At 38.9% G+C, this 144,179-nt stretch overlaps 3 protein-coding genes and 1 pseudogene across 3 annotated transcripts; 2 read left to right on the forward strand and 2 right to left on the reverse strand.

The window, feature by feature from the left end:
• The first annotated feature begins 14,161 nt into the window (after nt 1–14,161).
• On the forward strand, nt 14,162–86,083 carry PPP3R1 (protein phosphatase 3 regulatory subunit B, alpha). Its single transcript, XM_028116247.2, has 6 exons — nt 14,162–14,618; nt 47,955–47,994; nt 69,776–69,952; nt 71,682–71,741; nt 72,661–72,845; nt 83,968–86,083. Exons 1-6 carry the CDS (start codon nt 14,616–14,618, stop codon nt 84,013–84,015), a joined length of 513 nt encoding a protein of 170 aa, XP_027972048.1. The 5' UTR covers nt 14,162–14,615; the 3' UTR covers nt 84,016–86,083.
• Nucleotides 19,998–20,403, reverse strand: LOC114218870 (small ribosomal subunit protein eS12 pseudogene; annotated as a pseudogene).
• An 828-nt stretch (nt 86,084–86,911) lies between the features above and the next one.
• On the reverse strand, nt 86,912–97,423 carry PNO1 (partner of NOB1 homolog). Its single transcript, XM_028116246.2, has 7 exons — nt 97,158–97,423; nt 96,762–96,911; nt 94,433–94,516; nt 94,128–94,188; nt 93,778–93,895; nt 88,357–88,427; nt 86,912–87,496 (listed from the first exon to the last, which is right to left on the reverse strand). Exons 1-7 carry the CDS (start codon nt 97,362–97,364, stop codon nt 87,429–87,431), a joined length of 759 nt encoding a protein of 252 aa, XP_027972047.2. The 5' UTR covers nt 97,365–97,423; the 3' UTR covers nt 86,912–87,428.
• Nucleotides 97,424–97,791: 368 nt separating this feature from the next.
• Nucleotides 97,792–120,864, forward strand: DNAAF10 (dynein axonemal assembly factor 10). The gene is made up of 8 exons (XM_028116347.2): nt 97,792–98,062; nt 106,357–106,457; nt 108,459–108,589; nt 111,394–111,495; nt 113,647–113,762; nt 114,471–114,605; nt 117,227–117,324; nt 119,328–120,864. The coding sequence occupies exons 1-8, from the start codon at nt 97,880–97,882 to the stop codon at nt 119,533–119,535; spliced, it is 1,074 nt and encodes a 357-aa protein (XP_027972148.1). The 5' UTR covers nt 97,792–97,879; the 3' UTR covers nt 119,536–120,864.
• The last annotated feature ends 23,315 nt before the right edge of the window (nt 120,865–144,179 follow it).

Consider the following 144,179-nt stretch of genomic DNA (forward strand, 5'->3'; position numbering starts at 1 on the left):
AATAAAAAATTTAAAAAAAAAGCCCCTAGGGGCGCCTGGGTGGCTCAGTCGTTAAGCGTCTGCCTTTGGCTCAGGTCATGATCCCAGGGTCCTGGGATCGAGCCCCACGTCGAGCCCCACATCGAGCCCCACATCGAGCTCCCCGCTCGGCGGGAAGCCTGCTTCTCCTTCTCCCACTCCCCCTGCTTGTGTTCCTGCTCTCGCTCTCTCTCTCTCTGTCAAATAAATAAATAAAATCTTTAAAAAAAAGTTTAAATAAATAAATAAATAAAGCCCCTAAAAGTATTTTATTAGCTGCCACAGGGCAGAAATAAGGATCTTTCAAAACTGTAAAAGACATCTTTGAATAGTGTCTGGTGATTTGGTCTTGGTCCCAGGAGTGTTAATTGATTTGTGTTGAAGGAATATTTGATGATCTCTCTCTCTTTTTTTTTTAAGATTCCATTTATTTATTTGAGAGAGAGCGTGAGAGAGAGCAGGGGGAGGGGCAGAAGGAGAGGGAGAAGCAGGCTTCCATCTGAGCAGGGAGCCCAACGTGGGACTCAATCCCAGGACCCTGGGATCATGACATGAGCCAAAGGCAGACGCTTAACCAACTGAGCCACCCAGGTGCCCATTTGATGATCTTTTTATATGATGTTTGCCCCTTCCCTTTAAAAAACATGTTGTCCTGGGAACTTTTTTACATTACTGTATTCTCTATATACTGTATTCTCTAGCTTTATTTATTTTTAAAAGATTTTATTTATTTATTTAACAGAGAGAGACTCTCTAGCTTTATTTTTAAAATTTATTTTCACATGTATATTTTGAATGAGAAAGCCCTATTCTCTCTGACCTTGATTCACGTGATCCAGGTTGAAAGTGGCAGGCCCCAGTTCTGTAGCCAGCAGACTAAAATGAGATTCTGAAGTGAATTAGCTGCTGAACACAAGAAATGAAGAGGCGCCTCTGTGTTCCTCTCAGAGACTGCCGTTGCAGCTTGCCTGATTTTGCTCTGGCAAGTTTCATAAGGTCTGTGAGAAACAATAGAAGCATAGATCTGTATAGCTGAAAAGAATGGTGCTTAGCCTTCACTTATTCTAAATCCCTTATGCTAGAGATGAGAAAATGCATCCCAGGCAAGGATTGTGATCTTGAGAGGCACATTTTCTATTTTTATTCTTATTTATTTATTTATTTATTTTAAAGATTTTATTTATTTGACAGGGAGAGACACAGCGAGAGAGGGAACACAAGCAGGGGGAGTGGGAGAGGGAGAAGCAGGCTCCCTGCTGACACAGGGCTCGATCCCAGGACCCTGGGATCATGACCTGAGCTAAAGGCAGACGCTTAACAACTGAGCCACCCAGGCGCCCCAATTTTTGTTCTTTTTTCAAAAGCCATTTTTAATTCAAGTTCATATTAACAATATTTATACCCTACTAATAGACAGGGACCCCAAAATTTGTTGTGATTGCTCTGTTCACATAGTAGAGGAATTAAACAGAAAGACTAGTTTGCTCCCGTTAAAGGACAGAAAATACAGAGCAAAACACTGGACAAAACTTAAGGACCTGGATGTGATTTGCCAGCCTCCATGTTAGTAAAACCAACTATCTGACTTTATATAATCACAAACTTCAACTATGAAATAGAATAATAAGATATTGGGGCGCCTGGGTGGCTCAGTCAGTTGAGTGTCTGCTCAGGTCATGATCTTTAGGTCCTGGGATTGTGTCCCCCACCACGCTTGCTCAGCAGGGACTCTGCTTCTACACCTTTCCCTCCCCTTCCCCTGTGCTCTCTCTTTCTCTCTCAAATAAATAAAATCTAAAAAAAAAAAAAGAATAATAAAACATTATTTTGAGGACTACATATTTCTCCACAGTGGAACATAACTGGTATTTTTATAAGGTGGTTTAAAAATTAACTTTCTTACTTCACATATCTGCTTCCTGTGTATCTTGGAAACACATTTATTTACTGTATAAACAAAGTTGTAGTGTTTTAAAAGTTTACTGTTACTGATTATTATCTAATGAGTAGAAACACTGATTGAGGAAACACTGGAGAAGATTGTATTTCTGCTATTTCTACACACTAGCCCAAAACATTCCAAGTGAAAAAAAGTTGGTGAGTCTGTTGTCATGGATGTCTCCATGATTTGACTGTTTTTACAAAGTCAGAAAAATTGGACCATTGTCTTTTTTCTCATCACTACTTCTGGACTTGCTGTCTGACAGATGAATGGCATGAGTCATTGGTAGATTTACTATGGTCTTCTGGGACTGTTCTTTATGGAGGGAATTGGTTTTGATTCAAATATGATTCTCAGGCTTAAGGTTATGTACCTGGAACCATTGTTACCAGAGCTCTCCAAAGCCTAAAGTGTTACATGAATACAATAGTTGGTGAGGGAAATAGTTACAAAATAGGGTCAACATCCTTTTTTTTTTAAGATTTTTTATTTGCGTATTTGAGAGAGAGAGAGAGATCACGAGGGGGGAAGGATAGAGGGAGAAGCAGACTCCCCGCTGAGCGGGGAGCCTGACTCGGGGCTCGATCCCAGGACCCTGGGATCATGATGACCCGAGCTGAAGGCAGCCACTTAACCAACTGAGCCACCCAGGCACCCTCAACAACCTATTTTTATTTTAAAAAGAAAATTAAAAATATAAGGGATAATGTACACACACACACACACACACCATAGTTATGCACCAAATAGCAGTATAACATAGTGGGGGAAAGCTCGAGCTTTGGAGTCACACAGACCTGAGTTCTACTTCCAGGCCCAGCACTTAATGTCCTCTCTTCTTAGACCCACAAAATGATTTTCAGTCAACTGAGAAGAATTAAAAATATGGTACAGGTTTCAAAGTGCTTAAAATTATGTCTTTATAACTACTCATACTCACTCCCATGCTCTTTCAGCCATACCTATGATTCTTTTTTTTTTTTTTCCGTACCAGTGATTCTTTATGACCTGCTAACCAGCCAAGCTCAGATTCCTCAATTCTTCTCCACTAGTGCTGGTACTGGATGGCTCTACTGGGGTTCAAAGTTCTTAAACTCAGTGTTTATAGTGCCTCAATCTTCCACCCACCACTACCTAAACATCCTGCAGCCCCTGCCTTCCAAAGTCTGTTTACTCTGTCACAAGAACATGCAGATCTCAACTACTCGGTGAATTAAATCTTCTGAGACTCTTCTCATGATCTCAACCCCTTACTCTGAAGTCTTACTCTTAAACCCACACCCTTTGAGCACCAAGATACCTTTGTTTTGGGCCTCCAAAAATCAGTTGTTGTTTTTTTTAAAGATTTTATTTATTTATTTGACAGAGAGAGACACAGTGAGAGAGGGAACACAAGCAGGGGGAGTGGGAGAGGGAGAAGCAGGCTTCCCGCCGAGCAGGGAGCCCTATGCGGGGCTCAATCTCAGGACCCCAGGACCCTAGGACCCCAGGACCCCAGGACCATGACCAGAGCTGAAGGCAGACGCTTAACAACTGAGTCACCCAGGCGCCCCTCCAAAAACTAGTTTTAAATGATAGAATAGGTAGAATTCACGGAGGACATTTACCAAACATTTCATCCTTAGTCAAAAACATACAATTTATAAGTAAAAGATTTTCTTAGAAATGCAATCACCTTCCTCATTCTAATAAAATGCATAAAATATGTCTACATTGCAATTTCCAGCTGTGGCCTTGAGAATTTTAGCACTAGCACAATTTGCCAATTATGCAGAGCTAACGAGTTCTATTTACAATATTATAAATTTTGCATATCTCCTACATGTTTATAAACTCTTTTCAGAAAAGCAAATTATTTTTAAAAGCATACTGATTAATTTTAGTGATACAGTCTTGAATATGCAGTCATGGCTCATTTACTGAATATTCACAATTTACAACATTGTACTGTATATGTTTATTTCCATAATTATTTTTCTTCAAAATATGCCCTTTTGGTTACTCTTATATTTCCTGGAAGAATGGCATTATAGAGAATATGCTAGTGAGTATTTTAAATTTGATTCCAACAAGTTTGCCCTGAAAAAAACAAATTTTCTATGATAATTTTAATCATTGCAAGGAAAACTGATATAACCAGTCAATTTTTAAAAAAGATATTTCTAATTTAGAATATCGCACAAGAAAGAACTCATTCCAGCAGAAAAACAGAATGAGGATTAACTATCCAAAATAGCTATGATGTTATTTTTGTTGAAGCAAATTATTATTTTTTTTTAAATTTTATTTATCTGACAGAGAGAGACAGCGAAAGAGGGAATACAAGCAGGGGGAGTGGGAGAGGGAGAAGCAGGCTTCCCGCTGAGCAGGAAGCCCGATGCGGGGCTCGATCCCAGGACCCTGGGACCATGACCTGAGCCGAAGGCAGACAATGACCGAGCCACCCAGTCGCCCCGAAGCAAATTATTTTAATATACTCATAAAATATAGTGTAGAAGAACTATGCTGTAGTTACTTTTATGTACAAATAATAGGCTAGTTTAATTTTCTGTCAATTAGGATACCATGGAGAGAAAGAATGATATGATATAAAATTTTGTGAAATTTTGTGAATAGTGTAGATATTTTGATGGAGAAAAATTGTAAAGCAATGTTATCACATAGAACATTTTATAACTACATTATTTGGGCTATGTGTGCAATTGGTACAAAATTATAACAAAATAATATACACAAAATTATAACAATATGATACAAAATTATAACAAAATAATACAAAATAATACAATAATCTAGGAGTAGATCCTAGATCATATGACATTTTCAGAAAATAATATCTTCAGCTCTGAATATTGTTAGTTGTATATGTAGTTCATTATATGGTCTTGATGCAGGATTTGCATACATTACTTGCCTCTTCATTTGCATTCATTACTTGCATACTTACTTGAATATGACTGACTGATCAGTTTTGCTTTTTTTTTTAAGATTTGTTTTTTTTGTTGTTGTTGTTTTAAAGATTTTATTTATTTATTTGAGAGAGAGAGAATGAGAGATAGAGAGCACGAGAGGGAAGAGGGTCAGAGGGAGAAGCAGACTCCCTGCTGAGCAGGGAGCCCGATGTGGGACTCGATCCCGGGACTCCAGGATCATGACCTGAGCCGAAGGCAGTCGCTTAACCAACTGAGCCACCCAGGCGTCCTAAGATTTGTTTATTTATTTTGGAAAGGGTGCATGGGAGGGAGCAGAGGGAGGGGGAGAGGGAGAAGGGAAGCAGAGATGCTGAGCATCTCACTGACCTCAGGACTCCAAGATCATGACCTGAGCAGAAACTAAGAGTTGGATTCTCAAACAACTGAGCCACCCAGGCACCCCAGTTTTGCTTATTTTTTAAGTCAAATGAAGTTTTGAATGAATTGGATTAGCTATCCAATAGAAAGGAGTGTAAGTAGCCACTGTCAAGACAGGCTTAATTAACTCATACTTTGTATGGAAAAAGTGGGTGGTAATTTCCTAGATATTTTACCTTCAAATCTAATCACTGAATACACACACACACACACACTATATATGTGTATATATATATATACACACACATACATACTCAATGTTCAGCATAGAAGAAATAGATTAACAATATGAAAAAATAGTTCATAATTACCTAGAAGGATATTTATATAGTAAGGATATGAACTCTTTTGTTGACATCTTTATGTTATATTTTCTTCCATATACAGAACAGGAAAGTAAACTTTGAAAATACAAGTGGAATCAAAAGTCAAACTACAGGCTTGGGGGTATCATCATTAACACATGAAAAGGGGATCATATCCTTCATATACAAAGAGTTGTTATAAATCACTAAAAATGATAAATCCTCCCGTCAAAAGTGGGCAATGAACAGTAAGTCGTGGGGACATATTCATATGATTTGAGTTGAAAGGTCAAAACTTAAGAAAAATGTTCAATATTACCAGTAAACCAAAAAATGCAAATTACAACGAGGCGCCAGTTTTTAAAAAAAACCTACATTTAAAAGAAATGTTGGGGCCCCTGGGTGGCTCAGTCAGTTAGGCATCTGCCTTTGGCTGGGGTCGTGATCCCAGGTTCCTGGGATCAAGTCCCGAGTTGGGCTCCCTGCTCGGTGGAGAGCCTGCTTCTCCTCTGCCTGCCATTCCCCCTGCTTGTGTCCTCTTTCTCTCTCTGACAAATAAATAAAATCTTTAAAAATAAATAAATAAATAAATAAATGAAAAGAAATGTCAATACATAGTTTGTACAGTTGTTGGGAAATGTGCAATGCTGGTGGAAGTCTACAATGGTACAAACTTTCTTGAGAGTAATCTGACAATATATACATATATTTTAAAAATCTTTAACATTTTTATATTCTTTGGTTCTATAATTTCACTACAATGAATGTATCTTTAAAAAAATCAGAGATTTGCACAAAGATTTGCAAAGATGTTTAATATGCTATTGTCTGTAATAGGAAAAAACTGAAAACAACCAAATTCAAAATTAAGTCATAGGAGATTTGTTAAATAAATTATGAGATACATTAATATTATTGAATATATAAAAACTAAAAATCATATTCTTGAAGAATATTTACAGATGTGGGAAACATTACCAAATATTAAGTGAAAAAATATGTAATAAAACAGTAGGTCCCAATTATGTAAGTAATATATATAAATAGGTATATATAAATATTTTTCTGTATATATACATAAAAAAGATTAGATATACATCCAAATATAAGCAATGATTATCTTTTGGTGGTATGATTTACAGATGATTTTCCTTTCTTTGTACTTTTCTGTATTTAAAACATTTTCTATAATAACCATGTCAATGATCCAGTGGTTTCCCCCCAAGAGTCCCTTAGAATTAAGCTATTCCATTTATATCACTAAAAATTACCCAGTGCTCAGAGCCAGGCAAAAGAGAGAAAAGGCTTGTTCAAAAGCGGAACGTTCAGAGTGGTTCCCTCTAACGGAAACAACGGATGTAAAGGAGTAGTTACTAATGCCTAATATTTAGCCTCAGTGTTCCCCACTCTCTCCATACCCCCATCTAGAAAATGCCAATCTAAGTTATGCCCTAGTTATGGTTTAACCCAGTGTAATGGCAATGTGATGGCATTACATTGCCTCCTCACTTACAAGAGAAGTCAGTGGGGACCTCTGAGGTCTGTCATCTAAAGCCAACTAATCCCTAGTACCTGTAGGTTATAATCTGTAAAACATTGTTTCCTTTTCTAGGGGTTAGCTGGATTCTTAGTGTATACCTTTTCAAATATCAGATGAGTTAAATTAATGAATGGCTATTGTATGCCAAACTAATCTTCTTTTGCCAGTTTATTCATTTCCTTTCCTGTGGCAGTCACAGTCTACCATGAAAATTCCCTGAGAAAAACCCTGACAACTGAAAGAACTGGATTCAATATGTTGCATATTGAAGGTGCTGATCAGCAGTAAGGACTGTTATTTTTAGATGGACTATAAAACTGAAATCTTGATCCTTTATTTATTAAAGGTCTCTTAAGAATCTTTGTAAGATGGCAGGATTAATACTTCATCCCCTACTACATTCTCTTTGCATCTTAGAATTTCTCTACAGTGTACTTATTGGTACTTGAAATTTATATTAATGGCATGGATAAAATATGGAATTTGAATTATAGTAAGCAAAAATCATTAATGAAAACTAAATAAATTATTAATTCTATGTAGTTGCTAATAATATTTTTATAAATTAAAAATTTTTGTTGTAATATAGTTTGATGCTGAAAAAACTAGATTAAACATTTTAATATAGAATACGTTTTTGTCAGTAAAGTATTGACAGTACTTTGAATTATTTTTCAGTCTCTTTAACATACACGTATACACAATTTTTTTCTTTTTTTTGAAGATTTTATTTATTTATTTGACAGAGAGAGACACAGCGAGAGAGGGAACACAAGCAGGGGAGTGGGAGTGGGAGAAGCAGGCCTCCCGCCGAGCAGGGAGCCTGATGCAGGGCTCCATCCCAGGACCCTGGGATCATGACCCGAGCTGAAGGCAGACGCTTAATGACTGAGCCACCCAGGCGCCCCCACAATTTTTTTTTTCTGACATCAGCACATTTTTATTTGTTCAAATATACTTTTCTGGTTTATTTTTAGTGTCAATTATATGTCAAATGCTAAGGGCACATAATATAGTTTCAATTAGTTTGTTATATTTAAATTTTTCTTACCCTCATAATAAACAAATATTATATTTGTGGTCAGTGATGAATAATTTCAGGTAAAGGATTTAGATCAGTGCTGTCCAAGAGAACTTTCTGTGATGTCCAATATGGTAGCCACTAGGTATGCAGTTATCAAGCATTTGAAATGTAGCTAATAGGACATTAGAACTGGGGACACCTGGGTGGCTCAGTCGGTTAAGTGTTTGCGTTTGGCTCAGGTCATGATCCCAGGTCCTGGGATGGAGGACCTGGGATCCAGCTCCTTGCTCAGCAGGGAGCCTGCTTCTCCCTCTGCCTGCCGCTCCCCTTGTTTGTGCTCTCTCTCTCTCTGACAAATAAGTAAATAAAATATGTAAAAAATAAATAAGACAGAAGAACTGAATTCAAATTTTATTCAATTTTAAATAATTTAAATTTGAATAGCCGCAAGTGGCTAGTGGCTACCATATTAGACAGTGCAGACTTAGACTTAAATGGACTATCCAAAATTTACACAGAAAGGGACTGGAGCCAGAGGTGGGATTAGAACTAGGGTCTCACTCTGGACTTACATGCATGTGTGGAGCACATGTAAGTATTTGGGAGTGTGTAAGTATATACATGTGTTAAGAAGTATGAAAAACAGGTCTTCTCTAGTGTCATAATATGTCCATTTCATTTATTTTATTTTTTAAAAAAGATTTTATTTGTTCATTTGACAGAGAGAGAGAGAGAAAGAGAGAGATTGAGCACAAGCAGGAGGAGCGGCAGGCAGAGGAAGAGGAGGAGGGAGAAGCCTGATCCCAGGACCCTGCAGGGCTTGATCCCAGGACCCTGAGATCATGATTTGAGCCAAAGGCAGACGCTTAACCAACTGAGCCACCCAGGCACCCCAATATGTCCATTTTATATTTAAATCCTATTTTTTTGTTATGCTTAGGTAAGTACTTTTCAGATTAATGCTACACGGTAAATACTTTTAGTAAATGTGTAAAGTGGAAATACTATCAAAATTGAAATACATAGCTTTTTCTTGGTACTCACTTTTAAGAGCAAGACACCAAAGAAACAAATGAGAGTTCTAATTCAGAAAAACTATTTCAAGACATAATCTAGGACATCTCAATGGAAATGTCCAGGTGTATACCAACCGCCTGAACTTTCCCATCTGTCTTGGTCCTCTTTGACACGCTGCTGGACCATCCTTTTCATCTTGAACTCCTCTTCTTCAGCTTCCCGGGCATTCTTGCTGGGTCTCCCACCCAGAGCTCCCAGAGCCGAGTCCATTATCTTTTCTTTCACTTCTTTCTCCTTGCATCACTTAAAAGCAAATGCTACCTTTGGTTCTGCATTTGGTCCTGCTCTATTGCTTCTATGCTCTCTGATTTCTGTCCTTTACCTCATGTTTCAACATTCATCTTTGTGCAGATAACTACCCAATTGTAATGTACGTATCATATGGAACAATTATCAGCACAGAAAAAGAATTGCTCATTATGTAAAGAGTGTTAACAGACTGCCTCTAAAAGCACTGTGGAATATTCCTCCAACACACAGATTTAGATGTGGATTCAAGAGCTTTAGGAATACATTTCACGAAGACTTTTTCCTCCTTTCCTTTTTGGCCCAGTATATAATATAAAAATAACTTATACAACCAATTAATCACATAATTTTGGGAAACTTGTCCAAATTTAAAAATATTTCTGATTTGTGTTTCATCTGAAAACTAAATGACTGAGGATTTTATTTTGAACAAATTCAATGTTATTCTTAGGAGAATTAGAAAAGTTGCACACAATCCATAATTTAAAGTACTTATGCTTAAAAATTTAAAAATTCCATCTAGTAATTGGTATACATTTTCCCCAAACTTATTAATTCATAAGGCTATATCTTTTTAAGAGCATTGTTTTTCTACCATTACATTTTTAATAGCAAATACAGAGCTTCAGCTACATTATAGTTTAAATAGGCTTTTGCAGAAAGGTCATTGTTTATAAAACTCTTTGTAAGGGCGCCTGGGTGGCTCAGTTGGTTAAGCGACTGCCTTCGGCTCAGGTCATGATCCTGGAGTCCCGGGATCGAGTCCCGCATGGGGCTCCCTGCTCGGCAGGGAGTCGGCTTCTCCCTCTGACCCTCCCCCCTCTCATGTGCTCTCTATCTCTCATTCTCTCTCTCTCAAATAAATAAAATCTTAAAAAAAAAAAACTCTTTGTAAAATGGTTTCTATGGAGAAATGAGTTTCCAAGATGGAATTTAGAATCCTTGGCTCAAACCTCTACTGCTTAGCAAGAAGGGAAGGAACCACTTCCCTGCCGTCTCAGGTGCTGAGGAACCTTTCCTCAACCACACCCTTGGGTAAGGGGTGAGCTGGCATCCCTGCTCTTTCCTTGGTACAAAAGAGGATTCTGGGAAGGAAGGCAATCTATTCCCCATGCAACCTCATGTCCACTGAAAGAGACTTTTGTGGTGTGAAACTAGATGGCAAAAAGGTACAAAATATTCTTAAGTCTGGGATTCTTGAACTGGGACATACGTGTTTTAGCTAGGTGGAGAGGTAGACATTTCCTCTAAATCTGCATTAACAAAAAACAAAGGAACTACAAAGGAACAGACATTACTTTCAAGTTGTTTTAGTCAACTCTCCTTTTTAATTGACATTTTCTTCCTATGTGTAAGAGTATAAAATTAAACATGGTTTCTAGTTGACATTAGTCAGTATAATCATGAATAAAAGTGTGCACTTTGGGGTAATACTGCACCGGAATTATCTGAAACAACTATAGGAGTGGTAATTTGTTTCTTCTGCCACCCTTAAATCTTATATATGAATAAATGACAGTGACCAGTCCTTTAAGAATAAGGCAGATTTCTGGATATCACAATGATCTGGAGAGACTACACATAAGATTTCCTGTGACATTTCTAACTTCTTAAAGATAATTGTGGAGACACTGAAGCCTGAGGCTGTCTGTGGTCGAATAGGAGTATAAACATTACTCTTTCTTAAAACTTTCTCTTTGATTTGCTTTCTGCTTAGCAGCTTAATTACTATCTTTGCATCTTTTCTTTTTTCTATCTCTAAATAAGAGAAAACTTGAAGATTTCGCTTTCAACCTGTTTTGAAGTCAATTCCTTTCTCTACTCCCTCCTAACCTGCACTTGCAGCTCCTACTTGAATGCTTCCACTGGGATCTCTCAGCAGCAGCTCAGCATTCTTAAATCCAAACTCACCTTTCTCCACTCAGCATCCAAACTTTTCCTGATTTGTTTCTTTTAATGCCATCATTATTTTCTGTCATCCAAATTAAATTGGTCATCTTTTTTTTTTTTTTTAAATTATTTGAGAGAGAGCACAAGAGGGGAGAAGGTCAGAGGGAGAGGCACTCCCTGCTGAGCTGGGAGCCCAACGCGGGACTCGATCCTGGGAGTCCGGGATCATGACCTGAGCCAAAGGCAGTGGCCTAACCAACTGAGCCACCCAGGCGCCCCAAATTGGTGATCTTTTATTTCTTCCTCTCCTTGTTCCCTACATCTACTAAGTTGCATTGTCAGTGTAGTTTTGCTTCATGTCTTTCATATTTACCCCTTCCTTTCCTCTGCCATTAGTACTTCTTATTACCTCATGCATAGCTGTTACTATTCTTGTAACTTGTAAGTGTGTCTCCCTCCAACTTACCCGACATAAAACTCCTCAACAGTCATCTTTTGGTTGCTAAGTTTTCCAGGAAAAAGATCCATTTGTTAGCTATGTCCTTTGTCTTTCACTTACCTAGTTATCTAAAAACATGCATACTTGCTGCAGGACTATTTGGTACTTGCCCCCTCCCATACTAAGCTTTACACAAAAACTTAATGGAATCATACTTTCTTTTTTGAACCTTAGGGCAAAAACCTGTGTATTAAAGGTGCATTTTAGGTTTGTCTCTCTCAATGGATTCAAAATAGGCTAATTAGTTTCAGTGTCAGAGATGCAACCTGCTACATGCCTGTATTTTATGCAGTATACACAAGGCTGAGAGAATATAAATGGTGTATCTGGGAGACTTGTAGGATGAGAAGGATCGAGTAGACTTGGCCCTTTTGTGTCTCTTGCTTTGGTCAGTAACAGAGGCTAACCAATCTTTCACAGTGCCTAGCTTTTGAATTTCTGATTTAGGTTCACAGTACATACTTGTTGAATGATGGTAGTCTAAATTGGCTCAAATCTTCACAAAATTATGGGTTATTCTGAATCTCCTGCATCCCATGTAAATCAAATTCTTTCTTGGTATTTAATCCTCAGTCAGGATGATAATTTGATTTTCATTGAGTCTGTCCAAGGGACATACACACGAATGCAGTTACAGTGATTTACCTCTAAGAAGTGGAGTTAAGGGGGTGGAATTTTTTTATCTACTACTTTTAAAAAAATGAGCATATCTTAATTTTATGATAAACTAATTAAAATAATATACCTAAAAAACATAAATGACACACATTTTAGCTTAGGGACTTTCCCCTGTTTTAGAACGTAACATATTAATATATAAATAGAAACATATATAAGAAACTTAGTATGAGAAGCTGTGTTATTTCTTGGCCTTTCCTTGATGCAGTCACTGTATGAGACAATTTGTTATGTTTTAGTTACTTTTCTTTATTCATCTGGACACAGAAAGTAGTTCTTAGAAAAAGAGAGAGAAAGGGAGAGACAGAGAGACCTAAGGCATGCCATTGAGCCTCTTAGAAAAGATGCTCGCTTATCATGGAAAAATAATTACCACAAAGAGTAACACTCTTACGTGAGAAGCTTCAACAGACTGCCTTTAAAAACACTACGGCTTTTTATAAAACTATTCAAAGGATTTGTCAATAAGGAGTTTCTGACCACTAGAAAACATTATCTCCCTCTCTTTCATACATATAAACCTCATGATTATCAAGAATTTGAAAGGGAATAAATGGTTAAAATAATTGCAAAATGTTTTCTCCCTATCCTTATCACACCTTTCCCATCGGCTCCCCCCACCCCGCCGCCGCCCCCAATAACTTTCCTCCTTATGCTCTTCCATTTCCCATGACAATCTGAATTTTCTGGGAATAGTGATTGCCACCAAAGTAGATATAGCCCTACTAAAGGGATAAGTGGGCAATCTATCTTCGAATGTGTTTCAAAAACAAACACTGGGCACCCCGTCAAACGGCAGCTTGGAGGGTTTAAGGAAAATACAGAACTGGGTGAGGAAGTCTTTGCGGGAGTGGGAAGCAGCTCTTCTACTCAGCTGTTTCGTGGCTCCTCAGCCTCAAGCTGTAGCCAGCTTTGGCTCTTCCTCCCTGTCTTTCCAACCTGGCTCCTGACCCTGCCAGCTCATACTGGGGTGTGGGCCTGCGGGTGCTGCACCGGGGTGACAACAGTTTACATGCGCCCAGCAATTTTGTAGTGGGTCCAAGTCGGTACACTGATGCAAAGATACCAATTCTCCTGAGTAAACGGATTCCCTTCTAGCTCCAGGGCTTGGATTTTCCTCTTTTTTTTGTTTTTGTTTTTTGGTGCAGTGCCTGGGTGGCTCTGACACCTTAAGGCCGCGCATCTGCTGCTCCTCCCCCACGAGGTTCCTACTCCTGGAACCAAGTACGCCTTCGCCCAAAGCTCGGACACCCCTCACATTTCCTCCCTCTCACAGCACCCTCGCATTTCCTCCTCCTCCTCCTGACCCAGCCTTCCCCCGACCTGCCCGCCTCCAGCCACATGACAGGAAGGGCTCCGCCACGTGACGTCACCGACGTCCGCGCCCCCGTCCCTGTCCTCCCCCCGCATCGCACGCAAAGGGCGGCCCACGGTGGAGAGAACGTGGTCGCGCGCTCCGCGATCCCCAACCAGAGCTCGCCAGAGCACCCCGGCGGCCACCGCGGAGCCGGCGGGCGGGTTCCCGGATGTGCGCCTCTCGCGGAAGCCCCGCCCCCCGGCCGGCTCCGCGCGCGCCCCCGCCCTCCGCCCCGCTGCGCTCCGCTTTCTCCTCCCTCTCCAGTCCTCCCCCTTTTTCGTGCCTTGAGGTTGCGGGTCAGCGCTAACCACTGCAGTGAGTCCGTCACGGCTCCGACGCGAGCGCTAGGCTGCAGCCCCCGAGCCGCCTGGCCCCCTCTCCCCCCCTTTCTCTCTGCTTCTCTGTCTCTCCCCTTTCTCGCCGTCTCTCCTCCCGCTCTGTCTCCGAATCTCGACCTTAATTTTTCTTTTTCCCCGCCCGCTCCCGTGTGCCCAGTCACCCGGCCGGCGCGGGCCCCGAGGCACCGCCTCCCCTCCCCCAGCCTGCACCCCCTCCCCCGCGGGCGTCCCGAGGGCCGCAGCCGCTTCAGCCCAGCACAGCTGGGCCGCCGCCGCCGCTTCCTGCGGGAGCCCTTCTGAGCGCCGACACTCTCCTCCTCCCGCGCGAGCCGCCAACCGCCGAGCAAAATGGTGAGACCTTTGCTTCCCCAATGCACCATCCTTCCTCTGCCCGCCGCTGCCAGGGCCAGGGGCGGGGGCGAGCCCCGATGCCTCTGGCCAGCTTCCCCCAGTGGAAAATTCGAGAGACCCGGCCCCGCTGGGGCCGCAGCGGGTCCGAGAGAGCCTTCAGTGGCCCGGGTGTGTTGGCGGCGGGCGGAGGCGGTGGGCCGTCTGCTTGACAGGACCGCGGGGCCGCCGCTTCCGCCCCCGGGCCTCCGCGGGGCGCCCCTCCGCCACCCCCCCCCCGCGCCCCCCGGGAGTCCGCCCGGGCCTCAACCCCCTTCTCCCCGGCCATCGGCTTGGTCCTGGCCACTCGTCGGCCTGCATTACTTTTTTCCGGATCCTCCTCCACGTGGAGCCCCCCTTTCACCCCCAGACTCACTCCTTCAAGTTCGGGTATATTCCAGAATCCTGGGGAAATAATACGTGGTAAATGGCTTTTTATATAAGACCCACTTTCTCTCCAGACCTGTTCTTTCTCCCACTCCATTTTCAAGCAGCGAGCCTTCGCAGGAATCCTGCCACTTCCCCCCTCTCCTGTTAGTATTTTGTTGCTGTTTGCAACCTTATGGGGTTCCTTTCGCTGCTGCTTTTCTCTCTGGCGAACCGGAAAGGTCCAAGGTGTATGTTCCTGAAAACGTAGTCTAACTCGGTCTTTGATAAATGGGGATATGTTTTCAGTGCTTCTTTACTGTCAAGGGTTTTTCGTTTTCTTTGTTACCTTCGTAAGTCTCTCTCTCGTGGTTGTTTTTGAATCATGGCGATTTAAATTTGTCTTTCCTTACCCTCGCATTAATCCCTAGGTAGAATTCATTGCTGTAGTGTTTCAAACCGACGCTAGGGGTGTGTCTCCCGCTTCTGTCACTGTAGCCAAGAAATCAACGACGCCCTTTTAGCCTGTTACCTTACCGGTTTTCTCGCTCCGGGTAGCCGCTGCAGTTTCCTCTTTGCAATCATGAATTGTATACGTAGTAGAAAAAGTTAGCAGTGCTTTTCCATATGTATCAGATATTCAGACATGTGATTTCGTTGTTAGGCTTTTTCTAAAACTCTTCCAAGAGTTGTCAGAAGATTTTTAGACCGATTGTTTGACGTTGGGTAATTTCTTGGATTGTATTTCACCCTGTATGTAGAATTTAAGTGTTTCAAAATAGAGCAGTGGATTATCGAAGAGAAATTCTGTTGACTGCAACTTAAAATCAGTTCGATGTGATTGTGAGGGAACAAAGTGAAACTAGAAAATTCAAGTAAGTCAGCTTTTATTTAAAATACAGGACAAATCAAGTGCACTTATCAGTGTACTTAAAATCCAAATTAGGAACAGACTTAATAAATGATTAGTGAGTTTTATATATAGAGGAAGTTTTTCCTTGCCAACTTGGGAGGCGGCTCAGAGACAACTTTGGCCCCCAAAGTTACAAAACTTAGGTTTTTCCAGACTACTACAGAAAACAGCTTAGATCAAGACCATTCATAGTGCAGTCTTTTGGTTGGCATAGTTTTTTGGAGTTACGAATTGCATTTTAGTGCTTTAATGTCACTTCCTTATACATGTATTTTACTTGAAGGTCAGGATCTTGAAGATCTTTGACCATTGCAGTGTTTTTACCAGCATTTGTAAACAATACATGGTGAGGAATAATGATCCAGCCTTTTGTTGCTTATGTGTTATATATTAGAATGAACTGGTTTCCAAGTTTTTTTTTCCCCCCTGTAGTGTGCCCCCCCCCACCAACAGATTGAATTTGGGAAATTCCTTTTTTAGCTCTTAAATTTACCTTCCTGGTACTCCGTGTTTTCTTATCTTAAAAAAAATATTTTAAGATTTACCTTTTGATACTGTTTCCTTCTAGTTCATTATTTCCCTCTTTCCAGTTTTCTTTTCAGTATTTTCTGATTTACGCTTGGTTCTTTCTTCTACCATTCTCTCAATACCGTTTCAGGACCTAGTTAATTTGTTGTGACAGTGGCTTCCCAAGTTTAGAATTATTTTGGTCTGTTGAATGCAGCACTGGTTTGAAAGTATCAAGACCATACCTATAGGTCAACTCTGCTATATGGGGTATTAACTCAAATAATTTGGTTTTTGGAGTGATCTGGTTCATTTTTCTAGTTAATTGAGCATAGACTTCTGAAAATTTTCACTCCCTTTGGAAAACTTTATTATAACTTACGGAGTATCATGATCATATTGACAATTTTGTCAGTTGGTTTTAATTTATGAATTAACTTATGAATATGACTGATTAATTCAAGTAAGGGGAAAGTAGAAAGATTGGATTGAACTTATCAGCAATCTTTTCTGACAGTTATTTATTTTAGTTGCAATGTTAAAAGTAGTTTGTTTATTTCCTGAGAGTAAAGTCTTTCCCTCTCTTCACCTCTTTTTGAATTTTAAACTGCTGACCATCCAGGTGGGATGAAGATTTTACGCACGCAGACACAGACACAAAAACACACACACACACACACCTGAGTACTGAGCTTCTAGGAATCCCCCCCCCCGAACTAATGGTCGTTGTCTGACAAAATAAATAGTGTATGTTTACTGAAGTAAATAAATAGATGTCTTCACAATTTTTTTCTCTAGGTAGGCATCTGTATTTTAGATAGAGTACTTCAGTGTTCCTGACATGCAGAAGAAGAATAAAATGATCAAACAGAAGAGTGTTTGTTTAGGTCTGTGTGATTGAAAAGTCTCTGAGTAATTTTTGGAGGGGTAAATTTTGTAGGGGCATTTTTATTTTATTTTATTTATTTATTTTTTTAAAGATTTTATTTATTTATTTGACAGAGAGAGACACAGCGAGAAAGGAAACACAAGCAGAGGGAGTGTGAGAGGGAGAAGCAGGCTTCCCGCGGAGCAGGGAGCCTGATGCGGGGCTTGATCCCAGGACTCTGGGATCATGACCTGAGCCGAAGGCAGATGCTTAATGACTGAGCCACCCAGGCGCCCCTTTATTTTATTTTTTTAATTTATTTTAATTTATTTATTTTTAAAGACTTTGAGACAGAGAGATAGCAAAGAGGGAGAGTGAGAGGAAGTAGCAGACTCCCTGCTGAGCAGGGAGACCTATGTGGGGCTCGATCCCAGGACCCCGAGATCGTGACCTGTGCTGAAGGCAGACGCTTAACCGACTGAGCCACCCAGGCACCCCTGTAGGGGCATTTTTAGAAACTTAGTTAACTTTTCTTGCATCAGAAATAGTTTTTACCGTGTACTTAGGATAATTTAAAAATAGGATTTGGGGGCACCCGGCTGGCTCAGTTGGTTAAGCCACTTCCTTCGTCTCAGGTCATGATCCCGGGGTTCTGGGATTGAGCCCCGCATCGGGCTCCTTGCTCAGCGAGGAGCCTGCTTCTCCCTCTGCCTGCCGCTCCCCCTGCTTGTGCTCTTTCTCTCTGTCAAATAAATAAATAAAAATCTTTAAAACAAATAGGATTTTATTTTGTTTTTTTTTTAAAGATTTTATTTATTTGAGAGAGAGAGTGAGAGACAGCAGGAGAGGGAAGAGGGTCAGAGGGAGAAGCAGACTCCCCGCTGAGCAGGGAGCCCCATGTGGGACTCGATCCCGGGCTCCAGGATCATGACCCGAGCCAAAGGCAGTCGCTTAACCAACTGAGCCACCCAGGCGCCCCTAGGATTTTATTTTGGATGCATATATGAATACGGTGTGTAAGTAATTGGCTTTTCTTTTAAATTTGTTTTTTAGGAAAACCTTTAATTTTATAAATGACCTTTCTATGTCTTTGTGTTTTTCAACTTTTTATTAAAATTATTTCCACAGTCTGGGGCACCTGGGTGGCTCAGTTGGTTAGGCGTCTGCCTTTGGCTCGGTTCCTCGGTTCCTGATCCTGGGGTCCTGGATCCCTGGATCCTGCGGTCCCTGTTCAGCGGGGTGCCTGCTTCCCCCCCTCCTTCTCCCCCTGCTTGTGCTCTCTCTCTCTCAAATAAATAATAAAATCTTTAAAAGAAAAAATTATTTCCCCAATTTGTAAATAGAAGCCAAAACATTTATTACTGTCCATGATACCTGCACTGGAGTTGCACACAGCATATTTTAGTTCAGATTTTGTGACAGAGGCTGTATAGCAACAACAAAGTAAGCAACCCGTCTTATGGCCAGCAGAATTAAAATTCACATTACTCATGAGAAAATGTCTCTGCTCATTATGTCCCATAGTGGATGAGAAAATTAAAAAGGCATAGATTGCAAGGTAAAGAAACTGAGGGTTAGTCAGCAAAGCAATGCGAGGGACAGATAACTCTGGGTAGATCAGGCCTCTATTATGGGTAGTAAAGCAAGTAAAAGTACATGGCAGTATAAGGAAGTCAGCTTGGGCCAGGAGGATTAAGCAAGTCAGACCATGGGCCCAGAGTCTGGGCAAGCAACAGGGATTCATTCATATAACAAATACTTGTAGTTTTTGTCTGCTGTTCAGTGGTTACTGTGCTTGTTTGTTGAAAGTATTAAAATGATTAAGGCAGGTTTCCTATCTTCATTTAAATCTAGAACATTAGACAAATGCCAGTAGGTATGAAAAAAGTTAGTCCGAGTTATCATATGACTAATGCACACAAAGCCTGATAGAAATTGAGGAAAGAGCAAGATCAGTTTCCTTTGGGATTAGGGAAAGTTTTATGAAGGAGGTGAAAATTGGCTTGGGTCTGAAAAGGTTATTAGGATTGCAGAAGGAAGAGTTGGAGGCATCTAGGAAAAGACTCTAAATCCTGGAGATAGGAAGAGAAAACATTTGGAGCACTGATAACTTGGAATAGCAGTGTCAGCATCATCTGGGAACTCGTCAGATCCTACCCTGGACCAGCTGAATCCAGAACTCTAGGGATGGGGGCAAGCAGTATAGATTTTATAGCTTCTCCAGGTAATTTTTCTATTCCTTTAGAGAATAGCAAGGAATGTATTTATTTAAATTTTAGTTAAGTATCTGTTAACATACCTCACACTGTACAAACATAAGACACATTTGTGATTTCCAAGGAACTTAATCGAGTGGAGTAAACAGGACAACTATGCATTGTGATGTGTGCTATTAACTAAATGTGGGGTGCTTAAGAGTATTTAGCAGGAGGTGGGTGCCTGGCTGGTTCAGTGAGTGGAGCATGTGACTCTTGGACTTGGGGTTGTGGGTTCAAGCCCCACGTTGGGTGTAGAGATTACTTTAAAATCTTAAAAAAAAAAAAAAGTACATGGCAGGGGAGAGACTTAATCCAAACTGGGGTGAGGATGGGGCAGGGAGACAAATGTCACTCAGAGAAAGCTTCCTGAAGAGATGAGGTGTCTGCGCTGAGTCCCTTTTTTTTTTTTTTTTGGAACAGAACCAAATTTTTTATTCATTTCTTGCATTTTTGAAGTATTCCTTGATGACATCCTTCTCCTGAGATTCTTTGCCATATTCCTTAACTACCACACAACTGCAACCAGCCACTTTACGGGGCTTTCCATCTCTGTCAGTTTTACAGAGGCCTACCCATTCACCTAGTTTCTTGTGTCATCAGCCTTGATTAGGTTGATTTGGTGTTCAGCACAAAGGCCTTTCACCAACTTGACATAACATGGGCTCATCACAGTTGGGCGCAAAGCACACAAAGATGGGCTTGGTGCTTGTCTAAGGTTTTGGCAGCTTCGCAAATTCTGCGTGCCAGGCCATCGTGGATGAGGGCAGTCTTCAGCACCTCTTATAAAGCAGTATTAACGTCCATTACACCTTCAGCATCAGTGCCTTCCTCGGCCATGGCAGCATGGCTGTGGGTTACAAGTGTAGCCGAATCTTGACTGCACCTAAGTCTCTGCCCTCTGCGCCACTTGGTGGTGGCAGGGAAAGAGCTGAGCTGAGTCTTTTTTTTTTTTTTTTAAAGATTTTATTTATTTATTTGAGAGAGAGAATGAGAGAGAGAGAGAGCATGAGAGAGGGGAGGGTCAGAGGGAGAAGCAGACTCCCCGCTGAGCAGGGAGCCGGATGTGGGACTCGATCCCAGGACTCCAGGATCATGACCTGAGCTGAAGGCAGTCGCTTAACCAACTGAACCACCCAGGCGCCCTGAGCTGAATCTTAAAAGGATGAGTATTTAGCCAATGAGAGAGGTGGTCTAGAAAGAGAGCTCTATGTTTAAAGCCATAGAGATAATATATACAAGCCAGTTCATCTGGAGGGCTGCAGGGTAGAGGGTTAGGGTGGAAAGGAGAAAGAGGGTGGTCAGATTGAGGCAAGGTCATAGAGGAGTTTGCATATCATATGAAGAAGTTAACTTTTTTTTTCCCCTAAACCAGTGGGAAACTGTTATTTTTAAGCAGGAGAATGATGTCTCATTTGCTTTTTTAAAGAGATCAGTCTGGTGGCCATGTGGATAATAAAATAGGGTAAATTAATATAGGAATGGGGGGCCAGTTAAGAAATTGTTACAATAATTCATGTGAGGACTTAAAAGACTGTAGGGACAGTGCAAATGAGGAGGAGAGACCAGGTATGAGACATTTTGAGAGGTAGAAGATAGGACTTGGTGACTGTTGGATTGTAGGAAGAAAAGGGGTGTACCCTCTGGCTTCTGGCTTGGCTGACTGGACAGATGATTGTGCCATCCATTCAGCAAATGTTTATTGAGCACCTGCTTGGTTAAGATTCAGTTCTAGGGATATAAGAAATGTCCTTTCCTCAAGAAACTTCCAGTTTGCTGGGATGACTGTTGTATTATCTCTATCATCTCTAGCATTCTCTTATATTGTAATTAATACTTGGAATGCTATGTTGCAAGATTCTGTAAGTTCAGTAGGATAGAGTGCTGTGAGATATTACTGCTGCTTGCTGCATAGATATCTCGGCCTAGGATAGAAGAGACTAGATAGCCTGAAGGTAGGAAGAGGTAATATGTATTAGAGCAGTGATTCTCAGTATGTGAATTCTGAACTGGCTGTATCAGCCTCATCTGGGATCTTTTCAGAAATGCACATTCTCTCTCTAGGAGGTATAGGAAAAGGAGATATGAGGGAGTAATGTTGATTTCTATTTTGGACATGTTGAATTTAAAGTAGTTCAGAGCACCTGGGTGGCTCAGTTGGTTAAGCATCTGCCATCTGCCTGATCCCAGGGTCCTGGGATGAAGCCCCACGTGCAGCTCCCTGCTCAGCTGGGAGCCTGCTTCTCCTTTTTCCTCTCTCTCTGCCCTTCTCCTCTACTCTCTCTCTCCCTCTCAAATAAATAAAATCTTAAAAAAAAAAGTAATCGTGGGTCATCTAGGTAGAAATGGCCAACAGGTAATTGACTCTATATCTGGCACTCAGAAGAGAAATCTGGGCTGGGATTAAAGATTTGAGCATTGTCTGTGCAGGTCTCTTAGGTAGTAGTTGAAGCCATGAAACTGGATGAAATCCTATGGAGAAAGAATATAAAATGAGAAGAGGGTAAACCATAAACACTGCATTTAAGAGGTAGATAGAGGATGAGGAATCTGTGAAGGTTGTCTGAGAATAAATTGAGTTGGAAAATTAGTAGAGCGATGTCAGATTTGAAGGAGTCAGCAGTGCCTAGATATTGTAGAGATCAGGAAAGAGAAGAACTTAAAAGTATCTTAGAGGCATCAGGAGAGTTCTGGTGACCCTGGCCAACAGTACAAGAAAACACCATTTTGTACTGGTAACAAAGCCAGGATGCTGTGAGTTGAGGGATAAACGGGTAGACAAACATTGAGTATAGACTGTTCTTTAAAATTTTGACTAGAATGAGACAAGATAAAAGCTATGGAGTTTAAGTTTGAGGAAGAATTTATTTTGGGGTAAAAGGAATAGCCTGGAAAGAGGGAGTGTAGTTGAGGATTCAAAGGGAAAAGATGGAATTATTAATAGTCTGAGGTTCCCCAAGGAGGTAGGATGAAATATGACTCTCCTTAGGCAATAAGAGATTTTTTTTCATCTGTTAACATGAGAGGGAAGGAGATAAAAATGAAAACTGTTATAGAGGTCATAATCTTTAAAACAGTAACTTAAATCCTAGGTAATGAAAGTAAGATTGAAAGGGAATGTAAACTCAGAATGCAGAGGCCTTGTCTTTGTTTTTTCATTGTTTTATTACAAATACATGATATATACCAGATATTAAGTAGTGTTTGAAGAAGGAATATGTGAATGAGTAAGTGGGATAAAGGAGTGAGTGCTGATGAGACGGAGGCAATGAGTGTCAGTTCCTTTTCTGAGACATTTGTGAAAAAAAGGACAAAGAAAAGTTAAGTGGTTTACAGTTGGGGTGAGTTTTGTTTAGGATAGCAGATGTTGGTATTCTTTATTTACTTTTGAAGATTTCATGTATTTATTAGAGCACAAGTTGGAGAGGAGAGGCAGAGGGAGAAGCAGACTCCCCGCTGAGCAGGGTGCCCGATGTGGGGCAGGACCCCGGGACCATGACCTGAGCCAAAGGCAGATGCCTAACCAACTGAGCGACCCAGGTGCCCAGATGTTGGTATTCTTTAGAATTAGAAGAGAAGCCAGGCGAGGGAGCTGTAAGAAAGGATAGTTAATGGAATGAGTCCTAGAAGTGGCAGAAAGAAGGGGGATAAAGGGAAAGAAGGTACATCGAGAGAGGGGGAAAAAATAAAAAAGACAGATACATTTTAATGTAGTTTATGGGAAGTGGCCTAAATTCTCTCAGTAATTCAAGATAGTTTGAGGTAAGATCATCTGAAATTGAGATTAAAGACTGAGGCAGATGGGGTGAGATTGAGGGTGAGGAGTATGGAAAAGGATTATAATACTGATTTTGGGGGGATTTGATATGCAGTTAATAGGGTATTAAGTAAATGTTATTAAATAGTAAGTGGACCCAAGAGAGAATACCAGTGGGTCAGTGACCTAGGGAATGAATCTAAGAAACAGAAGTATTAACAAGAGAAGAGGTAAATACTTTGTCAGTCTTTAATAACTTCTGACAAAGTTACATAGGTCTAAAAAAACCATTTTCTGAGTTCAGGTTTTATGTAAGGGGAACATCTAGTTGTAGATTGATATTCTTAATTTTTTTTTAAAGTTCTAAAGACATTATTAATTCATTTGCTTAAAATTCAGATTGTACCAAAAGTATAAAGTGGCAAGTGAGCCTTTTCAGGGTTGATCACTGCTATTCTTATATTGATCACTGTTGAGTTTCTTGTGTACTTTAACAAAAGGGAGGGTTTGGGTTTTTTGTTTTTGTTTTTTTTTTTTTTTGTATTTTTTTTTCTTCCTTTTGAACTTGTGGCACTGTATGGATTTATTTTTTTGTAATTTAGTTCTTATTTGAAAGATTAAATTGAAAGAGATTTTAACAGTACCATGCTCTAGTTGACTCATTAGTTAGTTTTATTCCAATGTTTTTAAGTGTATTTCATTGTAAGCATGACTCAACAATTCAGCATAATTTTTTGATCAGGCAGTGATTTTGTAATGATCGAGGTTGGTATTTTAACAAAATTCTAACTGTGACAGTATTTTACGAAATTACTCTTAAGAGGAAAAAAAATTTTTTTTAAGTAATTTCTGCACCGAATGTGGGGCTTGAGTTCATAACTCTGAGATCAAAAGCCGCATGCTCTACCGACTAAGCCAGCCGGGTCCCCAAGAAAATATTTTATTACAAAATTTTTTGTACTTATTTTTTCCATTTATTACCTTAGCGTTAACTAAACAATTTCTTAAAAAGAGAAAATGATCTCCAGAGTGTAGTCTATAAAGCCCCTATTCTATCTCAAGCTTGCCAGTTAAAATTATTTCCTCACTTTTATACTTCCAAATAAACCTTTTGTTCAACAGCTCACATCTACTCTCCTTTTCTGAATTTTCTCCTTGAACTCCCATACCCTTTTTGTGGTATGAGTTGACAGCTAATGCATAGATCTGGCACAGGAATAAAATTTTGAAATGAGCTATGACTAATATATGTGTCTGGGTTTGTCTCTGGTTTTTATAACCTTGTACTATAAAAGTTTTTTAGACATTTGAAGATTTCTATAGGAAATCTTAAAATTTAGCACTGAAAATCAACAATCCATAGGTTCTTATAGGTTCCTTCCTTAGAGTTTTGTTTTGTCAGTTAAAGCCCTTTATTAGGAGTATCACAAGGAGGGCCATGCGATAATCTGTTGCTATCCCAAAAACATTTCTGTGAGATGACACTTTGACTTGTTTTGGTAGCCTTATTAAACTTATGTGTACTCTAACCAGTTCTCTTTTGTCCTTTGTAAATAATACAGAGTATTTTTATTTGTGTGTGAGAATTAGATAAGCATTTTTTAAAATTATTCCTTTTTTTTTAAGATTTTATTTATTTGACAGAGAGAGATAGCGAGAGCAAAAACACAAGCAGGGAGAGTGGGGGAGAGAGAAGCAGGCTTCCTGCTGAGCAGGGAGCCTGATGCGGGGCTCGATCCCAGGACCCTGGGATCATGACCTGAGCTGAAGGCAGATGCTTAACAAGACTGAGCCACCCAGGCGCCCTAGATAAGCATTTTAAAACCTAAGTACAAAACAGTGAAGCATAGCAACCTACAGAAAAGATCAGATATTTACCATTTGTCCTTTTTTTTTTTTAAAGATTTTATTTATTAGAGAGAATGAGATAGAGCATGAGAGGGAAGAGGGTCAGAGGGAGAAGCAGACTCCCTGCTGAGCAGGGAGCCTGATGCGGGACTCGATCCCAGGACTCCAGTATCATGACCTGAGCTGAAAGCAGTCGCCTAGCCAACTGAGCTACCCAGGCGCCCTTTACCATTGGTCTTAATGGAGCTGTTAGCAGTTTTATTAATCCTTAATCTAATTTTAGGGCTGAATTTTTTTTTTTTATCATATCTGCCTGAGTGTGATGCCACAAGGAATCTCCTGTTATCGGCATGCAGTAAGCTGGCATCCTGTAGTATTATTTACTTGTAAGGCAATCTTTAATAAAAATTGGAATGTCAGGAAAAACAAGTACTGTTATAAGGGAAGTCATGATTTTATATCTACTTATGTTGCAACTGTTTTCCTAACAAAGAGAATTTTATGAATTATAAACTAACTCATAGTAATCTTTTTCAGGTAAATAATGAATTTATGAACAATCAGATTACTTAAACTCTGCCTTCTTGTGTGGCTGTCAACTCTGTCTATCATCATACTTCTTGACTCTTTTATTTGCTCGTTTTCTTGTTTTCAATCTAGTACAGTCTAGATCTGTGATGTGCAATTTAGTAGCCACATGTAATTGTTTAAATTTTAATTAAAATGAATTAAAATTAAATAAAATTGTAAATTTAGTTCCTTAGTCACAATAGCTACATCACAAGCCCTTAGTGGCTCCTTGTGTCTAGTGGTTCCTGCATTCGTGCAGATATAGAACATTTCTGTTAGTACAGAGCAGAAATTTTTATTAGATAGCACTGGTCTAGAATGATTATGTATCTGCAGTTCACTGAAAGTTATTGTGTTGGCAGTAATCTTCTAATACCAGCACGAGCTTTGGAGTTGGAAAGATTTGAATTTAGATTCTCGTTCTGCCATTCATTAGCTGTGTGACCTTGAACAAATACCATAAACTCTTGACCTTATTTAGTAGTGTAAAATGGGAATAAGAGCACCTCAGGTTGTGGTGACAATAGAGTGCCTGGAAATCCAGTTGGTACTCATTAAATGTATTCGGTTCTTCATTCTTCTTACTGGACTTCTTTGTAATGTTGGAATTTGTTGGAAACTCTTGGAGTTCTTTCCTTTTTTGGCTTCTGTGGCATTTTCTGCTAGTTGCTGTTCTGTATCTCTGACCATTTTTAATCTTTGTTGCTAGCTTCTCTTCTGGGTTTGGTCCAAGGCCCTCTTAAATATTGATTGTATCACTTTCCCAATTAAAATCCTATATATTATAGGATTAACATCACCTTAACATAGTGCGTGGACTCAATAGGTTCTACTTGTTGTTTACTTCAGCTTCTTTTACCATGTTCCTGCTTTTTCTCTATACTCTAGCAACTTGGTCTTGTGAATGTTTTATTCAGTATTGTATGCTAGATTTATTCTGCCATCTGTTTATTCTACCATCAGAGCCTTTTGCATAGGCTATGTTTGGAATGGTTCAAAAGTCCCTCAAGGAAGGAACTGAGCCTCCCACCACCATGCCAGGTCAGACCGTCTTCCTATGTTACGCCAGCTGCCAGCATAGACCCCTCCATATTACAGGAACATTTGTTGAATGAGTGAATTGAGTGAATGCATAAATTCTTTGTTTATTCTCAAAGTTTCATCATCTCCTGTGTACTGATGATTCCTACCTTCATTCTTTTCTGCTCCAGTCCATGAATCTGACTGCTTACAGGGTATTTATCTAAATGAGGGTGTCTGCCAATCACCTCAACTCATCATAACTAAAACCACATTCATTATTGTCTTCCTATTCATGCTTCCATTTATTCTCTAATTTTTCTTCCTAGAAACAGTATCTATTCATTCACTCCTATCTGGAAACCTGGTATGCTTTTTTTCTCTCCTTTACTACAAGTCTTTTTTTTTTTTTTTTTAAGATTTTATTTATCCATTTGAGAGAGAGAATGAGAGAGAGAGAGCACATGAGAGGAGGGAGGGTCAGAGGGAGAAGCAGACTCCCTGCTGAGCAGGGAGCCTGATGCAGGACTCGATCCTGGAACTCCAGGATCATGACCTGAGCCGAAGGCAGTCGCTTAACCAACTGAGCCACTCAGGCGCCCTCTCCTTTACTACAAGTCTTAAGCAGTCATCAGTTGCATCCTGTACTGAAAGAGTATAATACTGAAAGAGCATAACATAAGAATACTGGCCTGACCTGGTGTGGGGGTAGGAGGCTCAATCACTTATGAGAGGGGGTTTTTGAGGAATTCCATTTTGGTTCATGTATTTTTGATAAAGAGGAAAATGTATTTATAATATTCCCAGCATATTAATGCTTCATGCTGTTAAGTAGTGGCAGCTGAATCCAAAAAACTAGCAGCGAAAGGTGGCAAACTATTGAAGAATAACAGTATTGTATACTATCCATAGAGCTCACATTCTTCCTCTTGACTCAGTATGGCCATTTACTTATGTTGGAAGAATTTATTGCATAATTCCCTCAGATGTTTGTCCATTTTTCTTTTGTTTCTCTAACTTAGTTTCAAATATCCCTTTTTTCTGTTACTTTGATCTGTGCATTTTAAAAGTCTCATACTTACTGGTTAGCACATCTTTATACTTAATAGGATTTTTGTTGGTTTTGTTAGTACTTTGATTGCATAGGCTTTGAGTGTCTGCTTCCAACTCTGTTTTCCTTAAGTCATGTTTGTTTGTGTTTGTTTATTTATTTTTTAACTAAGCTTTATGCCCAGGGTGGGGCTTGAACTCACGACTCCAAGATCAAGAGTCGCATGCTCAACCCACTGAGCCAGCCAGGCACCCCAAGCCATGTTATTTTTAACGTGTAGTTTTAAGAGCATGAAGTTTTTTCAGGAACATAAGTATCATGTTATAGCAAACGGTTTTCCCTTTTAGATCCCCCAGTGCCTCTTTATGAACTTCTTTATCCCTATTGCCACTGGCATTGTTAGAGTTTCATTTAGATCTCATGTGGACCATTTCCATAGCGTACCTAATGCTTTGTTCTTTTTGCCTCCAGTTTCTTCCTTCTTCATTCCTTCTTTCATATTGCCAGTTTTTCTTCTGAAAAGGAAATCCATGCCACTGTCTCATTTGAAAGTCAGTGCTACATCTTATATTAAAAATTTAAATTCCTGGGACATCTGGGTGGTCAGTCAGTTAAGCATCTGCCTTCGGCTCAGGTCATGATCTCGGGGTCCTGGGATCGAGCCCCACATCAGGCTCCCTGCTCAGTGGAGAACCTGCTTCTCCCTCTCCCTGCTGCTCCCCCCGCTTGTGCTCTCTGTCAAATAAATAAAATCTTTTTTTTTTAAAAGATCTTATTTATTTATTTGAGAGAGAGAATGAGAGAGAGAGAGAGAGAGAGCACACGAGAGGGGATAGGGTCAGAGGGAGAAGCAGACTCCCTGCTGAGCAGGGAGCCCGATGCGGGACTCGATCCTGGGACTCCAGGATCATGACCTGAGCCGAAGGCAGTCGCTTAACCAACTGAGCCACCCAGGCGCCCTAAATAAATAAAATCTTAAAAAAAAATAAAACCTTTAAAAAATGTAAATTTCTTTGCATGACACTCATGTTCTGATCCTTATTTCTAGCTATCTTTATGCTATAACCAAGTGAGACATGGTTCTCAAGTGCCTCATCTTTTTTTTTTTTTTCTTATTGGTGCTTTTGTTTTTACTTTTTCTTCCATCTGCACTGTGCTTCTCCTTTGTCTGGCAAACATCAAGACCCTATTCCAGTGGCATTCTGTGAAAACTTTCCCAATTCCCTCCAGCAATTAATGGCTATTTGGAAATGTGTTTAATTGCCTCCCCTAACCTGTGGGCTCCTCTGAAGCAGGGGATGCATTTTTATTCATGTTTGGAAAGCCAGTTCCCATTCCATTCTAATGGACTATAAAGGTAAATGATGGACAGGTATAAGTAGACACTTTTCCTGCTGGCTTGGGAAGTCAGCAAAGGTACAGCTGGGTTAGTTATATTTATTGTCTAGGGCTGTGAAGGTCTCTGAAAGTCCTATGAATAAACAATTAGAAAGTTTAAGTGCATTAGCACAATGGGAAATCTTCTAGAAAGGAAACTATTGATTCTAAAAGTTACAGGATTTCCTTAATGCTTCAAGATTTTTTTTACATATCTGAGTAAATTGTCAGTTGCATGTGAGAATGTTATTTCATTTGTTAAGTGGTAAGTAAACTTTTTCATAAATAAAGGAAACTCAAAATTTGTAAATAACATTTTTATTTACGTAAGCTGATTTATCATAACATTTTTGTACTAGATGTATTCTAGAACAGCTGATAAAATGAGACTGTTATTCTAAATCTTTGATTTCTTAATTTAGCAAACATTTATGTTTGCCTACTACACATATCAAACTTAGTGTTAGGTATAAAGATGAAAAAAAGACTCCCAGAGACTTCACAGCATGGACTGAGTCAGGCATGTGGAAGAAAAAATTACAGTGTATGTGTATGCGTATGTATATATGTATAAAATTAAAATACAATAAAATATATATGTATACATGTACTTACATACACGCTAATATATGTTTTAGTAGAACCATTATAAGGTGCTATAGATTTCTTCTGATTACTCTGCTTGAACTTGACTTGTAGCAGCTATTTGGACATTTTTATTATTCACTTGGGTCACATTATTTATAGATAATGTCAAACAGTTAAGTGCTGAGAAAATCATTTTGTTGTTGCGTTGCTTTCAGTGAATTTTGTTTGATGCTGTGAGATATAATACAATGTGGTGGAACATGCATGGGTTAGAGAATTGGAAGACCTGTAATGGAGTTTGCTGAATTTATACACACACACACACAGACACCCAGACACACACAAATAAATATATACTCGTAAAATGGCCACCAGACTGACTGATTCAGAGTTCTTGTGGGTACTGAGTAAGGTAGTTATCTAAGATGCTTGATAAAATGCAAAATGCTGTTTAAATTTTTATTTTTATTTTATTTTTTTTTTAGACAGAGTGCAGGGGAGTGGTGGAGGGGGGAGAGGGGGTAAGAGAATTGTAAGCAGGCTCCACGCCCAGTGCAGAACCCGGCGCGGGCTGGATTTCATGACCCTGAGATCATGACCTGAGCTGTAACCAAGAGTTGGATGCTTAACCGACTGAGCCACCCAGGCACCCCTCTGTTTAAATTTTTTAAAAATCAATGTACTAAAAACTAGTATGTCGTACTTTTTGGCAGATCTGGGTTTCATAATCATTTCATTCTGATTTCTGTGTGGCTCTCTGTCCAGTAATATACTCATTAACAAAGTAGAAAGTGTATCTGAGTGTTGGGCTCTAAGTAACAGACTACCCACCCAAATAAATGTGGCCTGAATAATAAGGAATGTATTATCTCAAAAAATGAGAAGCCTAGAATCAGAGTTACAGAGTGGTTCAGAGTTCATCCAGTTTCATCAGGGACATATATGCACTTCACATTAAAGCTCCACTTGTCCAAAGAGGGCCACCTCAATTTCAGACACTTAACACCTGCCTGAAGAAAAGCAGAGAGCACTTCCTCATGTGTCTCTTTTTATTAGATTGCAGGCCTCATTACAGGTTTTTTCTTAAGGTCCATTGTCTTTTCCATGTTTCTTGCATACCAGAAAAAGACCAAACTTCTTACTCAGGCAGTTAAGTGCATCCTCCCCCCATACAAACTCCCCTTTTTATTGAGAAATAATTGACATACATCAGTATAAATTTAAAGCATACAGCATGATTGTTTGATTCATGTATATTGTGAAATGATTGACATGATAGGTTCATTTAACATCCCTCATCTCACATAAATACAGTAAAAAGAGGAGAAAAATTTTTTTTTCCTGTGATGAGAACTCTCAGTAATTTCCCTACATATCAAACAGCTGTGCTAGGTCTCGTCATTGTGTTGTATGTTACGTCCCTAATACTTAATTTCTCTTATTACTGAAAGTTTGTACCTTTTGACCACCTTCCTTCAAGTCAGTTCTTATAAACTCCCTAGCTTACCTTCTATCACCAGAGGCTAGGCCTTATGTAGTAAAAACCACTTCAGTATTTTATTTGGTATTCTGAACAGAAGTCAGTGATTACTGATGGGACTGTAGGCAGTGAAAATTATACCTGTTTTTTTTTTTTTTAAAGATTTTGTTTATTTATTTGACACACAGAGAGACACAGCAAGAGAGGGAACACAAGCAGGGGGAGTGGGAGAGGGAGAAGCAGGCTTCCCACCCAGCAGGGAGCCCGATGGTGGGGCTCGATCCCAGGACCCCAGGATCATGACCTGAGCCGAAGGCAGACGCTCAACGACTGAGCCACCCAGGTGCCCCTATATCTGGTTTTTGATGTTATACTGTATTTCTTCCCTCACCAGTATGTAGCTATAGCCCTGTGTTGTCAGCCTCTTTACAAAAATATTTCCTATACCTAGTTTACCATAACCAAAAGTCTGCTTCCTTCCAAAGGATATCATTTGCCTTGCAGTCCCTTCAGGTGAAGGAAGAAGTTGGAAAACTATTTCTGTAAAAGGCCAGACAGTAAATATTTTAGGCTTTGTGGGCCATACAGTCTTTTGCAACTACTGAACTCTGCCATTGTAGCTTGAAGCAGCTATAGATAATACACAAATGAGCATAGCTGTGTTGCAAAAAAACTTTAATGTACACGCAGGTGATGAATTATTTCTAAAAGCACAAACATCAAAAGAAAAAGATAAACATCATACATATTAACTTTTATGCTTCAAAGGATACCAAGAAAATGAAAAGACAAGCCACAGAATGGGATAAAATTTTTACAAATCATAGATTAGAGACTTCTTTCCACAGTATGTAAAGAATTCTTACAATTCAGCAATAAAAAAGCCAATGAAAAATGAGCAAAAGATCTGAGCAGACATTTCTCCAGAGAAGATAAACAATATCCAATAAGCACATGAAAAGAGGGTCAGTATCATTAGGGAAATGCAAATCAAAACCACAAAGAGCCACTACATATCTACTAGTGTGGCTATAACCAAAAAGACCACATAAGTGTTGGTGAGGATATGGAGAAATCAGAATCCGTATAACATTGTTGGTGGGTTTGTAAATGTAGCTGCTTTAGGAAACAGCTCTTCAGCATATTAAACATAGAGTTACTATATAACCTAAGTTATATAATCTAACCTGTATAACCATTCCTAAGTATATACCCATAAGAAATGAAATGAAAAACTTGTACATGAATGTTTATATGGAATTATTTATAATAGCCAAAAAAGGGGGAACAGCCCAAATGTGCACAGATTAAATAAAATGTGATATATCCATACAACAAAATATCATTTGGCAATAAAAAAAGTATTGATTCTTGCTATACTACATGGATGAACCTTGAAAATATTTTAAGTAAAAGAAGCTGGTTACAGAGGAACACATACTGTATGATTGCATTTATATGTGATATCCAGAATAGACATATATAGAAACAGAAAGTAGAGTGGTGGGGTGAGTCAGGGAAATGGGGAGTGACTGAGGAATTTGTGGTAATAGCTGCACAACTCTGAATGTACTAAAAACCATCCACTTCAGATGGATGAATTATATGGGATGTGAATTATATTTCAATATAAAGCTATTATTTTAAAAAGCCAGACCCTTACAAAGCTATAGTAATCAAAACAGCATGGTATTGGCATAACAGCAAACACATAGATCAGTGGAATAGAATAGAGAAACCAGAAATAAACCCACACATATATGTGGTCAATTAATTTATGACAAAGGAACAAAGAATATATAGTGGGGTGAGGATGGTCTCTTGAATAAATGATGTTTGGGAAACTGGACCAGTGTCTTACACCATACACAAAATCAACTTAAAATGGATTAAAGACTTGAACATAAGACCTAAAAACATAAAATTAGCAGAAAATTTAGGCAGTAAGCTCCTTGACATCTGTCTTGGTGATTTTTTGGATTTAACACCAAAAGCAAAGACAACAAAAGCAAAAATAGACAAGTAGGACTACATCAAATTAAGAAGCGTCTGCAAAGCTAAGGAAACCATCAACAAAATGAAAAGGAAACTTAACTGAATGGGAAAAAATATTTATAGATCATATATCTGATAAGGGGTTATTATCCACAATATATAAAGAGCCTACAGCTCAATAGCAAAATGACAGTCCGGTTTAAAAAAAATAGAGGATCCTTATAAACATTTTCCAGAGAAAACAACAGGTACATGAAAAGATCCTCAGCATCACTAATCATCAGGGAAATGCAAATTAAGACCATAGATATCACCTCACACCTGTTAGAATGGCTGTTATCAAAAAGTCAGATAAGTGTTGGCAAGGATGTGGAGAAAAGGGAATTCTATTGTACATTGTTGGTGGGACTATAAATTGGTGCAGCCATTGTAGAAAATAGCATGAAGGTTTTTCAAGAAATCAGAAATAGAACTATATGATCCAGCAATTTCCACTTCTGGGTATTTATCTGAAGGAAATTAAAACACTAAAAGGTGTATGCACTCTCATGTTCATTGTAGCCTTATTTACAATAGCCAAGACATGAAAGCAACCTAAGTGTCCATCTATGGATGGATGAGTGAATGAATGAAGAAAGTAGGGTGTGTGTATATATACAATGGAGTATTATTCAGTCGTAAAAAAGAAGGAAATCTTGCCATCTGCAACAACAGGGTGAGATCTTGAGAGCATTATGCTAAGTGAAATAAGAGAAAGACAAATACTGTATGTTCTCACTTCTGGAATCTTAAAAACAAAACCAAAAACTGAATTCATAGATAACAGAGAACAGATTGGTAGTTGCCAGAGGCAGGAAATAGTGGGTAGGTGAAATGGATGAAGGTGGTCAAAAGGTACAAACTTCAGTTATAAAGTAAGTCATGAGATAATACAGCACGGTGACTGTAGTTAAAAATACTGTATTGCATATTTGAAAGTAGTTAAGAGTAGATGTTAAAAGTTGTCATCACACACAAAAAATTTTGTGATTGTTTTATGGTTACTAATGTTAATTAGACTTACTGTGGTGACCACTTCACAATATATACAAATTTGGATCTTGTATACCTGAAACTAATATAGGTCAGTGATGTCTCAATTAAAGATGTCACTAAAAAAACAAAACTGAACCCCAGGAGATGGTAGGCCTGATATGACCTGGGGCCATAGTTTGCTGACCCCTGATAGATTACCATTCTTTTTTTTTTTTTTTTAAGATTTTTATGTATTTGAGAGAGGGAGAGCGAGAGAGTACGAGCAGGGAGGAGAGGGAGAAGCAGACTCCCCACTGAGCAGGGAGCCGGATGCAGGACTCATTCCCAGGACCCTGGGATCAGGACCTGAGCCAAAGGCAGACGCTTAACCGACTGAGCCACCCAGGCACCCAGATTATCATTCTTAATTCTCATGCAGTCATTTTCCTCTGTCTTCCTTTTATATCTTTGAATTGTTATCAACTAACATCTTTCAGGATACTCCAGTTTTTCATTCAAAATATAGTACCTCTGACACATTTTCCCTCAGGATCCCCCTTCACTTCAGGTGTTTATGTACATCTTTGCTTTAGTGTTTCTTGACCTTTCATTTGACTAACCTGTACTGTATATTTCATCTACTTACTTTGGCCATAGTCAGGGTGGTCTCTTAGTGTCATCCAGAACTGTGCCACTACTAGGATTTTATTTCCTCTGTTCTGAGATTATTTTCTTAATTATAATTACTGAGAATGCTATGCTTACAGAGTTTTCTATTTTGTTTGGGGATAAAATACAGTACCAAATTAATATTGCTCCTTCCAGGTTTCTGGACAGTTTCCATGTAATAGTGTTTTATATTTTCCATCCCTTTACTCCTCTTCTCAGTTGTCCCCACCTATCTCACACCCTGTTATGTTTTTGTGACTGAGACTACAATGTTAGATATATGAACACTGTGCCAGTGTAAGTTGGAAGTGACAAGTCACTTAAACTTAAGATGAGAGGAAAATGGTTTTGGTAATTTCCTGCTTTTCTTATATAATACAGAAAGGATATAGCCTTGTCATATATTGGTGAGAATATTACGGGAATTATATTAGCGTGAGTTCAAATTTCGTCTCTGCCACTACCAGCTGTGTGACCTTGTGCAAGTTGTTTGCCCTTGACACCCCCATTTGACCAGAAAATTGTTTGGAAGATAAATGAGATAATGTATGTAAAGTCTCTAAAAGAGTGCCCAGAACATAAATGTGATTTCATTTTTTTTTTTTGTATTCAGTAAACTTTCCTTTTTTCCATGCTTGTCGGTATTTACAAAACTATTAAAGATTTCTTTCTCAGCTTTTACCTTTAAAAAAGTCATCCATGAGAACTAGACAAAGTAACATTTATTGTATTGCATGTTTAGTTTGAACTAAGGTAGTTAATTGAAATTTAAGTTAGTGCATCTGAAGTGTCTGAAGGATATTAGGCAGTTATGTAAAGAATTGTCTTTAATTTGATGAAAATAATGTCATTGTTAGAAGTAAAACCAGATGAAAAGAGCCAGCAGGTTTTTGTTTGTTTTTGTAAACCTAGACTTTGAGAAAGATCTCTGCTTTATTTTTTTAAAATTTTTTAAATTTTTTAAAGATTTTATTTATTTGACAGAGAGAGACATAGCGAGAGAGGGAACACAAGCAGGGGCTGGTAGAGGGAGAAATAGGCTTCCAGCGGAGCAGGGAGCCTGATGTGGGGCTCGATCCCAGGACTCTGGGATCATGACCTGAGCCGAAGGCAGATGCTTAACAACTGAGCCACCCAGGCACTCCAAGATCTCTGCTTTAGTAAAGCAAAATTTTGTCACATATCTGTTGCTACTTGAGAGGTGTTTTACACCTTTGGGAATGAAATCTTATTCTTAAATCCTTTTCATTAATTGCTTACAGTGTATCGAACACTTAAGATATCATTCTCAACTTTTTGGGCGTATACTCAGTTTCAGTCCTGGAAAAACTTCGGGTTGGCATAAAGAGGAAGATTTTTTTTTTTAAAGATTTTATTTATTTATTTGACAGAGAGACAGGAGAGAGGGAACACAGGCAGGGGGAGTGGGAGAGGGAGAAGCAGGCCTCCCGCCCAGCAGGGAGCCTGATGTGGGGGCCTGGGATCATGACCTGAGCCGAAGGCAGACGCCCAACGACTGAGCCACCCAGGTGCCCAAAGATTAATTGGCAAATGGACTGTGTTTAAAGTTCATATAACAGTTGTTTGGACCTTCATACATTTTTTCAAAGAAATTACAAAAAGGGATTTACTTTATAAATTATAAAAGCATATTTCAGTGATAATTCAAAAATATTAATAAGTATTTCCTATGTTTCCATGCACTGGAGAATGACTATAGTGAAAAAAAACCCCTAAGAATACAACCCTTTGAGGACCCCTGGGTGGCTCAGTCAGTTAAGCATGTGCCTTCAGCTCAGGTCACGATTCTGGGGTCTTGGGATTGAGTCCCACAAGGAGCCTGCTTCTCTCTCTGCCTCTGCCCCTGCTCATGCTCTCTTTCTCTGTCTCTCTCTCTCTCTCTTAAATAAATAAATCTTAAAAAAAAAATACAACCCATTGAAATTTGTGGGATGTAGGTAAAGCAGTGCTGAGAAGGAAACTTACAGCGCTAAATGCGCATTTTAGAAAAGAAAGAAAGAGTCAGTAATCTTGAGCTCCCATCTCAAGAATCTGAAGAAGAAAAAAAAAAGCAAAATCAAGCGACGCCTGGGTGGCTCAGTTGGTTAAGCGTCTGCCTTCAGCTCAGGTCATGATCCCAGGTTCCTGGGATCAAGCCCCACATTGGGCTCCCTGCTCAGCGGGGAGTCTGCTTCTCCCTCTCTCTCTGCCTTTCCTCACTGGCTTGTGCTCTCAATTTTTCTCACTCTCTCCCAAGTAAATCTTAAACAAAACAAAACAAAACAAAATCTACCTAAAGCAAAGAACAAGGAAATAAAGATAAAAACAGAAATCAGTGGAATTGAAGACAAAAGCCAGAAAAATCAATGAAATAAAGAGCTGGTTCTTCAGAAAGATCAATAAATTGACAACCCCTAGCAAGACTGGGAGGATTAGAAGAAGAAACAAATTATCAGTATCAGGAATGATGTGTAGGGTATCACCATAGGCCCTTCAGACATGGAAAAAATATGGAGATAAGATGAACAGCTCATACATAATTTTGACATCTTTGATATAATGGACCCGTTCCTTGAAAAATACATACTACCACCCTTCACCCAATATGAAATAGATAATTTGAATAGTCCGCATTACCTTGATACCCCTCCAAAGAAAACATTTCAAAAACTATCAATTTTCCCATATCAGTGTAATGCAAAAATTTTAAGAAAATGGTCAAGAAATAAAACTAAGCAGTATGGGAAAAAAAATTGAATGCCATTACCAAGTATGTCTCACTGCAGGGATGCACAGCTGGTTCACTATTTGAAACTCAATATAAATAATCCACTGTATTAACAGCTAAAGAACAATCACATGATCACATAATTTGATGGAAAAACGCATTTAATAAAATTCAGGACCCATTCATAGTTTCTTTAAAAAAATAAAAATAGATATAGAGGGGGGAACTAACTCAGTTGGATAAGGAATAGCTATGCAAACCTATAGGTAACATTATACTTAATGGCAGAGACTGAATGCTTTTCCTATAAGATCATTAACAAAGTAAATACCTGCTCTCACCACTCTTTCAACATAGTGATGAAAGTTCTACCCACTGGAATAGGCAAGAAAAAAAATAAAGCCATACAGATTGGAAAGAAAAAAAACCTCCCCATTTGTAGATGACATGTTTGTCTACGTAGAAAATTCTGGGAAATCTACAACAGAAAACTAGAACTAATAAATGAGTTCAACAAGATTGTGGGATACAAGATAAACATACAAAAATCATGGTTAATTTTGGGTAGAAAAGAAAAATAGGATTGGTTACGTTAGATATTATTTAATGGATACATTTTAAACTGTGAGATTGAATAACAGGTATCACTATTTCAGGCCCCATCATGTGGTAGGATCTTTATATTTTTATGCAGTAGGGTCTTTAAAATAGTTAACATTTTGTACCCTCAAACATTTGCTAGGTGTAGTTACAGAGTATAATTTTGGCAGCATTGATCAGACTAGAAAATTTTAGGGTTTTGTTTTCCTCCTAAAATAATTTGACAAGTATAGATGTTCTTGACTTCTGTTGGAAGACTAGTCACTGTTTAACAATGGTATACCGTGTTAGCGAACATTTCTGCCATATGATAGCATCATAACTAATTTTTATAGAGTATACACAAGATCCCTGGTGCCAGATTTGTTGCCATAACCAAGGTCATGTTTGATTTGTATTGCTAAGAACTTCTGTTTCTGAGACTTATTGCCCCCCTTTTTTTTAAGGTTTTGTTTATTTATTTGAGAGTGTGCGCACATGTGACGCGAGAGAAGAGCATGGGGGGGGAGCTTGGGGGAGGTGGTGCAGAGGGAGAGGGAGAAGCAGACTCCCCTCTGAGCAGGGAGCCCACCTGGGATCATGACCTGAGCCCAAGGCAGATGCTTAACCAACTGAGCCACCCAGGTGCTCCTGCCTCTTCTTTTCTTATGCTGATTGTTGTACTGGCCTACAAAAAAACATAATACAAAGTTAAGCATACCCTATTTGGGAAACCCTTGTCTCCTGGACCAACAGGATGCTTTAAGGAGTTTCTTGACGTTCCATGTCTGTGTTCTCGCTCCCTTTCTCCCTCCCTCCTCTTCTCCTATATTTAAATATGTCTAGCATCTTCATTAGCAGTCAAAAAACAAAAAACGATACAGCTGGAAGGACCCCTTGAAATCATCTAGTCAAACTTTCTTATTTCCTGTATGGAGAAGTCAGTGTCTAGGGTGAGGGGTATTTGTGAACTCAGCTTGATACAGAGACTATAGTCTACTGATATTAGCGATTTTTGTTTCTTGGTTCTGTCCTTTTGATCTTTTTACTTCCTTTCACCCAAATTTACCCATCCACAGTTCACATCTTGTTTTATACTTCTGAGAGTAAGGAATATGTGTCCTGGAACAGGCATTAAGATGGTCAGTGATGGGGCGCCTGGGTGGCTCAGTCGTTAAGCGTCTGCCTTCAGCGCAGGTCATGGTCCCGGGGTCCTGAGATCGAGCCCCGCATCGGGCTCCCTGCTCCGCGGGAAGCCTGCTTCTCCCTCTCCCACTCCCCCTGCTTGTGTTCCCTCTCTTGCTGTGTCTCTCTCTGTCAAATAAATAAATAAAATCTTAAAAAAAAAAAAGGTCAGTGATTTTACCCTAGAAATTGATTTCCTTATAAAAATTACATTAACTGTGGGAAGTTGGCCAACTTTTGTCTTTCAGCAGATGAAGACATTTAGATTCTAACTTTTTCTTCAAGTCCATATTATTTAGTATTTTTAAAATTTACCATCTTGTGATTATCAATTTTGATACACATTAGATCAGGAGGAATAGGAATTTAATTTCTAAAGAAATTTTCTGGCAAAGAAATGAAGAAAGTATTTTTGGATCTCTTATCTCATTTTGTTTAGAGTTACTTTGATCTTGAAATGTCTAGATGTGAGAGAATAAAAATAAATTTTATAGATGCATACTGTAAAGGTTAGACTTTTCAAAGGGCCTGCTGTCAGAATATGTAGACATTTATCTTTAGGAGACTTTAAGAGGTGACAGCATTGTCTTATTTGGTTATAGGCTTTTCTTGGGAACTATATAAATATTACTTACGTATTATAGTACTGCTTGCTTATGAAAAGTGTATGGAGATCCAGATCTTAATAGATACTCATTATGAAAAGTGAGCATTAAGGAAAGCAGAAATCTAAAGTTAATAACTGAACTTTTAAGAATTTATTGAATCTCTTAGTATGTCCTTAATCTAACCATGTTATGTAATACGTTGATGCTTAACACGCCACTTAAACCAATTTCCTTAAGGCTATCTGGATTTTTACATGCACCTATAAAATACTTCCTTGCATAAATTTAGGACAGTGTTAAATCTGGGAAGGGATATCGAAAGATAATAAAACAACTGCCTTCATGGAATTTAAGCTCTGAGGAGGGGACTAAGTAAAGGATGAAAGAATTATAAGAATCAAGATTACTGTAAGTTTCTGGTTTCTCATGATACTGTAAAATTTAAAAATTACATAATTTGCTACCTTGAAATGAGTATGTAGGTTATAAACAAAATTTGATATACTTTCATTGTGAATAATAGTATGACAGGAAACCTATTATTTTAAAGAAAGTGATGAGAAATTTTTAAAAAGTAAGGATTTAAATCTATGAGTTAGAAGCAATTCCATTATACTTGAGACTCCTACAGAGTTTTAAAAAATAAGCTTTAGGGGCACCTGGGTGGCTCAGTTGAGTGTCTAATTCTTGGTTTCGGCTCAGGTCGTGATCTCATGGGCCATGAGATCAAGCCCTGCATGGGGCTCCACACTCAGTGGGGTATTTGCTTGAGATTCTCTCTCTCTCTCTCTCTCTCCCCCCTCCACCCGATTGTGCACGCACACATGACACGCTCTTTCTCTCAAATAAATGAAAAAAACAAAAACCCAGCTTTATTGAGGTATAACTTACATATAGTAAAATTAACCAATTTTAAGTGTATAGTTAATGTGTCTTGACAAATGTATAGTTTTGTAAGCACCACCACAATCAAGATGTGTAGGACATTTCTGTCACCCTAAAATGTTACCTGATACCCTTTTTCACTGACCCTCTTAACCCCTGATCTTTTGGTAACTATAGTTTGCCTTTTCTAGTACTTAAAAATGGAATCATGCAGCATGTAACCTTTTGTACCTGGCTTCTTTCACTTACTGCTTTTGAGATTCATTTATGTTGTTGTGTGTATGAGTTGTCTTTTCCTTTTCCTGAGTTAGTACTCCATTGTCTGGATATACCACAGTTTATCCATTTGACAGCTGATGCACATTTAGATTGTTTATTTGGGCTGTTAACAAAGCTTCTGTGGCCATATGTGTACAATCTTTGCATGGACATGTTTTCATTTCTGAATGTTACATTAAACTTAATAGTAAGAATCCATCAAACTCTCCCAAAATGGCTGTGTCATTTGGGGTTCCCACCAGCAGTGTATAAAAATTTCATTTGTTCCATATCTTCAACATACGTCAGCATTTTTACTTTTACCCACATATACTATATGTCTGGGTCTTAATTGCTGTTGCAAATTACCATTAACTTAGTGGCTTAAAACAGCACCTAGTTATTATTTCATAGTTCTGTAAGTCAAAGTTCAAATGGGGTGTCTCTTCAGGGACTCAAAAGGCTGAAATCCAGGTGTTGGCCAGAGTGAGCTCTCTTGTCTGGAGGTTTTGGGAAAGAATCTGTTTCCGGGCTCATTTAGGTTGGCAGGATTCAGTTTCTTGCTGTTGTAGGATTGAGATCTCTGTTTACTTGTTCACTGTCAGCTGGAGGCTACACTCAGCCCTTAGAAGAAGCTGCCTGCCCTCAGTGGCATGTAGTGCAATCCCTAGTCTTGAATTCGAATCTCTGACTTCCCCTCTTTGCTCTTAAAAGGCTCTTATGATTAGAACAGACCCACCCTAATAATGTTATCTTAAGGTCAACTGATGTGGAACCTTAATTACATGTACAAAATCCCTTTGAGCCAGTACCTAGATTAGTATTTGAGTAACTGGGAAAAGATGTTTGTATACCTAGGGCTGGGAATTTCAGAGAGGGCCATCTTAGAATTCTGCCTTGCACATAACCATTTGTTCTCCATTTTCAGCAACATTTGGTATGTCAGTTTTTAAATTCTAGGCATATATATACTAGTTGCAAGTATTGTGGTATCTAATTGTAGTTTTAATTTGCATTTGGCTGATGTCTAATGATGTGAAACATCTTTTCATCTTGCTTATTTGCTGTGTCTGTATCTTTTGTTATACAATATCTACTCAAGTGTTTTGTTTTTTCCCTTTTTAAATACTGATATTCATTTGTTTTAGCATCATTTGTTGCAAAGGTTTTTTTTTCCCCCATTGAATTACCTGGACACCTTTGTCAAAAACACTTAACTTTTTGTGTATGTGTGTTTACATTTTATTCTGTTGCGTTGATCTTTATGTCTAGTCTTAAACCAATATCACTCTATTAACAACTCTAGCTTTATAATAATTATTTAAGTCAGTGTAACTCCGTCAACATTGTTCCTTTGTTTGGCTACTTAAGTCTATATAGAAATGCATTTGATTTTTGGGTTCTGATAGTCTTTTGCAGTTTGTTTAGTATTTATGTACATACATACATACATACATGTTATCATGTTATCTGCAAGTAAAGGCAGTTTAACTTCCTATTTCCAATCTGTATGCCTTTTATTTCTTCTCTCTTGCCTGATTGCACTAGTGCAGATATCTTGTTCCTGATCTGAGGGAGAAAGCATTTAGTCTTCCCCATATTAAGTATGATGTTAACTGTAGGCTTTTTGTAGATAGCCTTTATAGATTGAGGAAGATCCTTTGCTTGCTGGATTGTGGTTCTTATTTTTTCATGAATAGGTGTTGAAATTTGTCTTACTGTATTTGTTGAGATGATCATATGGTGTTTTTTCTTTTTTAGTCAGTGTAGTGAATCACATTGATTTGGAATATTAAACCAACCTTAGATTGCTGGGATATTCCTCATTTGGTCATGGAATTTTACTTTTAAATTTTTTTTCTGGATTTGCTCAAATATTGTTAAGGATTTTTGCATCTGTTGTCATGAAGAAGCATGGGAGTATAGTTTTCTTTTTTTGTAATGTTACTGTCTCATTTTGGTATGAGGGTAATATTGGCCTCATTAAATGAGTTAAATATTCCTTTCCCCTTCTGCTTTCTGAAAGAATTTGTGTAGGGTTGGCATGTTTTTTCTTCGAATACATTGTTAAATTGACCAGTGAAGCCATCCAGGTCTGTAGTTTTCTTTCTAGGAAAGTTTTTAACTCAAATTCAGTGTATTTTAATAGTTGTAGAGCTGTTCAGCTTTTCTCTTTTATCTTGAGTCAGTTTTGTCATATACTGTCTTTCAAGAAACTTGTCCGTTCATCTGAATTATAAAATTTGTTTTCATAATGTTGTTTAGAAAATTCCTTTATTTTTCTTGTAATGTCTACAGGATTTGTGTTGATTTGCCTTGGGGGTTTACTTATTGATCTTTTCCAAAAAATGGGTTTTTGTCTTTATTGATTTTTCTTCTGTTTGTCTACTTCTATTTTATTAATTTCTCATTTTTTTCTTTCTAGTTTTCTCTTTGTTTAGGTTAACTTATTCTTTTTCTAGCTTTTTACTTTGGGAACAGATCATTGTGTTTTGGACCTTCTCTTGTAACAGCATTTTCCTCAAAACATTGCTTAACCTGTATCCCACAAATTCTGATAGGTTCTGTTTTCATTCTATTCAAAATATTTTCTGATTTCTCTTGTCATTTTCTTTGTGACTCATGGGTTATTATTTAGAATTGTGTTTTGTTCCAAATTTGAATATTCCCAAATACCTTCATCCTAATGGGAGAATATATTCTGCATGATTTTAGACCTTCCAAGTTTATTGAGACTTTTTTAGGCTCAGAATAATGTCTTTGTGATTGTTCCATGTGCATTGGAAAAGAATATTCTGCTGGTTTAGGACATGTTGGTTGATAGTGTGTTGTTAATTTTTTGTTGTTGTTCTACTGGTTTTCTATCAGTTACTGTGAGGGAAATACTAAAATCCCCCAAATGATTGACTGTTTGCCCTTATGTTCTTTAAGTGTTTAATTTCATTTATTTTGAAACTCTGTTCCTGTGTGTTTTTTGTAGACCTAATTATAGTGTGGTGGTGGGAGTTCCTCACATATGCACACAGTTTCTGGACATCAGCTGGATATCCTATAATTCAACTCAATTCTGACATCATCTATCTAGAGATAGCATCAGATTCCACAAGTGAAGGGCTCACCTAGCTATGACCTGTTTTTTTTTTTCTTTTAAGATTTATTTATTTATTTATTTGAGAGAGAGAATGAGATAGAGAGAACATGAGAGGGGGGAGGGTCAGAGGGAGAAGCAGACTCCCTGCTGAGCAGGGAGCCCGATGTGGGACTCGATCCCGGGACTCCAGGATCATGACCTGAGCCGAAGGCAGCCAGTTAACCGACTGAGCCACCGAGGCGCCCCTTAATTGTAGTTGTTAAGAGTGATACACTTAACATCATATCATTCTCAAAATGTTTGGATTTAAATCTGCCATCCTGCTATTTTACTTTCTATTTTTTCCACATTTGATTTTTGTTTCTTTTTTCCTATTTATCTGCCTCCCTTTGGATTGAGTATTCTTTATGATACCATTTTATTTATCTTTTTATTAAAAAGTGGTTGCTCTAGGGTTTATAATATACATCTTTAACATTATGCTCTACTTTCAAATAACATTGTAATGTTTCCCTCATAGTGTATGATCTTGACAACATACATCCTTCTTCTGTCTCATATTTGAGCTGCCCTTGTAATACAGTTTACTTCTACAGTATACATTTTACACCCCAGAATACATTTTTGTTATGTTTGTGTTAAACAGTTATATTTTAAAGACACTTAAAAATGAGAAAAAAGTATTTTATATTTACATAACATGTTTACCATTTCTGATGATCTTCATTGCTTGGTCTAGATCCAAACTTCCATTTAGTATCATTTTTCTTCTGCCTGAAGAATTTTCTTGTGACTTTTTTTGTAGTGCATGTGTATTGGAGCTTAATTCTTTTAGTTTTTGGTTATCTGGGGAAAGTATTTGCCTTACTATTTGAAAGATATTTTTGCTGGGCACAAGATTAGACAGGTTGAGGTCAAAGTAATCTTTTGGGTATATGGGTTCTAAGTTTGGGAGACAGATGAGGCATTCAGTGTTAGTGGAGAAGCACTGAAGGGCTCCAGCTGGTCTGGTCCTTGGGTTTTGTGGATGCTGGCTAGCTGGGAATGATAAACATAGAGGATGGATGGTATTATTTATAAAGAATTGATAACATTATAAAGGTCAGTGGGTTGAAGAAACAAGGACCTGGTTTCAGAGTTCTCCATGAAGCTACCATATAACCTTTTTGCCCTCACTTTTTTTTAAGTTTTATTTATTTATTTAAGTAATCTCTACACCCAGTGTGGGGCTTGACCTCATGAGCCTGAGATCACAAGTCTCATGTTCTACTGACTAAGCCAGCCAGGCGCCCCATGCCCAGTTTTAAGACAATTAAAATATTAAAATATTTTAAGTGATTAAATGATAAATGATTAAAATATTAATCATTATTGTCAAAGAAACCCAAACCAAAACCAACCAAACAAACAAAAAACAACAACCCAATTCAGAATGACAATCCAAAGTATTAATTGTATTGTTTTTTTGAGAGCCTCTCAAGAAACATGCTTACTCTTAAGGTAGAATAGAATGAGATTTTTTTTTTTTTAAGCGTTTTTTAAGGGGCTCCTGGGTGGCTTAGTTGGTTAAGCGTCTACCTTCGGCTCAGGTCATGATGCTGGGATCAGCCCCGCATTGGGCTCTCTGCTTGGCAGGGAGCCTGTTTCTCCTCCTCCCTCTGCCTGCCACTCGCCCTGCTTGTGCTTGCTCTCTCTCTCTGTCAAATAAATAGACAAAAAAAATTTTTTTTTAATTTGTCAGAGAGAGAGAGCGCACAAGCAGGGGGAGCAGCAGAGGGAGAGGGAGAAGCAGGCTCCTCACTGAGCAAGGATCCTGTTGTGGGACTTGATCCCAGGACCCTGGGATCATGACCTGAGTCAAAGGCAGACGCTTAATGACTGAGCCACCTAGGCGCCCCGAGATAGACAGAATTTTAAAAAATAATAAATACATAAATAATAAATTTAAAAAAGTGTATTTTAAAAATTTAGGCATGAAATATGTGAGGCAGTAAAAGATAGGAATCGTGGTAAGAATCTTAAATCCAGTAATAGGTGGAATAAGCAAGAACTCTGTCTCTGCTCATTACTATCACATTTTATTAATTTTTGCTCTTTCTTCTATTTTTAAAATATATTTGATAAAGTAACCTAAAATTAACCAGCTCTGAAAAATTGCAGTTATCTGCTATAATTTTCAAGGGAAAGACTAATTATTGGTGACATAAGAATTGAGGATGCTAATTTACTGGTAACCTTTCTTAGACCTCAAATTTACATAGTATAAGATACTTTTAGGAGTTTAAAAGCTAATGAGCCAAACTAAAATGTTTTTTTCAGGCTGTATTCGGCTCAGGTCATGATCCTGGAGTCCCAGGATCGAGTCCCACATCGGGCTCCCTGCTCAGCGGGGAGTCTGCTTCTCCCTCTGCCCTCGCCCCTCTCGTGTGCTCTCTCTCTCTCTCTCTCTCTCTCAAATAAATAAATAAAATCTTTAAAAAAAATAATTTCTTAATCTCTATATTCATATGTTAATCCTGTTATACACATTGCTAGACAAGGTCAAGGTTAGGTAAATAGAATGAATATAGGATGCATGCTACTCTGATTTTATCACTGAACTTTAAAAGCTCAATTTATGTTATTTTAAATTCTGTAGACTTTTTTTTTTTTTAAGACTTTATTTATTTTAGAGACGGGGCTGGGGAGAAGCAGAGGGAGGGGGAGAAGCAGAGGGAGAGGGACAAGCAGACTCTATGCTGAGCCCAGAGCTGGATGCGGGGCTTGATCCCCCGACCCTGAGATCATGACCTGAGCCAAAATCAAGAGTAGGATGCTTAACCAATTGAGCCATCCAGGCGCCGCTAAATTCTGTAGACTTTTTAAAAGATCTTCATGATTTTTACCTCATGTGAGTCTGTTGTACTTGGAGTTTTTACTGTTTTAGATTTAGAACTACTCCTGGTTTTATAACTTAATCAAAATGGTGTGATCGTCCACCAGGTACTTGACATCCCTGGGCTCAGTTCATTAAGAATTATTAAATGTAAGCTTCGGGCAAGGTCTGTAGTTTTTTTAGAGCTCTTTTTTTCCTTAAATAGATTCAAATGGAATCCTGTATAGAAAACAGATGGTTGGTTTTATATATTTTATAAATATAGGAATTCAGATAAATCATATTAACGTGGAGTTTATCCATGAAATAAGACTTAAAAAAATTTGAATTGGCTATCTTACGTTAGACCCACCTTCCAATGAATATTTGTCTTATTTTAGTTGCACAGCATATAGAAAATTGTTTTAGTGCCGTTATAAATGTTTTTGGTTTTTTCTTTTTAAGAGCTTTACAGTCTCAGGAAACTTCATTTAAATAGAGGTGGCAGGAGAAGCTTTTTTTCTGAGCTCTGTCCCAAATTGAATTCAGTTAGAGCCTTGATAGTCTCCAGTGTGTTATAGTTTGGTAGACAACATATTTAGGGCATTAAAAATATTTAAAATAAATTTTAACTCAAATGTGTAAGTCACACAGCTCAGGCCTGTTTGATTCAAGAGCACTGTCATGTGTAATTTTTTTCATATAAAAAAACTATAGATATAGCTACTTTGGTTTTTGGCTTATTTCCCTATGTTTTGTGACTCAAAATATTTAACCTTTTAAAGAAATTTGTGTCAATTTTGGGACTAATTATTATTTATTTCTTTTCTCCAGGGAAATGAGGCAAGTTATCCTTTGGAAATGTGCTCACACTGTAAGTCAGATATTCTTGTTATCAAGAATTTCTTTTATTTACACATCTCTATGTATGTATATATATCATACCCCTCTATATATCTTTATAGCAAAGTTAGCCCTTAACTGTTTTAAAGTGGGTAATGAATTTGACATAGTCTTTTTAAGTTATTAGAGTAGGGAAATTTTTTTAAATAAACTGTTCTTTATTATCTACACTATGCTGTAGTTACAAATCAACCCTCAAATCTCAGTGGAGCAACCCAACAGAAGTTTTTCAGATTAACAAAGTTTCAAGTAAACAGCTAGTTTATTTATACTTTGGTAACAAAATGTTTGTTGAAGGCAAAACTTCCATAGACCAAGTAGCTATTGCAGAAGATGTTTCTCAGGGGAATGAGGAGTATAAAAAATGTGGGTGGTCTGGTCATTTCTGACCATACTGGAGAATGTGAAGAAAAAAAATGACAGTTTTAGAAATTCGTGGTTTAAGGATCAGAGGACCAAGGAGATTAAATAAAAATCATAAAGTCTCTTGTGTGGAAGGGCAATAAGTGGGTAAAAGAGAGATCTTTAGAAGTGGAATAGGGACTTTTGGTAAATTTAGCTGCCATCATGAGGTCCCAGAATCCCTAAACCATTCTGAATCTTCTTGCCCTTTCTGTCCCTGTTTGATGGAGCTGGCTCTTCCTTCTTTGGAGACTCCTTACCTTGTGATGAAGTGTCACTTCCTTTGTGTCTTACTAAAACCGTTTTCCCAGTTGCTCTTTATGTTTCACTGGTCTCCTTTCCCCAAAACACATGTCAGTTTCATTCTCTTCAACACCTTTGCTTGCTTGTGAGCTCTGGGTAGAATGCTGTTCTGTCAGCTCTTTATTTGACTGACTGCGTTGTCATTCTGTCAGCATAAATGTCACCTGTTTGGAGATGTGTTCTCTCTCTCTACTCTGCTTAGATTCTCTCTTATCATGAATAGTATCCTGTTTATTTTCTTTAAAATAGTTATAATCTGAAATTATTTATTAATCATTTTATCTTACATTTTGTGACTTCCTACAATTTAAAAAAATTTTTTTAAATGGTCATACTCTAAGACCAGTCACCTGTAATTCTGCCATCCCATCTCCTATTTACATTTTATTTTGTTTCCTCCCAGGCTTTTTCAAATGAGTTTCTTATGTAATTATGATCATATGTAAGTGTATGTTTTCTATTTTAAACATGAGGCTAAATCGTTACATCAGCATATTGCTAGAATTGACTGAAAATCAAACCTAAATATGACACTGTAGACCAGGGGTTGGTAAACTACTGCCTACCGGCAGTTTTTGTTAATAAAGTTTTGTTGGAATACAGCTGGACCCATTTGCTTATATACTGCCTATGGCTTTTTTCATGTGACAGCAGCAGAATTGAATAGTTGTAACAAAGACCATGTAGTATGCAAAGCCTAAAATATTTACCACCCAGTCTGTTACAGAAAAAGTTTGCCAAATCCTGTTACAAACTGTCGTGGTCCTCTGGATTGGAGAACTGTCACTTCTGTCAGTGTCTAACCTACCTCTGAAATAAGATCCAAGATTAGAGTAGTTACATACTGGTGTCCCGGGTGTTATCTAGATCTATAATTCTTGTCTCTGGCAAAGTTTACTGTGTCAGTTTTATAGTTTCTTTAGAATTGAAAGGATTCTGTTTAAAATTGTGCCTTGCCACTTAGTGTTTGGTTTAAGCATGTGACATAATTATCTCTCCAGTTGCTAGTGGGCAAAAAGGAGTTCTGGAAATCTGTAATTAGCTGGGCTTCAGACTGCAAATAGAGTTGGGATTGGCTATTGGGATTACAACAGGAAAGAGGTTTTAGGAAGTTAGTTTTTGTTTCTTTGCCAAGGAAAGAGGTCCCTAAGGGGACACACTTCCAGGATGGCAAAGACCAATTTTTTAAAAAAAATATGTGGTATTTGAAATTTCATACACTATTAAAGCTGCTCCTTTCAGTTTTATCATTAGAACTATATCTTCTTTCTTATGACTTCATTTATGTTTTTATGAAACTGTTGAGCCTTGTTACTAAAGATCTATACTTGTCAGTGATTGTTCAACCAGCTATGAATCTTATCTGGATTTTTCTCTGTTCCCTATTTGGTTCACTAGAATAAAATGTGCTTTTACCAATTTTATACATAATTTGGATGAATTTCCCCAAAGTGAACCTGTCCACATTAAAACTACTACTTTTCCCCCACCCACATGTTGCAGTAAACTTTTTTGCTCATTTAAGAAACCTCTTCATTATTGAAAGAGCTTATTGTTATCTGTGAATAGCTACTTCACTATTTATACTTCCTTGTTCAGGTAAAATGATGTCATGCCTTCTCATCCCTCCAAGACCCTCCTCGATTCTATGTTTTATATAATTGTCCCTGCCTTGAGTAGTTTTAACTCTTCATGTAGTTACTGTCTGTTTTGTTCTTCTAGTATTTAAATCATGCTTTTTAAAAAGGTAAGAAGAATCTAAATTATATCCTGTAAGGTACTGTCTTTGGCCCTGTGATAAACAGATAAGTAAGCACCCGCAAAGTGCTTACAGTCTGGCTATTGGGTGAAATTATTACAGTACAAGTAAACCATTATGAGAAATAAAAAAGGTGGGAAAATTACTTTTGGTTGGGGACATTAAGAAAAACTTCATGGAAGTGCACCTGGGTGACTCAGTTAAGCGTCTCACTCTGCTCAGGTTATGATCTCAGGGTCCTGAGAGAGAGATCAAGTCCCTTGCCTGGCTCCACTCTGGGTGTGGAGCCTGCTTAAGATTCTCTCTCTCCAAAAAAAAAAAGCTTTTTGGAAGGGATGATGCTTGAAAATGGTTCTGGAAGCTGTATGAGTTGAATGCTGATTAGTTCCTTACCTGTCTGGTCCATTTGTTTTTTTCAATCTCCTTAAATTCCATTCAGGTCTTCAACATTCTATCCAAATCCCCTACATAATCCTTTCCAGTACTCTGCTTTTAATCAGTGCTTTGTCTCCTGATTCGTAAGAAAATTGGAAACATTTTAAGTGTTAGCCTTCACATGTCCCCACCTCCACCTTCCACCCCTGCCTGCTAAATTTCCCAGTCCCATTCATACTTTACTAACTGCTTCTGTCAGTGTCAGAGTTCGTGTTATATATAGCTCCCTTACTTAGGGTCAGCCTCTTGTGCTTTTAACTTCATCCAGTCTCATCTCTAGGACCTTATTTTGTTTCTCTTGTTTTTTTCCTATGTCTTTGATGTCTTCAGCCTCTTTATCTCTCTTCAGTTTACACATCTAACCAACTATGCTGTGATTCTGATCCTGTGTGTACCTTTTACTTTTTCTTCTCCTTGAGCTTCTCAAAAAAAGAGCATATACATTTTTCTCTATTTCCTTATTTCTGTTCATTTCTTGGCCTGCTGCATTCTGGCTTTCATCTCTTACTACTGTCATGAAACTGTTACTGTTAAGGTCACCTTCATTTTATTGACACATTGCCTGTTTGCCAAATTTGATGGATTGAAAAAACCTGTAAAGTCATTTGTGATGGTTGGGGAAATTGGAGCATGATTATTTAATATCAAGGAGTTATTACCTTATTAAATATTTTTTCAAGTAATGTTATTGTGATGTTTTTAAAAAGAAATTTTAGAGATAAATACTGATCAATTACAAGGAAATGGTATGTCTGGGATTTGTTGTAAGATAATTGAAATGGGTATATAAATAAAATAAGATTTCTCATGTGTTAATTGAAGCTGGTTGAAGCTGGATGATAGGTATATGGGATTCATTAAACTATTTGATTCGTTAAACTATTGTATGTGTCTGAAATTTTCCGTTATTAAAAGTTTTTTTTTTAATGAATAGAAAAAGAGAGAGGGAAGTAACTAAAGAGTAATATCAAGAGAAATAATTGATTTATAGTTAAGTATGGCATGCAACACAGCAAGCTTTAATAATAATAAGAGGCTGTTTAAGCAGTTTTCACCAATAAAGGAATTGAGGCATTAACAGTAGAAGCCATAAGTGCAATGCCTGGCATAAAGCAGATGCTGAGTAAATAGCTGTTGACTGAATAAGCTAGTAAGAGCTCGCAGCTGGAGTAAGAGACAACTACTTGGATAATTTTAAAGGCTGTACCTTTAGGAAAACTCAATAGTTACCAATGGTGATTGGTATTTATTTTCATAAATAATCACAGCAAATACTTATATGGCATTTGACATGTGCCAGGCATTATTCTAAGCAATTCACATACATTAATCTTTTTAATCCTCACTATAGCCTCATGAGAGAGTTTTATTTTCCCTGTTGTATAGATGAGCAAACAGGAGGTAGAGGGACTTCGGTAACAGGCTTAAGGCCACACAGCAGCAGGTAAAGTAAAACCATGAGTTGATCTCAAGTAGTCATGCTCCAGAGTCATGTTTTTAATCACCTTCCTTGTAGTAGGTTTTACAAGGTAAATGTTATATTTGATTTTAGGTAAAACTGGACTTGTCCAATACATAGATAGGTATTCTCCTCCTCTCCTCCCCCTCCTCCTCCTTATAGTTTTGTTTCTCAATTCAGTGTTCACTTCTTATTGAGTTAAATTATTCTAGGCCATTGTGACTTTGTTGTCTGTTGGCTAGCCTGGCTGGACTAGGAAATGTACACTCTACTGGGGTGATTTGCTTCAAGTTGAGACCTTAGTTGTAAGTTGGCATGATAACTTGGAAAAGTGGCTGAGTACAAGTTACTACAGAGAGTTGAAGCAGAGACTGAATGGGGGAATAGTTGGAAGTTTGAGTGGAAACTCAGATTCAGCTAATTTTTACTGATGATAAAACCAGTATAATTCTGAATGTTTCTGATAAAATTGGTAAACTTAGGTCTGGCTTATTTCGTAGGCTGAATGTAGGTGAAAGAAATCTTTTTTTTTTTTTTTTTTTAGATTTTATTTATTTTAGAGATAGAGCATGAGCAGGGGGAGGGGCAAAGGGAGAGGGAGAGAGAGAATTCCAAACAGATTCTGCACTGAGTGGAGTCTGATGCGGGGCTCTATTCCACAACCCAAAGATCATGACCTGAGCTGAAATCAAGAGTCAAACGCCCAACCAACTGAGCCACCCAGGCGCCTCAAGAAATCTTTTATCTAAAAAGATTTCTCAGTTTTCTTTCATTAGAAGGTGACTTCTTGGCCGACTCTGAAGGCATGTCCTTTTGCATAAAGAACTATCTGTAGAAACCTTGAAGACCTAATTCGCCTTTAGGACACTGCTCTCATTGTAAGTAAACAGTCTCATATTCAGGCAATTTTGCTTCTTGTTTGAGTATTTACAGGTGACTTGAAAGTGTAGAGACTATTTTGTGCTATTAATTTCTGCTTTTAACCAGATTGTTGCAGGAAAGTTTACGTATTCATATTCTTTAGAATCTAGTTTTTCTTTGTTATGAAAACAAACTTTTTCAGAGAAAAAGTTAATCTAAGGTGAATTTAATTTCTTTTTATTTCTGCATTCCTCTTTTCCTTATATGGACTAGCTTAATTCCATTCAGTATTCTTTTTTTTTAAAGATTTTATTTATTTATTTGACAGAGACACAGCAAGAGAGGGAATACAAGCAGGGGGAGTTGGGAGAGGGAGAAGCAGGCTTCCCGCAGAGCAGGGAGCCCATTGTGGGGCTCGATCCCAGGACCCTGGGATCGTGACCAGATCTGAAAGCAGACGCATAATGACTGAGCCACCCAGGCACCCCTCAGTATTCATTTTTTAAAGATTTTATTTACTTAAGAGTGCACCCACGAGCGGGGGGAGGGGCAGAGGAGGAGAGAGAGAGAATCTCAAGCAGACTGCCTGCTAAACAGAGCCCGATGCAGGGTTCAATCTCATGACCCTGAGATTATGACCTGAGCTGAAATCAAGAGTCAGGTGCTTAACTGACTGAGTCACCCAGGTGCTCCCCATTCGATTTTTAAATAACGTGTGTTCTAAAGAGTGATTTCTGGTTGACTCTCAAACCTTTATTCATCATCTCAGAAATCTTTGGAAGAAACCTTTTTAATATCAATAAAATTTCAGTTTGAATGTGCACAGGTCAAAATGTTTCAAAACATTTTATTCCTATAGGAGTGCCTGGGTGGCTTATTCGGGTAAGCATCTGCCTTTGGCTCAGCTCATGATCCCAGGCTCCTGGAATCAAGCCCTGCGTTGTGCTCCCCGCTCAGCGAGTAGTCTGCTTCTCCTCTGCCCCACCTCCCTCTCCCCCTCCTCATGCTTGTGCTCCCCCTTTCTTACATGCACTCTCTCAAATAAGTAAAATCTTTTTACAAAACCATTTTATTCCTACCAGACTATTTAGTATTAAACTTTTTTGTCATTAACTTTGGAAATTGACTTTTACATTTGTTATTTTGATGAAAATATTCATAAATGTATCACATAGTTCATGTTTGTTAATCTACCAGCCATGATTTACCATGTACTTAGTAATTTAGTGATCCTGAGCTCTTTATTTTGCCTATTCACTGAGAATTACTTATATTCTGCTTTCTTTGAGTAAAACTTTAGGGCTGAATAATGGAGAGAAAGATGAAAAGTTTTCTAAAGCATAGTGTATGACTTGAACATCTGGGTTTTGAGTTGTTACCTTGTTTTTTGTTATAGATAACTTAAAAAAAAATCCTGGGTTGTCTGCCAGGTTCTAAATATTTTAAGTTTTTAGGCAGGTAGTGTTAAGAAAAACTGAGGTGCTAGACTATCCAATTTTGGTGTGGTAGCACTTACAAATTTGAGGTTTTAACAATGAAGTGCATGACATGTAATGTGATTGTCTACCAGAATTTCAATAATTTGAGGGCGCCTGGGTAGCTCAGTTGTTAAGTGTCTGCCTTCAGCTCAGGTCATGATCCCAGGATTCTGGGATCGAGCCCTGCATCAGGCTCCCCACTCTGCGGGAAGCCCGTTTCTCCCTCTCCTGCTCCCCCTGCTTGTGTTCCCTCTCTCTCTGTGTCTCTCTGTCGGTCAAATAAATAAATAAAATCTTAAAAAAATTTTTTTTTCCAATAATTTTATAGTGGTATGTAGAAGTTAGTTACTTTAACTGGTGAAAAAGCCTAGCCAACCAGTTAGCAAAAGTATAGTGAATTCTTGGATCTGCTTCAGAATGTTAGGGCAAAGGGTAAGGAAAAATATACAAAAAAGGAAAGATTTGGGGCACAAATACAGCGAGTAATAGCATCTGCCCAGAGTAAATTTCAAGAGATGTAATAGATAAAATAGAAGCAAAACTAATCAGTGAAATAGTAGGAGATAAATCAAATCAAATCTTCTGATTGAAAGAGCATTCTGATAACCAAGAAGTTTTGGTGAAAAAAGATCAACATTTAGTCTCAACTTCTTTTGTAATTTTGAAATTCTAAAAGTAGAAAGAAAACCCTAGAAGCTGCTAGACAGGGAAAAAAATTGCCTAAAAAGAATAGGAGTCTGTTGGCATTGGATTTCTTAGCAGCAGCAGTAGATATTAGAAAGCTGTGGAGCAATTTATTCAAAGTTCTGAATTCCTAAATCCAGAATTTGGTACCAGTTGCAATGATTATTCAGGTATGAGATCTAATTAAAGACATTTTCAGATTTTAAGGACTTGGGAAATTTACCTTTCATAAGTTCTTGAATATGTCCCCAGAAAAATGAAATAGAAGTTAAAGAAGATGAAATGAGATCCAAGAAACCAAATCTCTAAGACACCAGTGAAAAGGTGTCTTAGAGAAAAGGATAACTGCTATGCCAGTGAGCCTAGAAAACAACTGGTGCAAATTAAAGCAAGAAGCTAGAATTGTCTGAAAAATGTCTTCAAAAAGAAAGAAAAGCCATTATATAAATTGTGTGCTGGAACCTACCTTCCTTCCCTTCCTTCCTCTCTTCCAGAATTTCTTAATGTAAAAGGCAAGTCAATAAGAAAAAAAAAAAAAAAACCCTGAGTATATTAGTGTCACACTATTGATAAACCATATTGAACTCTGGAGCAGCCATAAATAAGTCTTGAATAATTGGTGTTGTAAAGTAAAAGAAGACTCTTAAATATGCATTCTTTTGTGAAAATACCATATTTTGGGGGGAGTTTGGGATGGGGAGTAGTACAAAACTAAAGTGCCACTAAGTGTTTAAATGCAACAGAACAGAGGGACAGATAAAAATAAGAGGAAAACCTGGAGAATATGATGTGTAATGGGTTGGGGGTTGGATTTGACTTACAAAACAATGGAAATCTTTAAGAGCTGTATCTTTTGAGTAAGATATATTACTGACCTACAGCGTATGCTTAGGTTTAAAAAAAAAAAAAAAGGTGTGACTTTTAAGCCATGGTTATTAATAACAGAAAGCTCGTTGTTTTTATGATCTTATAAATATGTGCTTTTTTTCAGTAGCTTATTGCCTATTTTGATTAGAACCACAATGTAGATAAACCAAAAGGAGAAAAACAATATCAATACAAACACCTTCAGTAGGAAAACCAGTAATGTATAAATTGGAGAGCCTCTCAGAATTATATGGTTTGATTTTTCTCTGTCTGGAGTGAGAACATTCTTATTATTCCCTTTTCTCCACACTTAGCCCAAAAATGCAGGTTGAGGAACAGCAGTGTCTAATATCTCTTAGCCTAAGCTTCTGTACTAGCTGTTCACATGGAACTAACATTGGAAGAGAAATTAGATCAGAAGGTATTTTAAGAAATCCTGTCACTCAGCTTTGCCATCAAGCTTTATAGCATTGAGCAAGTTACTTAACTCTCTGGGTCTGTTTCCTCATCTTGAGTTTTTCATCTCCAGGGTTTCTTTGAACAAACTGCATTACACGGCTTTTCTATGACAAATTTTCTTCTGAAGCTCATTAGCTCTGAAAACAATTTTAAGAAAGAATTTTAAGATTACTGCAACTGTGCAGCTTATTTTGACATTTTTGGACAACATTCATTTTCCTGAGTGAGTTCTGGTGTGATGGATCATTTTTGGCTATGCCTTTTATATAAGGTAGGAAGAAGTCAGTGGAACATATAGCATTCACATTTTGAAGGAGCATTCTAGAAGAAAGAAAACACAATTACCAATATCAGTAACAAAAGAACTGAAATCGTTACAGACCCTACAGACGTTAAAAGATAATAAGGGAATATTATGAAGAATTTTATGCCAATAAATTCTACACCTTAGAATAAATGGAAAAATTTCTTCAAAAACAAAAACCTTAAAGCTGACACAAAAGTAGTAGAAAATCTTAATAGAATTGTATCTGTTAATGAAACTGAATTCTTATTTAAAAATCTTTCCACAGGGAGCCTGGGTGGCTCAATTGTTAGGCGTCTGCTTTCGGCTCAGGTCTTGATACCCGGGTCCTGGGATCAAGTCCCACCCACATCGGGATCAAGTCCCACACCGGGCTCCCTGCTCCACCGGAAGCCTGCTTCTCCCTCTCCCACTCCCCCTGCTTGTGTTCCTGCTCTCGCTATCTCTCTTTCTCTGTCAAATAAATAAATAAAATCTTTAAAAAAAAAAATCTTTCCACAAAGAAACCAAGCCACATGGCTTTGCTGGTGAATTCTAGCAAACATTTAATGAAAAAAAAAATCATAATCTAGATTCCTTCAGAAAATAGAAGCTAGCATTACACCATTGGCAGTATCAGAGACATTATAGAAAACTAGAGACCAACATTCGCCATGAATGTAATGCAAAAATCTTTAAATATTTGTAAATCAAATCCAGCAATATGTAAAAAGGACAATAAAACATGACCAAGTGGAATTTATCCTCAGAGTATGATTTTTAAATAAAAAACAATATAATTCACTATGTGGACAGAATAAGAAAAAAAACCATGATTTTATCAATAGGTGTAGCCAGATCTTTGACAGGGTTCAGTGGTAAATACTCTTAGCAAATCAGGAATAGAAAGGAACTTCCTAGCTTTGATAAAGCATCTATAAAAAAACCTATAGTTAACATCATACTTAATGATGAAAGACTGAATGCTTCCCACCTAAGACTGGGAAAAAGGCATAGTTTTTCACTTTGACCAAATGTAGTCAGAATTGTAGTAGAAGTCCTGGTCAATACATTAAGTCCAGAAAAAGAAACAAAATACATTCAGATCAGGAAGGAAGGAGTAAAAAATAGTCTTTATTTTCAGATGATGTCACTGTGTATATAGCAAATCCTGAGTTACTAGAAATAAGTGGTTTTGGCAGTATTGCAGAATACAAGGACAGTATGCAAATACAAAAATCAGTGGAAGTTTTATATAGTCACAATAATTAAAATGAAATTGACAGAAATACCATTTATAAAAAATAAAAACATGAACTATTCATGTAAAAATTTAACCTAATATATGTAAGATTTGTATGCATAACCATAAAACATTACTAAGAGAAACTTAAAAAGACTTCAATAAACGAAGAGAAATAACCACATTCATAGATTGGAAGACTTGATACTGTTAAGGCATCAGTTCTACTCAGACTGATTTTATAGATGCAAGTCAATCCTTAGCAAATTCTCAGCAGGCTTTCTGTAAAAATTACCAAACTAATTGTTAATTCCATATGAAAATGTACAGGTCTTAGAAGAGCCAGAACAATTTTGAAAAAGAACAACAAAGTATGAGGACAATGCTCCCTGATTTAAAGGTTTACTATAAAACATGACACTGGTATTGGCGTTAAGATAGACGAATCAGTGGAACAGAGTAGAGGGTGGAGATCCATATAAATACATAATACATACATATATACACACATGTAGCTTCACTGGTAAATATATAATTTGGTTTCTAATTTTTTATTTAATTGAAATATAGTTGGCGTGTCAATATAACTAACATTGTATAAATTTAAGGTGTACAGCATAGTGATTTGTATTGTTGATTTTTTAAAAAGATTTATTTGAGAGAGCATGAGCGGGAGGGGTAGAGGGAGAGAGAATCTCAAGCGGACTGTGCTGAGCATGGAACCTGACACAGGGCTTTATCTCACAACCCTGAGATCATGACCTGAGCCAAAATCAAGAGTTGGATGCTCAACTGACTGAGCCACCCAGGTCCCCCTGTAGAGTTGATTTTTCACAAACGCATCAAAGATACCATTGTAAGGGATACTTTTCAGCAAAATATAACTATATTTCTATATGGAATAAAAATTTGCCTCTACTCCATATACAAAAAATTACATGGGTCCTAGATTTAAACATAAAAGCTAGAATTATGGAACGTCTAGAAGAAAACTTACAGGAGAAAATCTTCACAACCAGGATAGACAAAGATTTTTAGTATACATAAAACAACCATAAAAGACAAAAATGGATTTCATCAAAATAAAACATTTTTGCTGTTTAAGATTTTATTTATTTATTGAGCATGGGGCTGGGGAGGGGCAGCATGAGAGGGAGAGAGAGAAAATCTCAAAGCAGACTCGGCACTGAGTGTGGAGCCTGATGCAGGGCCCAATCTGATGACCCCAAAATCAAGAGACAGATGCTCAACCAAGTGAACCACTCAGGCGCCCCACATTTTTGGTCTTTAAAAGACACCTATGGAAAGGCAGCTCACAGACTGGGAGAAAATACTTGGAATACCTATGCCTGACAGAGGACTTGCATCAGGCAGTATACAGACAGAATTTCACAACTCTTTCAGACAACCCAGTTTTTAAAAGGGTAAAAGATTTGAACAGTCACTTCACAAATGAAGATAGATGAATTGACAATAACCACATGAAAAAGATGCTCAAGATCACTAGTCCTCAGAGAAGTGCAGATTAAAACTATACATAGTGCTACTACCCACTAGAATGACTAAACTTAAAAAGACTGACAGTACCACATGTTGACAAGGATGTGGAGCTCCTGGAGTTCTCCTACATTGATGATGAGAGAGTAAAATGGTACACCACTCTGGAAAACTCTTTGACAGTTTCTGTAAGTTGAATATATGCTTACCCCGTGTGACATAGCAAGTCCAGGAAAACACTTGTTTACAAAAAGAATTTGTGAATATTCTTAGCAGCTTTATTCCTAATAGTCCCAAACAGGAAATAGCAGGTATGTCTAGTAACCCATGAATGCATTAAAAAAATGTGTATATCCATACAGTGGACTATACTATTCTGCAATAAAAAGGAACAAACTAGTGACATATGAGACAGTTTGATTTTCTCGTCTGGTTCTTTTGCATTAAAAGAAGATAGATACAAGAGTACATCCTATATAATCCCATTTATATGAAATTCTAGACATAATTAGTTACACAAAGCAGAACAGTGGTTACCTGCAGTTGGTGGTAGGGGATGTGATTTGACTGCAGAAGGGCTCAGGGGGAACATTTTGGGATGATGGAAATGTGCTTTTATCTTGATTGTAGTGATGCTTACTTACATAGGTGTATACATTTCTCAAAACCTATAGACCTATGTATTTAATAATATACTTTTGGAATGTCAGTTATTTCTCAAAATTGGCTTAAAATTTCTTAATAGCATTTTACAACTCGGTAATTCTTTTCTTGGTACTGATGTCTAGCTTTCACATATTTGACAGTTCATTTTTTTAAAAAGATTTTTTATTCATTTGAGAGAGTGAGCGAGAGCATAAGCAGGGGGGAGGGTCAGAGGGAGAAAGAGAAGCAGACTCCCCACTGAGCAGGGTGCCCAACGTGGGACTTGATCCCAGGACCCCAGGATCATGACCTGAGCCAAAGGCAGACACCTAACCAGCTGAGCCACCCACATGCCCCTACTTCATTTTTAAATTATATAAAAATTATAATCTAGAAACACCAAAAGTGCATGTTGCCTCTTGCATTAGAAAATTATGATATACCCCTAAAATCTAGACCTTTTTTCCTTTGTAAGAAAAGACAGCACAAATTTGTGTGACTGTGTGTTCATACTTCATAAAATACTTTTTCATTTCTCTAATGATATTGGTAGGGTTCTTTTTTTGTTGTCAAACAGTTCCTTGTAGAATATAAATATTAAACTGCTAGTCTATACACAAGATCAGTACAGAATTTGGGGGTTTTTTAGGGAACTGCTTATGAAGGTTTTATCTGTGACCATCTCTGCTGCGCCCTCTGGTGGTTTTTGCCTCTTACTTGGGGTAACGTGAAAATACATTACTCATTACCTTTGTAGGAGATATATTTTACAAGAGACTTTTAAAACTTTAAAATCAAACTTTATGTTGAGAAACTACCCAATATCTTGTATTGATAAAACTATAGTGCTTTATTTTTGTGATAGTCTTTATGAGAGTAATTCAGTACGTTTCTTCATAAGTAATTTTGTCATGCCTGATGGCTCTTTCCAGAATATTTCTAAGATAGAAATTCTAAGATTCCTTATTAGAGTAATCTTTCCTAATAGTTTTCATTCTATAATATAGTTCTAAATATTCTGCCATACAAAATGGATTGGGGAATCTCTTCTTGGAAACATCATGTATAGTCAGGATGAGGCTGGAATATTTTATGGTGCCAGAAATTAAGGAGGTGCTCAAAATGGGGATTGTTGATAGGTCACACAGGAGCCAACCTGAGGTAGTAAGTACCTAAACAAAGCTGGAAAACTTTGATTAACAAGTAATGAATATTATTGGATTTTAACCTGTAGAATAAAATATCTGTGAATCCATGCTGTGATATGAATAATTGAATAAAGAAAGAAATGGGGAGAAGGGACAGTTTTTAATTTTTTCTTAAATAGGAACATTTCACTTAATGTAGGAAGAAAGAGGGGGAAAAGAAAATCATTATTAAGCAAACACCATAGTAATAAAATCTTGCACACAAGATTCACCTATGGATGCTAAAATTAGGTCACAGTTTTAGGAGAAATAGGATATATGCATAGTCTCAAAGTATTGCGGTGGGGGGGCGCCCCCTTTCCCCGATTCCCTGATATTTTTTAATACAAAGGGAAAGGTGGTAGATTTATAGTGGAGAAATCTGACAGACACCACCCTGGCCAAGTGATCAAAGTTAACATCACTAGCAAAAACACATTGACCTTGTGAATCCTTTGATAACAATGTGCTGATAGGGACACATCATCATTTCTATGGTATTCTTGCCCCAAATGCCCAAATTCATCCTAATCCTGAGAAAATATCAATTAAGCTCAAGCTGAGGGACATTTTACAAAATACTGGATTAAAAGTTTCAAGATGTGGAAGACAAGGGAAGAATTAAGAGTTGTCAGAAATTAGAGGAGACTTGAGAAATAATTTTAAAAAAGTTATAAAAAGTTCTCAAATACTAGAGTTCCCAGATATCTCTCATCTACCTTCCTCTAATGTTAATGTCTCATTAAACCATAGTACTGTGTCCAAAATCAAGAAATTAACATTGGTACGATACTATTAAACTGCATATTTTAGTGAAAAAACTGGTGACATCTGAAAAGTTTTCTTTTCCAGGATTCTAAACAGGATCCCACATTACATTTAGGTTTCTTTCAAAATATTACTGCTAGAAGGATTTGAAAAGACTTTGTTTTTGTTCTTACATGATTAGTAGACTAGTAGTAAATTATTGATAAATTGGCTATTTAAAAGCGTTTCCTTAAGGAGGAATAGTCTTGTTTCTGTTGACTACTACACAATTATTGGGAATTGGCTAAAGTTCATGGAAAGTTAATTTTCTACCATTCTGCTTATTTCTTTTCATTTTGAGAAATCTCAGAATCACCTGAAAGAGCTTAGACTTCAAAGTTTTTCTTTTAACCCTAACAGTGGAGTAGCAGCTTAGGGTGTATGTGGTAATAATAATAATGTTTTAGCAGCTAGAGACCTAGATGTCTCTGTTACATAATACTATTTTGGAATCTCTTTTATTCATTTTTTCTAAACGAGAAAAAATATGAAGGGACATGGTTGTGTTTCTTTATCTGAGAGTGATGAATGAATATGCAACTTCCTGTCTCTTATATTACTCTAGTACTAATATGTCCAGTTGACAGTATTTATTAAAATTTACTGTAGCTGTCTTCAATATATGTCGTTAGGAAAATTGGACAGCTACATGTGCAAGAATGAAACTAGACCACTTTCTTAAACCATACATACAAAAATAAATTCAAAATGGATTAAAGACCTAAATGTGAGACTTGAAACCATAAATGTTCTAGAAGAAAATGCACAGGCAGTAATTTCTCTGACATTAGCTGTAGCGACATTTTCCTAGGTAAGTCTTCTGAGGCAAGCGAAACAAAAGCAAAAATAAACCCTTGGGACTTCATCAAAATAAAAAGCTTCTGCATACCAAAGGACATAATCAAAACTAAAAGGCAATCTATAGAATGGGAGAAGATACTTACAAGTGACATATCTGATATAGGGTTAGTATCCAGAATACATAAAGAACTGATACAACTCCATGCCCCCAAAACAAATAATGCAATTAAGAATGGGCAGAAGACATGAACAGACATTTCTCCAAAGAAGACATACAAATGGCCAACAGACACATGAAAGGATGCTCAACATCACTCATCATCAGGGAAATGCAAATCAAAACTACAATGAGATATCACTCCACACCTGTCAGAATGGCTAAAATAAAAAACCCAAGAAACAAATCTTAATGAGGATGTGGAGAAAAAGGAACCCTCTTGCACTATTGGGGGAAACACAAACTGGTGCAGGCACTGTAGGAAGACATGGAGGTTCTGCAAAAGGTTAAAAATAACCCTACAATTCAGTAACCGCACTACTGGATACCTACCCCCAAAATACAAAAACACCAAAGGGATATGTGCACCCCTGTGTTTATAGCAGCATTATTTGCTATAGCTAAATTATGAAAGGAGTCCAAGTGTCCATTGATAGATGAGTGGATAAAGAAATTGTGTGTGTGGACACACACACACACACACACACACACACACACACACACCGGAATACTGTTCTGCTATAAAAAGATAGATGAGTGGATAAAGAAATTGTGTGTGTGGACACACACACACACACACACCCACACACACACACACACACACACACACCGGAATACTGTTCTGCTATAAAAAGATAGATGAGTGGATAAAGAAATTGTGTGTGTGGACACACACACACACACACACACACACACACACACACACACACACACACACACACACACACACACACACACACACACACACACACACACACACACACACACACACACACACACACACACACACACACACACACACACACACACACACACACACCGGAATACTGTTCTGCTATAAAAAGAATGAAACTGCAGCAACATGGATGAAGCAACATGGATGAAGCCAGAGAGTATAATGCTAAGTCAGTCAGAGAAAGACAAATACCATACAATTTCACTCCTGTGTGGAATTTAAGAACAAAGAAGCAAAGGGAAAAAAAAAAGACCCGAACCAAGAAACAGGCACTTAACTCTAGAGAACTGATTGTTTTCAGAGGGGAGGTGGGTGGGTAGGGGGATGGGGGAAATAGGTGATGGGGATTAAGGAGGGCACTTGTGATGGGCACTGGGTGATGTATGGGATTGTTGAGTCACTATATAGTACAACTGAAACTAATACAACACTTTATGTTAACTGTACTGGAATTAAAAACTAAAAAAACCCCCACATACCAATGCAAAAAATAAACTGTAGCCAAATGAGCTCTCTAAAAGCAAATTCTTATTTTATGTGTTAATAAGATTCCTGAAATCACTTGTTAAAATGAGTAACCATCTAGATTTTGATGTGGTTTTGGAATATAGGTGAGGTTCATTGGGGTGGAGTCCAGAGCCGACGACCAGGAAGGAATTCTTGAGACGTCTTTGGTGCAAAATGGTGGTTTATTAAAGCACGGGGACGGGACCCGTGGGCAGAAAGAGCTGCTGCCCCGGGGTTGTGAGGGGTGGCTGGTTTTATACCATGGGGTTGGGGGCGGTAAGGAAAAAGGGAGGTTTGCAAAAGAACTTTCATATGCTAAAGAAGACTCACAGGATATCGGAGGCCTTGCCATTGTCAAGTTAAGGTTGTTGACCCCCCTAGTAAGGCATTAACATTAAGATACTTGGGAACTTCCTGGAGGAACATTACACGCTGCCCACTTGAAGTATCTGTCAACGGGCTGCAGGTTTTAAAGACATTTAATTGTATTTATATTCCGTTCTGGAAGTTATTGCTAAGGCTTTTGTAAGTAAACTGAGGGAGACCAAGGTCTTGCAGGGTTGTGGTCTCTACAAGTTTAACTATTTGTTTTTCCTTTAGGGCAGCCAGGGGTGCCTAAGGAATGTCCTCTATATCCCATGGGGGGCGGGGTAATCAGCTTCTGCTTTGTCCTCAGCTTGCCTGCTGTTCCCTCATCAATTTTACCTTTTATCCTGAGTATAGTCAGGGTGAATTGACCTGGGTAAGGTCTCAGCAGTTTAATTTGGTGTTTTCAGTGTTAGCAGTCCATCAGTTCCTTATTACTCACTTCATAGTTCATAAACTCTGACGAAAAGATCCAACTTTTTAATGTCCTGCTTAAATTGTAGAGAATGATGTATATGACTTAAGATTCTTTATTTTAGTACTTTGTATAACATAAATTGAATAGGTGGGCATTTTCAACTATTAAAAATGATAGTCTTTCCAAAGGTATCCTTACAAAAAGTAGAAAAAGAACATGTTTTAACTTGGCAAAACATATGAAAACGAGTATCTCTGAGTCACAAGATGAGTCAAGAGGGTGAGGTTTGTTTTTTTTCCCCTTGTCCATCTGTTTTAAGGGAGTATGATCCCAAGGAGTAGAAAAAATCTTTGATGAAAGTTGGTACCCAAAATTGGAATTTGTTCTTTAATATTTAACTTGTAAGTGCAGATCTGAAACATTTAGAGGTATTACCACAATGGGTTTAATCTCTTTCAGAGATCTGTGCCTAATTTGTAGGAGATTGGTAAGTGCCCATATTTCAAGAACTGCGATGCCATTTCCTACTTGAGCATATGTTTAATCCTGCAACACATCTGCTCTGCAGTGCTGGCAAGTGAACATACTGAGTAACTGCTTCTCTGGTGCAGAGAGCACTCAGTTCCACACCTAAAATAGCTATTTTTACCATTTGTTTTTGAAAACCAGCTTTCTTCGATCTTGGCTTTAAAAAATATTTATGGCTTTGCCTTCTAGGCCAACCATTTAAAAATACTGTAATTATTTAGGTAGAGTCCTCCAGTTGTTCAGCTAGCCTCAGCTAGATAGTAAATACTGAGTAGTTTGTGTCTTACCACTGTGGGGTAAGCAGGAAGGAAGGGACAGAAAGGAGGAAATAAATGGGTGGCTGGAGAATAGGTAATGCCTTCTTTCAAATTAAACTGGTTTCTTAAAGAATCTCAGGGTGAGTGTCGGCTGCAAGGGATGTGTGAGAATGGTGGTGAATAGAAGATTAGATAGAGCTCACTCCCTCCAGGTCTTACTTGAGGGACTTTTTAAAAAGCCAGTTATTGTTAAAGTGGGATCGCTGGCACATTGCTTTGGCTTTGAGGAAAGTTGTAACTACTTATCCAGAATAGGTATCACCTGTTTTATAGTATTTCATAAGATATTTAAAACAAAAGACAGAAAATGGTTTTAAATGTTGCTTTAAGGACTTTTGCAAAAGAATGAATTAATGATACTTAATAACTACAGGATTACAGTTAGTATCCCCCCCTTTTTTAATCAGAAAAATTGATAGGGGTCTCCTAAATGGAGAGTTCAGGGAAGGACACTCCAGTAGAGGGTATATAAGGAAATGGAGGCACGAATTTTACGCTATCTGAACAACTGTGCCGAGAGCATGGTAGCTAAGGTAAAGATAATGGGGAAAGAGAAGGATGGAAATTTAAATTGAGGCTAAATATTGTCAAGGGCTCTAGATTTTTTATCCTGATTGTATTAGGAAGCCACTACAAATTTGTAAGCCCAAGAGCCTAGTGATTTGCTGAATGTGCCTTTTAGAAAGATTATTGTTGGCAGTGTTAAGTCTATTTATTTGATGGTTTATGATTTATCTTTATTATTCTTAATGTTTGTTATTCATTTGTCAAGACTGGAATGCTGTCTTCTGGATTAGTGGGGTTTTCTAGGCAATTTAAACAATAATCTTCACCTCAGTTTCAGAAAAATGTGACTTGATAAACTGTTACTTATGTCCCAGCCTTAGTAAACGGAATCTAAGTGTAAGTATGCTACATTTTGGCCTTTGCTCTTTCCAATTAATGATACACTCTAGAGCTGGTGGACACATGCCTTTCCTTTTCCACTTGTGATGTATGTACTTTAGTGATCTGTTATGTTCAATTTCCTCATCACCTTTTCTGGTTTGTGGTTGTAAACTAAGGCAAAACTGAAGATTACTAGAAAAAAGTAGTTAACTCATCCTTGGTATGTAGAGAGGGGAGAGTAGTTTTCAGCAAAATCTGTGAACTTGGGAGAAACTTCTGAAAGGTTTGCTAATTGGTGTCTGATTAGATTAGTAATTTTACTCTAAATTCTGATGGCATTTTGATCAGTAAGTTTTAAAGCTGAAATTCTTAGAATACTCATTTAAAACATTTATTGAGCACCTTTTATATGCAGTGTACAGAAGAACAATGAAGAGTTGTGGTCTCTGGTCTGAGGTTGCATGGGAGACATGTAAATAAAAGCATTTTAGGGACTTACATTTTTTTTTTCCTCCAAGAGTAAGGGTGTCCAGTTTCATCACAGAAAATTAGAAAATAAGGTTTACTTGAACAGTTTGCTTTTAACATCTGTTCATTAAAGAAGGAATACTCTTTAATAGAGGGATTAAAAGGCTCTTTGCAGTTGATGTGTTTATGAGGTGTGTATTTTGCTGTTGGAAGCAGTGTTTAGATGAATCATTAAATTAAGAAAGGCATTTCTGTTATAGTAAAATGTTACGTATTCTTGCAAACCTCAGATGTTGCAAAAATCACATGTCTGGGGAACGTATGGATTGGATAGGCCACTTTGCAGCTTTGTTAACAGAGTACTTAGAAAAACTATTAGGATCTTAAAAATTTTAGCACAGGGGTGCCTAGGTGGCTCAGATGGTGAAGTGTCTGCCTTCGGCTCAGGTCATGATCCCGGGGTCCTGGGATAGAGCCCTGCATCGGGCTCCTGACTCAGCTGGGAGCCTGCTTCTCCTCCCTCTCCTCCTTCTCCCTCTGCCTCTCCCCCTGCTCGTGCTCTCTCTCTCTCTCTCTCTCTCTCTCTCTCTCTCTGTGTCTCAAATGAATAAATAAAATCTTAAAAAAATTTTAGCACAAATAACCTCTGGCATTTGTATTAAGCACCATAGCAATTCATTAGCCTTAAACTAGGACTCGTGCTTCCTATTTTGGATTTCCCTCAAGGTCCTTGAGGACATCTGCTTCAGCAGAAACTAATTTTGTAAAAATTAAATAATGAGCCAGGGTATAGTCACCTTTGTTAATTGTGTTTTGAGGCTCCATGGTGGGGAGAGGCGGAGGTGGAGAGAGGAGGAAATACTTTTGCAGCTGTTCATATGTTACCAGTACTTTCCACCAGCTATCAGTGTTGGAAACCTTGAAGTTTTTGAACCACTAAACTTGCTGTTGATGTCTCTAAAGGCATTTGTTTTCATCTTTTTTCCTTAAGATTTTATTTTATCAAGACTTGGTCTTTATTTTGAGAAAACTTGGTCCTTTTCCCTTCCTCCATAACATACTAGGAAAAGTCCGTCTGCACCAGCGACATTTCTGTGCTCTGATTGACACGACTCCCTTTACCAATTGCATATGAACTACTACATATCAGAGCAGCAGATGGTAGTTGTATATAGTCTGTACTTGTTACAGTTTTTACTCCATCTTAAGATAATATTTTTATATTTAAAAATATTAACTTTTAAGTTCTTTTAATGAGAATGCCATATATTTGAATTTTCAACAACAGTTTGCAGTCTCAGTCTCTAATATTGTGGGCTATAATACATGTATACTCTTGGGCTGCATAATATTTGACTTAATTTTTTTAAAAAGATTTTCTTTTAGGAAGTTATGGTTTTTAATATATTTGTATTTCTGCTATCAATGATTAAAATTATTTGTATGAATTAGTCTGATTTCTTAAAGGAATGAAAACAGTAATGTAATTTAGAAGAAAATTATCTTTTTCAAGAATGTATATGCTGCTAGGAGACCTGATACTGAACTTTTATAGAGTAATTACAAACTAATGCAAACACTTCTTGTTTTTCTTTAAAGCACTGAAAAGTGAATTTTGTTAGCTGTGGTTCTTTTGGTTAAAAAATGTAAAGGCTTGTGTTTGATTTGCTCATACTTGCTAAGAAGTATTCAAGAAACTGGCAACATTATCTCTTGGGAGGGGAATTGGATGTCTACAGGGTGGGATAGGAGGGAGGTCTTGAATTTTGAACCATGTTAAAACCATGAACTATTAGAAATAAACTTTAAAAAGGTAAGTGAAAAGATGCTTTGGTGTACAGAATAGAGATTTAGCCTGCCTAGTAGAATCACCTGACTTCCGTGATCGGCTTACCATTGTAATCCTGTAATATCTTGGTGCAGTATACAGTCAGTTTTATGTTATGGCAGGGGCAGGCAAACAAAAAGGTAACCAAATAAAAATATTATGACTTTCTCTGTTATAAGGAATTAACCAGTAGTATTATGTAACTTTTAATTAAACTAGAAATTAAACTGTTGATTAACTGCTGGATTTTTTCCCCTATTTTCGTAAAATCATTTGTAAATCTTGCTACCTCTTTTGGTTTGCTTTTAGTTGATGCTGATGAAATTAAAAGGCTAGGAAAGAGATTTAAGAAGCTCGACTTGGACAATTCGGGCTCTTTGAGTGTGGAAGAGTTCATGTCTCTGCCTGAGTTACAACAGAATCCTTTAGTACAGCGAGTAATAGATATATTTGACACAGATGGGAATGGAGAAGTAGACTTTAAAGGTAAGAAAGTAGTTTTTTTAATTTAACAAGTTATGTAATCTATGACTAATCTATTGGTGATCATATAATTGTTAAATTCTCAAAATCTGTGGTATATGAATCTTAATGAACTAAGATCTTTTACGGTTTCATTTTTTTAAAGATTTTATTTATTTGACAGAGAGCACAAGCAGGGGGAGTGGCTGAGGGGGAGGGAGAAGCAGGCTCCCCACTGAGCTGGGAGTCCGACATAGGGCTCGATCCCAGGACTCTGAGATCATGACCTGAGCCGAAGGCAGATGCTTAACTGACTGAGCCACGTAGGCACCCCACAACTGCATTTTTAGAAACTTTTTTTTAAAGAATGAGACTTACACTAACCAGTATAAATTAAGGTGTAATAATAAGGATGTGAGCATTGTACAAAGGATTATTTTAATCTAGGTTTTTATGTAAAATGATAGTGCTTTTGCTAATATTACCATGGTACAAAATTTTATATTTGATTCTATGATTTGTCATCATCAGATTTTGTTATTTTCGTTCCAGGAACTGAATTTTAAACGAAGGGGGACCTAAAGCTAAATTTATGACTTAGTGTTTAGCAGTGAAGAAAAATCATTTTCACAAGACTTTATTTAAATGGGTCTGAATTTTGGAACCAAAAATTCAAAATTATTTTTGTTCTGGCAAAAAAGTGTATAATCAGGGCACTTGGCTGGCTCAGTCAGAAGAGCATGAGACTCTTGGTCTTGGTGTCATGAGTTCAAGCCCCATGTTGGGTGTAGAGATTACTTAAAATTTTAAAATCCAAACAACACAATCTTTTTTTTTTTTTTAAGATTTTATTTATTTTTTCATGAAAGAGAGAGAGAGGCAGGCAGAGGGAGAAGCAGGCTCCCAAGGAGCAGGGAGCCCGACGCGGGACTCGATCCCAGGACTCTGGGATCATGACCTGAGCCGAAGGCAGACACTTAACCATCTGAACCACCCAGGCGCCCAACACAATTTTTTTATAATACTTTATTTTTTAAAAAGATTTTTATTTATTTGACAGAGAGAGACACAGCTAGAGAGGGAATACAAGCAGGGGGAGTGGGAGAGGGAGAAACAGGAGCCCGATGCGGGGCTCGATCCCAGGACCCTGGGAACATGACCTGAGCCCAAGGCAGACACTTAACAACTGAGCCACCCAGTTGCCCCGATACTTTTCTTTTTTAAAAATTTTGTTTTTAAGTAATCTCTACGCCCAGTGTGGGGGCTCAAACTTAACCTTGAGACCAAAGTCACATGTGCTACCTACTGAGCCAGCCAGGTCCATGATTTTTTTTATTTTTTTAAAGATTTTATTTATTTGCTTGAGAGAGAGCACAGAGGAGAGGAGACTCCCCACTGAGCAGAGAGCCTGACATGACGCTTGATTTTTTTTTTTTTAAGAGCCCCCCTTTTAGTTACATTCCAAAAAGAAAGAATTAGATAGCTTAAAGAAGTGTGTCTCTTAGTGGTAAGCTGAGTATTACATAATAAATTTTGTTCAAATTGGTTTGACCTTAGAGAACTCCCAAGTTCAGAGTTAAAAAATATATATATATCAAATTTGGCATCTCCAGTTTAAAACACTGCTTAGTAATATTTTCTTTTGCAGCAAGGAAACATCCTTTTGTGGATATGTGACTTTGTGTTGGGGGGTATGTATTTTTCTATCTAAAAAATAGAAACTTCTGATTTGTAAACATTTTCTCTTATTCAGAATTCATTGAGGGAGTCTCTCAGTTCAGTGTCAAAGGAGATAAGGAACAGAAGTTGAGGTGTAAGTATTTTTCTTTAATGAGTTCATTCTCCCTCTTATGCCACTACTACCCTATACTACATTATAATCTCCTTTTAAGATATTCGAAAAGAATATTCTAGATCCTTAATATATATAACAGCAATTTTATATTCTGGAGAAAGTCCTTTTAGGACATTTACAACTAGTATTTTTTAAAAACAATGTGTCATGGTTGCTTTTTAGTTGACTAGAAACAAAACAATTTCCTTGTACTGAAAACAGCTATGTAAAAACTACGTGTCTTGGGTAAGAGATATTTTCATGAAAGTGTGAAGAAATGTTCTGTGATTAGGTAAACTCAGTTTATACACCTATTTAGCCAGATGTCCACTATTTTGGTTTATGTAGACAGCCTCTATCACAGTGAACATCTGATACCTTTTTAAGGTATTCAGCTCTTCTAACTAGAGAGAGATTTTATTCAGTAACAGTTCTCTGAGGCACAGGATATATGCAGACATCCTTTGTAAATGAACACTTAATATAAATGAGAATAATAGTAATAGCAGTTGCTATCATTTATTGAGCTTTTGCCATGTTTCAGACACTATTCTAAACAATTCACATGTATTATTTGTCATCATAAAGTACTCTAAAGAACCTGGGAGGGTGGAACTGTTATTAGTCCCAATTTTACGTGTAGAAACTGAAGCTTAGCAAGGTTAAATAACTTAAACCTTAGGTACATTAATTGGCCAAGCACTCTTGACTCCAAAGCCCATATTCTTACCGAACTGTGTTTTAACTGCTCCTAGAGGCAAGATCAAATGTGGGAACTATGATGATGATCATAGTTCTAACTTTAGATATTTGATAGCTTATTTTTTCTTCCTCATTTCAAGTATTTACTTGTGGTTGCCTTATAATTGTCATTGGTTTTCCTTACTCTCTTTTTTAGTTGCTTTCCGTATCTATGACATGGATAAAGATGGCTATATTTCCAATGGCGAACTCTTCCAGGTGCTGAAGATGATGGTGGGGAACAATCTGAAAGATACACAGTTACAGCAAATTGTAGACAAAACCATAATAAATGCAGATAAGGATGGAGATGGAAGAATATCCTTTGAAGAATTCTGTGCTGTAAGTACAAAAGAGCTGGTTCTTCCAACAGTTAGGTTTTAAAAACGTTTACAAAACTACTTACTAGAGAATTCCATATACATTTTTTTGCACTAGAAATTTATATATTTGATTTTGCCTTATGGCCCTCAAAGTTTTTAAATGTTCCTTGTGATTATTAATAACTAACAATTATTATTCTCAGGAATTCCTATTCTCGATGATTACTTGATAATACACCACAAGAATGGTATTAATAACTTTTACCTACTGTTGATAGTCCCCCAAATTACAAACAGGGTGTATTCTTAAGGTTTATTTAAAAATAAATGTTTGAAAACGCTTGTGGAAGGTATGTGTTCATGAGTTTCAGCCAGGCATCCAGAAGGTTGGCTTCATGAGGACAACAGAGATGGAATCTGCATGCATCTTAAACTCATTAGTGAGGCAGTGTAAACGGTGATTCCTCCCCTCCCCCCTCCCAGTCAGTTGATGGTTGGTTCTTTGGGTGATAGGGTAAGGGCCCCACAGGTGCAAGGACTGCGGTTTTGGGGAGCCCTAAGAAAACTAACTCGAGGTGGAAACTGGGGCCACAGTTTACCTTCTAGTTTATTGCCTTTCTTCAGTACATCCAGAGTTTTGCCTCAGTCACTGCTTCCAAACAGCAACACAGCCACTCATCATCTTTCACTACTTTGCCCCTAAAGCAAAGATACTAGCATTTTGATGTATTATAAGTTTTAACTGCAAGCTAGAGATGCTAGAGAATCCAGGAGAAGCAAAAATAACAAAGAAAAAGGTTTTGAAATTTTTCAGTTATGATTGGATGCTTCTAATAGGAAGATTTCCCTCCTCCCTTTCTTTTCTTTTCTTATTTAGACCACAGAAGGAAAAACAAATGACTGTGGTTATGTGTCATGGAAGGACTAAAGTTGCTACTTTGGCATTTAAGTAGAAGTTCATATTATCCTTTAAGTATCTTCCTTCATCTCAAGGGAATGCTGTCTGCATGTTGTTTGAAAAAGTAGGGTGGTACTTTAAAGAAAAGACTGGGTCTTTTTGGAAGAGAGTTAAGCTTGAATAGGAGGGGGAGGAGTTTAGATGGTGGAGAAGTAGGAGACCTTAGTTTTGTCTGGCCCCAGGAATTCAGCTAGATACTATCAAATCATTCAAAACACCTGCAAACTCAGCTGGAGATGTAGGAAAAGAATTGCTGCAATACTACAGATAGAAAAGTGACCACTTTCTGCAAGAATGACAAGACGGAAAAACTCACCTCAAAAAAGAGAACAGGAGGCTGTACTGACTGCCAGGGACCTAATGGATATAAGAAATGTCGGAACTAGAGTGCAGAATAACGATTATAAATATAGATACTAGCTGGGCTTGAAAAAAGCCTAGAAGACATTAGAGAATCACTTTCTGAAATAAAAGAACTAAAATCTAATCAAGTCAAAATAAAAAAGGCTATTAATGAGATGAAATAAAAAATGGAGGCTCTAACTGCTAGGCTAAATGAGGCAGAGAGAGAATTAGTGATATAGAAGACAAAATGGAGAATAATGAAGCTGAGAAAAAGAGATAAATAACTACTGGATCATGAGAGGAGAATTCGAGAGAGAAGTGATACCATAAAGTGAAAAAATAGAATATTTGGGATCCCAGAAGAACAGGAAAAAGAGAGAGGTGGGGTGGGGGCCGAAGATATATTGGTGCAAATTATAGCTGAGAACTTCTCTAATCTGGGGAAAGAAACAGGCATTCAAGTCCAGGAGGCACAGAGAACCCTCCTCAAAATCAATAAAAATAGGTCATCAGCCAGACATACAATAGTGAAACTTGCAAATCTCAGAGACAAAGATAAAAACCCTGAAAGCTGAGGACAAGAGGTCCGTAACCTACAAGGTTTTGGTAAGGTAACTTATATTAGATTGGCAGCACACCTGTCCACAGAGACCTGGCAGGCCAGAAAGAACTGGCATGATATATTCAGGGTACTTAATGAGAAAAATATGCAGCAAAGAATACTTTGTCCAGCTAGGATGTCATTCAGGATAGAAGGAGAGAGAAAAAGCATCCAGGACAAACAGAAACTAAAAGAATTTGTGATCACTAAACCAGCCCTGCAGGAAATATTAAAGGGGATCCTTTAAGCAAAGAGAAAGCCCAAAAGTAACAAAGACCAGAAAGGAACAGAGACAATGTACAGAAACAGTGACTTTACAGATAATGCAATGGCACTAAATTCACATCTTTCAATAGTTACTCTGAATTGTGGCTAAATGCTGCAATCAGAGGACACACGGTATCACATTGGATAAAAACGCAAGACCCATCAATATGCTGTCTGCAAGAGACTCATTTTAGACCCAAAGACACCTCCAGATTGAAAGTGAGGGGTGGAAAACCATTTATCATGCTAATGGACATCAGAAGAAAGCTTGGGGTAGCAATCCTTGTATCACACATTTGATTTCAAACCAAAGACTGGAATAAGAGATCAAGAACGATACTGTATCATAATTAAAGGGTCTATCCAACAAGAAGATCTAACAATTATAAATATTTATGGCCCTAACATGGGAGCAGTCAATTACATAAGCCAATTAACAAAATTAAAGAAATACACTGATAATAACACAGTAATAGTAGGGGACTTTAACACCCCACACACTGCAATGGACAGATCATCTAAGCAGAAGATCAACAAGGAAACAAGGGCTTTGAATGACACACAGGACCAGATGGACTTCACAGATACATTCACAGTATTCCATCCTAGCAACAGAATACACATTCTTCTCTAGTGCCCATGGAACATTCTCCAGAATAGATCACATGCTGGGTCACAAATCAGGTCTCAACCAGTACCAAAAGACTGGGATCATTCCCTGCATGTTTTCAGAGCACAATGCTTTGAAACTTGAACTCAGTCACAAGAGGACATTTGGAAAGAACTCAAATACATGGAGGATAAAGAGCATCCTACTAAAAAATGAATGGGTCAACCAGGAAATTAAAGAATTTTAAAAATTCATGGAAACAAATGAAAACAAAAACACAACTGTTCAAAACCTTTGGGATGCAGCAAAGGTGGTCCTAACAGGGAAGTATATAGCAATAAAAGCCTCTCAAGAAAGAAGAAAGGTTTCAAATACAAAAGCTAACCTTACTAACCTAAAGGGCTGGAGAAAGAACAGCAAATAAAGCCTAAACCCAGCAAGAGAAGAGAATTAATAAAGATTAGTGCAGAAATCAATGAAATAGAAACCAAAAGAACAGAATAGATCAACAAAACTAGGAGCTGTTTTTTTGAAAGAATTAGTAAGACTGATAAACCCCTGACCAGACTTCCAAAAAGAAAAGAGAAAGGACCCAAATAAAATCATGAATGAAAGAGATCACAACCAACACCAAAAATACAATTATATAAGAACATATTAAGAGCAACTATATGCCTGCTTCTCCCTCTCCCACTCCCCCTGCTTGTGTTCCCTCTCTCACTGTGTCTTTCTCTCTCAAATAAGTAAAATCTTTAAAAAAAAAAAAAGCAACTATATGCCAACAAATTAGGCAGTCGGGAAGAATGGATGCATTCCTAGAGATGTATAAACTACCAAAACTGAAACAGGAAGAAATAGAAAACCTGAACAGACACATAACCAGCAAGGAAATTGAAGCAGTAATCAAAAATCTCCCAACAAACAAGAGTCCAGGGCCAGACAGCTTCCCAGGGGAATTCTGCCAAACATTTAAAGAAGAATTCTTAAAGAAGAATTAATACCTATTCCTCTGAAGCTGTTTCAAAAAATAGAAATGGAAGGAAAACTTCCAGACTTTATGAGGTCAGCATTACCTTGATCCCAAAACCAAAGACCCCATCAAAAAGGAGAATTACAGACCAATATCTCTGATGAAATTGGATGCAAAAATTCTCACCAAGATACTAGCCAATAGGATCCAACAGTACATTAAAAGACTGTTCACCACAGTCAAGTGGGATTTATTCCTGGGCTGCAAGGGTGGTTCAGCATCTGCAGATCAATCATGATACACTACATTAATAAAAGAAAGGACAAGAACCATATGATTCTCTCAATAGATGCAGAAAAAGCATTTGACAAAGTACAGTATCCTTTTTTTTTTTTAAAGATTTTATGTATTTGACAGAGCGAGAGAGGGAACACAAGCAGGGGGAGTGGGAGAGGGAGAAGCAAGCTTCCCACTGAGCAGGGAGCCCGATGTGGGGCTCAATCCCAGGACCCTGGGATCATGACCTGAGCTGAAGGCAGATGCTTAACAACTGAGCCATCCAGGCAACCCCAGTATCCTTTCTCAATTAAAACTCTTCACAGTGTAGGGATAGAGGGAACATACCTCAGTATCATAAAACCCATATATGAAAAGCCCACTGCAAGTATCATTCTCAGTGGGGAAAAACAGAGCTTTTCCCCTAAGGTCAGGAACACAACAGGGATGCCGACTCTCACCGCTGTTGTTCAACACAGTACTAGAAGTCCTAGCCTCAGCAATCAGACAACAAAAAGAAAGAACAGGCATCCGAATTGGCCAAGAACAACACTCTCACTCTTTACAGATGACGTGATACTCTATGTGTAAAACCCAAAAGACTCCACCTCCAAATCGCTATAACTCATATAGAAATTCAGCAAAGTGGCAGGATATAAAATCAATGCACAGAAATCAGGTGCATTTCTCTACACTAACAATGAGACAATTAGAGAAATTAGGGAGTTGATTCCATTTACAATTACACCAAAACCATAAGATATCTAGGAGTAAATCTAACCAAAGAGGCAAAGGATTTGTACTCAGGACTAACTATAGAACAGTCAGGAAAGAAAGTGAGGAAGACACAAAGCATTGGAAAAATGTTCCATGCTCATGGATTAGAAGGACAAATTGTTAAAATGTCTATGCTCCCTAAAGGAATCTATACATTCAGTGCAATCCCTATCAAAATACCATCAACTTTTTTCACAGAGCTGGAACAAATAATCTTAAGATTTGTATGGAACCACAAAAGACCCCAAACAGCCAAAGGAAAGTTGAAAAAGAACACCAAAGCTGGTGGCATCACAATTCTGGACTTAAAGCTCTATTACAAAGCTGTAATCATAAAGACAGTATGGTGCTGGCACAAAAACAGACACATAGATCAGTAGATAGAGAACTCAGAAATTGTCCCTCAACTCTATGGTCAACTAATCTTTGATAAAGCAGGAAAGAACATCCAGTGGAAGAAAGACAGTCTCTTCAACAAATGGTGTTGGGAAAATGGGACAGCCATATGCAGAAGAATGAAACTGGACCATTTCCTTACACCATACACAAAAATAGACTCAAAATGGATGAAAGACCTAAATGTGAGACAGGAATGCAACAAAATCCTTGAGAACACAGGCAGCGATCTCTTTTACCTTGGCAGCACCATCTTCTTGCTAGACACATCTCCAAGGGCAAAAATGAACTATTGGGACTTCATCAAGATAAAAATCTTTTGCACAGCGAAGGAAACAGTCAACAAAACCAAAAGACAACCAACAGAATGGGAGAAGATATTTGCAAATGTCTTACCAGATAAAGGGCTAGTATCCAAAATCTATAAAGAACTTATCAAACTCAACACCCAAAGAACAAATAATCCAATCAAATGGGCAGAAGACATGAACAGACATTTCTCCAAAGAAGATACAGAAATGGCCAACAGACACAAAAAATGCTCAACATCACTGGGCATCAGGGAAATACAAATCAAAACCACAATTAGATACCACCTCACACTGGTCAGAATGGCTAAAATTAGTAAGTCAGAAATCTATAGATGTTGGTGAGGATGCTGAGAAAGGAGAATCCTTTTAAACTGTTGGTGGGAATGCAAGCTGGTGCAACCACTCTGGAAGGCAGTATGGAGGTTCCTCAAAAAGCTGAAAATAGAACTACCCTACGATTCAGCAATTGCACTACTGGGTATTTACCCCAAAGATACAAATGTGGTGATCCGAAGGGACACCTGTACCCCAGTCTTGATAGCAGCAGTGTCCACAATAGCCAAACTATGGAAAGAGCCCAGATGTCCATCGACAGATGAACAGATAAAGATGTGTTTTATATATATACAATGCAATACTACTCAGCCAACAAAAAAATATAAATCTTGGTATTTGCAACGACGTGGATGGAACGAGAGGGTATTATGGTAAGCCAGATAAGTCAGAGAAAGACAATTATATGATCTCACTCAGATGTGGAATTTAAGAAACAGTAGCATAGATAGGGGAAGGGAGGGGGAAGAAAAAAAGATCAGAGAGGGAGATAAACCATAAGAAACTGAATCATAGGAAACAAACAGGAGGGGATGAGATGGGGGGATGGGGTAACTGGATGATGGACATTAAGGAGGGCATGTGATGTAATGAGCATTGGGTGTTATATTGAGATGAATCACTGTCTGGTACCTCTGAAACTAATAATGTATGTTAATTAATTGAATTTAATTAGAAAAAAAAGCCTGAGATTTTGAGACTTTGAACTTTTGCAAGGTGGTACTTGCTACAGGGGTCTGTCATCTGTCCGTCTCTTCATCGGCAAAGATCACAGAAATACTCCGTGGACTAGCGTCAGATGGAGTGTGACAGGAAACCAGGCTGGTAGTGGCAGCACAGATAGTAGCCAGTTTTTAAAAGAAGGAAAGAAGAAATCCTAAGCCGTGAGGGAACAAAATAAAAATGGAAAACTTGCCCAGAGTGATGTGGAAGAGATGTATAGAGATGAAGTCCCCATTTATATTTAGTAAATATAAAATATAAATTAAAGTTGCATATAAATCACTTGTCAGTGGAAGGAAATTAAAATACATCTGTCAAATCTTAAGAATTTTTAAGGTATTTCTTTAGGTATAGAAATGATGCTATGTACACTGAAGACATAAGCTTATGATTTGAGTTCATTTCCAGTATTTGTGATAAATTGCTTTTGTGTTTTTGAGGAGCAAAGTTCAGGAATGTAGCAAAATTTTTGTGTCTAAACCAACTTCACATCTATCAAGCCCATAACTTGGGCTTCATTGAGTCCCTTTTATTCTGATTTCTCAAGCTATAGCAGTGAAAGAGATGGGAAGTTACTTTAAGAGATGACATGCTTGTTTGCCTCCTCTAACATTTTCAGAATAGTTCACATACACAGAGAAAATAGAAATGATTAGTGACAGGATTAAACTTGGGACCTGAACACATGTACAATTGACCCTTGAACAACACGGGTTTGATCTTCACTTGCCTACTTAATGTGTAGGTTTTTTCGATAAAGTATTGTACGTGTTTTTTTCTCTTACGATTTTAATGTTTTCTCTAGCTTACTTGATTGTAATACAGTATGTAATACATATAACATACAAAATGTTTTGTTTATGTTAATGGCAAGGCTTTCAGTTAACAGTGTCCTATTAGTAGTTACAAGTTTTGGGAGAGTCAGATGTTACACATGGATTTTTGACTGCGTAGTGGGGGGGTTGGTATCCCTGAGCCCTGTGCTGTTCAAAGGTGAACTGTATTTATTTTTGCTTGCTCTCCAAACTCCAGTGAAATTAAAAAGTAAAGGTTTATGAACCCACAGGACAAAGAGGGAGGATAACAACTAGATTCAACAGCTTTATAAGTAAGTAAGCTGACTTTTAACAAGAGAAAAAAATGAATTCTAAGCTGTCAACTTGGAAAGCTGAGAAGCATTTATAATGCAGAATCCCTGAAAGGCTCAGAAATTGGGGGCACAAGTAAAAGTGGGGATGAAGGCGAGGCTAAAAACAGAATTGCTTAGTCTGTTTAAGAAGTATTTAGCACACTAGATTGATCTCCTTTCCTACTCTTCAGACTCTCCTGCCCTATAGTGGGAGATTGGAGAGGGTGAAGTGTAGAGTCTGTAGGCTGGGAAACAGGAGGCATAGATTGGGGGCTGAGGGTCGGGGTAGGGGGAGGGGGACTAAGTAAAGATAAGCATATTTCCATTTTTCTACCTCCACAAGTAAGACAAAAATCTGTCATTCTCAGGGATATAATATACTGAATCCTTTATAAACAAAACTTGAGTAATATATGAGAACTCTTGGAAGTTTAAATTTAGAGATGCATATACACCTGTTTTATATACACCTGAATGCTAGTATTTCCAGAGAGAAAATGGAGGGAATGAAGTCATTAAAAATGAATCAGAAGTAATGAACCAAAAGTAGCGTTCTGTCTGAAAGGATTACTGAGTACCTAGCATAGTATATAAAATTACTCTGGGCCTAGGCACAATGTCATGAAATTTTAAAATGGGAAACAAAGAGATGGTCCTACAAACTCCAAAGACCAGGGGAAGAGGGGTAGTAGGGAGGGGCTTTATACAAAGACTCAAAAAACATCAGGGCAGCCGACTTCTCTGCTATACAGCAAAGTAGGAAGCTTAAAGACAATGGAGCATTGCCTTTGCAATTCTGAGGGACAGTTATGTATTTCCAAACTAGAATTCTCTACAAACTCAAACTAGATGGACGAATGAAGACATTTTCTGGTAATGCAAGGCTTCCCTTTTTGGGAAACTACTGGAAGATGTGCTTCCACGGTAATAAGGTTGTAAATCAAAAAAGATAATGTGGGGTCTAGGAAGCAGAGGGTCCAACGTGAGAGAAGGCAATTTCCGGGATGGTGAAGCAAAGTCCAGAGATGACAGGCCTAGATTGTAGCAGGTGGGAAAGCTCTGGGAATGATTTCAAGATAATAAAATTGATAGAATCACATCATATATTTGAACGGATTTAGAACAGAAGTTTGAGACTGAATTAAATACATAGATACCCAGCAAAGGAAAAGATAATTATAAACCTGTAGCAAAACAAACGTGCAGTATGCAATTGTTTTGCTGTAAATAGTATTTTATATAGTCATAATTAAAATGTTGAATTTCTGTCTAATCAAAGTGAAGATTTAACTGTTGGAAGGGTGGGGCGGGAAGTATGCGGGGTAGGAGATAGATGGGAGGGGTGTGTATGTGTTTAAGAACTCAATCTTCCTCTTGTGTGGTGGGAAGTCAGTGGATAATGCTTGCAACTTTAAATCCAAGAGAAGGCAACGTAGGAATGTTATTTGGAGACCTATAGGGAAATACTGAATATTAGCTGAAAAGTCTAAATGATCATCTCTATGTAAAAGGAAATAGAGAATGAGGGCAGGGTGGTAGCAAACTGATGTTTTCACAGCAGAAGGTGTAGCACTAATTGGCTGTTTAAGCTTTATTTTTCAAATAAACTTTTAAAATAAGTTTACATTGAAAAATAAATAATACAGATGCAGTTATACACAACATGGATTGTCAGAAACATGTTAGGTGAAACAAGTCAGACACAAAATCTCCAACTAATCCAGGTTGTTAAAGTCACCGTAGTGGGTGGGTGGGTGGGTGTGTGTGTGTGTGTGTGTGTGGTAGGGCTGGAGGAGGGAGATGGCTGGAAGGGGGCCACAGAAGAGTCCCGGGGTGTGTGTGTGTGTGTGTGTGTGTGTGTGTGGTAGGGCTGGAGGAGGGAGATGGCTGGAAGGGGGCCACAGAAGAGTCCCGGGGTGTGTGTGTGTGTGTGTGTGTGTGTGTGTGTGGTAGGGCTGGAGGAGGGAGATGGCTGGAAGGGGGCCACAGAAGAGTCCCGGGGTGTGTGTGTGTGTGTGTGTGTGTGTGTGTGTGTGTGTGTGTGTGGTAGGGCTGGAGGAGGGAGATGGCTGGAAGGGGGCCACAGAAGAGTCCCGGGGTGTGTGTGTGTGTGTGTGTGTGTGTGTGTGTGTGGTAGGGCTGGAGGAGGGAGATGGCTGGAAGGGGGCCACAGAAGAGTCCCGGGGTGTGTGTGTGTGGTAGGGCTGGAGGAGGGAGATGGCTGGAAGGGGGCCACAGAAGAGTCCCGGGGTGTGGGTGTGTGTGTGTGTGTGTGTGTGTGGTAGGGCTGGAGGAGGGAGATGGCTGGAAGGGGGCCACAGAAGAGTCCCGGGGTGTGTGTGTGTGTGTGTGTGTGTGTGGTAGGGCTGGAGGAGGGAGATGACTGGAAGGGGGCCACAGAAGAGTCCCGGTAATGGTCTGGGTGCTAGTTACTTGGGTGTTTACTCTGGGAAAATTCATCAAACTGTGTTTCTTTAGGTAGGTGGTACTTAATAGAATCTATCCTCCAAACAATACAGGTAATTAAACTTGTATATTTACATGTTACAATATGTTTACAATAAACATTGTTTACAATAAATGTTTACATTTTATTGTTTTGTATACGTTTATTGTTTACAATAAACGTCATTATTCACGGAGATGTCTGTAACAACTCTACATGTCTTCAAGCCTATGGGAAAATAATGTGCAGACAATTTTATTCATTTGTTACTTTTTAATACTTTCTAGAATAGACTGACAGTGAAGCCCGTATTTGGATTTTGAGGATAAATTTTTATGATAATCTCCGGTTATTACTATAAAAAGTAGGGGTTGGCAAACTACAGAGTGGGTTAGATCCTTCCCATCGCCTGTTTTGTGTGTCTTTGAGCTTAGGCCAGTTTTTTACATTTTTTAAAGTGTTAAGAAAAAGTGGGAGAGGGGCGCCTGGGTGGCTCAGTTAAGCATCTGCCTTTGGCTGTCATGATCTTCGAGTTCTGGGATCAGTGGGGAGTCTGCTTCGCCTCTCCCTCTGCCCCTCCTCTTGTTTGTGTTCTAATAAATAAGTAAAATCTTTAAAAAAAAAAATCTTAAAATAAGTAAAATCTAAAGTAAAGTAAGTAAAATCTTTAAAAAAAAAGTCAAAAAAAAAAGTGGGAGAAGGAAATGCAAGAGAAATTACATGTGGCCTGCAAAGCCTAAAATACTCTCTGGCTTTTTAAGTTTGCCAACAGTTGTCCTAGAACACAAGAAAATGCCAGTTATCCTGGGAGAAAGCTGCCATGAAAATTCTAACTAGATGCAGTACAGGTTTCAAAACAAAAACAAACCCAAAAGCACCAACTTCTGAAAATAGTTAAAGTAGTGTGTTTTTTATATTGTAATTTTGGTTAAGGTGGTTAGATCAGTAAAAAGGAGTTTTCAGTCATGGTTAAGCTTGATTTGTTCCTCTCTGTTGCAGGTTGTAGGTGGCCTAGATATCCACAAAAAGATGGTGGTAGATGTGTGACTCTTTTTTAAAGAGTACCACCCAACACTTTTGCTTTCTTCTCCATCTCTGAAGATCTGCTCAAGACGTCCAGCAATGCTCTCTGTGTATTTAAATGGAAGTATTTTTCTCTGTGAAGCCACATTTTCCAACACGAGCCTCATGAAGCCAACTTAAGTGTTATTGAACTCTAATTCTCTCAATAACTCAGTGTAGCACTTTAAAGTCTGAAGGACAGCAGCATGAAAAGAGCATATCAATGTGGTGAAGAAAGGGAAGGGGTTGGCTTTTTAATTTATTTTTCTTCATCTTTTATAACAAGAAAGTATCTATATATACATATGTAAATATTTATATATAGATATATGTAGCTTTCTATATGTGTAGTAGGTTGGCTTTAATTTAATCTACTTGATTCAGAAACAAAATGATAGAGTACAAAAGTGCCAAGCAGAACATAAAACATCCTTACTTTTATTTCACACAGTTTTATATATAGATAGAAAATTGTACGATTTGAGCCGGGTGTTAGGCCAGCTTTTTCCTTTTCCTGTGCTTTCTCCTTTGAGAGATTGACAAAGCATTTGTTAACGTCCTATTATTTACCTTAATTACATTTTTTGTAACAAAGGAGTGTGTAATTTTCTTTCTACCTATGGATATATTTCCAGGGACTGTGTCTCATTGCTGAGTAGCTTTTACTACATCTCTGCTTGAGGAGAAAGTATAGTGCAGTGCTCCTGCCAAGAGCTCATTCTTGTGTTCGTATAGTAACTGCACAGGGCTTGTGGCTGCTTCGTTATTTAACTAGGAGCCAATACATTTAGTAAATGTCCCTGAGTCAATGTAAGTTACCAGTTGTGGAAAGGCCAGAAGCCATCTGAGGCAATCACGATTTTCCTTAGACATTTCTTAGTAATACCTGAAGGAATCACGTAACTACTTAGGCTATCCATTCGTTTCAGTATGTAGATAATCAGTTTGTCATTAAACTTACCTTTGAACCATAAATTTCCCTTCTGTTTCAGAAGGCTTGCAGCTCATCTAAAAAACTGGTGATACTTAATGTGCATGTATGTATCTGAACGCCCACATATATTTGTGATTTAAATGGAAGAAGTCATACTAATCTGTATGCCACGGAAGAAGCAAAATTTTATCCAAATTTATACCTCTTGAATTTCTTTACCACAAGGCGTAGAGAGTGCATGATGGTTTTCTTTCTTGATTTGCCCATATTTGTAATGGATGCTAACTTACTAAATGTGTGATATAAAAGTAGCATATCATGTTCCACCACTTGATATTATCCCTTCCCTTTTCTGCAAAGGTACTATTGGCTGGAAGAAAACATTTTGGTTAGCTTTCTAGGACAGTAGTCTTCCCCGGTATAGTTTTTCTAGAAAAGCAGTTTTATAATCGTAAGTGGAAAAGGGCAGGTCGAATCAAGGTAAATGATCTTAAATTGGGCACACCTGCCTGCCATCGCTGTTCCTTCAACTAAGTGCTGCACATCATGGGCTCTGTCTGTGAGAGAAAAATCCCGGTGCTTGGTGTCCTTGCATGACATGGAGTTTTGCATGTAGATCAATTTAAAATGTACCTCTTGTTTACATAATTTGCATAATTTTAAAAGATAATGTTGCCAAACTTTGGAAATGTTAATGTTCAAACTGAAAATCTCCACTACATGTAACTTTCTTCCTCTGGATCAGTACGTGGCTTATAATCCCAGCCAGTGGTTTGATCTGTTCCAGTGTCAACTGCCATGTGCTCTGCTTCAAGGGGGAACTAGTCTTTTGTGAATTTTTTGTACATAAGTATTTGTTACAAATATTTTAGCAAATGCTTTCTATTTCTCTTGCTTGTGCATATCTTGGCTGGCGTTACAGAAAAATAGTGCAAACATTATTTCCTTACTGGGGAATGAGGGTTTTTTTTTTCTTTTTTTTTTCCTTTTTTTTTTTTTTAGTGTGGGTGGGGGGGTTATGTTGAATGTTTAGTTTTTCTTCTGCATGAGATGTCATGTTGTGGGATCTTTAGAAAACTTCCTACTGTATGAATAAGAAAATAAAATATTTGAAACTTGCTTGTGTTCACAATCGTCTTTGGTGAGCTTCCACGGCCATTAGATACTTTTTTTTCCCCCATGGGGTAGTCTTTTCTCCATTCTTCTGGATTTAAAAAATAACCTGATAAATTGATGTTTAATATTTGACTATAAGCCATAGTAAAGATAAATCTGCTTTATCACTGGTTAAAAACACAAGTCATTACAACAACCTACAAAGCCCTACCTCATCGCTTTACTACTCACCCCTTCCTCTGCTTCCAGCTGCCTTCGCCTCCGTGGTTCCTGGAACTTTGGGCCTGCTTCTGCTGTGGGCCTTTGTACCATCTCCCCCACCAGAGACCCCACAGCTGATGCTACTAGGTCTGTTCAGGTATGTCCTGGGCTCCACAGGGACGACGCTTCTGGCCACCCCACGTAAACATATTCCTACACCTGCGTCTCCCTTACTCCACTCTTCTTCCTCCAGAGCATTTTCCCTCTGCTGACAGAATTTACTTAGGTATTTTGTAGATGTCTTCCCTGGTTATTGAAATAAAATGAAAACTCCACAAGGACAGTGATTTCTTTTTCTGTCCCTTGTCCACCAACAGCCTCAATTGTCTAGAATTCTACCTAGCTTTTAGTGTTTGCTAAGATTAAACACTTAAAGATTAATACTTAAATACTTACCAAATGAGTATTTAAATAGGCAGACACTAGTTAAAACAAGCTCTTGCACTTGCAGAACATTGTGGTTTTCTTGGTAAAAACATTCTTTTACCATATTTCGCCTTCACCCAAACATTGGTAAGGTCTACTTTCACTGAATGCTTATTTGAAAAATAAAATTCTTTTCCTCACATCAACCTTGTGACGTCTTTAATTTTATAAGCTACAAAATAAGTACAAGGATTAGCCTTTGTTCACAACAGTATCTCCAAACCGCTGCTTCTAAAAAGCCTACATACCACCCAGTATTAAGGGTCAGGTTTCAGAGCGATTTTGTGAGCTGATTCTTTTAAATACACTGCATAGACAAGAAATGTTTATAAAAAGTTACAAATTTATAAATTCATACAGGACTGTTTAAACAAGTTTCCCAGTAAGAATTATAAACTATGTAAATCTTTTATTTAAAGTGAAGTGATAAATTATAAGTATAATTATGGTACTAAATTCAGATATGGGAATTATCCTCAAGTTGCTGCATGTGAATATTATCAAACCTTTCTGTTGATGCTTCTGGCTGAGAACAGAAAAGAAGTGATGGAGGCTTAAAGTGACTGAAAAGTTCTTCTCATGGTTTCTTATGACCACATGCAGAGGACAAGGGCTTTTTCTCTAGAGTCCAAAGACAAGATAAAAAGTCTCTGATTTGAAATCAGAATCGATCTGCTGCTCTGCTAGCCACAGCTCGGATATTGCCATAAACCTTTGATGGAGGATTTCCTGCAGAGGAAAATAAACATCATATCTATACAAATAAACTCACATATATAGAAGACACATGGAAAGCAGTCTACAACTCTAAAGAACACATACTCCAGTGGGTCTCTCTTAAATCAACAAAAGAACGATAAACCATACCCAAACATTCTCCAAAAATACTTTAAATACTAAGAGTCAAAGACACCAAATTGTCTAAATATTTCAAAAAGAAGCTGGTCAGATCTGGGCACTGATGGGAAATCCCATTTAGAGCAAGCTGCTACAATCCTGTAACTCGTACCAGAAGTTACTGACTTTGCTGCACAGTTTGAAAATAGGACTGGGGCGCCTGGGTGGCTCAGTCAGTTGAGTGTCTGACTCCTGGCTTTGGCTCAGGTCACGATCCCAGGGTTGTCAGATGGAGCCCTGCACTGGGCTCTGTACTCAGTGCAGAGTCTGCTTAAGATTCTTTCCCTCTGTCCCTCCTCCCACTCGCTCATGCTTGTTTGCTCTCTTTCAAATAAAAATAGGACTAAGTGCATCAATTAAGTTGACTGATGGTGATCAGCAGCTCTCTTTTTGTTGAAACCTAAACCACACTGCCGGCTATTCTGGAATGGCTTCACTGCACCTCTGGGGAAAGCAGCAAAGATTTAAGCAATATAACCCAATAAACCCCTTCTTTTCTCTAGCAAACTGATGAAATCTAAGCAAAAGTAGTATTTTTTTCTTCTTTAGGCCCACATTTGCCAACCACTAAGAGCTTCTACTTGCAATCTTTAACATTATGCTTAACTTGAACTGATATGCAAATGTGGTTTGAGTTCTGAATTCCCTATTTTCTTTCCAGAGAAAACACCCAATGAGTAAATTATTATTACCCAGGATGAGGTTGCAAATGGCAGTTCTTGCCATCTTGATGTTTTGGAAAGAGCCAAGGATGTGAACTTTCCTGCAAGAGAGAATATGGGACAAGTTAGCAACAAAAGCATTTCCTTAACTGAATCCCATAATCCAGAAACTCTGGAAAATCATGATAGATTCCTAAGTAAAGATGGCTGCACAACTCTAAAGACACTAAAAATCACTTTGAAGGGAAATTCTATGGTATTTAGATTATATCCCAATAAAAATTAGAAAAGAAAAAATTTTAAGAAACCAAGAATTTTTTAAGATTCTTGGCTAACAATGGCTACCATCAAGTGAGTGCCTTTTTTTTTTTTTTTTAAAGATTTTATTTATTTATTTGACAGAGAGAGACACAGCGAGAGCAGGAACACAAGCAGGGGGAGTGGGAGAGGGAGAAGCAGGTCTCCTGCCGAGCAGGGAGCCTGATGTGGGACTCGATCCCAGGACCCTAGGATCATGACCTGAGCCGAAGGCAGACGCTTAACGACTGAGCCACCCAGGCGCCCAAGTGAGTGCTTTTTATGTGCTAGGGCTTTATGTGTTCCCATTTAATCCTCATGTGAGCTTTATTAAGGTGGTATTTCCATTTTATAAATGAGGAAAGAAATTTACAAGAAGTAAAGTCGGCCAAAGATTACACATTGGCAGAGCTGGTATTAAGTATCCAGAAATGCAAGTAACACTGTACTTGATCAAAACATCCGGATTTCAATTGCAAAGCTTTCTAAAGGTCATCTAAATTTTTTCACTACTCAGTGAGGATCATCCAGACCCTACTAATAGAAATTCCTGGCTGACAAACAAGATGGACAATAGTATTTTGCCTTTTTGAGCCCATCTTCCAAAATGTCAGTAAACTAACGCCAAAATTGTCAGTGGGAACATCAAGCAGAACCCTCTCATCCAGACAGGCTCAGCCATTTCTGGAAGTGGGGACAAAAATGACAAAACCTGTTCAAGATGATCCCTAGATTTTCTTCCCCATTCTGTGTAATCAGGCAACCACCCCCCGTAACTGGCAAAATTATGGGAGGGGGAGGCGAGGTGTTGCTCCCTGGGAAAGGAAAAGACATGGTATCTGGACCAGGGCTACCAGGTACAGCTGAAGTAGGAATGTTAAAAACAGGCAATGGGAAGCAAATATCTGCACAATGGATGTTGAGATGTCCAACTATCTTCCATAACCAGGCTTCAAAGTCTGGCAGCAAACAGCCTAGAGAATGCTTCTCAGGGAAGCTGACCTGCTCAATAAAAAAGACCAAAGGAGAGGGGTGCCTGGGTGGCTCAGTCGGTTAAGCAGCTGGCTCAGGTCATGATCTCAGGGTCCTGGGATCAAGCCCCACATCGGGCTCTCTGCTTAGCGAGAAGTCTGCTTCTCACTCTCCCTCTATACTCTCCCTCTCTCTCTCAAATAAATAAATAAAATCTTAAATAAAAAGACTAAAAGATACATCAGAAACAGCCTGGCAATCACCCTAAGTGAAGCCTACAGTCAACCAGCATCCCCCCACACTCCAGACCCCATGAGCTCAGGGCTTCTAGTCTGCTCTTTCCTGCCTCACTCATGTACATCTGACACACACACACACACGGTTCCCCAGACTCTGACGAAAGCCTCTACTACAAAAGAAAAAGAGGCTGCAACCAGCAAGGTCAAGAAAGAGAAACAGAGACTATGGGGAGAAAAGAATGAAAACAGCAAAAACAAAATCAAATCAGTAAGGTCAGAAAAGCTATTTTCATGCACCCATGAATCAAGGGCATGATGTTAAGAAAACTAAATACAAGAATTAGAAGATAGAGTTACAGAAAGGAATTATAGAAGGGGGAAAGAAAAGGAAGACCAAAGTAATTCAAGAAAATTTCTGAAAATTGTAGAAAATGAGTTTCTAGTTTGAAAGGGCCCAGTAAGATGAGTAAAAATAGACCCACACTAACACATAGCATTATGAAATTTCAGAACACACCGGATGAAGATACTACCACTGCCAGACAGGACGCTCAAAGAATCAGGTATAAAAATGGTGCTGGACCTCTCAATACCAACACTGAAAGCTATGATAGCAATGTCTTCAAGATTCTGAATGGACGTGATTTATATAACAGAACTGTATAGTAAGCCAGGAGACAGGACACCTTTGGAACTCGAAGTTCTCAAATAATGTTAGCTAGCTAAGCTAGCTCCTGGACCAAATACGGCACCAAAATAAGGAGTACTTGGGGGGCGAGGGTGTGCAAAATGAATAAAGGGGGTCAAACAGCATAAACTTCCAGTTAGAAAAGAAGTCCCAGGAATGTAATGTGCAGCATGTTAAATATCGTCAATAATATTGTGCTATATAATGGAAAATTGCTAAGAGTAAACCTTAAAAGTTCCCACACACACAAAAACAAATTTGTAACTGTGGTGATGGATGTTAACCAGATGTACTGTGGTGCTCGTTTTGCACCACATACAGGTATCAAATTAAAAAAGAAAAACAAAAGGACCAAAGGAGTACTCAGGAAAAAGAATCCAACAAACCAAGAGATTCAAACAGCAAAAGGGCAAAGGTGAAAGGAGAACCTAGGATGCCGAATGGGCGCCAGGCAGAGAGCAGCAGTGCTTCTGAGAAAGCAGGCTCCAGGACAGGTTGCTCAAATGTTTGATGCATCTGCATACAACAACATACAGCTTTTTACTGAATTTTACTGATAATCAGAAAGCACAAACATAAATAAGAATTCTTTTTTCCAGTGAAAACAAAGTGGTAAAGGACAGACAGAACAATCACAGTTATCACCTGGCCCAGTGCTGATATCCTGAGCACTGACCCTGCACTCAGGTAACGCTAACACTGGTCTTAGAAAACCCAAAATGTACAGGGGACGTAGGGAGGGGTGAGTAAACTGGATGTCAGAAGGGCTGAGTACATGGGGTGGAAGTGGGGGGAGAGATGAATAAAAGCTAAATTTTCATCTTCCATGGTAGAAAGTCAATGGTGAAGCTGGTATATAAACAAGATATTTGAAAATATGGAGATAAATAATTTCTAAAAATTACCTAAAAGAGTTGAAATTAGTTCCTCTGACAAAGAGGACATGGTAGGCGGAAGAAGTTTGGGGCTTGCTCAAGTATGTCTAACTTTGATAAAAATCCTTGACAAGAGTGCAGGAAAGATGAGAAAACAGACACTGAGCATACATGAAGTGTGAGTGGTTTTGCTGTCGAAACCACCAAAGTGATGGGGCAGTGGCCACAATGGTACGGGGGTCTCAGGACATACAGGCAACATTATTTCCCATCTGATGCACTGAATATATATGGAATAGTTTTTAGTTTTTTTATCTTGCTCACATCATACTGTATTTTACCAGATTATCAGCAACTCATCAAAAACAACAGTTACGGGTACATACTGGTCCACATTATGGTTATGTCATAATAAATGGACAAACATGTGGATTTCCAGTTAGCCTATTTATACTGAACACTCAAGACAATATACTCAATTTCAAGTAGTATGTAATTCACTTGGAAAAAAAAAAGATATAAAAAGTAATTCAATAATAGCAACATTATTCATAAGAGCCCCAAACTGGACGTTTGGCTCAAACGTCCATCAAATGAGAATGGATAAACAAAATGCAATACCTTACGATAGTACTTGGCGATAAAGAGGAATTACTGACACACCTAAGGAAATGGAGAAACTGAAACAGCATGCTAATTAAAAGAAGTCATACTCCAAAGAATGCGTACTGTGTATTTCCATTTATATAAATTTCTAGAAAAGGCACAACCATGACAGAAAGTAGGTCAGTGATTGCCTGGGACTGAGGTGGGATCACAGGAGTAGAGGTTTACCCAAAACTCACTGAAAAGGATACTAAATAAGGCAATGTTTTTTGTATGTGAATCATACCGCAGTAAAGCTGTTAAAAAAACCAGTTCAACTAGTAAATTTTATGTCAACACTTATCAATATACTTAGAATTTAATACATCACAGCATCTATAATTTGATTAGCACATCATTTACATTTGTAGATTTCTAAATTAACAAAAGTTTTTAGCACTACATATGATACTTTCAAATGTGGTATGCATTTCAAAGTATTTTAAAATGTCTAGTTCAGAACAAGATTTCCTCGTGGCTCCATTCTCCCAAGTCTAGGCTCCCCTCACAAAGATCAAAATTATAATAAGCTCGTCTTCCAGTAAGAGGGCCATCAACGTGGTAGTACCATTATCCCTCGAGTGTAAAAGAGTCGAAAATTTAGGTTCTAAAAAATGGTGAGCCCGAGTTTAGAGCCAACATAGCATGATTTTAAATAAAATTATTTCTGGGTTTAGCAGCAGGCAGGTCCCTCCTCCTGTCAGTCAACGGCTTCATTCCCCAACTTCATGGCACATGGTGTTATATAAGTTCGGCGCCATCTGCCGGCAACCACGGCCTGGCCCCGCAGCATCTTCAACCCCCACCACGGCTAATCCCAGCCCCACCTCCAGCACCCTTATTCTAAGCCCTTATCATCTTCTTTCTGTTCGCACAGAACTGCTCTCGGGTTTTTCACCTAACGTGCAATGCTCATCATCCTTTTATGAAAGGCCTTTATATATAGTTTTAAAATATTTATAGACTCATACACATATATTTCTTTCTCTAAAAGGAAATTCACAGTGGCATTTAAAACACCCACTCCTTGCTCTCTCCTACTGATTTAAGTAGGAGTCCCTTCTGATACTATTTAAATCTTCACCTGTCGGGGCACCTGGGTGGCTCAGTTGTTACACGTCTGCCTTCGGCTCGGGTCATGGTCCCAGGGTCCCGGGATCGAGTTGTGCATCGGGCTCCTTGCTCAGCGGGGAGTCTGCTTCTCCCTCTCTCACTCCCCCTGCTTGTGTTCCTGCTCTTGCTATCTATCAGATAAATAAAATCTTTAAAAAGAAAAATAAAAAATAAATCTTCACCTGTCATGTAACTTCTTTTAATAGTAATTCTAAACATTCCTTTTTTTTTAAGATTTTATTTACTTGAGAGAGAATGAACACGAAGGGGGGAGGGGCAGAGGGAGAAGCAGGCTCCTGGCTGAGCAGGGAACCCGAGGTGGGACTCGATCCCAGGACCCTGGGACCACGACCTGAGCCAAAGGCAGATAAGCTTAACTGACTGAGCCACCCAGGCGTCCCTGAACATGTCCTTTATTGCTGAGAAAAAAGCTAGAATTCCTAAGATTTTCTCAACTAACTTAATCTCCTTTCAAAGTAATTATGTATTTCATCCAGAACCATATACTGACAAAGAGTCAGTGGCAACATTATGCATAAAATACAATCTTTATGACTTCTTGAAACCAGCAAAAGGTCAAATATAAATTACGACAGTAATTTTCTCAAGATCAGATACTTACACATCAGCCAAAACTATCCGTGTCCGTGTCACGTTCTCTATGGTGAATTTGGTTTTTCCTCCTTTGCCAGCGATTCTTCCTATTGCCCTTGACAGGTGGTCTCCCTTTAAGGGCTTTACTAAATGAGAAAATCAAGGCCTCAGGAGGCAATTCCAGCACACCACCCACTCCATAATGAAGTTTAATCACAAACTAAATTTCCCTACTAAAAGATACAAAAAATATATATTTTAAAACCTGCTAATAATACAGGTTAACTGATGCTATTAGAAAGCTAAAAGTCACTTACAATACAAAGTCGACAGTACAAAAGTACAATAGTTAATAGGAAAAGACCACCCTATACTTACCATCTGTAATTTCAAAAGACTCTAGGAAGAGGTCATCCAACCTAATGAGGGCAAGTGCATCCTACAACATAAAAATAAATGCTGTGAAGCCCTTACGTTTAGATACCTGAGAATAACTACTAAGTTAAAATGCACCAGACCTAGAAAATTCAAATTTTTTTAAAAAGCCCAAATCCACAGAAACATTCACGGACCCTGGGATCATGACCTGAGCCGAAGGCAACACTTAACCAACTGAGCCACCCAGGTGCCCCTCATATTAAGTGTTTTTAAGCACCTATTTTAGATGTCATGAAATCACTTACCTCCACCTGAAACCCAAGAATAAAGGCTTTCACAAAATCAGCTGCTTTTGTCAAGGCACTAACATCCTTGGTTTCTTTACAAGTCTGTTAAAAAAAAAAAGGCACATATTATGACTGGAGATGAAAATACTCTAATACAACACGAGGACTGATGGCCAGCATATACTCGCCATTACTGCTGATGGTTCCCCACGCACTAACTCCAGGACTAACTACCACGGATAGTTTAAGCAGGGATCTTGTCCTTAAAGGCTTTACTAGGTAATTGCAGAAATAGCTACTATTCATAAAATCCCAACCACTAAAAGTGACACGTATCGCAAAGGTGCTTTACACACAACAGCTCTAATCTTCACATCGACCCTGAATTTTTTTTTTTTTAAGATTATATTTATTTATTTGACCGAGAGAGACAGCGAGAGAGAGGGAACACAAGCAGGGGGAGTGGGAGAGGGAGAAGCAAGCTTCCCACTGAGCAGGGAGCCTGATGCGGGGCTCGATCCCAGGACCCCGGGATCATGACCTGAGCTGAAGGCAGATGCTTAACGACTGAGCCACCCAGGCGCCCCTCGACCCTGAATATCAAGTAATATAAAAACTTTTATATCTGAGAAAACTGAAGTACTGAAAAGTGAAAAAGGCAGAATTCCGACACAGGTCTGATTCCAAAATTGTCATTTCCATTCTCCCACACAGACTCAAATTTAGTTGAGGAGACCACATATTTGACAAATTTCAAACTTCACAAGGTTGTGTAATGCACATATAAAACTAGATCCCAGTTCTAATCCTGTATGTGACTTTGGGCAAGTCCCATAGATGCTCCAGGTCTTTTCTCATTTGTAAAATAAAAAAGTCGGGGGTGGGGTGGGGTCCTTTCAGGACTAACAAGATTCACTTGTTAGTGAATGACTTTGATGACTCTGACTAACCTACTCCTTTGACTTAGTTTCCTCACATCTAAAGGATGGTGATATGACAACTACTTCACAGGCCTGTCTTAAAGATTAAAATGATGTAGTGCACGCCAAAGCACCACTATGTGCCTGGCATCCAGCAGTAGCAACGGGTGTGGGTGGCATGCAAACTGATGCCTCTGCGACACGGAGTAAGACAGCCAAGCACAGTAAGAGTGTAGGCTCTGAAGACATGACTGAAACACAAACCAATCCTAAAGGAGAAAGCACTTGAGCTAGACTCCAAGAGATGACTGGAATTGAGGCCGGAAAAGAAAGAGTATGGAGGAGAGGGCTTTCTTCATATGGCAAAGTCCCCCACAGGTATGGACATAAAAAAGTCAAGAGCTGATGAGATGAACTTGGGACTTAGATTCCTACTTAAAAGCCAAGTTCAGGGGCGCCTGAGTGGCTCAGTCGGTTAAGCAGTTAAAACGTCTGCCTTCGGCTCAGGTCATGATCTCAGGGTCCTGGGACAGAGCCCCATAGCAGGGAGCCCGTTTCTCCTTCTCCCCGCGACCTCTCGCTTTCACTCTCTCTCAAATAAATAAAAATCTTTAATAAAAAAAAGGGGGCAAGTTCAGTCAAAAACTGAACTCTGACCCTTCAGAGATTTTGAAGATACCACAGTACCACAGTGAAAGCAGCGTGGTCCCGGAAAATTCATCTGGCACTGGCAGAGGAAGGACCGGTGAGAGGAGATTTAAAGCAACGAAGCAAGGGAAAGCTCTAAGGAAACAAGACGTTTGGCACAAAACTACAAGAACCTGAACAAAAAGGAGTTCTGCCAAGTTCTATATTTTAAACTTTACTAACTATTTAAAGCAGTGCCCCTCTGCTTTATTCCATTATTCTAGTTCAACAGAGATGAGTCTATACCAGTTCTGATGATGGTATGAGTCCTCAAAATGGAAGATATAATTTTGGTCATTGATTCTGATATAAAACTGGCACCCAGAAAAGGAAGCCCAAAGTCAATTAACATTGTCTAGCTTTTGAACTGACACCATGAAATGAATATATATGTGTGTGCACAGCAAGCACTTTTATTTCCTATTTACATACGTCTCTTTATGACCAGCTCTTTACTCAGCCTTGTCTCATTTCAACACAGAACATCATAAAATACACGCACAGGCATAACCAGTATTTTGGTATGATCTGAGGTCCACCTTATGAATTCAACTAATATTTGTGTTGAATGCAGAATTTGAAGACATTCAAGAAGTTCGAACTCACTATACTATTTTAGAAAACTGTATAACGATAATTTAACAAAACAAGTCCCGTTACGGAAAGTCTATTCACTTCTTTTCACCCCTGTAGGAAAGAGAAACCCTAATATATTTGGAAATGGTTGACATTCTCCTTACCCTAATTTCTACATTCCTCGATTTCAAGTTAAACCGTATCTGAAGTCCCAAATGTTCTACAACAGGAGTAAATATCTTCATCCAGTTCTCTTTTAAGGGCGTGTATCTGTTAGCTGGGACTGGAATTTTCCTTGTTTCTTCTTTCCCACCCTACAACAGAAGAACACACAAGTCGGGGGATGTATTGGGATGGAGGAGGAGCTGTAAAATGACAGCTTTTCCACAAGAAGCTTTCTTTAACTGAACGAATTAAACTTCGTTCAGGAGAGTCACTTCTTGAAGGCCGTCGCCGTCACTGAAGAACGGCCCCCGCCCTTTCAACATCACCCAGAGACCACCGGCTTGGCCCACCTTTGGCCCCCGACCCCGTTCCTGTCCCACGGTCCCCGCCAGTACCAGGAATCCATCCCCGGCGAGGGGCGGGAAAACCGGCCTCTTCGCGGGCCGGGCCTCCTCCGTGTCCATGCGGCCCGCGTCCCCGCCGTCCCCCGCCGCGGACAGCGGCTCAGCCTGCCGTTTCTTCGCCCGCCGGCCACCCTTACGGGTAACTTGGGTGAAGCCATCTTCGGCTCCGGCGCTCTGCGATTCCATCTCCGCTTCCATCCCCAAGGATCTCCCGCTCCAACATATGCTACCGGCTCGAACGCGTGCGCCGCTGCACGGCGCAGGCGCGCCTCGCGGGGTCCAGCGTCCGCCAACCAGCCCCAGGGATCCGCCCCGTTTCCTAAGGAGTCCCACACTGGGGACCTGAAGCAGGGTTTCGTGCGTTTGCTGGGGAGGTAGGGGAGGACATCCTAAAATATGCCTGATTCTATGGTGCCCCTCTGGCTTCGCCACTCACAGCCGAAACAATTGCCATCTCCAATATGTGTATGTACGAAAGGCAGTAGGTAAAGACGATAAGCAAGTTTGGGCTGTCCGTGAAAAAAATCGGGCGTGACTTCAGTAGCGCATCGGGCATTATCTGAGACAACTAAATCCCACTCGCCAGGGCGACGGGGGACGACTACGGCAAGTGGGAGGGGGAAACTGTCGTTAATGTTTGGAGTTTGGTTTCTCGGTTAGTGTTTTGTCAGGCTTTGGGTGTGCTGGTTGGTGGAGGGGAGATCGGCTGGACCATGTCGGCCTTCGAGAAGCCTCAGATCATCGCCCATATCCAAAAGGGCCTCAACTACACGGTATTTGACTGTAAGTGGGTGCCCTGCAGCGCCAAATTTGTGACCATGGGCAACTTCGCACGGGGCACCGGCGTCATTCAAATGTACGAGATCCAGCACGGGGACCTAAAGCTGCTTCGGGAGGTGGGTGCCGGGCGAGACTGTCCAGTTCCAGGATCTGCCGTTGGTGAGGGGGCGAGTGAGGATTCGGGGGTGGGGGGAGTTTGCATTTGTTTTTGCCCCAGCCTTCGTCCAGCGTCCCCCCAAAAGCACAGCTCGAGCTGCGCGGAACCAGCGAAGGTGATCGCAGATTGAGGAATACTTCCGACGTAAAACGCTGTGCTTCGAGTCCTGAATTCTCTGCCCGCCAGTTCATCTGTTCCCTGCTGGCCCCTTCCTGCAGCCACCCTTGCGTTCCAGCGTGAGGGCTCTGGGAAGTGACATTAAGACTTCGTCTAAATTCGAGGTTCTTCTAGACAGTGGGCAATTGTTTGTGGAGAGTCGCTTTAATTAGGCCTTTGTTAGTAAAATGCTCTTTCATACAAGCAGAGACAAGGCAGGCACCGGGATGCCTGCACTGTAATTGGAGGAGACAACCTAACCATTATTATTTTTTAATATTTTCTTTATTTTTTCATGAGAACAGAGAGGTAGAGGCAGAGGGAGAAGCAGGCTCTCAGCGGAGCAGGGAGCCGGTTGCGGGGCTCCATCCCAGGACCCTGGGATCACCACCTGAGCCAAAGGCAGACGCTTAACGGACTGAGCCACCCAGGCGCCCCTTAACCATTTATTCTTTCAATAAGTTATTGAGTTGATTGCTTGGTATTCCCAGGCATGTGAATTACAATGTCTCCGGTCTCATAGGGTTTATTTTCTAGTGGGAGAGAGAATCCGTTAAATAATCAACCGACGATGCATAAATACAAACCGAGATGAATTCCCTAATATACTCTCACGGTTCTGTGAGAGTAAAAACAGATTTGGGATGAGTAGAAGCTAACTAGGCTAAAGTAGGAGTAGAGGAGGAGGTTTCCAGAGGAAACAGCGTCAGTGGAATCTTGGGAAGGGGGACTTTGCAAGGTTTGTAGGTCATTTAAAAGATCTACCCCTTTTTAAACTTGTGTGCCAAGATCAAGTTCACAAGTTTTGTGACGATCATTAGGGAATGACTTAGAGAATAATGATTTTTTAAAAAGATTTTATTTATTTGACAGGGAGAGAAAGAGAGAGAGCACAAGCAGGGGGAGCAGCAGAGGGAGAGGGAGAAGCAGGCTCTCAGCTGAGCAGGGAGCCTGATGCGGGGCTCGAGCCGAAGGCAGACGCTTAATGGACTGAGCCACCCAGGTGCCCTAGAGAATAATGATGTTAACTAACATTCTTACACTTGTTTTTAAAATGCGTTGATTTTGGGTGATCAGCCATAATCAAGTATTTAGGGTTGTAATAGACTACAGGGAAGGCTCCAGGGATTAAAAACTATGGCGAGAGTCTGCTTGGACGAGATAGGCATTAAACTGGTAGGTAAAGGATGAATACAGTTTGGACAGGCAAGCTTGGATGGGAAGGTATATAAGATCCCATCTCACTTTAAATTTCTGTGAGTGCCAGTTTTCTTGTTCAGTTTGTCTTTTCCAGCCAGGTACTCAGAGTTCCTAAACTTGGCTTATTCTTTTCCACCTTGCCTTCTGTTGCTCACCAGTTAGCCCACAGGCACCTGTTGCTATTTTAGGGTCTAGTTCAGATTATTTGATTTAGGAAATCCTGTCCTGATCCCCACACAAACTTCTTTACACTGCATTCCACTGGTAATTATTATTTGCTCCAGAAATACATAATTGTGTCCCATTTATCTCTAATGAGATTGTAAGCTCCTGGAGAGTAAGGACAGTGTCTATCATTAGTGTGGTTTGTAAGGTTCAGCCACTCAATAAATTACTTGTTAAAAGAATGAGTGAATGTATATCTGTAAAAGGATGTAACTTGGGAAATTTAAATATTGATTTATTGATCATTAATCAGCTGGCCTCAGGGTTTGAACAAATGGGAGACATTGGAATAGCAGACAGAAACTTATAGGTAAAGTATTAGGAACAAATACCAAATACCATCAAATTTCACCAGAGAGCATTTACCCCTTGGGACTTTTTAAAAATAAAATATAATTTGTGTACATTTCAGGAATACACTTGTTCCACAAAGTGAAATAGTGCCCTTTGTCTCTATTGGCAACCTCCTATTTCAAGATACTATGTGAAAGAAGGACCAAAGATTCTTGAAAGATGAGTCCCTTCTTCTAAAGAGCCTCCTGTCTAAAGAGAGGGTTAAACTAATGCAAAAACACTTTTAAGAACTTAGATCGAGTGTGGCTGAGATGGTGCGATGGAAAAGGCTATGGGTGTGATACAGGCTCAGTGATGCGCCACCCTTACTGTGTGTGCATCGGGATCAGCTGAGTATGTTCTGTTGCTGCTGCTGCTGCTGCTGCTGCTGCTGCTGCTGCTGTTGCTGTTGTTGTGTGTATGTGTGTTTTAAAATATTCATGCGTTGGTCCCACCTTAAGGAATTCTGATGCAGTGGGACTCTTGCATCTACACTAGAGTGAGGCTTGGGTATCAGTATTTTTAAATAAAACTTCAACTAGGTGATTCTAACAAGCACCAGTGTTGACTACCATTGGGCTAGATGAATTATTGAAATCCTTGATTCTTCATTGTGGAACCACCTCAAGTCATGTGTTCCAAAGCCCATGCATTCCAAGGTAAAAATGTGTGAAGGTTGCAAATGGGTCTTCATTGATGGCTGCCTTCTCTTGTTACCAAGGACAGATAGGGAGTGAGGGCCTTCATATACAGTTGAGTAGTTTGTTCCATCACACGCAGGGTGCAGAGTTCAAAGGAAAGCTGAAGTCTATTTCTTTCTCATCAAACTTTATAAGTGTGAGACTTCCTCATTCTATAAAGAGCAGCTTTTCTCTAATTGGCACAAAGGACTAGGGGTGGCCCTGAAAAATGGAATCATAGTTGTGGACGTTTATACTGTAAAAATTAATAATAAGCTAATAAAGTTCTGCTTTTTTAGCTCCTGTGTCACTGAGTTCACTGCTTGTTACCATTTGGTTGACTAACCCTTTTAATGTTAATTAAAGTAGTGCCAGGATGTGGAGGAGGAAATACTGACAAGCTGTACTAGACCCACCCACAGATAGAACAAGAATAGTTCTCATGGGAATTATCCATCATTGGCTTCCTTAATCATGTTCACTTATTGTAGCAAAGAGAACCAACAACTAGATCAAAAATGACCATCTATGATGTGTAATACAGCAAAAGTTATTAATATATACCAATTTTCTTTGTGGAACACATTTTGTAAAATCTTTTTAGCCAGTTTTTTTTTTCCTAGCAAGAAAAATTTAAGTAACCCCTGGATTTTTTAAATCTTTCTTTTCAAAGGTAAAATATTTAGCCAAAGGAGGGAGGGAGCCTTTTTATTAACTCTAAAAAATTGGCTTCACTCGGTGCCCCTTCTTAAAGCTATTATGATTTCCATGAATATCTTAGAGAAAACACCCCTGTTTCTATAAGTCCATTTGCCAGCAGAGCTCAGCCCTTCTCAGCAAACTGCAATCCTCACTATCATGCAGATGATAAGATGTTTATACATTTGAGTTTTTTTTTTTTAAGATTTTATTTGAGAGACAGAGAGTGCGAGCAAGAGAGTACGAGGAGGGGGAGCAGCAGAGGGAGAGGGAGAAGCAGACTTCGCACTGAGCAGGGAGCCCGATGCGGGGCTCGATCCCAGGACCCTGGGATCATGACCTGAGCCGAAGGCAGCCGCTTAACCGACTGAGCCACGGAGATGCCCCTATATTTGAGTTATTTTTTTAATGTTTTTGTATTTTGAGTTGAATTTGACTCTTGGCACAGCAGACTACTACTACCTATAAATCTCTCTCTCTTTTTTTTTTTTTGGTATAAGGAGAAAAAACAGGGAAGCATAAATACCGTATATTAACATCTTGGAAAGATATGAATGAAAGTAAAAAGCAAAGGACACAAATCTGAAAGTAGGTTCAGTTCATGACTATACCATTTTCCTCACCAGTCCATTTCAAGGTTGGAACATTTCTTTGGTACTTCTAATGACTCTCAGGTTTATAGAATGGGGTCTACATACTAAACTTGATTTAATTGATTTACATGTAGGTCTGGGGGCAGCCTAGTTTAGTATAAAGAGCTTGGAGTCTCCCTCGCTCTAGGGACCTTGAGCAAGCCCAGTCCTCTGAACCTGTTTCCTCATCTGGAAAGGAGTGTGCCAAATACTTTGCTTGCAGTTGTGTCCTAGTCTGGAAGAACATCTAGAACACGTCTGATCTATGTGTTCAATATATGGATGCTGTTTTAATCATTGCATATAAATGACACCAGAAACTATATGGTGTGTCATGTGAAAACGTGGGAGAAATGAGAATATGGACTCCAGCAATGGTTTCTTTCTCCCCAGCACTAGGAATGAGAGGTTAATAATTAAGATACTCACTTATACTTTGATTTAACAAATGTTGAGCACCTACAAGGTGTTTAACAGATGGGACAAGGCCCCATTCTCATGATACTCATTCTGGAAAGGATGGCAGTAGAGAATTGAATAAATAAAATAATTTTATTGGTAAGTGCAATAAAGAAGGTTCAACAGGGTGAGTGATAGAGATTTGGGGGTTCCACTTCAGATTGGAGGAGCAGGAAAAGCCTCTTAAAGGAGCTGACATTTAAACATTTAAATTAGGAGAAGGAAGACATGATGATCTGAGGGAAGAGCAGTTCAGGCAGTGGTAATAGTAAATGCAAATGTCCTGAGGTAGAAATGACTGTTGTGTCTGAAGAGCAAAAAAGAAAGCTGCAGATGTGGCTGGAGTGTAGTAGAGAGGAGAGAAGCAGGAAGTAAGTTCAGAGAATCAAGGCAAGATTCCAAAGAGCTTTGTACATTTTGTCTACCATGGGCGTTGGTGCCACTCCTGCGAGTCTGTGCCTCTAAATGTAGATGCATTTTATTTCATTCCATTATATTTCAATAAAGACTGACTTTCAGAATTGTGCAATGACAAATGTGGAAATACCTAGTATAGGTTCTGTTGTAAAAAGTGGTTCTCAGTTTGGTTTCTTTCCTTTTAAAGTAGGGATTCTCAGATGTGTTCAGGTGCCAGAATGTCTGAACATTGTGGTGCTGTTTTTGGAACTCCATAAAACATTGGAATAGTCAGTTCCAATTCTTCACAAAGAAGTGGTTTTCCAGTAGAAAAATCTGCCTATATTATCATACCATGGTCTTTATATTACATGAAGTAACCATACATAAATTTTTAAATCTTCATTTCCAGATTTTCTTACTGGTGTACATTTGTTAATATTTTCTAACAGGCAAGCTAAAAAAATATCCAAAAAAACACTTAAGTTTGAGAAAAACATATCCATTAGCTGTTTTAAGCTTTGTGTGTGTGTTTGTGTGTGTGTGTAAATTTATGTTGGTACCTGAATATCAGTGTGTTCCAGGAGCATAGTTTGAGATTCTCTGCTCCAAAGGGTTAAAAGGTGAAAGTTAGATAAAGAAATCACATGGGGGGAAAGTTTTTGCTTCCAAAGTTTTTATTACCAGCAGTAAAATCTTCAAAGAACTATGTGTGTACTATAGGGACTGAAAAGTAGAGGTTAGCTTTTACGGTAAAACTCTTCTGTGGCTTAGGAAGAAGAGATACCCCATCAGAGACCCAGGGTATAGTGGAATTGTGGGAAGCAAAGTGTTTTAGGTGGTAGAAGAGGAGAAAATGGGAGACCGTTTTTCCCAGGCCTCTGACAAGAATTTTCCTGGCAAGTTAAATCAATACATGATGCAACCTCCCCACAGTTAATCCCCTGAGTCCTTGGAACCATTTCCTGTCCATCCTGCTGTTTACTCAAGAGGCCCATCTTCACTCTGTGCCTCCGACTGTGGGAGCTATGACTGGTGACTTCTTGCTTGGCGCACCCAGGCCCAGTGTGAGACCAATGGAGGAACGAATTGGTGTCTATTTCATTAAGTTAGAACTCTGAATTACTTTAACCATAGAAACTGTGCCCTAATAGTGATTAAGGGCTATACCACTATTGATACATTATTTCAGTTACTTTTATTTGGGGGAAGTGGAGGGTGGGGAGCACATAAGTGATCTGTTGTTGGAAACTATTTCGTTAAATTGACAAAATTTTGATTCTTGGTGTTGCTGTGTTATAACTCTTTTATAAAGTTGGAAAAATACCTGAAATAATGAATATCAGTTTTCTGAATAACTGAACCATCTTGGACCACAATATGCATTACAAAGAAAAATAATGATTCCGTGATTTTGTGCTTCTCATCAATGTGGTCTTTTATGACCATGTTATTATCGATGACTGCTTTTGATTACTGGGCAATTCCAAGGAGGCTGTGAATGCTTTCCTATAGACCTGATTACATAGTAACTGCTAATTTTTCCAGATCCCAAACACTGAGAAAGCTCAACAGGCTGGGAGTTTCCAAAGCCCTGTACAATATAATATCTTTTGAGTCATGAAAGAAAAGTTTATTACCATTTGTGTTAAGTGAATTTTATTTTCTTTTTCTTTGAAAATTGCTATGTATACTCTATATGGAAGTGCCCAGTCAAACATTGGAAGTGTCAGGGAAATTATTTTTTAAATTATATGAACCAGTAGGAGGGATGAAGATTGGCTCAGGAACTGAGAGGTTATAAGAAGAAATCTCCTAGAAACTGGAGAGCTCTGTGGAGAGAAAAAAGAGAAAAAAGTATATCCAGAATATTGTTATGTCAAAAAAAAAAAAAAACGAAAATATATTATGGTCTTCCTTATATTAAAGCAAACCTATGTATGCTTGTAAATGTGTAGGAAAAGGTCTAGAAGGATGGGGATTACTACTGGGGAGCATCAAAGGGAAACTCACTTTTCGATGTTCAGTTTTTTGTTTGAATTTTTATAGGGAACACGTATTACTTTTGTACACACAAAATTTGCAGTTTATAAGAGATTAAATAAGAGGAATAGTTTCGGGCGCCTGGGTGGCTCAGTCGTTGGGCGTCTGCCTTCCGCTCTGGTCATGATCCCGGGGTCCTGGGATCCAGTTCCGCTTCGGGCTCCCTGATTGGCGGGGGGGCCTGCTTCTCCCTCTCTCACTCCCCCTGCTTGTGTTCCTGCTCTCGCTATCTCTGTCAGATAAATAATAAAAAAAAGAGGAATAGTTTTGCCCTGTTGAGGCCAACAGTAAATGGGAGGATATAGGGCCAGAGTATGGTGTCAGCAGGCTTCAGGTAGCAGCCTCATCTGGTTCCATGTTGCCCAGAGTTCCCAGGGTTTAAGGCAGTAGCCGACTCCAGGAGGGACTTCAGTAGCCTGGGCAGGTGGGGTCAGGGTGGGCGGGGGCAGCAGAGAAACGGGAAGCATCAGGAAGTAAAAAGAGATTGGTGGAGGCCCCACAGAGGTGTGGGAGTAGATGAGAGTAGCATAATGCATGGGCATATGTGGGAGGAGTCAGAGAGGAACTGATATTTTGATTGTAAACTCCTTGAGGGCATGGCCAGTCTCCTTCATGTTTGTATCCTATTCTGCCTAGTTCGTTGATTTGCATTTAGTAGGAACTCATTAAAAAAAAATGCTAAATGCCTGAGCTGGGCAAATATGTAAAGCTGTATGCTTGAAGCTCTTTGCCTGTGGCAGGAGGGTTATTATATGATACCATTTCTAAGGACCCTTTTGGTGATATGATCTATACATAGTTTCCATAAGCCACATTACTTAAATAGTACATCGGTGTGTGGTTGTTTTATTAATGTGATCATATGCAATACGGGGAGCAGTTGCTTTTTAAACGTCAAAATATTGGCTAATCCATACCAATAGCAGTGCCTTTGGTACTCACATGTATACAAATCTCTCTGCATTGATAAGGTCCCAGAGAGAATAGTGACATAAACATTCTCAGTTTATAGGGTTCTGCAGAGAAAACTATAAGAGACACATAAACATTTTTGTTCCTGTAGCCATCTGGAAAGAATAATATCTTCATTATGTTCTCATTTCTACTGAGGATCTTAAGAATAGCACATTAAATGCTGAAATTTTCATATTTGCAAACCAATGGAGATGGTATACTTGTCAGCATTTGAATGTCTCATTAGTGAGAGGAGAGGAAAGGCAAAATTAAAACTCATTCTCTTTGACAGTTACATACTTTTAAACTATAGGAAAGTGACTAGAGGAAATGCATGATAATTTTGATCAGAAAATGTTTTAATTGCTTTTTATTTATGTGTCTTATTTAAGTCCCATAATAGAGCCATAAATATCATGAATTATAAATAGCTGCTTATATAAATAATGTATCCTCTCTCCCTCCCTTCTGTCAAGATTGAAAAGGCCAAACCCATTAAATGTGGAACATTTGGTGCAGCATCTTTACAGCAGAGATATTTAGCTACTGGAGATTTTGCTGGAAACCTTCATATATGGTAAGATTATTTAATCAATATTAAGACATGAGGTAGGCCATTTCTTTGATAGTCGTGTTGCTCTTTCTCTGAAAGGGAGAATTCTAATTTTAAAATGTTTCTTGTTCAATTTTAACTATTTATAAAAATGCAAGAATTGTCTTTTAATACACATTTCTAGATTTCATATTCAAAATCCCTTTAAAAATACTGTTTTTCTTTAGATATTTTGAATAATGTTACCAATATTTATTTCCATACCTGCTGTTTGGTGCTAGCATTTAATATTTTATAAGTGTACATAAACGGCTCTTCCCCACACATGTGTAACACAGAAAAGTTCAATATTGTTAACATATCAAGACAACTGGCATTACAGAATGATACACTGAATTTTTATTTGTTTTAATTTTTTAATGTAAAACTCAATTCATTAAAAAATTTTTTTTAATACTTGAACTAACATCTAAGCACAACTTTTTAGGAACACATCTGTTGAGCAAATCAATATAAACCTGTTATTAATGAACAAAACCATAATTATGCCAAATGTTTGTAATTTTCATGTTCTACCTAGAGTTATTTCCTCGTATTTAAATTAAATTGCAGGGACTGATATTTCTCCTTAATTACTTTTCAAGAATATCTCTTATTTTAACTATTTAAAGTATATATAGTAATGTTCTAGAAAGAAACTATCTTCTCTGTCTCATGTTTTCTAAGGTGACCTTTCTTGATTCTCACTTAGAATCTGCTGCTTTGTAATTGAATTACTCTGACATATTTATCTTAGAATCACAATATAAAACAGAATGAAGCTATTTTAACTTCCCTTTGCTTTAACTGCTTAATACTTAAGTTCGCATCTATTAGAGTACATCAGTTCTTACATGCTATGTCATATACTTTAAAAGAAATCGGGAGAGACCAGTCTGATTGTTATTTTTAAAAATAACATATTTCAGTATAAGAATGCAAAAAATACAACTGTTGACTGTCTTTCTAATGGAGTTTCCTAGTATAGTTACAGGTATCACTGACTATCATTGTTAAGTCTTACAGTTTCATGTTACAAAAAGCAGTGTTTTAAAGTCTGTAAAAGCAGTAAAAAAGTTCTTTTAAATAGAATCTCAGCCCTGTTTAGATTTTACTAATAAATCTTGGCCTAGTAATAAGTTGGGATTACATTTCATGAATAGCTACATTAATTTTTTTTTTTAAAGTTCAGGTTATCAAAAACTGACCTGTTAAAGAGAAATGTGGTTTAGAAGCTCTATTAGAAAAAAGGGAGGCAGGATAAGGGGTATATTAACATAACCTATTTGAGCCATTCATCCCCCTGCCATCTTGGGTAGACTCAGACACTCATAGTAGCGGGTACTTTCCTGCATTCCTTTCTCTTAACTAACCTAGATTTAGACAAACTTACCTTTGTTGTGACCAGCATGATGATACACTGAAAAATATGTAACGAGAGGAAACTAGTATGGAATTTAGTGAGAAAATAATACATTGTAAAGGAAGAAATGTATACAAAGTAAACACTACTCATATTTTATCCTTCCAAAAGATCTCAAGATCAGACTACCAAGGCCTATTTTGGAAAAACATTCTGAATTACTTTGAATTTACTCTGTGTTTAAAGTAGTGATTATTAGATTTCAGGGAACCAAAGGGTCAGCAGATTTGGAGTATCCATTACATGTCGGGAGGAGCCCAGGAATCTGCATTTATTATTAAGCTTGCCTGGTAAGTCATGTGCAGAGGTCCTAGATTATCTCTGAGAATTACTAAGTGGGCTCAGGACATAGAGTTCCAAGTTGAATGATGACAGTTCTTATTGAGGGCTCGAAAGAAGCTAAAGTGGAGAGAAAATATTGGAAGTAAATGTATAAATTACCTTCATAGCAAAACCCTTATTTTTAAACAAAAATCTAAATATGGTATGCATTCTTAAATTTCAGTAGTGAACTAAATGTTTGGGACCATGGAGTAAGTAGGAAGCTGTGTTCTTTTGCCTAGGAATTTGGAATCTCCAGAGATCCCAGTATATTCCGTAAAGGGCCATAAAGAAATTATAAATACCATAGATGGTGTAGGTGGACTGGGAATTGGGGAAGGTGCACCGGAAATTGTGACTGGCAGCCGAGATGGTAAGTTAAAGTATTCTATGTATTTCAGAAAATTTTTTTCTTTAGATATATCTTTGTGCAACAATATATCTTCTGTTATGGAAATCTTCTTCATCAGCCACGACTCCCTAAATCTAACTGTACTTTTTTAATAGGCAAGTTTAATTGCATATCCCTCAATTGCCTCAGACTTTTGGGTGTTTTGAGATAGAGACATAACACTTACTATTTTAGCTTTGAGCTAGTTCAACTACTAACAACCATAGTTTCTTATGAACTTTGAAAGATTTAAAATTTCTTTACAGGTTTTTGAGGCAGCTGACAATATAAGGTGGGTGGCAGCTTTTCACATTTTGGCGGGGGAGGGACAGAGGGAAAGAGAGGGAGAATCTTTTTTTTTTTTAAGATTTATTTATTTGTCAGAGAGAGAGAGAGAGAGAGCACAAGCAGGGGGAGCAGCAGGCAGAGGGAGAAGCAGGCTCCCTGCTGAGCAAGAAGCCCGCTATGGGACTCAATCCCAGGACCCTGGGATCATGACCTGAGCCGAAGGCAGACATTTAACTGACTGAGCCACCCAGGCATCCCAAGAGAGGGAGAATCTTAAGCAGGCTCCATGCCCAGTGCAGAGCCCAACACAGGGTTCAGTCTCATGACTCTGAGATCATGACCTGAGCCGAAATCAAGACTCAGATGCTTAATTGACTCTGCCACCCAGGCACCCCTCACCTTCTTTTTTTAAAAAGCAGAATTAGTACTTGTGAAAATTGTCGTGTTGATAGCTGGTTGAACATTGAAGTTCTGTGATCCTTCCACTGAGCATTGTAGAAAGATCCAAGGGCACCAACACTACTTTTCTACCCTGTGGTGACTAACAAGGGACAGGTCTATTGGTGTTCAAAGATGTTCTGCATGACCGTAAAAGGAGTCAGAATTTGTTGCTTCATGATGGGTACATAAAAAATTTGGTACCTTAGTGGGTTTGGCTACTTTTTTTTTTTTTTTATGTTATGTTAATCACCATACATCATTAGTTTTTGATGTAGTGTTCCATGATTCATTGTTTGCGTATAACACCCAGTGCTCCACCCAGAACGTGCCCTCTTTAATACCCATCACCAGGCTAACCCATCCCCCCGCCCCCCTCCCCTCTAGAACCCTCAGTTTGTTTCTCAGAGTCCATCGTCTCTCATGGTTCGTCTCCCCCTCCGATTTCCCCCCTTCATTCTTCCTCTCCTGCTATCTTCTTTTTTTGGCTAGTTTTTAATGGCTGCTCAAGACCATGAGGAAATTGTTGTAAAAGAAAAGTGAGATATATTTCTCTAACAGTTATTCAAGTGTCTGTGTTTTAGAAATCAGTTATTCCTTTTAATCATTAAAGCATTATGAAAAATGGGAGGAAAAATAGCATTCAATCTACCACAGTAGCATAACCCTTAGCTTTGTTTTCCTTTCCAGTCTTATATACAATTTTGTATAGTTGTCAGTGTGGATATGATTTTTGTCTTTTTTTATTTTGTGTTTTGTCATATGCAAATGTTGCTGTTTCCATCATTACCATTCTAATGACTATGTAATATTATATGCTATGGATGTATCACAGGTGTCCTTAACCATGTCTTTGTTAAGCATTCAGTTTGCTTTAAGCTTTTGTTTATTGTTTTGGGAGAGTGACTTTAAAATAATGAAGGAATGAGTATCATCATGTATATAACTTTTTAGAATAAGCATATTTTGTGATTTTTAAAATTTATTGTCAGACTTTCCAAAGTACCCATGTACATTCTGAGCTACAGTAGATGAGGTGGATTTCCAGTCTACCCTACCAGCATTGATTTTCCTTTTTTCCTCTAAATTTATAGATAAAAATAGTAGTCCATTCCAATTTGTCTTAACTTCTTTCTGTATTTGTTTATCAGTTAGTTTTGCTTTGTGAATTGTCTGTTTATGTTCTTTGCTCATTTAACTATTGCAAATTTCATATGAATCTTATCAATTTGTATGAACCCTCTAGAGGGTTCACATTTGTGAGAATTTCTTTTCTCCTTAAAGTGGCCTTTTTAATGACTGACTTTATTTTATCCTTGGAGATAATCTAGTGGGATATCTCCCCTTTTCGTGAGTTTATTATCTCTTTTAAGGATTTTTTGCCCTTTTCCTGTTCTCTCTTAAGTACTTGCCTTTTAGCCATTTTATTAAATGCATTTGTATTTCTCATAGGCAGTGATGAGTTTAGTTAGTAGTCCTGCAATTTGCATTAAAAGGAGAAGCATTGAGAAGAAATATGTGTTAATTTTATTTAATATTTCCCTCATCTCTATTGCCACAGGGAAATTAAACTTAATTGTATGTGAGATAGTATTCTAAAACCCCATATAAGAAATCATAAATGTAAAAATTAGAATTTGTTCATCTGTAGAAGAAAAATGGCAATGATTATATGGGTAGTATGGAAAAAAATTAAAATGACACTGATATTATTCTAAATAAATAGTACATTAGGTTTAGGCTCAAAGAAAGACATGATCTGAATTAGTAACATTTGTGTTTCCCTTGTCAGTCATACCTTGTTGATAACTTCAGAACAGTTGTTGGCTTTTCTGTGTATCTATTAAGTTGGAAATCAAGTCCGACAGTAACATATGGGTTATATCTCTGATATTAAATACAACTTGCCCAAGTAGAAGTCAGAAATATATGAATTTTTTTTCAAGTGTTATGTTATCTATAATATGGCCATATACACAGGAAGTCATAGGAAGAGAATGCAGAAAATAAATGTCATCAATCACTATTGAATTTTGCCAACTCGCTTGTATGCACAACAGGAACTGTGAAGGTGTGGGACCCAAGACAAAAAGACGATCCTGTTGCTAATATGGAACCTGTACAAGGAGAAAACAAGAGAGACTGTTGGACTGTGGCATTTGGTAAATTATTGAAGAACCTTGCATTTGAGGTATCAGATGGTAAAAAGCACAGTGCTTTAAGAAATTCCCGATAGTCTCATTACACCGTTTTGTGGATTATTATAGTTTATTGAGGCCAATAGAGATGGTGGTTAATGTCAGCCTCCAGGGCCTAGGTTTGAATCCTCCCTTTGTTATTTCTTGGCTGAGTGAAGTGGGCAATTTACCAAGCTTCTCTGTTCCTTAGTTTCTTCATTTATAAAGTGGAACTAATAATAGAATTTACCTAATAGCATTATGAGGATTCAATGAATTAATACATGTAAAGTGCTTAGAATTGTGCTTAAATTATTAAGTGCTCAAAAATATTTGCTACTATTACATACTTCTGTTTAACTAGATAATGTTGACCTAGTTTAGAGCCAAATGCCATTAATGGAGCTAAGCAGAGTTTCAAATGCTCAAATGTGACCGCACAAATCTTACATTATGTGCTACACAGAGGATGTTTATTTTCTAGAACATAGTTATGCCATTACAGAATTATTTGTTATAATTTGATAACTTTGTTCTTCTGTTACTATACTTAAAATGAATATTGACCTTATAGGACTAACTGATGTATGCCCTAGTATCTCTTACTGAAAGCCATAATTAAAATAATTTTTGCTACTAAAGGATATGGGTCATACTTAGTTTGAAACTTGTATGTTCTTTCTTCTTTTTCTTAGTATAATCCTGTGTAGAAAACAGACATTAAAAGTGTGATTTAACAGTACATGTGAACTGTTTAACTTTCATATGTTATTTGAAAATTGCACTATTATTTAATCAGAGGAAAGTTTTAGGTTTCCAATTTAAAAAAACAAGTTCTTGTATGGGAATTACTGAGTTTGTATGTTATGAGCAATAATATATAAACTAAGCACACGTACAGTTTGGGGAGAAATTTCAGGATTTGTATTTAGAATCATCATCTAAAATTTGATATAATAATTAAAAAGTAATTACCTGTGGGTCCATTAATGCCTTTCATCTTTGATCTAAGGGACATAAGTTCAGTTTTAAATTTGGGACATTGAGTTTGAAAACCAATCCATTGATTTGACTCTTCTATGAATGTCAGGTATGTCCAGAATACTGTGGACATGCAAAGGTGAGAGAGATTCCTAGTCTCGCCTCAAGAAGCTTATAGTTTAGTAAAGAGGGCATGATATCTATATTAATTATAGTACAGGGTAGGAGTGATAAAAGGTCATAAGAGGTGTGGATGAATATAGAAGGAATCTTGAGGGAGAAATGGCTATGGAGGAAGAATATTTTGACCTCAGACCAAGTATATATAGGATTTGAACCACTGAAATTGGGAGGAAATGTCAAGTATAAGGAGTAGCCTGAAATGTGCCTAAGAAGGTATGTTGAAGCAAATAGTGGTAGGGGTAGCCTTAAAGAGGTCAGAAGTGTTTAGATAGTGTGGAGGCTGTCCAAACCTTTGGAGGTTTTTGTGAGGATGAGATGTGACCGGAGCTTTAAGAAGATCAGATTAGTGCTGTGTAATCGGGAGAGATGAGTGCCAGAGGTACTCCAGAAAACATCCTCGGATCCAAGGAGGATGAGGCGAACTATAGATTATAAACTTACTGCAGGTGCGATCATTCATACAACTAAAAATATATCATGGTGTGTTACAACTTATTTCAAATTTCCTTGCAAAGATGAGATAACACCAGACAACATTTTGCAAAATGATGAGTTTTAAAGTAGTTTCTATTCATATTCAAATGTAGTTACTGCCAAAGAAAGCAACTGAAGCATAGCTGTATTTATTCTACCAAACCTGCTATGTTTGAACTGTAATTGACTTGTTAGTCTGTGGATATGGTAGAGAAAGAACATTTGCTTTGAACTTAGACTCCAGTGAACACTTTCACTTACCCCTTCAGTAGAGAATCTCAGCAAATGAACTTTTTCTTTAAAAAACAATATTAGATAACCAATTTAATAATCTTGATGTCCTGTCAGGATTAGCAAAACGAGATTCTGCCTAGTGTGGGTTTTTTTTTTTTTTTTTTTGGTGTGATTTGGTACGAGTTGTATGTGTAGTTTTATAACATTATTTTAGCAGCCTTCAAATGAGCATTTAAAAGATCTGCAATGTATCTTGATTTCCAGGAAATGCTTATAATCAAGAGGAACGTGTTGTTTGTGCTGGCTATGACAATGGAGATATCAAACTGTTTGATCTCAGAAATATGTCATTGCGGTGGGAGACAAACATAAAAAATGGGGTAATGTACATTTGGGTTCTTTATAGTTTGAGCATGTTTTTATCCACCTCTGAACTACTTCAAAAGGAGAGCACCTCTAATGACTCATCTTGTACAGCCCTTCTGCCAATGGTTTTTAACTCTTGGGGCTGTGCAGCCCTTTGGGAACTTAATGAAAATCATGGATCCTCTCTTCAGAAAGTGAACACATATTTAGATGTGGTATGACAATCCCTGGTGAGTCACCAGCCCCTGTGGCCTATCTGTGGACCCCTGTGGGCTATGCAGTGTGATATTAAAATGAGCTAGTAAGAGGCCTTTTTTTTCTGCTAATATTAGAAAGCTTGAAATAGTAATAGCCTCCCCAAGTACTTTCAGATTTTTGGGTCCTGAGTTGTATACCTTTAGTGAAGAATGTGGTTCCTTCCTGTTTTCTAAAATCAGCTTTGATTGTACTATATAAAATAATTATGTAATAACAGTAAAAAATTATATGGCTTTCCAAATTAATCTGCCAGACAGGGGAACTCAAGATGGTTTTGTTGATCCTATGAACCAAGAAGAAATTTTTTCAGTTAAAAGTATTTGATGTATTAATTCTCAAAACATAAAATGATTAATTAATTGCTTTCACATGAGCTGATAATTTTAAAGTTGTTTTACTTAGTTTAAAAGAACCTCCTGAATAGTAATCATTAGGCCATCAATAATAAATATTTTCTATTTCAGGTATGTAGCTTGGAGTTTGACAGAAAAGACATAAGTATGAATAAGTTGGTAGCTACATCACTGGAAGGAAAGTTTCATGTTTTTGATATGAGAACACAGCATCCAACGAAAGGTTTTGCTTCTGTTTCAGAAAAGGTAAATATGAGGGAAATGTCTTTCTATGAAGAGGAATGTTCATAGCTTGTTTTAGACTAATAAATAGAATTCGTCACCAAGGTTCCTTCCAGGTCTTTATATGAAGGGAGCTATTTTTAGTATGTTCTTGTGGGAACACGACAAGTTTTTCTGTGCAGAGAGTACTCTTCCAAAGTTTATCATTTTTAGATTTATTGATTATAATAAAGGCCTCAGTTGGCTAGGAATCTTATTTTGTAGTTTAGGAACAATCACAAGACAACTAGCTAATGCTAAGAATTGGATCAACAAAACCTAGCCTAGTGTTTTCTAATAAATATATTTGTGTTAATATATAATTATATACTTTTCAAAACATATCAACATATATATCTTATGTCATTTCATCACACTTTATTTTATATTCTGGTTTGCTATATTAAGTGAAATTATTTAAAGCTTCAATCATGGGCACATAGTAGGTTCAAAAAAATTAGTCATTTACACATATATACATACTTTACCTTGTTCCAAAAGTATTTGAGGTGGCTTAGAAGGAAACATACAGTATTACAACATCAAAAATAGATGAAGAAAGCAGAGCATAGGGAAAATACTGGTTAAAAAGAGAAAAAAAAAACAAGATGATGAAGCCTGGAGTAAGGGTACTGCATAAGATTAAACTGAAACACCCTGTTGTTGGCCAGAGATGGGCTGGGAATGTGACTCTGACTTCCTTGAATGTGAAAGTAAAGATCAGTTACAGGGGCATCTGGGTGGCTCAGTTGTTAAGCGTCTGCCTTCAGCTCAGGTCATAGTCCCAGGGTCCTGGGATCAAGCCCCGCATCGAGCCCCGCATCAAGCCCTGAATCGGGCTCCCCGCTCGGCGGGAAGCCTGCTTCTCCCTCTCCCACTCCCCCTGCTTGTGTTCCTGCTCTCACTAACTCTCTCTCTCTGTCAAATAAAAAAATAAAATCTTAAAAAAAAAAAAGATCAGTTACAGATTTGTAGTTTCCATAAGATTAAAATATATGTTGCTCAGGAAAGAAAAATTTACTCTCTTGTTCTCTCTCCCTCCATTGTGGATTCAGTAGTACTTCTCAAACCTTCCTATTTTGTTTTACTTTGTTGTTACTGTTAATTATTATTATTACTGCATATAAATTGCTGTCACTGCCTGATAAACTAAATTCTTAAGGTAGCTATAAATTGCAGTATTGTTTGCCTTCATTATTTCAGAATATAGTTAAGTATCTATCAACAACCTAAAGCCCTTTATTAAATTTTCCCTTATGCAATTATAACACATTTCTCATCCAGTATATATTTTTTAAGATTTTATTATTTATCTGACAGAGAGGAGCACAAGTAGGCAGAGTGGCAGGCAGAGGGAGAGGGAGAAGCAGGCTCCCGCTGAACAGAGAGCCTGATGTGGGTCTCTATCCCAGGACCCTGGGCTCGTGACCCGAGCTGAAGGCAGATGCTTAACCAACTGAGCCACCCAGGAGCCCCTCATCCAGGTTATTTTAAGAGGTCATATCCCCCCTTGCTTTTTGTGTGTGTGTGTTTTTTTTTATCAGCTTTCAGAAGCAAAAGAGAAGTTTAAACTAGGAAACAAATTGAAATAGGTTTTAACAGCTTGAACCTATTCACTTGAGGACTCTTACACACTTAAAGGGTGTATTTTGAGATATGGGGGTTTTAATCTGCTAATGGTAATCCTTTTACAAGACTATTAAGTCAAATGCCAAGACTAATCACTCACTGAAATGTGAAGTGTCTAAGAATGATTTAGATTTAGTTGGTCTCACTGTTTCTGCAAAGCAGAATCTTTCCTCCCTCCTTCCATCTCTCCTCCCTCCTTCCCCCCCCCGTCCCCGCCTCTCTCCATCTCTCTCTCTCTCTCTCTCAAATTCCTTGCAATGAATATTACACCATTAACACTGATTTACTAGCTGTTGTTGAGGTGCTAACAAGCTGTTAACCTCTCAGTTGCCATTTTTGTCTTTTAGTTTAATGTGACTGATAAAGACCCGGGCTTATTATGACCTTAAACACCATCTATAAGCCCTTGTAGTCCTTATTTTGAAGATTAGGCAAGTCAAATGGTATAAATTAAAGATAAGGCTTTAAGTTAAAATTCATTCTGTATATGGGAACTTTTTGTAGTTCCCACTCAGTTTTCTGGGAACCTGAAACTCCTGTAAAAAATAGTCTGGTTTTTTTTTTTTTTTTAATTCAGTATCCTTTTTTCCCCTTAGGATGAAGTATATGTTTTTGCATTTTGAGTTTTTCTTCTCCCTCAGAGTAAGCTAGAGATACTTAAATGTGTAAAATCTATTTGCATAATTTATATGGTAGTATAAACTTATATGGACTTTTAATCTGATAACATTTTTTTAATCCAGTAGAACTTTGTTTCATAAAGCAATAAAGAAAAATGATGCTTTTCTTAATTTGTGATGGACTCCTATAAATCTCTGTAGCCCTTACAAAGAGATGTGCCAGAAATACTTTAATTACTTCTATAACAGTTGAAATTATAGTAGTAAAAAATTTTTTTTTACTGAGTTTCTCTTCTAAGGCAGTCTTTGTTTATCATATAAATGTAAAAACTAGTTATGTGCCTCTCGCCTCTGTAGGCTCATAAATCAACTGTGTGGCAGGTCCGACACCTGCCACAGAACCGAGAGCTCTTTCTGACAGCTGGAGGCGCCGGCAGCCTTCACCTCTGGAAGTAGTAAGTCTCTGCCTATGAACATTGCTCCTTTTTAAGTTACTGGTGGGTGGAAAGTAGGATTGGATTGAACTTTGTTGTCTTTCTTCCTCCTTTGACTCAGTTCATTTTGCTACGATTTTAAATTAAATGGTATTATCTAAGTGTTGTTTTTGTCAGCTTTTTAAAAAATTAATGTACTTATTTTACACTTAGTAAATATTAACCTTCTTTTGACACATTAAATATATTTGTCATTGTAGTTGTGTCTTCCATTTATCAGGGTAGCTTAGGAATAGTTCTTTTCATAGATGAAGATCATGGTTTTTGCTTGTTTTTTATTAATGTTGTTTGTTTTTGTTTTTTTGTTTTGTTTTTGATATGAAAAATGTGACCCAAGGCTTTTGTGAAATGTTACCATCTGGTCATTAGAACACTACCTCTAGAGAATAGGAAAAGGGTTGGAATTCTTAATTTTAGATCCTGATAATTTACTTGCCCAAGTTCAGATACCATTGTTATGAAAGAACCTGAAGAGCGCTGAGGCCCCTGATGGGTGTCCAAGAAAAGCCTGGTCATTGAGTTTGCTTTCTGTGTGCTGTGGGCAGGCTGAGCTACGGCCATAGCTGTGCCCAGAATCCCAAGTGCCCTAAGGTGGCACGTACGAGGCCAGCTGCTCATGTAAAAGGCCCGATAAAAGTTGAGAGTGAATGGTGTTTCTTTCTTCATAACTCAAGGAAAAAAGTCTAACAACACAAGCCCACAAATGAAAGATATTTCAAAAATAAAGTTTGATTAATGATGTAAAAAGAAAAACATCTTCAGCATGGCTGGGACTTTCACATTTGCAAAATACGTGTCTATTTATTAGCTCCTTTTAGAAGCTAGCAGGGAGGTTGATAAACAGGGCTACATTTGAAAAGTGTTAAGATATTTAGGCATCTAGCTGACAAAAAACCGAGAGGGAATGCATTAGATCAAGACTGTGAGTAAAAAGCAGAGGAAAAGTTCTAAGAATTCTGGGAGAATGCCCGGTAGACAGACTATTTGGTAACTTCTCTTTTCCTAGTGTCTTGCCCATTATCCTTCCCTGATTCTTCCAGCCCAGTCTGCACTCCCCGTTAGGCTCGCCTGTCTCCTTAGTTAAGCCATGCAGCAGCACATCGCTATTCTGCCTGGTTACCAAACTCCTTAGGCTGCTTCCTTGAAGAACTGCTTTCAGTTTTCTTTGTAATCCACACATGGAGTTGTATTCCATGTGATGTGCAAACACTTTTGCAGCTAGAATTTTTTTTTTTTAAGATTTTTTTTTATTTATTTGACAGAGAGACAGCGAGAGAGGGAACACAAGCAAGGGGAGTGTGAGAGGGAGAAGCAGGCTTCCCGCTGAGCAGGGAGCCCGATGTGGGACTCGATCCCAGGACCCTGGGATCATGACCTGAGCCGAAGGCAGACGCTTAACCATCTGAGCCACCCAGGCACCCTGCAGCTAGAATTTTTGATGATTGTATAAAGTGGGGTCTTGTATGTAATTAGAAATTTGAAGCTTATCTCAACATGAACTTTAATCCTTACCAGAACAGATATCTAGTCTAATCTTCAAATTGGTTTGGAGATTTGCTGTCGGAGTATTATACCAGCAAAAGAGATTTGGTTTAAGTAAAATGATATTTAGCTTTATTTCCATTTGCCAGTCTCCCTTGGTAGTAATGCAATTAATTTATAAATATTACGGAGCACACGAGAGTTCCTAGAACATCTCATGTAGTTAATTCAGAAACTGTTTTTTGAATGAATGGACCCCAACGTGCTAACTTTTTGTGTGTGTATTTGAAACACACACACACATACATTCTCTTTATTGTTGTCTCTTTATTTGTATAAAACACAACATTAGAAAGATTCTTTATTTATCAGTTGCAGTAATCAACAGAGAAGTAAAAATAGAGTTACTGGACTATATGTATATAAACACAGTGTGGAGAATGCTAAGATTTCTTTCCTTACCACTCTGGTCTTATTTGCAGCGAATACCCTATTCAGCGGTCAAAGAAAGATTCTGAGGGAGTAGAGATGGGAGTTGCGGGCTCGGTCAGCCTTCTGCAGAATGTCACCTTGTCTACCCAGCCCATTTCCAGTTTGGACTGGAGTCCAGATAAAAGGGGTCTCTGCATCTGTAGTTCATTTGATCAAATGGTAAGAGTACTGATTGTTACAAAACTCCATAAAATTTGATCCGAAGACTTAGGACTTGAAACCTTCTGGAGGAACACTCCTAGTATTTAGAACGTGCACTGGGATCCTCTGACCCTCATTGAACAAAGCTGGATATGACTGATGAAAACAGGCCCCGGATGCATACGTCCAGAGTAGCTTCTCTCTGGGTGTGAAATGCCGAGTGGCATGTTTCGGTGACCGGACTTCGAACTGGTTTGCTGCAGTGCATGGGACACCACTATCTCCAGCTCTGCTTATCTCCCCTCCATTTCTAAGAAGTTGTTACATGTCTATAATTAAACATATTTTAAATTTGCTCTTCATCCCCAGAGTTACATATTTTACCATAACACCTGGTTTAAAATAGTTCTAAAAGTACTGTGAATTAACCTTCATAAATAAACTTTGAGAGATTTCAGTATCGGTAAGTTTCTATAAAGAATATTATTTTATAAAATACCCAAATGGCATGGTCACACTTAACTGTTTTCAGCTGTACAACTCATAAAATGAAATATTACTTACCAAGTGAATATTTACAATGACCTCTTTTTACTTAAAAAATAGTCAAATTAAGACTTTTGGTTATTGACTGGTAAGTGATGTTGAGATGTATAAGATTATTGGGGTTTTCTAGTCTTATTTTTTGTCAAATCTTTTCATATATTTTATGAATAAATTTGTTTTTGAAGTCTGTGGAAGCTTTGATTCTGTTAATTTAACAGTAGTAATAATAATAGTAGTAATAAAGCCAACATTGTCACATCTTTGCTTTATAAATGCTTAATTAAGTACCTCTTCATTCACTTTGTTTCTTTAATGCTCACCAGATCTTTTGCTCAGCTCAGAGGCATTCACTTTCATTAAGCTACCCTCCCTCACTCCTCAGCTCAGGAGTCAGCCACCTAAAACATTTGTAATATGTAAGAGTCCTGTGACTTCGTGGGTTCTTGGAAAGTCACTAGTTTGGAATATTAAATTCAGGAAAGTAACCTTTTAAAAAAATCCCCAAGATGTTTTTTGCTGTGGACATAATTATGGAAGTAATAATTAAATTGAACTTAAAGCCTGTACCTGCTGGGATTTTTTTTTTTTTCAATTTTCAAAGAAAAATAAAAATTGTGAAAGTCTCTCTTAGAAAACTTGTATTTGGTGGTGTAATTAGAGAGGTTTAAGTCAAGAACAATAAATACTTCTATTTCATTAAATCTAAGATGTCGATTGTAAGATGATCTTCAACCACTGAGAATGGAAAACACTGTCCCTGAAACTCATACACACTTTTTATGACTCAGCATTTCTTTAATGTTCATTGGATGTTCTTTTAAACTTAGATATATGTTTTTCCTTGTGCATCCTTAAAAAGGGAAACATATAAAATAAATTTGATATGGTATGCCTCAGATTCTCCTGATTCAGAGTGTGATCCTTCTAAATCGCCTTTCCATGTTTTTCTTACAGTATTGTCCTTTGTACCATAAAAAATGTTGGTGACGCGGCCTTTCTTTGAAACATGCTGCTCAATTGTCTTCAGTTAATTGACACTTACTCTGCAAGTTTTGGTATACACGTGCTGGTGGTGACAACTGTCATGATTGCTGCCTGGCTTACCAAAGGACCGTTTCAGTTGTCTGTTGCTGGGTCACAAATCATTGCAAAACTTAGCATCTGTGCTCCGTGCAGCATCAGCCGGCAGCCTGATGATCTGTCTCCAAGGTGGCATTCAAGTTGTCAGCTGGGACCTCAGCCAGGCCTGAGAACCAGGGGCCTCTCCACATGGCATGTGCTTCCTCAGAGCAGTGGTGGCTGGGTTCCAAGGATGAGCATCCCAAAAGAGAAGGCCAGGTAGAAGCAATATCATTTCTTAATGGCCTAGCTTCATCACTCACTTAGCATCACTTTTGCCACACTCTGTTGAGGGAGTCACAAAGTCCCCCTCCCTCCCCAGTTCAAGGGGAGGGGACATAAATTCCACTTCTTGATGGGGGCTGGGCTAGGTTCTGGAAGAGTATGTGAGGCTTAAAATACTGTGTCCACTTTTGGAAGATACAGTCTGGCTTGGTGAGATTACAGGATGAATCTCAATTTCAAAGATGTAAAAATGGGGGAGGAGGGTGATGGCTGGTTAGAACTGATGAAATTTGTTACTTGGAATGCAGCTCTCCTGTCCCACTCATCTGCTTTACACCCCTTCCTGCCCCTAATTTCTTGCAGCCATTACTAATCGCTCATGGTACTAATTTTCTCTGAATCTCACAAGCTTTATCATACAACTAGGAGCTACTACCAACTGTTGGCGATACCCTAATGGAGTTCAACTAGTCTCCTGGACCAGGCATTACTTCAGTGTGGACTCCCTCAGTCCTTGGCGCTGTTTTTCAGTATGCCAAGCAATGATGAGAATGTCCTGCACTAGACCATATAAACCAAACATGCAAAAACGAAATGGCACTTCATTTGTATACCATGAGAAGTGAGTCTCTTAGCTACCACAATGCTTAGGTTTGCCAGCTGGTATACCCTCTGTGTCAACTTACCCGACGTGCTGTATTGTTCTGAAGGCTTCCTGTGAGGGTCAAATTAGAAGCAGACATGGATGACATTTAGAATTAATCTGGACCTTGGTGAAGCCTAAAAACCCAACTTTGGGCAGTGAAGCCCTTGGATATTGTGTCCATTTTTGTGTAATTGTTGCCATCCTTCTATAGCACAAACATGTAGCACTTGGCTAGGAATGGTGGTAAATTATCCAATATTTTGGTAGAGTTCCCTAGAATGACTTCCTGGGGTCTCGGCCCTTCCAGGCAAGTGCTACTTTGTAAAGACATGTTTTTCCTTTGGTCACCAGACTGTCCCCTAAAGTAGGTGAAGCAGCAAATAGGCTTTGGATAGAAGGCTGGTTTGTGCAACCTGAGTATAATATCTCAATCTGCATTCAGTTGCTCTGGCTAGTTTGGAAAATAAGCAGGCAGTTGGCTTTTAGCTATGTTACTTAAAAAGGACTGGTTGATTATTTTTGCCCAGGAAGACCTCAGCCCCACATGTCCACCCTTGTATGGTACGGCCCCACCTCATTACTCTGGGTGGGATTAGGCTGCCAGGTTCTTATTTTGCATAGAGCTCTCCCTTAGAGCTGGGCCATACCCAACAGTCCCTATAAGCCAGGGGGCACTAAACACATGCTGTTCTCAGACCTGATGGAAATCCTGTCCCTCATCCAGACAGCTGAGGACTCAGGGCTGCTAGGACACTGCCCCCTACCTCACTCCACCCACACACCTGAATGCTGCCTGGAGTGGTGAGAAGTTCTTTGGTTAGGGCGAGGGTGGACAAGTCGCTGCATGAAAACTGTTTTATCCAGGTCCTGTGAATCGGTATCATTGTGTTGGGACCTAGAGGGAAATAGACCTGCCTGTGCTCAACCTCGAAACACAAAAGTGGGTGGTTCTTAATTAGAACAACCCAGAGAGAGCGGATGCAAATTGGCCTCACAATGCCATGACCATTAATGTCCACAGGTTTTGCATATTTTGCACCAAACATTAAGTTTGAATGCAGAAACAGATTCTGGCTGTGTTTAAGTCAAAAGGGAGATTCAGGATAAACACAACCTCTGCTGCCAGGGAAAACAAAGATGTCAGAAACAGCTATGGCTGTGACCAAATACAGCTGCCTTTATGTAGTAGCACTGAGGCAATTTTCATGAAGGACTTTTTAACAACTGAACTTTGTTCATGGCGGTCCTCATCCAACTCTGTCCTTAAGCCAACTTAAAACCAGATCATCTGGCAGTGCCCTCCACACAACGTTCAATATATGTTGATTGGTGGTAAAAATTATGAAATCATGGAAAAACAAATAATTAGAAAAAAAGTCCATCTTCTGACCTGTTTTCTCAAGGTATCTCTGCTGATTAGGACTAGATTCCACTGCAGAAAAACCCAAAATATTTTTATTTCTCTTCCTTCCAAAAATCTAGGTTGGCAGTCTAGGCTACTGTGGTGGCTTCATAACAAGAGACCTGATTCTATCATCAGGTTTTTCTACTATCTTCATTCTGTATCTTCTACCTCATCATCATTGGGGCTGCTCCAGCTCCAACCATCACGTCCACATTCCAGCCATCAAGAAATAAAAGTAGGAATAGTAAGAGAAAGGATACCCTGCCATTTTAAAGAACACCATGTCTGCTTTCATTTCATTAGCCATGGTTTGGTCATGTGGCCACACCTACCACAGTAAGGCTGAGAAACAGAATTACTCCATGCAATGATATACTCAACTCACATCCAGAAGTTCTGAGGAAGACAGGGAAATGAATATTAGGAGACATAATGGATTTAACCACAGTGTCACAGAATAGTCTAGCATAAAGTCTCCCTGGCTAAGGTTTCCCATGAGGTGAAAACCAGGGAGTGATCAATTCATATTTCCTCAGGCTGAATCTGGATCTTGGCAACCAAAATACACTTTTGGTAATTGCATCTTCTCCATCAGCTAGTATAGACGTGACATAGAGGAATCACTTGTTTTCCTGACCTGCTGAATTTCTTTTACTGTTCTTTATATACATTTAGTGGAAGCCTAGCCCTGTATAAAAATATGAAAGGGAAGCTCCCCCTAAAACTCAAACTGATCTTCTATCCTAAATTTCTTTCCTTGAAAGTTTGTGTTTACTTAATAATAAATTGTTTCAAATCCTAAGCACTGCTTCTATCCACGGGGCAGTGCAAACACATGAGTAATAGAACATGAATGCAACACTTGACCTCAGGCATTTCCGTAAACTCACAAAAGAAACTTGAAGGGAAACAGTATATTTATGATTCAGTGTATATTAGTCCTTGCCTAAAATTACTTTTGTTGGTGATATAGGTGGATAAATTTTGTATTGATATCGAAAAAATAATTTCTGTTAATATTTAAGGATTGTCCATCACAAAATGATTTCATCCTTTTTCTGCATAAGAACAGCCAAAAAGTTTCTGGCACATACTTAGGGCTTTCAGTTATGCGGAGACAGTATCGGATCTACTTCTTAACGGCTTTTAGTGAATTGTCTTCCCCCTGGGTACGAGCCACTCTCCTAGAGCTGGCTGTGCTTTCTGAATCCCAAGCCTATGTTGTGCCCAAAGGCCCTGTGGTGTGCTGCCCCCTTGTGGGAAAGTCTGGACATTGCAGTTCATTTATCGCCAAAGAAAATGGATTTTGTTTGCCCTTCAGATGCAACTGGAAAAATCTTCATTGTTCACAGTAGGCACACAAGTCAAACTGGACCGCAAAAAAGACATTATCTTTAGAAATTTCTTCCAAAAATGGGAGTGTATTTATGAAAAGAATGTGATAATACTGTATGGCATGGCTAAGCTTGTACACAATGGGTTTATTTGCCAAAAGTTGTATAATTAGCTTTATTATAGATTCAACCATATTTTTAGTGCACCATGAGAGCTGACTTCCGAAAGGAAACATTTGGATTTTTCTAAAGTGCGGCATTATCTTGTAAAGTAAATAATCTATGCCCCTACCTCCCATCACCCATTCATTCTGTAACTTCTGATTGTAATCAGAAGTATTTCTCAAAGTAAGGACCTCTTTATACCATCAGTTATCTTCCAGCAAAGATTCTAGAATTTCCCCCCCAACCTTCCTTGCTCCATATATGCATGGGATATAGTCACTGTTTCCACAAGCTATTTCTGCACAAACAAGTCAATGAGCAGGAACCCTCCTTCTGCTCACTTTTGGCGCTGTGACCACACAGCTCTAAAACAAGCAACACAAAATAATGTGGTCAAAAGAGACTCACAATTCTCCCTCACACAGGAGGCTGAAGACACACTTCCTGCTCCTAATTTTAAATCTTCAACTTTTCTTCTTTACCCCTAAGAATGCTCACCCTGGGCTTTTCTTTCTTTCTTTTTAAAGATTTTATTTATTTATTTTGACAGAGAGAGAGAGAGACAGAGAGAGAGGGAACACAAGCAGGGGGAGTGGGAGAAGGAGAAGCAGACTCTCCACTGAGCAGAGAGCCCGACATGGGGCTTGATTCCAGGACCCCGGGATCATGACCTGACCGAAGGCAGACACTTAACGACTGAGCCACCCAGGCAACGCTGGGCTTTTCATAGCAAAACAGAATGTCAGCCCTGTAAGAGGGCTTCAAGTCTGCTAAGCCCAATCCTTCCATTTGGAGACAGACTCAGGGACTATGTCTCTTGACCCCCTAGTCCAATGCTCTTCGCCCTGCACCACCTGGAAGCTGCTCCATGTGTTATTCCCCCCAAGAAGCAGGGCACCTTTCAGTGTATCCAAGCCAGAAACTGAGATCAGGTGCGCAAACAACACCACGGTCAGAGGCGATAAGGGTAAGCAAATAAATACCAGGGAGGAACAGAAGCAGAGGTTTGGCTCTCAGCACTCTGAAGATAAACAAGTGTTTGATCTGGGCTAAACACATTCCTTATCTGGTGAGAAACAACATTCACACTCAGAGGGAGTCTGTGCTTGCAGCAAGCACATTTGGAACCCTGTGAGTGCTGGCCTGGTCCTCACACCAGCTGATCAATGGATTAGGGGAAACTGTTACCACCCATTCAGGGGTCCCTGAACTCCTGGGAGATCACAGGCTAAAGATTCCAAAGAAGACAGAGCCAAAAGTCTTGGCTGGGGAGTCCTAGTGGCCCCAATCTCTACTCATCCATGAAGGGCCACTGGGGCATGCCATGGATTTTCCAAATCTGTCCAGTAAAGCTTCTTAGACAGAAGTGTCAGAAGCCTCATTCTCTCTCACTGTTCAGATTACTGAAGCAGAAGAAAGCAGTGAAGAATGAACCCAGAGAGAAAACCATTCGTGTGTCTCTAGAGAGACTTGACTAAGATAATGTATATAAAGATAATAATGACAATAATAACAGTTAATATTTACCGAGCACTTACTACGTGCCTGGCACTATACTAAGTGTTTCTCCTGAACTATATTCTTCAATACTCACTACAAAACTTGGAGGTCAGTATTATTGTTGGAATTTGCAGTTAAAACATAGACTTCAGGGGCACCTGGGGGGCTCAGTAGGTTAAGTGTCTGACTCTTGATTTCAGCTCAGGTTGTGATCTCAGAGTCATGAGACGGAGCTGCGTGGAGCCTGCTCAAGATTCTCTCTCTCCCTCTGCCCTGCGCCCCCCTTTAAAAAAAGACTTTAGGATATTAAGAGACTTACCCAAAATTCCACAGCCAAGAAGCAGGAGATCCAGCAGTAGAGACATAGTTTATCTATCTCTAGAACCCAGACTCTTAATCTCTTCTTTTTCATACATTGGCATAAGCTGTTTGATGCATTTTTTTCCCCCATCTATTTCACTACTTTAAGGATACAAGTCCTGTTAGAAAGTGTTATCATGGTGAATGGAGCCTATAGCATGGATTCTCATGAGAGCAGGAGGCACTGAGGGAGCACTGATAGGGTTGGTGGGCGGGGGGGCTGCAATAGGGGAGGTAAATGGACCCTTGCTGGGTTCTGCCATGGCGGGCTCTGGCTTCCTTCCCCCCCTGGGTGCCCTGTTGTCTCCCACTGTGCAGCAGCAGTGGCCTCCCCTGCCTACTCTTTCCTCCTTCCTCCATGACAGGAACCTGTTTTTATTGCCACACATAATAAAGATTACATTTGCCAGCCTCCCTTTTAGCTAGGTGTGGCCACCACTGACCCTGAGCGTGGGCTTGCCCTCTAGCGACAGCAGAATACAGGGTGTGAGGAGCCTGGGGGCCTGATGTTGGAGAACCCAAGGCTGTTTACCTCCACTGCTTCCATATGACAGACAAATGCACTTGTGTTGTGTTTAAGTTCATAACTTGGGATTTTCTCTTTGTATGCATGGATACCTGGTCCTAACTACTAACATTGTTTTTTCTTCTTTTTACAAAGGGGGAAACAAGGTCAGAAAGAGTAAAGAGTAAATAACTCTACCCAAAGTCATACAAGTATTACTCGGCAGAATTTAGATTTAAATCTGTCTGACCCCAGAGTTTGCCTTTCCAGCACAGTCTCTACTAGTAAAAGTAGTGGGAGCATGCACGTATTTAGTGCTCTGTAATTTGAAAACATTTTCTCATGCATTATGCAATGTGTATAGTTTGGGATTTGGGGGCTGCAAGCAACAGCAATAGACTCTAGATAACTTACACTAAAGTGGACTCTATTAGGAGGATTTGGGGAGGTGTATCAGTCAGCGTTCACTCAGAGAAGCAGAACCACTAGAGACGCAAAATTGCTAGGGATTATTTTACAGACATTTGACCTCATACTGTTGTGGGGGCTGGTTAAACAGTAAGACCACTGTCCTCAGTTCTGAAGCTGGGGCTTGCGGTCCAGAGGGCAGACAGCTGGAAGGGCAGCTGAATGTAAAGTAGGGGAGAGCAAGAACAGCTGGAACCCACACACCCGAGCTGGGGACCACAAGGATGGACGGCAACCCATGCCTCTGACCTCGGGGGCAGGGATATCCTGCAGACATCGGGACTCTTTTATGACAATTCTTGAAACACACACACACCTGGCCCATAAGTTGGAAAAGCTGAAGGAGGATCCTGGGAAAGGCCACTGCCTCTTGCTAACAAGGTGAGCCAGCCAGAATGACAACAATGTGGTCTACAGAATGGATGCTTCTCTTCCACATTCCAAATCTCATCCTAGAATCTCTCTCCTGGCCCATCCTACATGAAAACATATAGGAAAGGGAGTTCTGGGAAGTGTAGTTCAGCTTAGCCAGGTTGGCATAATATAAAGCCACCTCAGGTAGCTTAGGGAATTAAAGGAAAAGCTGCAGAATCAGACTGTAGACAGGAAAGAAAGCAAGGCAGCTCAGGGTAACTGGCAGATGGCACTCAGATTCTCTCCAAGTCTGAGTCACCTCCAGCTGCGCTCCCTCCTTGTACTGCTCGAATTCACAGGACACAGCCTGGTCGGCTGCTGGGATCCTGTGCTCATGCCTTGGCCAGAGAAGAGCAGACTCCTCAGTTGACCGTCCAAATAACAGTGCATAAAATGGGGGAGTGGTGGTCCCCCAAAGGGAAATCAAGGTGCTGTTACAAGAAATAAGGGTGTGCATGCTGGAAAGGCAGACACAGTGGCTACCCTTGCACATGCTGAATGCTGCAGAACAGGAGGCAGGAGGCGGTGAAACCAACTTCTCTCCTGTCAGGTCAGCCTCTATTCAGAGCGCATGTTCCCTCACCAGATCCAGCTTTGGCTGAGCTTTTGAACAGCAGAGACATCTTCCCCTTCCTCTGTGGTGTCCCTTGCAAATACCCAGCCATAACAAAGGACTGAAGGATGGAGTGAAGATGTCAAAATAACTCCACAATCAGGGCTCAGGGTTGCCACCCTTCTTTTTCTCAGGTGTGGTGTACGTGTGTGTGTGTGTGTGTGTGTGTGTGTGTGTGTGTGCCTGTGTTTGTGATGTGTGTATTTTCTAGAAGGGTACAAAACTTCCAGATTTTCAGAGGAGTACATGACTCCCAAAAAGGTAACAACTATCGCTTTACATTTGGTAAAATTCTGCAATTCCCTATGTTCCAGCAATTGATACTTATTACAAAGTGGCAGAAAGTGGTTCCCAAAGTGGCGTGTAGTGTAGTGATCAAACCGGTGGACCCTGGAGCCCAGAATGCCTTGGAGAAAATCCTAATTCTACCACTTCCTAGCCAGCTGACCCTTGACAAGTTCCTTAACCTTACTGTGCCTTGCTTTCCTCCTCTGTAGAATAAGAACAATAATAATAGCTGTAGGTTTGTTGTGAGGGTTTAATGAGTTTGTACATGTAAAGGGCTTAGACTTATGTCTGACACACAGCATGTCCTCATACAAATTTAGTCATTATTTTTTCCTAACACTGATTCAGTATTTGTGGAGGTGGGAGGCATAATCTCTGAACTTGAAGAACTTAAAACTGAAGAGATAAGGTCATCCTATGGAAACAAGAGCCAATGACCTGGGCATTGTTAAATTGTGTGGTGCCACCTTGGGTAGGAATTGAGAAGAAGGGCAGAGTGGTAAAGGAAGTTGAGGTTCAGAAGGGGTTGGCAGAAGAGATGGAAGTCTTGCCCTGGGCTTGACGGCTGGTGGCACAGGCCAGGGAAGGTGGTCTGGAATGAAGATGTTGATGATGGGCACGGGTGTGGCACACTGGGGAGAAAGACTGTCACGGTAGAACAGAAACAACACTGATGGTGGAATCAGAAAGCTGCAGTGTTAGTCATGCCTTTTTGGGTTTGAGACATAGGAACTCTGGTTTAACACTGGGTTAATAAAAATGGGGAGGTGTGAAACGTACGAAGTCCAGGGATAATTTACCGCTGGCATGGCTAAACCAAGATGCAAAGCTCATGCAATGCTGCCAGGGTAGAGTCTTGGAGTCATGGCCCCCCTTCCTCTGGGTTGATTACATTCTCAGGCAGGCTCTCCCCACATGGTGGCTGAAGAGACCGAGTATATGTCAGCTCAGCTGAGCAGCCCCTGTGGGCTGAGGGCATGTTTCCTCACCAGATCCAGTGGAGGTCTTGGGATCAAGGCTTATTGGCCGGGCTGGTCCCAGACCTCCCTGAGCTAACTTGTCTTGGTCAGGGAGAATTAGTGCTCTCATTATTCAGGCCCAATCCTGTGCCCACAAAAGTCCAGACAATGCTGAAAAGATCGGGTGGTTTCCTCCAGCATGTGAGGCTACCATCGCTACAAGATGCAGGGGAATGGCAGCTGTGCAAGCCAAAACAGCATGCTCTGGGGAGACACAGCCCCAGTCCTGCTCTTCACATGCTCCAGGTCTAGCTTGAGGCTGGTACCTGCAAAACCAGTAAATGGGATAAGGTATGCACAAGCCCTCTGGAAACTGAGACAACCTCCCACATATCTAAAAGTTAAGAGGAGACCAGCATGGTCAGACAAGAGAGAAGACATCTAGAGCACAAATAAGGGAAACAGAGTCATCAGGATGGGTGTGGGCAGAACCCCGAAGAGAGTATAGAAACAAAGACCAAGAAGTCCCTGAGGCAGAGGAACAAGCATGGGTGCTGAGTAATTGTTTGATGTTTGATTCAAAAGCATACATCACTAAAGGATAAATAACTTGCAAAAGAGTCAACACAGTGCTAGCTGCAGGCCTCAGCCCACAGGCATTCTCATCAGTAAGCAGTGGGGAAGACCTGGCTACAGTTCTGGGCCCCCAGGGCCTCCTGCCCTCATAACTCTATTGGGAGCAGCCTCGGAAAGCAAGGAGAAACATGGGATCTGTTAATTAGCATAGCTGTCGGGTGCCTGCCTGCCATGGGGCAAGGACACCCAAGAGGGCCTGGTCCCTCGGGCTGGGCTGTTATTTACCTGGCCCACTGTGGCCCAAGGCAGGAGCAGCACTCTGGTGACCTGGTGCTTGTCCCCAAGGAGAAGTAATCTCTGAAGCAAGATGCAAAGCAGTGCAAATCCAGCGAGTCAAGCACCCAGAGGTGACCATGGGGCCTGCTCTGCATATAATAGGCGAAGGTCTCTTAGCGAAGCCATTCCAATCTACATCCCCGGGCTGCTCCCCTCTGAGGGTGACCACCTGTGCTGGGATGCTGCTGGGCTTTTAGTGCAAAAACCAGAAAAGACCAGGATGAGTTAGTCATCCTACCAACCTTCAAGGACTGAATTTTTCTCTGACTTCTGAGGAACTGACCAGGAGGAGCATGAACATTATGTGAAGGGAGGAAAAGCCAACAGGGCTAATTTGGACTTTGCTTGCCCATGCTTTGGGGGCCTCAAAACAAGGATAGAAGCAAGATTGTCTGCCTGGCTTGCCATTCACTTCAAGGCAGGTGACACCATCTTTGCTATTAAATATGGAATACTTGCAAGTCAAGAGAGGTTCCTACAGGAAATTCAGAGGGGAAGCAACAAATACTGCTCACAGATCATTCATGGGCCAAAAAGCATGTACTTCCAATCAGATAAAGAGGAAAATCAATAATTATAACAAAACATTGTCATGGAAGGAAAAATAGAAGCTCCTGCCCCTTCCTTGAGACACAGGGCCTGTCCTGTCAATAAATTGAACAGATTCAGAGTCAGTTAGCCTTTTTTGAGCATCTGCTATGTGCCAGAGGAATTACACTCTTTTATTATGTAATTATTCTCACTCTGTTAAGTAGAGATGATTATCCCCATTCTACCCATGAGGAAGCCAAGGCTCAGAGCAGTTGAGCGAATTGCTTAGGTGACACTGTTAGAATATAGTAGAGCCAGGATTTCCCTCTGTTCTGCTCTGTATCTGGTGTCCCTTCTCTGATAGCAGGCTAAATAACTCAGGCATTAATCATACATTACTCACAACAGAGATTCTCTGGATTTGACTGCATTGACTGTGAATCTTTGCCACATTTGATTCCCATTTGACAAGTTCTACAGGAGTTTTAATCTACACGAATGTGTAATTTAAAAAAGGAATTTTATTTGCTGTCTTTATCAGTCAATGTGGGACTTGGTTTGGGACTCAGACACTTGTCAGTCACTGTCTTTGACACCTGTCACCTGCACGGTGAGTGTTCCTGATATGGGGAGGGAGAGGACCATGGGGAGACAGGTGATGGGCCATTACAACGGTCAGGAAGGATCCTTTGGGGATACATGAGTAAAGTCACTCCTGCCTGATCCTCACCAGGGACAGGAGCAGGCTTAGCTGCCAATAAAGGCCCGTTAATCTTTGGAATGCTACAGCCATCACATTTATTCAATAGCAAATATGGATTGTTAGGCTAACCTGACCATAACTTAGAACAGGACTCTCTAAATTGTGCCATTGGTATTCATCACTGTAATAAAATTGTCTAATTGAAAAAGTCCATATTGACAAACCAACAGGAAGTACACTGATTTAATAGTAGCTTTGAATTATTAATTCTGCAATTTTTTATTCCATAAAGCTATTACATTTTTCATCAGATGGGCCTTCTCTTAAAGAGGGCCAAAGGGTTATTCTGGAAAATTCCTGAGACTGAAGTAAGAAAGTTTTATGGATTCTGTGAAAAGTTATTTGGCTTTTTGTATGCACTGGTGTGTGTGTGTGTGCGTGTGTGTGTGTGTTCGTGCATGTGTTTGACTGATTTCCTTAGGTGATCTGAGCTAAAGACAGGAATTTAAAGTTTGCTTTATTAGTTCTGTGGACTGAGATTACCATTTGGGGAAGAAGAGATGGGAGTCAATGTAAAAGGTCACATATCTGGTCACACTGACCTCTCCAAGGACAGCCCACTTTGGGCACAGGTATGCACACTGTGGTGATAATCCATAGCACATGACCAGGCTCATAGCAAAGACTGGCTTATTGGTTAAATGGTTGAAAGGAAAACTGGGTCATTTAGGAATTCAGCGGCATGTAACAAAGACTCAGAATATAGGGGTTTATCCTCTCATATAATGGAAGTCAAGATGTGGGGAGTCTAAGGTTGTGCGGTAGTTCTCCATGATTCAGCCTCCTTTCTTTCTTCTCTAGAATCCCTAATGGATAGTTTCCATCCTCAAGATCACATCTAATGAACTTGGCTACTGGAATGTTAGCCATAAAGCCACTACATATGTTGGAAGAAGGCATAAAGGCAGAAGGGCAGAAAGTGGCATAACTTTCAGTGAGCAATACTGCACGATGTTCCAAACATTGCCACTCACAGCTCAGGGGCCAGAGATAGTCATGTGGTCATACTTCACTGAAAGTGAGGCTATGAGGTGTAGTCTTTAGGTAGGCATACCACCACTCTGAAATAAAACAGGGGATCCCTACTCAGGAATTAGGGAAAATGAACATTGATTTTGCACTAGTAGTTTGTCACAAAACACCATTACATTAGCATGAGGGAGACAAATTGACAACATCCATCAAAATGTTAAATATTCACAGTCTTTGAACTAAAAAACTAATTTTTAGAAATACTTTCTATGTATTTACTCTCACATATATGCACACACAAATATGTATATAAGTGCTTACAATAGCATAGCATAGCACTATTAATATCACAAAATTGGAAACAAACTAAATGTCCACTGACAGTCAAATTGTACAAGAAGCTATTATATGCACCATGGGATACTATGCAGCTGTGGAAGAAGAATGAGGAGACTAGAAGTACTGAGATGGGTAGGAGGCATTACTAAATTAAAGAGCAAGTTGCAGAATATTATACATATTATAAGTATAATATCCCATTAGTAGAGTTTTATTATATGTATTCCTGTATCAAAATCTTTGTGGACAGATGAAGGAGACTGTGTAATTTGAAAGAGCTGCCAGAAACTCTAAAACAGAGAATCATAGTTAATAACTGTGATGAACCCCTGAGAACAAATAAATGAGTGGAGTCCATGGTTGGAGAAAGTGCTACCAGTCTGGTTTACAGAAGAGTTCTGCTTGTACCAAATTTGCACCAAAATATTGGGTGGGCCAATCAGATGTAAGGCCTTTGTGGTACATCTTAATGATGAAACTGGGGTGGTTCCTGGCAGGAAGGTGTACAAGATACCCTGAAGTAATACTCTACTACAGTGGCATTGCATCCAGGTGATGACATGATTTTTAATACATTGAGCTCTCACCAGAAACAGAGGGAACTTTCCAATGATAATAAAACAAAAGAATAACATACAAACATGCAAAGTAAGCTAAAACCAGGATTGAGAAAGGAAAGAAAACTGCAAATTTGGAAGATAAATGACAATGCCAGCCACAAATGCAGGGACTGGAAGCTAAACTCAGCCTGCTGCTGGAGCCTATTCCCTCATTAAGAAGGTTAAAGCTGTCTCCTGTTGGTGGTATACATGACTCCAGGAATAAGTCAATGCAAATTCCATTTTGGAGGAGGGTGTCATTAATTCAGGTTTTCAGGATTTCCACAGATTATGTAAAACCAAATAAAAGATCACAATAAAAAATTACCAAACACACGAGGAAACAAGACATAATGATTATATCACTAAGGACTAAATTTAACCTCACATGGCAAAAAACAAGAACATAAACAAAAACAAAAAACCCACCAAATAATGGTGCCTTAAATATGTATTTATTTGTTTTCATGTAAAACAAACCAAGAAGTAGGTATCCAGGGCAGGTTTATCACAAATTCATCAGGGACCTGTTTTCTTATGGTTCATGAATCCTCTGAGATCTTGGTTATGATCATTGTTCTTGTGATCCGAGGTGGCTGCTGGAGCTCCAGATATCCACATTCCAGACCATTATGGAAGGAAGGACAAGAAAAGCACGACTATTCTCTTTAAAATCAGATTCTGGATGTTACACATAGTTCCTCCACTTATAATTTACTGGCAAAATTTTAATTCCAGTGACCACATCTGGATGTCAAAACAAGAAAAAACCAAAAAAACAAAAAACTAGGGAGTTTTAACTGGCTGACAATAAGTCTGGCTAAAAATTTGTATTTTCATTCCTAGGAAGGGATGGTAGAATGAATACTTATTGGCAACTAGCAGTCTCTGACACAATGAGTGTATGGTAGTCTGAATAATGAGCCCCCACAATATCCCAGTTCCAATCCCTGGCTCCTGTGAACATCACCTTGCATGAAAAAAGGGACTCTGCAGCTGTGATTAAGGATGCTGAGATGGGGAAATTATCCTGGATAACCCAAGTGGACCTTAGATGCAATCACAAGTATCCTTATAAGAGGAAAGAAGAAGGAGACTACAGAAGTAGGGCATGTCATGATGGAAGCAAGAGGTCAGAGTGATGCAAGGAAGGGGTCCCAAGCCAAGGAATGAAGGTGGCCTCGAGAAGCTGGAAAAGGGAAGGAAATCGATTCTGCCCTACAACATCTGGAAAAAGCAGCCCTTCCATCATGTTGGCTTTAACCAAGTGATTTTGGACTTCTGGCTTTCAGAACTGTCATAGAATGAACTTGTGTTGTTTTAAATCACCAATTTCAATTTTGTGATAATTTGTTATAGCAGTTATAGGAAACTAATCAAGAGTTAGAGACAGAAGAAAAAAAAAACAGATACAGTGCTCCTCCAAGAACTCAGATATTGTAATGATCAGATAGTGAAAACTTTAAAGAAAGTTTAAAGATAATTTAAAGATAAAAAAATTCACTTTAAAAATGTGCATAGAATAGACTATCAACAATGACTTAGAAATCAAAAATGGAATCCATTTCAGAAATGAAAAATTATAATCTTGATATGAATAACAAATAGGTGGGTTAAACAGCAGATTAGAAATGGCCAAGAAAAGAACTGACAAACTATAGAAAAGAAATGAGGAAATTATCTGTAATAATGCACAGAGACATGGGGAGATGAGAAGGATGACATATAAGTTAAACACTATGGAAAACAGAAGGAGCAAGAGAAGAGAGACAGTATTTGAAGTGATGAAATATGATGAAAGGCATGAATCCACAGCTACAGGAAGACCAACACATATAAAACAGAATAAAAAAAATTCTACACCTAGACACATTTTTTGTATGATTCCACAAAATACCAAAGATCTTAAAAATAGAGAAAAAGGATCACCTACAAAGGAAAGGCAAATGGGGTGACAGTAGACTTCTCAATAACAGCAAGGGAAAACAGACAAGAATATATCTTCCAGCTCATTAACATAATATCCAAATAAGATTGTACTCCAGGAAAGGTATTTTTTTAAGAACAAGGGCTAAATAGGGGCGCCTGGGTGGCTCAGTCATTAAGCCTTCAGCTCAGGTCATGATCTCAGGGTCCTGGGATCAAGCCCCGCATCGAGCCCCGCATAGAGCCCCGAGCCCCGCATTGAACCCCACATCGGGCTCCCTGCTCAGCGGGAAGCCTGCTTCTCCCTCTCGCACTCCTCCTACTTGTGTTCCATCTCTCTCTCTCTCTCTCTGTCAAATAAATAAATAAAATCTTTTTTAAAAAAGAACAAAGGTTAAATAAAGATATCTTCAGAGTAGCAAAGAATGAGAGAATCTATAATCAATGGCTCTTACTAAATGAACTTCTAAAATATATCATTCAGGAAGAAGAAAAATTATCCCAGTAGGAAGGTCAGAAATATAAGGAGGAATGAAGAGCAAAAATACCTGGTAAACATAAAGGTCAAACTGAGGTAAATGTGAACAAACATTATCTGGATATAATTAAGAATAATAATAACATATAATATAATAATATAATATTCAAATACAAGTTGACATCAAATGAGATGCCATTTTACACACCCACACTATCTTAGCAAACACTAAGAAGCCTGACAATACCTCATGTTGGTGAGAATGTGGAACAAGGACTCCTACACATAGCTCAAGAGTATAAATTGGTGTACTTTGGAAAATAATTTGACCCTGTAATACCCTAGAGAAATTCTTGCACATATGGACTTGATGATGAGTTCAAAAATGTCCATAACAGCATTGTCTGAAACAGCAGAAACTGGGGACAACCCAAACGCCCCTCAATGGGAGAACGCATAGATAAATTGTGGTCTATTTATACAAATGGAGCCCAGCAGTGAAAATGTTGACAGCACAGTCAACTGACACAATAGGGATGAAATTTAGAAACACAATGCTGAATTTAAAAAAAAAGGTTAAGTCCAGCTCTAAGTTCTTCCCATTTCATTTTCCCTCCCTTCCCTGATGAGCACTGAGTGTTATATGCAACTGATGAATTACTGAACTCTACATCTGAAATTAATGATGTACTATATGTTGGCTAATTAGAATTTAAATAAAAAATAAAAAAGGTAAGTCACAAGTGGTTGTGTATAATACGATGCTACTTTTTAAAAGCTCGAAAACCACACTAAAACTATAGCTTTAAGGACATTTACCTATGTGGTAAAGGCTATTTTACACACCTAGAGGGTGATAACCACATAATGGTGATTTCTGTGGGGGTTAGGCTGGAGAAGGAATGAGTAGAAGCGAACAGGTCACTTCAAAGACATTGGTAGTGATGGAGCTTCAAAGTGGCATGGTGGCTTATGTTATTATTACACATTATAACATATATGCCTTATTTATACATTTTATGCATCAAGTATTACATAATAAAATAAAAAAAAAATAGTGAGGGTGTGGCTCAAAGCCAGATTGCCTGGATATCAGTCCTGGTGCTGCTACTAAACTGGTTGTATGACTTTAGATAAATCCCCTAATCCCTTAAATCGCAGGATTCTCACCCTTAAAATGAGGACAATAATAGTTCCCACCTCTTAGAGTTGTTATGAGGCTTATATAAGATAAAACTTGTAGAGCATTTATTAAATGCTCAGTAAATGTAAGGAGCAATTATTGTGATTACTCTGATTTCGGGATTCACCCTCCCTTTGGTCACGGTGTGCAATCAAGCTATGCCCATGATGATCTACTCATTTTCACATCTCCTCTTTTATGCCCAAATCCTTACCCTTTTCTCTCCACTCCCTCATACAAATGAGAGCACGAGCAGCATCCAGGGCTTGTCTGACAGAGCATTTAAAAGCACGTATATGGATGCTAAGAAGGGAACCCTAAGCATAAAGGGACAGAATATTCTTTGTGTTAAGACCCAGCAGATGTGGCTTTTGCTTTAGAATGTGTTTGGATGGTACTGTTTGGCCCTTTATACAACTCTGAATGACTAATTTCTAAGCAATGCATCCGTAGGGTTACAACCAGGACATTCAACTCTGACTAAATAAAATAAAATGACATCCCCTTAGGGAGATTTGGATGTTGGTGGTCTGAGTGGGTTGGGGAAAATGCTTCCAGAACTGGGATTCCTGAGGAATAATGAATGCATGGTTGGTTAGCGCAGTCTGACAAACACTGCTAAAATCCTGGCAGCAAAAGTCTTGAGCTGAAAGGGTCTGTTTCATTGTGCCCCAGGGACTGGAGAAAAATAAGTACAAAGTCACCCTTTCCCTCAACTTTCTTCTTTTTTTAGCTCTAGTATATAGCACAGGCTGCTTGCATCTGGCTCAGGAACTAGGCATTTTGCAACATGTTTTGGAGTGCTTCTCTTTGTGTTCTCCGGAACTGCAGCTGGTTTCCTTGGCTGGAAACAGAGATGGAAAGAGAAGCTCATATCTAGCTGCCTTCACTCTCCTCCAAACCCCTAACTCTCAGTAAATACAATCCATGGCGTGATGCCTAATGTGGTTCTTCCGTCCATGCCTGCCAGCTTCCAATTCTTTCTCAGACTTAAGATATGTTGAAGTCTGTATTAGTATGGGTTCTCCAGAGGAACAGAAACAATAGGAAATAATAAAGATATATAGAAAGAGATTTAGAATGAGGTACGGGCTTACATGATTATGGGGAATGAGAAGTCCTGTGATTTGCAGTTGGCAAGCTGGAGGCCCATGAAAGCCTCCAGTCCCAACATGAAGGCCTGAGAGCCAGGAGTGTCATTGTCAGTGGACAGGAGATGGATGTACCAATTCCAGCACTGTGTTGGGATGGAGCCCAACACAGTGCTTGAACTCACACCCATGAGATTAAGACCTGAGCTGAGATCAGATGCTTAGCCGACTGACCCACCCAGGTGCCCCTATCATTCCCAATTTTTGAACACTTTGCATTTCACGTGGTCTCAGACCACATCTTTTGAAAAATGTATTTATTTCCATGCCCCTATGGTCCAGTCTACAGGCAGAAAGAACCACACTCTACAGGAGTGAAGTACTCTACACCTCCAGTCATTGTAACATGGATAAGGGAGGACCCCAGTGGGGATATTTTCAACAAGCCAAGTGTTGTTCACCGTGTTGCAAATAGAATTAAGGGCCTCTCAATTACTCTTTCTGTAGGAGGAGATTTCATTAATGTCCTATCCAGATATCATTTCTCCTTTCATTTCATTTCTTTGTCCAGATAATTGGTGGTTATATACTGTTCCTCTTGCTTGTTTAACCCAACTTGCTTTACCTATTTTTTCCTTCTTCCCACTAACAAACGTAGCCTTTATCATACAGATGTAATATACTGTTTTGAAAAAAATCCCCAGGCTGAATGCTGGGCTTGTGACAAAAGAGTTCTAGCCCAGCCTTCTCTTCCCACCAGCTCCCCATTCCCTACCATCATGCTCCTTCCAAAGAAAAGTATCTTTGCAGTTAGAAATCACAGATTTTACACCAATTAGTTATTAAAATTGTCTCTTAAACCTTAAGAGTGGCTTAAAGGTAGCTGTAATTTCAATTCAAGACTATCTATGATTTATTTCATACCAACTAAGTGTCAGACCGTGCAGGGCATCAACATGAATAATCTTATTTAATCCTTACAACTGACCTGCAAGGCAGACAATTGTGTTCGGTTGTTTGGAAACTTCTGTTCTAAATTATTTTGTCCTTAACCTCACTTAAAAAGCAATAATTTAGCTTTAATTTTGTATAGATAATAACATATACACAAAATCTAAAGGCAATGGAAATATGGCCAGTCCAAAATGAGATGTATTATAAGTGTAAACTACACACTGGATCTTGAAGGATTAATATGGAAAAAAAGGAATGGAACATGTCTCATTAATAAGTTTTTATATTGATTGCATGTTAAAATGACAATATTTTGCATATATTGGGCTAAATAAAATCGATTATTAAAATTAAATTCACCTGTTTTTTTTTTAATGTGACTACCAGAAAAATTTAAATTACATATATGGCTTGTATTGTACTTCTATTATATAGCGCAGTGCTGAAATATTCAGGAAGAGGAAACTACTCCTTTGAAGACTCAAAGGGAAGACTTAAAGAAAGTGGAGGCAAAGGTGCATGACATGTGATATAGAGCAAGCTCTCCGTAAATAACAGGGAGGGGATGAACTGATTTTCTCTATGTTAACATTTAGTTCTTGTTAAGGATGAGGAAGTTGACTTGAGACTATGGCTTGTCTTCTACCTTCAGTCAGGTACAGGTATTCTCCTTTCACACCCATGGCACTTCCTATTCAGCTCTACCAGAACCCTTCGGCTAGTGCCCCACCCCACCCCCAATCTGGGCATTGCCTGCCTCCTGCAAAGACTCACACTCCTCAGTCACAATCTTGGGGGATTTAAGACTATTTCATTTTGTTCCCACAGTCCTTTTCCTTTTATGAAAACCTGGCCCTTGGACTCTATGAGCTTATGATTTAGAAAACAAGCATGGATGAATATATTTTAGGGTAAGGAAATCTAAGCCTTCCATATATAAATGTTTAGTTGATTTACAATGAGCCTAAAGTTGAAATCAATATAGATGGTGTCTTGGACAGAATTCCTTAGAAGCAGAGCTTGACATGGGGACTTGGGTACACATGATTTATTGAAGGAGTACTCTTCAGAAAAATAAATGATAGATAGATAGATAGATGGATAGGAGGCAGGGAGGCAAGATAGGGAAGCAGGATAGGGAAGGGGAAATTGCTGAGCATGGACTTCACCTAGGTGAAATCTAACCTTAGCCTGAGCCATAGTGGGTAGACTCTGGAGCTGTGCTGTCCAAGAGAAGTTACTACAGTGTTGGAAGTGTTCTATGTCATTGGCATTGTCCAGTATAATTACCACTAGCTACATATGACCATTGAGTATACGAAATATGGCTAGCATAACTGACAAACTTATTTTTAAATTTAATTTAAATTTGACGGGGCACCTGGGTGGCTCAGTTGTTAAGCGTCTGCCTTCGACTTGGGTCATGATCCCAGGGTCCTGGGATCGAGCCCCGCATCGGGCTCCCTGCTCCGTGGGAAGCCTGATTCTCCCTCTCCCACTCCTCCTGCTTATGTTCCCTCTCTCACTGTGTCTCTCTCTGTCAAATAAATAAATAAATAAATAAAATCTTTTAAAAAAATTTAAATTTGAAGAGTTTTACATGGCTAATGTCTACCATGTCAGACAATATAGTTCTGTAGTATAAGCCTCAAGACAGAGCAGGGAGGAGGGGGCTGACCCCTTGTGCTCTCATTGGTTGTGGGCTGCCCCAGCCTTGGTGGGAGGGTCGATGGGGCATAATTTCCTAGCCAAGGCTGTCAGCAGTGGACATTCACACAGCTGAGGGGTAGGTGTACTGGCTAAGTAAAAGGGATGAGGCACACCCCAATGCCTGCTATTCGTTAGTTCTCAACTGGATCATCCTGACATCTTATTTTCATCACTCCTCATGGATTCTCCAAGAACTAAATTGTAGCCATAGAATAACCAACACCAAGAACTGGCCATGGCTTCATGCCCCAAACAAACTTCCTAATCCCCAGAGCTGTTGGTTCCTCTCCACCCCATTCTCAAATCTTCCCTGGCAATTCTACTGGTTTGCTGGTCCCAGGAAGAGAGTCATGATGTTTTGCATAAGTATGCAGAAGGCATTTTTCTGTGGGCTTCTGATTATTAGCTTTTTCAGCCATAGAGAGGAAATCTATTTGATTTTACAATATCTACTAACCCAACATCTCTAAAAGAGAAGAAAAAACAAAAACAACTTTGCCCTTTTCCACACCGAGGTGTCATAGATGTGAGGTTATAAACAAGGAAACCTGAGTTCATGTTTTATTTATATCTATTACACTTGATTTATGGCATTGGAAAACATATTCAGCTTAATTTATGCAGGAATTAACTTTGGTAGAGATTAATTTTGGATCTATGGCCCCTTCCTAAAGTATATCATCTCTTTTCATAACCTTGGCTTGCAGACAGAGATGGTAGTAAGTGAAAAAAGAAAAAGAGAGAAAGAAAAGGAAAAACAAAACCAAAAAACTTCCAAAGGGAAATACTTTAAGTCTTTAAAATGAGAATAACAAGATGTTTCAGAATTAGGATAACTTTAGAGTTCATTGATAGAGCCAGAATTCAGAATTTATATAATGGTTCTTTCTACTGAGTTCAGCCATTCAATAGAAAGTTTTAGATGAAATACATAATGGAAGGTTTTATTTTTTTTAAAGATTTTATATATTTATTTGACAGAGAGAGACAGCGAGAGAGGGAATACAAGCAGGGCAGTGGGAGAGGGAGAAGCAGGCTTCCTGCTGAATAGGGAGCCAGATGCGGGGCTCAATCCCAGGACCCTGGGATCATGACCTGAGCTGAAGGCAGGCACTTAACGACTGAGCCACCCAGGCACCCCCATAATAGAAGGTTTTAGAAGAAAAATAAAAATCGGACCATGGCACATATTAATACTTAATATTAAGAAATTAAGAACTATGAAATATTTAATCAGCATTACACTTGCGATATCTATATCTTTATAGGTCACCAGGTGTGTGTGTGTGTGTGTGTGTGTGTGTGTGTGTGTGTGTGTGTGTGTGGAGAGGGAAGGGATGGGAAGGAGAGGGAAATCACTGTGTCAAAAAAAATCAAAGGGAGGCCCCTGGCTGGCTCGGTAGAGCACGTGACTCTTGATCTCAGGGTCGTGAATTCAAGCCCCAAGTTGGGTGTAGAGCTTATTTAAAAAAAAAAAAAAACCTTAAAAAAATCAAAGGGAAGCACAACATATAGCTTTGAGCTTCTTGACAGTCAAGGGAAAAAGGGAACAATGTCATGCCTAATAAAAGAAAGTATATTAGTTTGCCAAGAGGAACTAATTTTGTTTTTGTTTCAGAATGTTGTCTATTTAAAAAAACAAAGCTGTTGGGGCACCTGGGTGGCGCAGTCCTTAAGCATCTGCCTTCGGCTAAGGTCATGATCCCAGGGTCCTGGGATCGAGCCCTGCATGGGGCTCCCTGCTCTGTGGGAAGCCTGCTTCTCCCTCTCCCACTCACCCTGCTTGTGTTTCTTCTCTCGCTGTGTCTCTCTCTGTCAAATAAATAAATAAAATCTTAAAAAAAAAGCTGTCTTTATTAAAAAAAACAACCAAAAACCAAAAAACAAAACAAATAAACAACATAGATTATGTCTTTTTTTCTTTTCTTAGCTCCCAAACATCTTTATTGCCTATACCTGGCCCATTTCACTCACTGGCACTACCTGCCTGGCCCTGGCTGATACCTGTGATTGTGACCCCTGGGCCTGAGGATGCCATTCAGAGCTGGTCATACCTGCCTCTTCCTGTTCAAGCCTCAGGTCAGTCAGTGCCACCAGACAGATAGAGGAGGAGACAGAGTGAGTTGTCCCCTACCCTTCCCAAGGCAGATGACACCCTCTCTCCACAGCTGTATTGTTTTCACAACTCTCTTTTCCTGAGCCCCTGGCACTATCATCACCCCAGCAGCCAGCCGGCAGCCAGAACTCCAGGCTGCCTCTGGTGATGGGACGGGGTGCCAAAGGAGGGTGTCTGGGGGAGAGGGCACCAAAAACCTCTTCCCTCATAGATGGGGTCTTGTCTGTTAATTTGTACTTGAAAAAAGGCAGGGAATTCTACCTGGCTATGTGTTTTATTGGACAAAAGTGGAGAGTATATAATATTAAGTCATCGTTCTGTAGATTATCTGACCAAGTGAGTGATTCTGGTTTGCTGCTAGACTGTGTCGCTGGCAGTTGCCTGGTTTAGTTCTGAAAGGGAGAACAAATCTCTCTCCTTCACCAGCACTCCACAAAAAGCAATGCAGGAAGCTTAGTCAAGTGCGCAAATCTCTACTATGAACTTTTCTGCCACATATGGGGGAATTACTGGCCCTTGAAAGCTATCACAAACAGATAAGAAGCAGGGTTATAACATGATTTGACATGGAGTTTTGATG

Source organism: Eumetopias jubatus, unplaced genomic scaffold, assembly GCF_037043125.1.
Source record: "Eumetopias jubatus isolate StellerSeaLion01/CBP00866 unplaced genomic scaffold, mEumJub1_p1.0 scaffold_9, whole genome shotgun sequence".
NCBI lineage: Eukaryota > Metazoa > Chordata > Mammalia > Carnivora > Otariidae > Eumetopias > Eumetopias jubatus.

Excerpts from the sequence above, each read along its gene's own strand:
- DNAAF10 (XM_028116347.2), top strand. The coding sequence starts at position 97,880 with ATGTCGGCCTTCGAGAAGCCTCAGATCATCGCCCATATCCAAAAGGGC. Across the intron at positions 98,063-106,356 it reads ACCTAAAGCTGCTTCGGGAG|ATTGAAAAGGCCAAACCCAT; the intron begins GTGGGTGCCGGG and ends CCTTCTGTCAAG. Across the intron at positions 111,496-113,646 it reads CTGTTGGACTGTGGCATTTG|GAAATGCTTATAATCAAGAG; the intron begins GTAAATTATTGA and ends CTTGATTTCCAG.
- PPP3R1 (XM_028116247.2), top strand. Across the intron at positions 69,953-71,681 it reads TGGAGAAGTAGACTTTAAAG|AATTCATTGAGGGAGTCTCT; the intron begins GTAAGAAAGTAG and ends TCTCTTATTCAG. Across the intron at positions 72,846-83,967 it reads CCTTTGAAGAATTCTGTGCT|GTTGTAGGTGGCCTAGATAT; the intron begins GTAAGTACAAAA and ends TCTCTGTTGCAG.
- PNO1 (XM_028116246.2), bottom strand. The coding sequence starts at position 97,364 with ATGGAAGCGGAGATGGAATCGCAGAGCGCCGGAGCCGAAGATGGCTTC. Across the intron at positions 94,189-94,432 it reads TTCTTGGGTTTCAGGTGGAG|GATGCACTTGCCCTCATTAG; the intron begins GTAAGTGATTTC and ends TTTATGTTGTAG. Across the intron at positions 88,428-93,777 it reads CGGATAGTTTTGGCTGATGT|GAAAGTTCACATCCTTGGCT; the intron begins GTAAGTATCTGA and ends TCTCTCTTGCAG.